This window comes from Podarcis cretensis (assembly GCF_951804945.1).
Source record: "Podarcis cretensis genome assembly, chromosome: 1".
Taxonomy (NCBI): domain Eukaryota; kingdom Metazoa; phylum Chordata; class Lepidosauria; order Squamata; family Lacertidae; genus Podarcis; species Podarcis cretensis.
The window spans coordinates 123,279,076-123,421,200 of NC_137170.1; the positions used below are offsets into that span (position 1 = coordinate 123,279,076).

At 44.0% G+C, this 142,125-nt stretch overlaps 5 protein-coding genes and 2 long non-coding RNA genes across 13 annotated transcripts in view; 3 read left to right on the forward strand and 4 right to left on the reverse strand.

Annotated features, from left to right (window-relative positions):
• The first annotated feature begins 13,646 nt into the window (after positions 1-13,646).
• Positions 13,647-23,161, forward strand: ASNSD1 (asparagine synthetase domain containing 1). 2 transcript variants are annotated; one of them, XM_079978913.1, is made up of 5 exons: positions 13,647-13,826; positions 15,351-15,404; positions 17,191-18,748; positions 19,682-19,863; positions 22,584-23,161. In XM_079978913.1, the coding sequence occupies exons 3-5, from the start codon at positions 17,288-17,290 to the stop codon at positions 22,837-22,839; spliced, it is 1,899 nt and encodes a 632-aa protein (XP_079835039.1). In that variant the 5' UTR covers positions 13,647-13,826; positions 15,351-15,404; positions 17,191-17,287; the 3' UTR covers positions 22,840-23,161. The 2 variants fall into 2 exon arrangements, with proteins under 2 accessions (XP_079835039.1, XP_079835038.1); XM_079978912.1 differs by lacking the exons at positions 13,647-13,826; positions 15,351-15,404 and adding an exon at positions 15,938-16,013.
• Positions 22,994-26,460, reverse strand: LOC307220413. Of its 2 annotated transcripts, none has more exons than XR_013840871.1 (3): positions 26,308-26,460; positions 24,804-25,092; positions 22,994-23,104 (listed from the first exon to the last, which is right to left on the reverse strand). It is a non-coding gene; the product is annotated as an uncharacterized lncRNA (long non-coding RNA). The 2 variants fall into 2 exon arrangements; XR_013840872.1 differs by having other exon boundaries at positions 26,303-26,459.
• Positions 26,461-26,507: 47 nt separating this feature from the next.
• ANKAR (ankyrin and armadillo repeat containing) lies at positions 26,508-79,128 on the forward strand. Of its 4 annotated transcripts, none has more exons than XM_079975861.1 (25): positions 26,511-26,666; positions 28,464-29,099; positions 30,439-30,876; positions 33,281-33,444; positions 37,925-38,040; positions 41,623-41,800; positions 44,135-44,354; positions 45,126-45,155; positions 45,689-45,733; positions 46,924-47,131; positions 48,781-48,989; positions 51,296-51,400; positions 55,313-55,557; positions 56,768-56,936; positions 58,659-58,900; positions 59,111-59,264; positions 59,816-59,977; positions 62,646-62,752; positions 66,862-66,984; positions 69,910-70,068; positions 71,464-71,581; positions 72,528-72,637; positions 74,929-75,125; positions 76,449-76,495; positions 78,699-79,128. In XM_079975861.1, the coding sequence occupies exons 2-25, from the start codon at positions 28,499-28,501 to the stop codon at positions 78,941-78,943; spliced, it is 4,392 nt and encodes a 1,463-aa protein (XP_079831987.1). In that variant the 5' UTR covers positions 26,511-26,666; positions 28,464-28,498; the 3' UTR covers positions 78,944-79,128. The 4 variants fall into 4 exon arrangements, with proteins under 4 accessions (XP_079831990.1, XP_079831987.1, XP_079831989.1 ...); XM_079975862.1 differs by having other exon boundaries at positions 26,512-26,666; positions 28,471-29,099; XM_079975864.1 differs by lacking the exon at positions 28,464-29,099 and having other exon boundaries at positions 26,508-26,666.
• Positions 77,763-78,682, reverse strand: LOC307220894. Its single transcript, XR_013841142.1, has 2 exons — positions 78,568-78,682; positions 77,763-77,945 (listed from the first exon to the last, which is right to left on the reverse strand). It is a non-coding gene; the product is annotated as an uncharacterized lncRNA (long non-coding RNA).
• Positions 79,129-81,851: 2,723 nt separating the features above from the next.
• On the reverse strand, positions 81,852-98,153 carry OSGEPL1 (O-sialoglycoprotein endopeptidase like 1). Of its 2 annotated transcripts, none has more exons than XM_079980905.1 (9): positions 98,014-98,153; positions 92,497-92,590; positions 90,105-90,355; positions 88,581-88,968; positions 87,316-87,520; positions 87,082-87,230; positions 85,979-86,109; positions 84,324-84,395; positions 81,852-82,361 (listed from the first exon to the last, which is right to left on the reverse strand). In XM_079980905.1, exons 2-9 carry the CDS (start codon positions 92,509-92,511, stop codon positions 82,286-82,288), a joined length of 1,287 nt encoding a protein of 428 aa, XP_079837031.1. In that variant the 5' UTR covers positions 92,512-92,590; positions 98,014-98,153; the 3' UTR covers positions 81,852-82,285. The 2 variants fall into 2 exon arrangements, with proteins under 2 accessions (XP_079837031.1, XP_079837032.1); XM_079980906.1 differs by lacking the exon at positions 98,014-98,153 and adding an exon at positions 97,700-97,721.
• Positions 98,154-104,799: 6,646 nt separating this feature from the next.
• On the reverse strand, positions 104,800-115,594 carry ORMDL1 (ORMDL sphingolipid biosynthesis regulator 1). The gene is made up of 4 exons (XM_079983556.1): positions 115,473-115,594; positions 112,832-113,019; positions 108,404-108,555; positions 104,800-106,784 (listed from the first exon to the last, which is right to left on the reverse strand). The coding sequence occupies exons 2-4, from the start codon at positions 113,003-113,005 to the stop codon at positions 106,649-106,651; spliced, it is 462 nt and encodes a 153-aa protein (XP_079839682.1). The 5' UTR covers positions 113,006-113,019; positions 115,473-115,594; the 3' UTR covers positions 104,800-106,648.
• Positions 115,595-115,684: 90 nt separating this feature from the next.
• PMS1 (PMS1 homolog 1, mismatch repair system component) overlaps positions 115,685-142,125 on the forward strand; it is a 61,580-nt gene continuing 35,139 nt past the window's right edge. Inside the window, exons 1-5 of the mRNA XM_079977323.1 lie at positions 115,685-115,794; positions 122,364-122,517; positions 126,130-126,312; positions 128,081-128,183; positions 135,387-135,550. Of these exons, the coding sequence (XP_079833449.1) occupies positions 122,386-122,517; positions 126,130-126,312; positions 128,081-128,183; positions 135,387-135,550 (582 nt within the window). The 5' untranslated portion in view covers positions 115,685-115,794; positions 122,364-122,385. The remainder of the gene's footprint in view (positions 115,795-122,363; positions 122,518-126,129; positions 126,313-128,080; positions 128,184-135,386; positions 135,551-142,125) is intronic.

Sequence of the window (142,125 nt, forward strand, 5' to 3'; positions counted from 1 at the left end):
CTTGGAGGTTGTAATCACACAACAAACATCAGGCTTGATTTTTTAAAAAGTACTGAAGATTTGTGCAGGGCTTACTTATCACTCATATGAAAGCCTTATAGCATCCCGATTACCTATTTACTGAGCGTTCGTCCCAGTTTGCTTGCACAAAGTTTGCATGGAGGTGAGATTGTCCGATGAAAATAGGGGTGTCCTAAGGAAAAGCAGGATATTCTGGGATCAAATCAGAAACCGGGATGGCGTCTGTATTTTCTGGGACTGTCCCTGGAAAATAGGGACACTTGGAAGGGCTGTTCTGAGTGATCTGCTTGAGATGAAAGGCCCCAGTCTGCATACTCTCCAACATTTATCCAATGAAAATAGGGACATCCTATTCCTTACCTTCCAACATTCTCTGATGAAAATAGGGACGTCCTAAGGAAAAGCAAGGAACGTGGGTGGCACTGTGGGTTAAACCACAGAGCCTAGGACTTGCCGATCAGGTTAGCGGTTCGAATCCCCGCAACAGAGTGAGCTCCCGTTGCTCGGTCCCTGCTCCTGCCAACCTAGCAGTTCGAAAGCACGTCAAAGTGCAAGTAGATAAATAGGTACTGCTCCGGCGGGAAGGTAAACGGTGTTTCCGTGCGCTTCTCTGGTTCACCATGACCTGGAAGCTGTATGCCGGCTCCCTCGGCCAATAAAACGAGATGAGCGCCGCAACCCCAGAGTTGGTCATGACTGGACCTAATGATCAGGGGTCCCTTTACCCTTTACCTTAAGGAAAAGCAGGACATTCTGGAATCAAATCAGAAACCAGGCTGGCTTCTGTAAATCTGGGACTGTCCCTGGAAAATAGGGCGGTTGGGGGTGTCTGTGTCTGTAAGCACCTTAATGGAGACCCCCTTTCCATGCCGTTGCTCTCTTGCCCCAATTTTTTCTCATAACTAATGTCCAGAACTTTGATCTGCCCTTTGTGAATGTTAATAATAGCAAGCAGGCAGCGCATACTTGATTGTTCTTGTATCCCGACCTGACTCACACGTTGTAAATGAAAGAACAGCTGAAAGGTAAGCTTCCCCTCAGCCTTTCTGGGGCATGGTGCACTATGCAGCCAAAGCACTTGAGAAGCTACTTTATGAGGAGGACACAGAGGAAGGTAGGAGCATGGCGTTATTGAAATGCCCTACTTCTCACGCCCAAGCAATGGAAAATTTAAAGCGCTGCTTCTCGTGCTGTAGTAAATTGTCTCAGTCTTTGGTGAAGTATGTCTTTGTTTGATGGTAAGTTACCAAGATAGATAGGTAAACCACTGTATCTTTTTTGTTGTTGTTGTTGTAGTAGTAGTAGTAATAATAATACTAATACAGTGGTAGTTCTGGATACAAACGGGGTCCGTTCCGGAGCCCCATTCGCATCCTGAAATAAACGTAAGACGCGACTGTGCGTCTGCGCACGCACTTGCTGCGTTTTGCCGCTTCTGCGCATGCGCGTGACATCATTTTGAGTGTCTGCGCATGCACGAGCAGCGAAACCCGGAATTAATGCGCTCTGTTGCTTCCGGGTCGCAGCAGAGCGCAACCTGAAGATACTTAACTTGAAGCTACTTTAACCCGAGGTATGACTGTAATAATAATAATAATAATAATAATAATAATAATAATAATAATATATCATCATCATTATTTATACCCCGCCCATCTGGTTTGGTTTCCCCAGCCGCTCTGGGCAGCTCCCAGCAGAATATTAAAAACACAATTGTTGTGTTGTGAAATCCCACTGTTCAATGCATAGTTATTCAAACCCGCTTCACGCCAACTGGAGCAGGCCCGGCTTACCCATGAGGCAAGGTGAGGCAACCGCCTCAGACAGCAGGATCCGCAAGGGCAGAAGATCCCAATGTATATATCTTTACTTTTTTAAAAAAGTGAGGTCTCTACAAGTTAAATCTCAACCATGGAAGGCACTTGTATTTTGACTCTAGTGCACATGCGTGTAAATTTATGCCCATGGACAAAACACGCAATCTCTGTAAACATTGCTGGATGGGTGTCAGAGAGCCTAGGATAACCAAAACCAGATCTTTTTGGGACGTTGTGCCTGAAAAAGTGATTTTTAAAGGGGGGGCTGGGGTGCAAAATGGCAACTGTGCTCTCGCAATAAAAAAAAACGGGAAGATGGCGTCTCAGGTCTTGGCTTCAAAGTGTTGGAGGGTATGAGATTTGGGGGTGCAATTTCCCCCACACCTGGTGCTGAAGTAACTTCAAAGCAACCCATTACAATCCATTGCAGCCTAACACCCTCTGGAATTTGGCACACGCACACACACCTAAACATAAATTTGTAAATCTGTCTGTGCTTTGCTACCCAGAGCTGAAATTCTTGACTTTCCACATAACTCTTTTTGTGCACATGCAGTACATGTAGGTCGGGGCAAAAAATCAATAAATAGGAGGGCACATTCTGCTGAGGCAGCCTTTCTCAACCTGTGGGTCCCCAGATGTTGTTGAACTACAACTCCCATCACCCCTAGCTAGCAAGGCCAGAGCTCAGGGATGATGGGAGTTGTAGTCCAACAACATCTGGGGACCCACAGGTTGAGAACCGCTGTGAGGGACAAACTTTGTTCCACATGCTAAATTTATGAAAGAGAGGAAAAGAAAAATTAGGTGGCGGAGAGGAGGGTAATAATAATAATAATAATAATAATAATAATAATAATAATAATAATAATAATAATTTTTTATTTATACCCTGCCCATCTGGCTGGGTTTCCCCAGCCACTCTGGGCGGCTTCCAACAAAACACTAAAATACAATAACCTATTAAACATTAAAAGCTTCCCTAAACAGAGCTGCCTTTAGATGTCTTCTAAAAGTTTGGTAGTTATTTTTCTCTTTGACATCTGGTGGGAGGGCATTCCACAGGGCGGGTGCCACTACCAAGAAGGCCCTCTGCCTGGTTCCCTGTAACTTGGCTTCTCGCAGAGAGGGAACTGCCAGAAGGCCCTCGACGCTGGACCTCAGTGTTCGGGTAGAACGATGGAGGCGGAGACGCTCCTTCAGGTATACTGGACCAAGGCCGTTTAGGGCTTTAAAGGTCAGCAGCAACACTTTGAATTGTGCTCGGAAACATACTGGGAGCCAGTGTAGGTCTTTCAAGACCGGTGTTATATGGTCTCGGCGGCCGCTCCCAGTCACCAGTCTAGCTGCCGCATTCTGGATTAGTTGTAGTTTCCGGGTCACCTTCAAAGGTAGCCCCACATAGAGAGCGTTGAGGTAGTCCAAGCAAGAGATAACCAGAGCATGCACCATTCTGGTGAGACAGTCCGTGGGCAGGTAGGGTCTCAGCCTGCGTACCAGATGGAGCTGATAAACAGCTGCCCTGGACACAGAATTGACCTTGCCTCCATGGACAGCTGAGTCCAAAATTACTCCCAGGCTGCGCACCTGGTCCTTCAGGCCTTGTGGGAAGCTACTTCTCTCCCCCACCTTCCTCTCTCAAATACTATGCAGATAACTATGCTCATAATGGGGGCTTCTGGGCTACACTGGCACAAAACTGCTTGATTCTGGAGCCCCAGAACCTGTTGACATCTGAGGGATGGGGCTAAGTGTTCCCATGCTACATCTCTGTGGATGGGAACTGGAAGCGACAACATGAAATCCTTGCCCTGGTTTGCTCCTCCTTGGGGGCAGGATGAGGAGAGATAGGAGGTGGGGGGGGGGAGAAAAGAAAGAAGCAAGAAGGGGTTTCTCCAGCCAAGTCAGGAGCTGGGGTGGGCATTTGGAGAGGATTCCTAACTTGGCAAAAAGAGACAGCGTCGGGAGAGGGAAAGAAGCAGCAAAATGGAAATACAGGACAAACTGCATCCTGTATTTGACTCAGTACAGGACATAGTACTTTACATTGAAATACGGGACAATCCTGTATTATACAGGACAGGTGGCAACCCTATAGCCCCTGTTGTATTACCAACACCTATATGAAACCTGGATGAGTAACGATGGTTCAACACACTATGGTCCTGAAATTATACCTACAGAAGGGGGACAAGGCGACTTAATAGCACAGTTGCACGTGTGTTGCATTGACTCATATCCTACTTAAATGGAGGGTGTGTATGGCCGCCTTAAGGCTCAACGCCTAGAAAGGAGAAACCACTTTGCTTCAACATTGCCCTGTAGCTCAGGGAACTCGACTTGGTTATATATTGTATTTAAATAAAAAGAAGACCATTAGCTTATCACGGCTATTTGAGGTGTGGTGATTTATTACGTTTAGTCACTCATTAGAAATGCATTTATTTTAAAGACTTTCAAACCTTCCCTCTGCACTCGGAACTGTTGGAAACATCAATAAATGTGGGAATGGGAGAGACGGTAAACGACTCCTTCTCAGGTCCAGAGTCTTCGTTCCGCTTGCGGTTTGGTCATTTTTATCAGCGATGATTTATCCATTAATACACATGGGTGATGTTTATTGCCGCATGGGCGAAGAATAATGACTTGAGAAATTATACTTGGCTCCGTTGCTCCGTGGGCAACCTTTGTCATGTTTCAGCAGCAGAGCAATCCAAATACGGTAAGCCGCTGGCACAGCACGGCACATAATTGTGCCAAACACTGCCTTGGATTGACATTTCTCCCCTCAGATGCTGGTTCCATTGCCTCCAAGTCCTCTGAGGTAACCGGGGACTGTGCAGCCACTGAATCTTCCATTCTGTTCTCTTTGCCAACCTTCTTGTCCCACGCAGGTTTCTACTTCCCCATCCTCACCCCCAAACACACAGGGAAGAAGATGGAAGGAAGGAACAGAAGGAAAGGATGGGCAAATTTGCCCCACTTCCTTGGCACATGAGAAAGGGCCTGCCACATTAAAGGCATAGTCCCTGGTGGACACCATCCAAACCTCAGGGGCATCAGGGATCACAAAAAGTGCCTCAGCAGATCTTGCTGATCAAGTCAGAGCATAGGGAACCAGGGTCCTGGTTGTTTATGGCTTGTACATAAACATCTTACACTGAAATACAGGACAATCCTGTATTCTACTATTGTTGTTGTTTAGTCGTTTAGTTGTGTCCGACTCTTCGTGACCCCATGGACCAGAGCACGCCAGGCACTCCTGTCTTCCACTGCCTCCCGCAGTTTGGTCAAACTCATGCTGGCAGCTTCGAGAACACTATCCAACCATCTTGTCCTCTGTCGTCCCCTTCTCCTTGTGCCCTCAATCTTTCCCAACATCAGGGTCTTTTCCAGGGAGTCTTCTCATGAAGTGGCCAAAGTATTGGAGCCTCAGCTTCAGGATCTGTCCTTCCAGGGCTGATTTCCTTAAGAATGGATCGGTTTGATCTTTTTGCAGTCCATGGGACTCTCAAGAGTCTCCTCCAGCACTATAATTCAAAAGCAGCAATTCTTCGGCGATCAGACTTCTTTATGGTCCAGCTCTCACTTCCATACATCACTACTGGGAAAACCATAGCTTTAACTATATGGACCTTTGTTGGCAAGGTGATGTCTCTGCTTTTTAAGATGCTGTCTAGGTTTGTCATTGCTTTTCTCCCAAGATTCTACTATTACTACTACTAATTTATTTATACCCCACCCATCTGGCTGGGTTTCCCTGGCCACTCTGGCCAGCTTCCAACAAAAGATTAAAACTACATTAACACATCAGTCATTAAAAACTTCCCTAAACTGCCTTCAGAGGTCTTCTAAACGTCAGGTGGTTGCTTATTTCTTTGACATCTGATGGGAGGGCGTTCCACAGGGCAGGCGCCACAACCGAGAAGGCCCTCTGCCTGGTTCCCTGTAACTTTGTTTCTCACAGAAGGCCCTCGGCGCTGGATCTCACTGTCCGGGCTGAACGGTGGGGTTGGAGACGCTTCTTCAGGTATACTTCAGGTATATAAATAGAATAAAGCCTTGAACTTGGACAAGCTGCAAATCAGCAACCAGTTATATTTTTTACAGATTTTCAGCCTTATGATAAGTCAGGGAGATGGAGCCCATCTCGAACAGCAGATTTAGCATACCATTAAAGGACAACAAGTGGTCAGTTGTTTAATTGTTTTGTTTATTCATACCACTAAGCAGGATGCCATTAGGGTTTTATTTTTATTTTCCCCACAGGCACCAAAAAAAAAAAACATCCTCAGGATATGAAACCTCACTATAAGACAAAGCCAGCCGTTTCGTACCAGGTCAGAACATTGGTCCATCTAGCACAACAGTCTTTACAGAACTGACAGCAGCTCTTCAGACAGCCCTACCTGGACCCAGAGATGTCAACCTGAAGATGCTGAATATAAGACTTGAGACCTTTTCCGTTGCAATTTAGATGCTCTAGTGTGGAGGTTCTACAGTCCCGTTCTTAATGTGGTTCAACATACGGCCCCGAAGTCTTTGCTTTCTCTGTTTTGCCCGAGGTTTAAATGTCTGAGTCAAGGGCTTAAATGGCAAAGTAAGGTCCATTATAGAATTTAAAAGGAATTAAAGTCCTTCCTATTAGAAAGGCAAATAATCCCTAGCAAATGTGGCATGGAAACTTGTTTCTTTGCTGAGATGTTTTCATCCGCTTGACTCAAAGAAATAGATGTGTTGTTGTGAAGTTGATTTTAGCAGATCAACAACTAGTCACTGAATGATGCACTTTTCAGCTCTTAACGATATTAGATTTATTTGCAAAGCTCCTGTAGCCTGAGAGAAAATAAAATCTAAACAGTCATCTACACTTAATTCCAGTTGTGAATAACATTGTCAGAAAACCACAAAGGGTATAAATTAATCGTGTTATTTTTCTTGCTCTGATTGCATAATTTCAGCAACCTAGCTCAATGTTGAACTAGAAAACAACCAGCTTTCAAAATATGTATTTTAACTTTTTGACTGCTTTGACCCTTGAAAGTATTTGCTAAGCTTTCAGATTTAAACATCATTTTCTAATTTGCAACAGAAAAGGATTTGTGTAGCTGTGTGAAAATCATCTGAAATTCATCTGATTTGTTTTCTTTGATGCCTTACATGCCATTTTTGTTTTATTTCTGTATGCTGTTTGTTCAATAAAGCTGGAGGTGGGTGGGTGGGTACAATCCATTAAATGGCAGCTGTTTGCTTAATAATGCAGAACCCGGCCTTATTTTACATCCTTTTTAGTATGCTTGTTATTGCTATTTATGCTGCAAGAAGTGCTTTTTAAAAAAAAAACAAAAAACAGAAAGGCAAGGTTCTTTTTTCTTTTTAAAATAAAGTTATTTGGTTTTTCAGATTAAAAGTTTACTGTCACATATTGAACATACAACATAAAAACAATCTCCTGGACTTCCCTTTTCTCCTTTGTGAGTCCTAATATTAATCATTTCCTCCTGCATCTTTTATAATATTCCAAATCTTTTACCTCTGCACTGTGTCTAAAATTCACCATTAAACCACAGGTGATATTCCAATCCTACTAACGATTTTAACTGTTTACAATAGTTTTTAAGATAAATTATAAATTTCCCCCATTCCTTATTAAAATTTTTGTCTTCCTGATTTCTGATTCCTCCGGTCATTCTAGCCGTTTCGGCATAATCCATCAACTTGATCTGCCGTTCTTCTTTGGTAGAGACTTTATCTTCTTTCCATCTCTGAGCCAATTACATCCACGCAGTCGTGGTCACATACATAAATAGTCTTTTCTGCTCCCTTGGAATTTCGGCCCCTAGAATTCCTAAAAGAAAGGCTTTGGGTTTTTTAGAAACAGAAAGGCAAGGTAAATAATAATAAATATGTCAAGTTTCCAGTTTCATAAAAGAAATAAAAAAATGGAAATACACGGGGGTTCTCCTCCTGGCTGTTGCAGACGTCAGCTCTGTCCCTAATAACTGAGAAGAAACTATCTAGCTGGTTGTGGCTAGGTTTCTTTCTACAAAAAGTGCAATCATCTGTACTGATATAACCTTTATGTTATATCAGTTAATCTGGATATGCAGAAGATATTAAAAATAAATTTAAGGAACTGCAGAAAGAGGGCAAAGGAAGTCAAGTTCTGAAATGTCAGAATGATTGTAAAATTAGTGAAATGTTTAAACCTGAAAAATAATAAAAAATTAAAAATCAAGACATTAAAAAAAACAACCCATTACATTGTAATTATGTTGTAATGTTGAAATAACCACTGGTGATGCTAAATGTTTTCATCATATAAAACCAGTGCAGGAAAAACATCATGCCATGCTTAATAATATATGAATCCATAATGGGACCACCCATAAAAAGGGAGGTATCAAGTGGCTTAAGGAAACCCCTAGATTTTCAGAATAGTGTTGCACGCCACCCCAATATCTGAGTGGGGCAAGATTCCCGGCGTTCCAGGCCCTTACTCATCATTTCCTTTTGGAAATAAGGCACAGCAGAGACCGTGGTGTCTTTATGACATATGGTTTATTTACACATATATACATCCTGAGCCTACGATGGAGGGGTTCACAGCATCAACACCCAAGATGGTCTTGTTTCTCCCATAGCTGCAGCCTTAGATTCAGATATAAGTCAACCATCTTGTTCTGACCCTCTTTGCAGCTTGCTGCCCTTTACCAGCCTGCAACCTTAAAGACATTAATTCAAACTCTGGCTTTGTCTTCTAACTAACTATGAGTTGATTTGTCGTCTGCCACAGGGTCTTTGATTTCTCAGTAGCTCATTACCTTTCCTTTGTTCTCGTAATGGCCCATTTCCCTGAACACAGAAAGCTGGGTCCAGGGATTAAGAATCTAGCATCCAGTTTAACTCCCCAAGCCTTCTGAATTCTAACACCTACTGGACCCAGGAATTTTGGGGAGTCTGGAACCCACAAACTCATAGCAATGAAAAAAGGAGGGGGGAGATTAAGTCCCATCCCACTGCTAAAAAACCCAATCGAAAGAGGACTGAGCTCAGTCGCCACAGAATGTTGACTGACTGTTGAGGGAAGGAAACAGAAAACCAGAGAGTGGAAGAAGAATGGTTTGGGTTGGCAGAATCCTGAACAGGGGTTAATTATGCCGCATTGCAACATGTTGCTAAGTTTGCGATACTTCGGAGTGTTGATGGAGTGGTTTTAATGTAGATGTTATTGGACTTTTACATGTGGTATGTTGCCTCCAAGAATGCAGTCTACTGTCATTCCAGGAATCATGTTGAATAATCATTAGTTCTTTGTGTGTGTGTGTGTGTGTGTGTGTGTACACACACACACACACACACGTATATATATTACCATTAATGTGCAGTGAACTGTACAGCTTAACAATAAAAGACAGATCCTTTTTCTGAGGAATACACACTCTCTCTCTCTCTCACACACACACACACACACAACATATATAGCTTTCTTTTTCTGTGCAATCAAACTTTCTTTTGATGCACAGATGCCACCACTCCCCCCAAAAGGGGACATGCAGCAAGTTTCAGGGCTATGCTGCAAATAAGTAGTTACCGTACTTGCTAAAAAGAAAACCAAGATGTGTTTGATTTTGGGACAGTTTCGCTGCCACCCTTAAAGCCCCACCCACCCATCATGGCTTTGTTGCAAAGATCTCCAATAACTTCAAGCCCAGCCTTAAGAGCTAAAATCTGACCAGATGACCACACACAAAAACACTATTAGAGAAAAGAAACGGGTCAAGTATTCTACCTGAAGTATGGGTTATACGGGCGAAGAGGCAAACGATTTAGAGGCTGCGTGTTTCCCTTGAGGGGAAGAGGAGAAGCAGAACTTATCCACCCTGCGTCAGAAAAAAACTCAAAAGCTTTCCTGTTTTTAGGTATGCCTGCGCACAGCTCTAAAGTTGACAGCCTGGCATGATCCCAAGGCGTCCACTAGACGGCACTGCACACTTGTATTAAGAGACGGCTAGGGATTCCTGAGCTAACTTTTCAAGCGGTTGGAAAAGGGACTTCTGCTAGCTACCGTATTTTTCGCTCTATAAGACGAGGAAGGAAAACAAGAAAAAAAATATTCTGAATCTCAGAAGCCAGAACAGCAAGAGGGATCGCTGCGAAGCGAAAGCAGCGATCCCTCTTGCGGTTCTGGCTTCTGGGATAGCTGCGCAGCCTGCATTCGCTCCATAAGACGCACACACATTTCCCCTTACTTTTTAGGAGGGAAAAAGGGAGTCTTATAGAGCAAAAAATACGGTAATTATCCCACTCCCCAAATGCTGATAGAATGCCATTAAAATCAATTAGGTACTTTAGTAGTGCTAGACTCTTTAATGATTCTTGATATCTTATTTGTAAAGGGACCCCCAAAAGAATTTTTCGTGGAACAGCACACCTCTTGAAACACAGCTGCCTCCTATTTGTAATTTCCAGGAAAAAAATTAAAAACTATTTTCTTCTTACAAACTTTTTCAGCAGGATTGGGGAGGAAAGAGTCTCTGCCTCGGGTGTTTATTTGTATTATTCCTAAACTTGTTTTTAGGTGTTTTATTGTATGGTTATAAATTGCCTCGAAATGTATATGAAGTGCGATTTATTCATATTCCAAACCTCGCTCTCTTTCAAATGGTAAGCCTGTGTTTGGCTGTACCATTTCAGCTCACACAAACACGCAAGATGCTTCACACAGAATTATAGGTGTCAGGGAGAAGGGCTTTTGCTTAGCCTGGAGGTTCAAAATATTGTTCGTACTTTATCTTTGAATTATGCTGGCTACTTTCACCGAACAAAACAGATTAAGCCTCTTCCAACTCTACGATTCCACAGCGGCTGTTTGGGATTTGCAGCCCCTACCCACCCAAGAGTGCCTCGCCCGAAAGCACGCCGAGGATAGAGCAACAAACGAATCCGTTTAAAAAAGCAAGATCTGGAGCGCTGCAGCGTCAGTCACCGATTTCCAAGCAAAATCGTGCCGGGGTTTGTTCCAGTAGGAAAAGCAACCCAATGTAAACGGCAGCCTGCAAGCCGACCACATTGCAGGCCGGGATTCCTTGCAATCATCTAATCCAGTGTTTCCCAACCTTGGGTCTCCACCTGTTTTTGGACTACAACTCCCATCATCCCTAGCTGGCAAGACCAGTGGTGAGGGATGATGGGAACTGTAGTCCAAAAACAGCTGGAGACCCAAGTTTGGGAAACACTGAGATTCTAATCTAAAGCGAAATCTGGAGCGCTGCAGACTTAGCCACCGATTTCCATGTAAAACGCGTCGGGGTTTGTTCCAATAGGAAAAGCAACCCAATGTCAACGGCAGCCTGCAAACCGGCCACATTGCAGGCCGGGATTCCTTGCAATCATCTAATCTAAAGCGAAATCTGGAGCGCTGCAGATTTAGCCACCGATTTCCATGTAAAACGCGCCGGGATTTGTTCCAGAAGGGAAAGCAACCCAATGTAAACGGCAGCCTGCAAACCGGTCACATTGCAGGCCAAGATTCCCGGCAATCTTCCATCTAAAAGTCTTATAAACTGTCTGCAGGCCGGGATTCCTTGCAATCATCTAATCTAAAGCGAAATCTGGAGCGCTGCAGTCTTAACCACTGATTTCCATGCAAAAACGTGCCGGGGTTTGTTCCAGAAGGAAAAGCAACCCAATGCAAACGGCAGCCTGCAAGCCGGCCACACTGCAAGCCAGGATTCCTTGCATCTAAAGCGAAATCTGGAGCGCTGCAGACTTAGCCACCGATTTCCATGTAAAACGCGCCGGAATTTGTTCCAGGAGGAAAAGCCACCCAATGTAAACGGCAGCCTGCAAGCCGGCCACATTGCAGGCCAGGATTCCCGGGAATCATCCATCTTAAAGTCTTATAAGCTGGTCCGTCCGTCCCCGCCACCAGCCTGCCACTTCCTAGCCGCGTTTCGTGCGTAAAAGCGCAGCGACCCTTTGCAGTCCTTCCTTCCGTTTGCATATTTTCTCCCTCCCTTCTTCCCCCCCCCCACCCACCCGCTCTCTTGAGCCGATTTAAGGCGTTTTCATAGGTTCTCCAACACGCCCGTCATCCCGCCGACCCAATCGGAAGAACCACCGCGATGGACCCACCCTGCTTCCGAGCCCAAGGAAAGAAGCGCGTCACTGTGGGCGGAGAGGTTCGTTGGATGGCGGAAGAAGTCGAGCGCCGGGTACTCTGCACGTGTGAAATGTAAGGTGCCCCGTGGGGAAACCCTAGGGAGGTCTCAGGCAACCCTGAGCTCGTTGGATCAGATTCTGAGTTCAAGTGGGACTTGTTCCCTAGTTAACTGGGCGCAATAGGTTTGCAGCCATAGACATCAGAATCATTGATATTGGGAGGGCTGCTGCCTCCAACGCTCCACTCATCTGCCAAAGGCACCCGGGTTTTCCAGTGGGTTGCCCCAATTCTGCCTCCTGAGGCAGCCGCTTCAGTGTGCCTCATGGGAGGGCCGGCCCTGTGATGGAGTCCGGAAGCGATCCGGAGTTTTAGCCTGGGAGGGGAGGTGAAAAATGGATATTCAACCTGAGGCACTGTCTCCATCCCCATCATGCAGCCCCATCATGCAGGTTCACCTACAAGGGCCTTCTGGCGGTCCCCTCACTACAAGAAGTGAAGCTACAGGGAATCAGGTGGAGGGCCTCCTTGGTAGTGGCACCCATCCTGTGGAACACCCTCCCATCAGATGTCAAGTAAATAAATAACTATACAACTTTTAGAAGACATCTGAAGGCAGCCCTGTTCAGGAGGGTTTTCAATGTTGGATGTTTTTTTGTGTTTTTAATATTTTGTTGGGAGCCGACTGGGGCAACTCAGTCAGATGGGCTGGCAGCATATAAATCATAAAATTGTCGTTATTATTATTCAGAGAGTTGCATTTCCTTACTTTCCACCATGTGCAAAAACAGTGTCATTTTCCACAGATCCAGCTTGTATAAATGGACTGGGCCGGGGGGGGGGGGGCGTGTTCAATTTTTGAATGTAAGAAAGGGAGCCTTAACCCATTTCTACCATAAACCAAAGTCCTCCTGCTTAATATCATCAATGGACTTTGGGCTTTCAAATTTCAGCAGCACCCTGTGCGATGCCAAAATTTGGTGCCCCCTGCCCTCACTTTCTCTTCTACATTATTGTTGCAGTGGCGCCCCCCCCCCCTGGCTTGGCACCCAATGTGGGTGAACCATTCACACTCCCTTAAATCTGCCTCTGTTAATCTAGTGAAGAGTTCCCGAAACTTGGGCCTCTAGCTGTCTTTTGGACTACAACTCCCATTATCCACAGAGAAAAGGATCCGTGGTCAGGGATGATGGGAATTGTAGTCCAAAAACAGCCGGAGGCCCAGATTTTGGAAACCCTGACCTCATGGCATGAGTGCCTCTTACATCTCGTCCTTCTAGTTTAATTTTATCTTGCGTTAGTTGGCAAACTTTACTTCCCCTCAGAATTTGGGTGATACTGCTTGCTTTGGCCTCCCCGACACCCCTTACGGAGGCAGGAGGGGAAGAAGTGGGGCTGAGGCAGCAGCGAGGTCACTGCAGTTCAGATGCCCCTTTTGGTAACCCTTCTCCCCATCCCACTGGGGGGGGCATTGTGACTTGAGTATCAGTTGCTGTGATTCACAGGTGTGGAGAGCGCTGCGCTGTTCAGGTCTTGCTTGTGTGCTTCCTACAGGAATCAGTTTGGCCACTGTGAGAACAGGATCCTCGACTACATGGGCCTCTGGCTTGATCCTGAAGCTTTTTCCCCTCCTTTTCCTTCAGATCTCATGATCCTGGCTGGTTTTGAGGCGCGATTTTCATCCGTCGAAAAAGCAACTGCTGATCGCACCGAAAAAGAAGTGTGGGTGGCCTTGGAATAGCACGGACTTGCAGCAAATGTCGAGCCAAATACCACAAAAGGCAGAGGAGATGAAGCTGTATGAAAAAGAGGAGCTCAACAGAAAGGTCAATGGGAAAGGCATAACCTTAACAGAGGGAGATGATCATCCAGCACTTTGGTTTATTATGGAATCGGTGCTGTTCATGGATGCAAGTGGGGTTTGGGGATGTGGGTTTGTTTGGTTTTTGTTTTTGTTTATTTATTTGCAGCATCCACCTGATATTGTCCTCACCAAAAGGCCAAGCTGTGGTTTTCCCCATTTAATCAGAATTTAGCATTTTCGTCATTGTTTTGTTTTGTTTTTTTGCTGCTGTTTTGAAACTTGCTGGGATTTCTGTGCAAATGGCAAACTCAGATTAAATGGGGAAATAATGAGGGGCATCATGAAGACAGTGTTGTGTGGTTCTTGCGTAAAACTTGCATGCAGCTTCATTTCATGCCTTCTGTAACAACCATGTTCTTTATAAATATATCGTGGCAATTTTCCATTGTGAGGTGGCCAGCTGCAATGGTCAGCTACCTCCACTGGTATGAATATGGCTTGAGATAGTATATTGGTGCAATATTTGTGCTCTGCTGTTTCTCTACACTTGGTTGATGTTATATTGTTAGTGGAAAACAATAACAGTTCTTTTTACAAAATAAAACTTGCATGCATGAGCAGTGTTTGAAACTCCCATTGTTCTGGGCACAATTTGCAACAGGGAAGTTCATTAGCACCAGCGGTTTCTGAGCTCTGGGCGCAGTACTGCACCTAAGATTTCAGATTAAAACTGCACAGTGGAAGAAAAGGAGGTCCTTTTTCTGCCTCCTCACTTCCAGCTACTGTCTGTAGACTGGAGAAGGGACCCTCTTGAGAAGGGCTAGACCATGTGAAAAATGAACATAATATTTTAACCGCAGTTCATTCATTTTCAGGTTTGTAAGCACACCTAGACATTCGTTTGTTGCACCCATAACCTAGATTTAAGGTGCCATTTAGCTCCTAGCTCTTATATCTCAGTTTCTAATGCTGTTCATGAGCAGCACCAAGTCCATGGGAAACTGCCACACAGAGGCGCCCTAAATTGTTGCTGTGTTTGCATTGTTTCTGGTGGAAGAATCTTGAGCAAGCGTTAACTTCTGCTGTCAAGAGAGAGATAAAAGAACTTGCTGTGACATTTTAACATAGTGATGTCAACAGTTCGTTATCTTACAACTGAATCCCTAAACACACTTATTAGAAAGAAAGCTCTGTTGTACACAGTGGGATTTACTTCTGAGGAAACATGCACTTGTGCCATCCTGTTGATGCAACAACTATGTCTTGCAAATCATGAGAGTCTAATTCATGGAGTTGTTAATTCTCAAGGCATAGCTGCTGCCTTCAACACAGAAACACACATCAATAAAGCAGAATTTCTATTACTGTGCATTTGCAGAAAGTGCAACCACGTTGCTTCTTCCCATTAATGCTGTAAGGAAAATCAAAAGTTTGCCTTCAAGACCAGCCACATGCTGTGCTCCTGTAATGGCCAAGTGTATTGGTGGTATTGAATTTAGTAGCAGAACATTTGCATTTTCTCAGTTTCTTTTCCCTTTCGTTGCAGATTAAAGAGCAAAAAGTTGTAGTTGATGAAGTTTCCAACTTGAAGAAGAACCGGGTAATTCCTTTTGCTAAATTATAACTAACTGTATATGAAGAAACCTAGGGAGCTTTGAAAATGTGGTGTTCAGATTTGCGCATAACTGCAGCAGTGCACAGAGTAAACTGAGCTGTGTTAGCTTTCGTACCTTCCACTTTTGTTCTGAAAGATATCTGCAATGTACGTGCAAATCGGCAACTACTTCATGGGTCCCTAGAAATGTCGAAACAGGAAATTTAATCACGCATGCCCCCTTTGTGCCCCCTGAATGAGTGGGATCCTAATCAATGAAAACCATTACACGCTACTCTTGTGTCAAAGCTTTGTAAAAAAAATTAAGATAAACCTGCTTATAGACTTCTATAATCTAGCAAGATACCCCTCCCTGAAAAATGGTAGAGAAAGAAGGTGATTTCTGATTTTATTTTTTTAAAAAAAATCAATTGTAATTTAAGACCAGAATTCAAAAACAATAACAAAAACCTCAGAAATAAGAACACTTATTTTTTCCCAGTGTAGTTAAACCTACTTGTTTTCTTCTTGTTTTGCAGAAAGTTTACAGGCAGCAGCCCAACAGCAACATATTTTTTCTAGCAGACAGAACCCAAACACTATCCGAATGCAAAAGTATGTTCCTTGGCTCTCTTAATTTTTTATTTGTGATTGGATGTAGAGAAGTTGCGTGATGTTACATAGTACGGATTTTACATGGTATTACACTTGTACAGATAGCGTTCCTTTATATATGCCCAATTATGTCCTTAATTAAGTAATCATCATCATCATTAGAATGTAGGCAACCACCCAGAAATATTTATGATGATTAGTTCTATGGGGCCTGTTTTTCATGAACCAGTTAAGAATTTTTGGTCCTTGGACCCATATAAAGTGTGTCATGTGATTGTGGGAAGCATATCACTAGTCTGAAAGTAGCCATAGATAGATAGTTAGATAGATAGATCAGAAAGCTCAGATTTACTGAGGATCAAAGTTGTATATTTATGGGGTTTCTGATATTAAGAAGGAAAGAAGATTAAAATATTCTTCATATGTGGTTGAGATTAAGGTTAAATCAATTAGAATGATGCTTAAATATAGATTTAAGAAGCCAGCTTACCTCAACAAAATAAAAAGGGTGAATTGATGGATGGGTTTCGTTATAAAATGTAAATTCTTATATGAAAGAAGCTATCTTCATATCAGTTTTTAGCATGGGGGTGTGATCATAAATCATCTGAAAGGAGTTCATTACTGTAATACAAAAATATCAGGATTTGGAATATAGCAAGCTCAGATACTGCTGTTGCTAAATTTTACAGAAGTGAAATTAAACAGCTATATCTGGTGGGGAAAAAATATGCTATGGAGTTATGTGATACAAGTTCCTGTTTTCCTATCCTCTTTTTTTTATTCATACCTTTGCCATGTGTTCAAAAGGGTTCTGTAACCCACAGCTCTGAATTTTCAGGCTCTGGTGCAGATGCCCATGAGAATACTAGCAGAATGAGTCTTCTGTTGCGACTATTGTGTTTCCTTCCCTGCTGTTAGCTGGGACATAGATTACATATTGGCACCCCACCCCCCTTTTCCTGCTCCTGCCCAGTCCATTTGATTGGAGGAGTTGTTCCCCTTCTTGTTATTGCAGATTTCTGGATTGTGGACACAGTTGAAAGTGCATTTTAAATTTGGCAATAATTGGACTTTTAGAGCATGCAGTTATGGACTGCCTAGAATACTTTATAACGTTTTTATTTTGCAGTTTTTAACTGATGTGCTAAATACAGGTTTTCCTCCTTTTTTACAGACACATTAGATGAACTGAAGAAGGCACATCAGGAAATGGAGAATTTGGAGAAAACCAAAATCAAGAAATAAGCTAAGGCCTCAAACACGCCTTTACAATGTGTGGAATTTGCTGTGTGGTCAGCTTGTCTGTACGTCCCCCTGACGGCTGTTTCTTGAAAGAGGATATTTTATGTAATCTTACGAGAAGAGGACCCAATAGTAGTCAACAACTGATAAAGACTGTACCCCAACTTCCATACCACTGCTTATTTTCTGGCCATGTGCTTCACTTAAGGGGACAGTTGACTCCACAGCCTGTGGAAGATCCTACGAGTGGCAATGTGTTTCTTTGGAATGGGGAAATCTTCAGCGGTGTTCCTGTAACGGCTGAAGAGAACGACACTCAAATTGTTTTTCGGCAACTTTGCACATGCAGCCGTGAATCGGATGTTTTGTCAGTGTTCTCTTCCATTCAGGGTCCATGGTCTTTTGTTTTTTATCAGGCGTCGGAGCATTGCTTGTGGTTCGGCAGAGACTTCTTTGGCCGCCGCAGTCTGCTGTGGCAGTTCAATAAAGAGGTAGACAAAGTTCTCGTGCTTTCTTCCGTAAGTGCTGTCTCTCATAATCTGTGGCAGGAAGTTCCGGCATCGGGAATCTTCAGATTGGATCTCAAGGCCTGCGCTGCATCTGAAGCGGTGACTTTAACATTGTATCCTTGGAAATACCCTTCCAGACAGAATGCTACCAAGAAAGGAGTCCTTGGTGACTTAAATATGGCTTCCAAATATTCTCCAAGTTACGTGTCTCTTGTGGTGAATGACTCACACACGTTGGTAGCGCCTGTCATTCCGTTAAATAAGGAGTCCCTTAACACACAGGAGGAGTCCCGGTTATTTGATTTTACCAATGTAGCAGATGTGGAAGTTCTGCAGATGTTCCTTGCAGAGCACCATAAGAAGGAACTCGTTCGCCAGTTTATTGACGTGTTGAGTAGAGCAGTAGAAAGACGAGTTTTATGTCTGTCTAGAGAGGCCGATCATTTAAGAGGAGAAATGTCAGGTACAACTCTGACGAAACCCCATGTTGCGGTGCTTTTTTCTGGGGGCATTGATTCCATTCTCATAGCAGTCCTTGCTGACAGGCACGTTCCTTCAGAAGAACCCATTGATCTTCTCAATGTGGCCTTCAAGGTAACACACCAAGGAAGGCAAAGCAGTTCCACCAAGAAACAGAGCAAGGAACAGAAACAGTCGCCCCCTAGTCAGGGATGCTTCGATGACACCGGCATTGTGAAATGTGGCTCTTCGTCATCTTTTAACGTGCCTGACAGAATTACCGGCAAGGCAGGGTTGGAAGAACTGAAAACCATCAGTCCTTCCAGATCGTGGAATTTCGTGGAAATCAACGTTACGCTTGAGGAGTTAAAAGCAATGAGACAACAACACATAAGTCATTTAGTTTATCCCTTGGGCACTGTTCTGGATGATAGCATCGGTTGTGCTGTGTGGTTTGCTTCCAGAGGAGAAGGCCTGATTACCAGTCAAGGAGATATAAGGCCATATAAAAGCGTTGCGAAGGTATAATGATAGCTATCGATTTATGACTTAACGACTCTCTCACACACATCTATTTTTACTCCATAGTTGGTATTGCAATCCTAAGCCTACAAGGGAGTGAGCCCTGCTTATACTCCGGGCATAACTGTGCAGTTCCTTTTTATTTTATTAGCTCTTTTGCCACACATGTAAAATTGAATGTGGACAAGTTAGATATGTGAAAGTAAGTTACGGGCTTACTGTCACTGATAGAAACTGAGATACGAAAGTTAGGAGCTAAATGGCACCTTAAACCTAAGTTATGGGTACAACAACGGAATGTCTAGGCATGTTTTTTTATAACAAGAATACAAGCTGAAAATGAATGAACTGCAGTTAAAATATGTTCATTTTTCACATGGTTGAGTCCTTCTCCTGCCCACCCCCCTAATATTCTTAAGAAGGTCTCTTCTATATTCTTCAGAAAGTGGCTGGAAGTGGGGAGGCAGAAAAAGGTCCTCCTTTCCTTCCGCTGTGCAGTTTTAATTTGAAATCTTAAGTGCAGTACTGTGCCCAGAGCTCAGAATCTGCTTGCACTAATGAAATTCCCAGTTGCGAAGTGCGCCTAGAGCAATGGGAGTTTTGAACACCGCTTACTGTATTCTTTTTTGTAACGATGATGGCTCTATGATTTAAATGGGATGAAAATCTGGCATAGTCATCTTCTGCATATTTCCAGCTGAATAAAATGCAGTTCTGCTCCTGTCTAAATAGATCGCCAGTTGTTCATTGGAACAGAATTGAATCTTATAAAACTCTTTACTTGTAGCTCCCTTATCTAAATAGAGTTTAGTTTGTATGTAGCTATAATTAGATTTACCAAAGTAAATGCAAAATATTGTGGAGCAAAAGTGTTTTAGGGTACAGCTGGTTGAGTAAATAAATGCTAAGACTGCAAGTTGTGCTCTGTTGCAGATTGTACTTACTGGAATTGGAGCAGATGAGCAGCTTGCCGGCTATTCTAGGCACCGGGCTTGCTTTGAAAAACATGGTTTGGAGGGATTGAATGAAGAACTGGAAATGGAACTGGGGCGAATTTCATCTAGGAACCTTGGCCGAGATGATAGAGTTATTGGGGATCATGGCAAAGAAGCTAGGTAAGCTGTTTGGGGGGGAGAAGTTACTGGGCTGTTTCTTTTAAAATCATGATAACTGAGGATATTTTGTTAGCATTATGTCATTCAGCTGCAGCAAGTTGAAGTGATGGTGATGATGTTGATTTATTAAATTTCTATACTGCCCTTCATCTGAGGATCACAAGGCAGTTTTTAATATAAAAAGAAAAAAAAATACATATCATAATAACAAACGAAATCAATTCCCCACCTCCACCAGTTTAAAAGGCCATAGATTATTTCATTAGCCAAAGGTCTGGGAGAAGAGGAATGTTTTTGCCTGGCACCTAAATACATGCGGGAACTTGTGGCGCTGTGATCTAAACCACTGAGCCTCTTGGGCTTGGCTTGCCGATTGGAAGGTTGGTGGTTTGAATCCCCATGATGGAGTGAGCTCCCGTTGCTCTGTCCCAGCTCCTCCCAACCTAGCAATTTGAAAGCAGACCAGTGCAAGTAGATAAATGGGTACTGCTGCAGCGGGAAGGTAAATGGCGTTTCTGTGCCCTCTGGTTTCCATCACAGTGTTGTGTTGCGCCAGAAGTAGTTTAGTCCTGTTGGCCACATGACCCAGAAAGCTGTCTGCGGACAAACGCTGGTTCCCTCGGCCTGTAAAGCGAAATGAGCGCCACAACCCCATAGTCAAGTTTGACTGGACTTTTACCTTTACTAACTACAGTCATACCTCCGGTTACAGACACTTCAGGTTATGTTTTTTCAGGTTGCGAACCGCCAAAACCCGGAAGTACCGGAACGGGTTACTTCCAGGTTTTGGTGGTCGCGCATGCGCAGAAGCACTGAATTGCAACTCGCGCATGCGCAGATGCGCCACTGCGGGTTGCGAACATGCATCCTGCATTGATCACTTTTGCAACCTGAGCATCCACTGTACAGTGGTAGGTCGGGTTATACGCTTCAGGTTACATACGCTTCAGGTTACAGACTCCGCTAAGCCAGAAATAGTACCTCGGGTTAAGAACTTTGCTTCAGGATGAGAACAGAAATCGCGTAGTGGCGGCGCGGCAGCAGTGGGAGGCCCCATTAGCTAAAGTGGTGTCTCAGGTTAAGAACAGTTTCAGGTTATGAACGGACCTCCGGAACGAATTAAGTACAGTGGTGCCCCGCAAGACGAACGCCTCGCAAGACGGAAAACCCGCTAGACGAAAGGGTTTTCCGTTTTGGAGGCGCTTCACAAAACGAATTTCCCTATGGGCTTGCTTTTTTTTCCTCCCCCCCCTTTTCTAAGCCGCTAAACCACTAATAGCCGCTAAGCCGCTAAAAGCCGCTAAGCCGCTAATAGCGCTAATCCGCTAAGCCATCAATGGGCTTGCTTCGCAAGATGAAAAAACCGCTAGACGAAGAGAATCGTGGAACGGATTCTTTTCGTCTTGCGAGGCACCACTGTACGTAACCAGAGGTACCACTGTATATGCAATGAGGGCACCGGCTGAACCTCCTCCAGGAGAGCATTCCACAGACAGGGAGCCACCACAGAAAAAGCCTCTTCTCATGTTGCCGTCTTCCAGACCTGTTGTGAAGGAGGCACACAAAGATTGCAGGGTTCAAGATTGGTTCATATGGGGAGAGGTATCATGGTCCTGAGCCGTTTAAGGCTTTATAGGTCAAAACCAGCACACTTAATTGAACCCAGAAACTTATTGGCAGCCTGTTCATTCCAGGATCGGTGTAACCATCTTGCCCTGTTGAGCAACCTGCTGCAGAATTCTGCACTAGCTGAAGTTTCCGATCCATCTTTGGAGGCAGCACCACGTATAATGTGTTGCAGTAATCTATCCTAGAGTTCACCAGAGCATGGGTGACAGAAATTAAGCTATCCCTGTCCAGATAAGGGCACAGCTGGGCCACCAGCTGAAGCTGATGGAAGGTGCTGTATGTCATCAAGACCACCTGAGCCTCAAGCAACAGAATCCAGACGTACCCCCCCCCAAACTGCGTACCCGCTCCTTAAATGGCGTGTGACTCCATCAAAAGCAGGCAATCTCCCATCCATCCGGTCTAAGGAACCGCCCACTCACAGTGCCTCTGTCTTATCTGGATTGACCTTCAGTTTACACATCTCAGAAGGATGTGTCTCTCCACAGTTTCCCACAGTATGCTTGTCTAGCTCTGAGCTGCCTGGCTTTTTTTATAGGTGTGTGTATGAATACACGGGTGGTGCTGAAGTCTAAACCACTGAGCCTTTTGGGCTTGCCGATCAGAAGGTTGGCGGTTCAAAACCCTGCAACGGGATGAACGCCCGTTGCTCGGTCCCACCTCCTGCCAACCTAGCAGTTCAAAAGCACGCCAAAAAGTGCAAGGAGATAAATAGGTACCACTTTGGTGGGAAGGTAAACGGCATTTCCATCCGCTGCTCTGGTTTCGGTGTTCCATTGCGCCAGAAGCAGCTTAGTCATTCTGGCCACATGACCCGGAAAAACTGTCTGCGGACAAACGCCAGCTCCCTCAGCCTGTAAAGCGAGATGAGCGCCGCAACCCCAGAATCGTCCGCAACTGGACTTAACTGTCGTGGGTCCTTTACCTTTATGAATAATTCACACATTTGGATACTTACAGGAAACTACTAATTAGCTCTGATTGTAACTGCCAAATAAGTCGATTCAAGGATTTTTCCAAAAATATTCTTCGCAATTTATTTTTGAATTCTCTTGAAAAACAAGTTTTGCTTGGTGTTCTTTTCGTTTTAGGTTTCCGTTTCTTGACGAAGAAGTAGTATCTTTTCTCAATTCTCTTCCCATCTGGGAGAAAGCAAACTTGACTCTACGTCGAGGCATCGGGGAGAAATTGCTTCTCCGCCTGGCAGCGGCTGAGCTTGGCTTGACAGCCTCGTCGGTCCTGCCAAAGAGGGCCATGCAGTTTGGTTCCAGGATTGCAAAAATGGAAAACAGCAGCGAAAAGGCATCTGACAAGTGTACAAGACTCCAGTCACTTCCAGTCGAGTAGCTGCGTACAGGATTCTGGGAAGCCTGTTACGAACTCAATCACACGGTGGTCATAATCCAGGAAATGCCAGATACAGCCAGTGTGCTTAATTGGGAGTCAGCCCGAGTGGGATCAGCAGTGGGACTTACTTTTGAGTTAATGTGTGCAGGATCAGTGCTAGAGATCCCGCTGAGAACAAACGTATGGAGTCTCACAACCCACGACATTCTGTTGGCTTCAGTGGAACGTTGTCATGACTAGCTAGCTAGATGGTCCCTGGTTTGTTCTGAATGATGTTTCTATGTTGTGAACATGAAAGAAAATAAAGGGTTTTTTAAAAGTCTTGGACTCTGTATATTCATTGATGTAGTCGTATAACGTAGCCAAGGGCATCGAAGCAGACACTCAAGTAGATTCCACAAAGGGAACCAGCAAGTAGTTGAAAGGTTATAGAGCTGCTCTGTGTGCAAACATTTTAAGCTGTACCCTTGTAAATAAAGTGTTATACAATGCCAGTGTATTAGCTCCCAAGTATCTCTCCATAAGGAGCCATTGGTCAATGCTGGCTCTGTATACTTGTACAGTGGTACCTCAGGTTACATATGCTTCAGGTTACATACGCTTCAGGTTACGGACTCCGCTAACCCAGAAATAGTGCTTCAGGTTAAGAACTTTGCTTCAGGATGAGAACAGAAATCGTGCTCCGGTGGCGCGTTGGCAGCAGGAGGCCCCATTAGCTAAAGTGGTGCTTCAGGTTAAGAACAGTTTCAGGTTAAGAACAGACCTCCAGAATGAATTAAGTACTTAACCTGAGGTACCACTGTACAGTTATTCCCAGTGCACATTTTTTCTTCCTGCAGAATATGTCTATCACATAGAGCAGAGGGTTTTAACCGTTTTGAGTCCACATCTCCCTTGACCAGCTGGCAGCCTCTCACCCTTTTTCAAACACCCTTGTGGAGTGTTCCCTCAGCCTCTCCCCTCTCCTTAGGAGTCCTCCAGGCAGTTGCTGCTGCTGTCCCTGGTCTCTGAGCTGCCCCTTTTCCAAAGAGAGGTGCCTCCCAAAGTCACCATTTGCCTGCAGAGCTTGTAGCCAGGGCTGCTGCAACAAACAGCTGTGCAAGCCTTTGGGAGGCAGAGATGCAAGAGGGCATCAGAGGAGGGACAGAGGCCAGTGTTGCCCGTGGCACCCAACCATCCTTCAAGGCACCCCAGGGTGCCACTGGCAGAAAATACTTTTCATTTATGCAGCGGCGGCCGCACGGATGCTATGAGCCCAGAGGTGGAAAGAAGATGAAAGTCCCTAGCAGATAAGAATGGCAAACTAAGCTGTTGGACTATGCCGAAATGGCAAAACTGACCGGAACACTCGGGAACCAAGAAGGCAAAAGTTTTAAGAAATAATGGAAAAGATTTATAATGTATTTAAGAGACCACTGTAAGCAAATGAAAACTCTAGGATTTTAACAACGCTTGTAAGAAATACATTGGATAACATGGAGACACTTAAAATACAGGTGAAGAAATAAGATGCAGTTGAAAAATATGACAATAGTGTGTATTTGATATTGTTATAATTTTACAGTTGTAAAATCAAATAAAAATTACGAAAACCACTGGCATAAATACTTCTGTGAGTGTAGGAGCAGCATGTACAGTGGTGCCCCGCAAGACGAATGCCTCGCAAGACTGAAAACTCGCTAGACGAAAGAGTTTTCCGTTTTGGAGGTGCTTCGCAAAACGAATTTCCTATGGGCTTGCTTCGCAAGACAAAAATGTCTTGTGAGTTCCTGCGGGTTTTCCCCCCCTTTCCCCCCCTTTTTCTAAGCCGCTTATCTGCTTATCTGCTAAGCCGATAAGCCGCTAAACTGCTAATAGCGCTAATCCGCTAATCCGCTAATGGGCTTGCTTCGCAAGACGAAAAAACCGCTAGACGAAGAGACTCGCGGAACGGATTCTTTTCGTCTTGCGAGGCACCACTGTACCTGTGTGAAGAAGCCTATAGAGCGGGTGTGCTGAATTTTCCAATAGGACCAAAATTGCTTAGCATCTTTGCTAAAGTATACTGCCTGTAAATTTGGGCAGCCGCCCTCAGGGGCGCTAGAGGAGAAGAGTCTGATGATGGGCAGTTCCATTTTCTTCCTCTTCTCAAGGACATCATAGCTGCTTGCTGTCTTGCTCCCACCAGTTTCCTTTGCATAAGAGGGGAAGGATGGTGTTGTGGCCCGAGATCAGAGTGCATTTTTATTGGGTAGATCCATACTGCAGCTCCACCTGAAATAAAGATATGGTGCAGTTGCTGGCAGAGATTTTTATGTAAATTACAACAAAACTGGTTCAGATGCCAAGAAAACCTCACTAGAATGAATATATCAGCAAAGGTTTGCTGCAGTCATCGTATTGTTCAATGTGGATAATAAATTACTGTTGCAACAGTGATCAGGTGCCAAAATCTCTTTCCAGGTTGTTTGACCCACACTTATCCCTGAACTTCCCACTTGAGCTGGAAGAAAATTATGCAACTGATGTTTGAAGAGCAGCACAAAGGGCAACTGAAAGCAGAGTTAAGAATTCCACTGTAGTAACTAATTCCAGAAGTAACCTACTAGCTAATGCAAATTCACTACAACCCAAGTTCAGTGTGGGCCTTGGGGGGAAACACAAAACAGATCACAACCTTTTTTGTGCAGATGAATGCAATCTTGAATTCAAGAATTAAAAGCTACTGTTATCATACCATAGGAATAATCACTTTTGGAGGAGAGGGAATCCTGAAATGAAATTAAGATTACTCCCGATTGCAGAAACGTTTCTCTTTAAATTGTGGAATGGTTGTAAGTAATCTGAAGAGATTTGTTGATCGTAATAAAATGAATGGTTGTAAAACTGCTCATGGAACATGCTGACCCGAAGTTCTTAATATTTTTAAATGGCAGATCTGGAGTTGTTTGGTAGAACGGATTGCAACGCAGGAGGTGAAATAGGAAGAAATGCCTTGAGGATGAAGGAAATTTGCTTTTTTGTCTAGCATGAGCGGGATGGCTCCTTGCCGAAAGCTCGGGACTCCTCTGATTTTAATTTCCTGGCAGTAATTTTTCAGCTTGCTAACAACAACAGTGCATTTGTTGACAGAATCACTAAGAATTTGAAGTATAAATACTGACTAGGCCAGGCATAGGCAAACTCTGCCCTCCAGATGTTTTGAGACTACAATTCCTATCATCCCTGACCACTGGTCCTGTTAGCTAGAGATGATGGGAGTTGTAGTCCGAAAACATCTGGAGGGCAGAATTTGCCTATGCCTGGACTAGGCTGCCTAGATTAGGCCATGGAAAGTTCTAGTGTGGCCACGATATCCCTCTCTATTTGGAAAGGCAAGCTGTTTGGTGTGAAATAGGGAAGGGGGCAGCCTTTCAGAGTCAGAAATCCCATTGGATGCAGGCAGACAAGCACAGTGAAGTTCCTAGCATACTTATATATATACTGAACTGTGGAAGGGACACTCAGAAACAGCACATAATACAATCAACGTTGTCTGGGTCCACTGAAGAGCTGTCTGCCCCCACAGAAAAGGTGGAAATTGCCCAGTAAAAATAGTCTTTTTACTGACTCCATCCCACAGGCTCCCTCATTGTTGACTTCCCTCATTGTTCTTTGGTTTCCATGGCTACCACATCTAGTCAGCAGCCTCTCTTCCCACACTGTCTACTACACAACAGCTGAGGGAAACAAAAGTGGGTGCTCCCTAGACCTGGGACAAGAGACAAGGCCTCACAGTTGCTGGCTATGGTACCTGCGCAGGCTTGTCTTTTGAATGCACCGCCTGGATTTGGAAAAGCATTTTTCTGGTGATGCTTCTATTTTTCCTTCTGAGATTTTGGCAATATTGCACTTTCCCTCTTAACTACGGCAATCTTCCGTTTCTCTCCCCCTCTACATCAACCTCCCGCAATCTAGAAAACATACAGTTTAGAATGGGTGTTCAAGATCGCAGGTGGTTTTTTCCCTTAAGGCTTTTCAATACCTTCCTGTTCCAGTGTGGGTAGTTTAAAAACAAAAAAACAGTAACTTTTCCTTTACCCTTACTTTTCAGGTCATGCTTAAATAGAAATGGTGATAATAATAATAATAATATTGTGGTAGCTTTCATAAGGGCCCAATTCAAAATGGTGTCAGGGCTAGGATTATCATAGTTGTTGAGGTATTTTTTGGAGGGGGGGTCAAAGTTGTCAAGCTTTTTAAAGTTTTGCCCCAAGTTGTTGAGACATTTTTGAGGTATTTTTAAGAAAGTTCGCCAAAATCTACAATACTAACATGACAGTTGCCTTACCTCCAGATTTCCCAGGACATTTTCAGTGATTTCCACCCAGACGCAGTTTCTGACAGCCAAATCCCAGCTTTCTGGACATATGGCAACCCTAGTCAGGGCAGAATATCTAAGGGGACTTTCCTGTCCCATAAGAAATTGCTTAGTTATTGCAAACTTCTATTATTTATTTACTTATTGCCTGCTATCCACTCTAAGTCCCCAGTGCAGATTACAGCAATTAAAAGGCAATATTAAATATCAAAATTAAAATATTAAAAACAGGTTTGTTTGTTTGTTTGTTTGTTTGTTTGTTTGTTTGTTTAAAAAAACTTACAATCACAGAAATAATGTGGGGCCAAAGCTAAAGAAATGCACCTCTAGATAGGCACTCTTCTTTTGTCCTATTTGAGTGTCTAGCTCCACCTGGCAGTAATTTCTACATGTAGCATTGCACACCACACTGGCCCCTCTGCATGCATTGAGGGCATGTCCACCGCAATAATCATAATTTTATTGTTTATTGTTGGCAGCTCCCAACAAAGTATTAAAAGCAGGGCTGTCTTAAGCATGTGCAGTGCTGGGGTGCAAAGATCCGCCCAGGGCACACACACACACACCCCAGGTTGCCCAGTCCCAGGTGAGCAGGAAGGCGGAGCCGGCCTGCCGCCTCAGCATCTCACAGCCTTGGTCGTGCCCAAACTCGCGGCACAGAGCCGCCCGCAGCAGAAAAGCCCCTTGCGGCACTCCGACTGATGGGCGAGCTCTTCCCCAGACTCAACTCTCGGGCCCCGGACTCTCGGCCTGGCGCCCCTGAGAGCCCGGTTCCCGGGTGCCCCGCACCCCTAGCGCCTTTAGTTAAGACGGCCCTGATTAAAAGCACAATAAAACGTCAACCATTAAAAACCTTCCCTAAATAGGGCTGCCTTCAGATGTCTTCTAAAAGTTGTATAGTTATCTATCTCCTTGACATCTGATGGGAGGATGTTCCACAGGGTGGGTGCCACTACCAAGAAGGCCCTCTGCCTGGCTTCACATCTCACAGTGAGGGAACTGCCAGTAGGCCCTCAGAGGAGGACCTCAGTATCCGGGCTGGATGATGGAGGTGGAGACACTCCTTCAGGCATACTGGCCTGAGGCAGTTTAGGGCTTTAAAGGTCAACACCAACACTTTGAATTGTGCTCGGAAATGTGCCTTGTTAAAGGTCAAGGAATATACTACTTAGGCTCTGTGTTTTAGTCCTATCTTCACAGGAATATTTCTGTTCCAACAACCCATAAACCACTTGATTAACTCACGTGCATTAAATATTCTCTCTCCCTCTTTTTTTTTTTAAAGTATTTAGGAAACAATAGAACAGAAAAAGAGGCAATATGATGCTGAGACCACTGAAAAAGCAAGTGCTTAGGAATGAGCAAGCAGATGAGGCAACTTATTTAGCTCACCTAGCTGCGCAGAGAAACGCAAGTGCCTTCTTTGAGAAGTACGAGCGAAGCGAGCTTCAGGAACTACTGACCACTTCGTTTTGTAGCTGGCTGGCAACCAAAGATAACTTGCGCCAAACGTTGGACCTCCCCACTGGGCTGCTGAGACAAATGAAAAGCATAAATGTCCCAACAGCTATTTTTCTAACACCCGTGGAGCCCGACTTAGAGTTGGACTGCAGAGAAATCCATCAGATCATCAGAGAGTTGTCTGTTGGGATTTACTGTCTGAACCAAATTCCGTCCATCAGTTTGGATGCTAATTACGACCAAAGTACTTCTTGCTCTCTCCCTCCAGCATACTTTGACACGCGAATCGGACAAATGTTGATCGCCGTGGATTACATGCTGAAAGCCTTGTGGCATGGGGCATACATGCCCAAAGAAAAACGTGTCAGATTCTCTGAACTGTGGCGTTCTAGCATGGATATTGACGCAGACGGCATCCCTCAAACAGAAAGAACTGCCTGTGCAGAGTTCTGTCAAGCTGGTAAGATAGGGTTGCCATATTTCAGGAGGTGAAAATCCAAAGCCCGGACAAAAAAGTTGCTGCCTAAAGTAGAAAATTGTACCTACTCATACTAGTCATAAGCCCTGTGGCACAGATGAGGAGCATCCAAATTCTTATCTGCATTGGCAACACCCACCAAAGGGTGCCTTGGAATACTGCTTCCTAAATTTGGGTGCCTGTATTTAAAACAGAAGTAAATGGGAATTTAATAGTTTCCAAATTTCTTGACAAAAATCAGCACTATTTCTCTAGAAACAGAGGTTCTAGAACTCCCCATGAATGCCTCCCTTGTTCTCTTATAATGGCAATGGCGCCCATCTGAGAGGTGCCAGAACTGAATTCTGATGAGTTCCGGCTGAAAAAAAGCCCTGACAAAAATTAAAGTAAGGATGAGTAAGGAGTTCTCTTGACGTGCAAGGTTATCCTGTATGATTTAAAAAGCCACTTCTGTGAACTTTTATTTGTGTTAGATTTTTTTTACATACTAATTACAGTTGTTTCACTTGCGCGCATATATATATATATATATATATATATATATATATATATATATACACATGTGTGTGTGTATATACATGTAGGTAAAAAGGTATGCGGGTGGCGCTGTGGTCTAAACCACTGAGTCTCTTGGGCTTGTCAATCAGAAGGTTGGCGGTTCGAATCCCCGCAATGGAGTGAGCTCCCATTGCTCTGTCCCAGCTCCTGCCAACCTAGCTGTTATATAGTGAAGTTTCACCCTGGGCCAGCAGGGGGATACTGTATATAGTTTTCACTCAGGTCTGTATATAGTTTTCACTCAGGTCCACGTCAGTTATTTTAGGCGGGAACTCTGGGCTGTTGTTGCTACAATGTTGACAGCCGGCTGCCTATAAAAGCAGACCGGCTAAGCTGTTTGCAGTCAGTTCTATTCCAGCTTACAAAATAAAGAGCTACTTGGAGAAATCGCTGTGTCGTCTGCTATGTCAACCCACAACTTAACACTAGCAGTTCGAAAGCATGTCAGTGTGAGTAGATAAATAGATACCGCTGCGGCAGGAAGCTAAACGGCGTTTCCGTGCGCTCTGGTTTCCATCACAGTGTTCCGTTGTGCCAGAAGCAGTTTAGTCATGCTGGCCACATAACCCAGAAAGCCATCTGTGGACAAACGCCAGCTCCCTCGGCCTGAAAGCGAGATGAGCGCCGCAACCCCATAGTCGCCTTTGACTGGACTTAATTGTCTGGTCCTCATCCATGTAGGACAGGGAATATCTGTAGTTTAACTGATCTGTTTTTATTTCATATATTTATATATCTTTTTGTGTACATATGTATGATATAGGTCTAATGGATATTTCAAAAGAACCAGATTTCCAAGGAATCTATGAGGAAAACCTGAATGAAGATCCAACGTATGACCCTAACAGTCCAGAGGAAAAAGCATTCTTTATGCAGTTTGCAGACTACATATTTCTTAAGTTGACTTTTGCCACCACAGAGGTTCAGCAGTATGAAAATGTGTTCAAGTTTGATGCAGCATACAACCTTTGTAATGCAATAAGGATGACTGAGGACAGCCTCAGTATGCATAGATACCAGAGGCTGCAGCAGAGGCTAGCTCTTCAACAAAAACTTGTGAAGAAATACCTAGAAAAAAAGGTCGAGATCCGGAAAAACATTGCATATCTAAAGCTAATGAGTTTTCTTATTCCATTTATTATCAATTTAAAAAGGAAAAATAAAATCCCGAATTTAAGTCGGCTTCTTCAGCCATATTCAGGTAAGACTATGTTCTATCCTTTTGCTGAGAAATTGCTTTTAATCCATGAACAAGTTATAGGTCATATCTGCAGGAACAATCATACGAGCCCCTTAGGTAAAGGTAAAGGTAAAGGTAAAGGTAAAGGGACCCCTGACCATTAGGTCCAGTTGTGAGCGACTCTGGGGTTGCGGAGCTCATTTCGCTTTATTGGCCGAGGGAGCCGGCGTACAGCTTCCAGGTCATGTGGCCAGCATGACTAAGCTGCTTCTGGAGAACCAGAGCAGGGCACGGAAATGCCATTTACCTTCCCGCAGGAGCAGCACCTATTTATCTACTTGCACTTTGACGTGCTTTCAGACTGCTAGGTTGGCAGGAGCAGGGACTGAGCAACGGGAACTCACCCCGCCGCAGGGATTTGAACTGCCGACCTTCTGATCGGCAAGCCCTATGCTCTGTGGTTTAACCCACAGCGTCCCTTTACGAGCCCCTTACCAGTTGTCTAAAATGGTACAGTCCTCATTCAGGTTTAACAGCTCATTGAGAACTAGAACCGCTTTTTTAAAACAAACAAACAAACAACTTTACAATCAGTCCAACCAGCAATGATACATCACGCACAATCCACATTAGACAACAGTAGCAAAAATGCAAGGAACGCTTAGTAAACAAAAACAAAAAGCCAGGCAGTCGACATGACATGCTTGTATACCCTGCAATGGACTAAAACAAATGAAATTTTGTGTTAACAAAAGCATACAAGAGGCAATGCACCTGAAACGTACCCTCCAACATTTCTCTGATAAAAGCAGGGACGTCCTTTTCCATAATAATAATTCTACTATTTATTAACCAGGCAGAGGGCCTTCTCGATAGTGGTGCCTGCCCTGTGGAATGCCCTCCCATCAGATGTCAAGGAAATAAGCAACTATCTTACTTTTAAAAGACATCTGAAGGCAGCCCTGTTTAGGAAAGTTTTTAATGTTTAATGCTATACAGTGGCGCCCCGCAAGACGAATGCCTCGCAAGATGAAAAACTCGCTAGACAAAAGAGTTTTCCATTTTTTTAGTCGTTCCGCAAGACGAATTTCCCTATGGGCTTGCTTCGCAAGACGAAAGGTCTTGCGAGTTCTTCCGAGTTTGTTTCCTTTTTCTTAAAGCCGCTAAGCCTCTAAGCCGCTAATAGCCGCGCTTCGCAAGACGAAAAAACCGCAAGACGAAGAGACTCGCGGAATGGATTAATTTCGTCTTGCGAGGCACCACTGTATTGTGTTTTTAATATTCGGTTGAGAGCTGCCCAGAGTGGCTGGGGAAACCCAGCCAGATGGGCAGGGTAGAAATAGTAAATTATTATACTCCACCCATCTGACTGCCTTGCTCCAGTCACTCTGGGCAGCTTCCAACGTATATAAAAATATATAAAAACATTAAACATTAAAAAACACTTCCCTATACAGGGATTTCTTCGGATGGCTCAGGGGCTGGATAACTCCAGATCCTCAAACATTTCTCTGTTGACAATAGGGACATCCTAAGGAAAAGCAGGACATTCCAAGATCAGATCAGAAACTGGGACAGTTTTCTGTAAATCCGGGACTGTACCTTGAAAATAGGGACACTTGGAGGGTCTGCTAAAATTAAGACACCAGACTCCCTCCAAATGAATGAATAACAGTTGATTGGGGTTCCATGTGGCAAGAATTAATAAAGGAAATAAAAGGGAACCAGTCACCATGGAATTTGTTCCTAATGAACAAGAACTGGAACTACTTCTTAATCCAAAATGTCAACCTTAATGTCAAAAGAGTACACTATGGCTCTATCTCCACCATACATTTAAAGCAATATTATACCACTTCAGATAGCCATGGTTTTCCCCAAAGAATAATCAGAATTGTAGTTTGTGAAGGGTTTTGTGAGGAGACCCACGTTCCTCTCATGGAGATACAGAGTGGTTTAACAATCAACTCTTCCCAGGGAACTCTTACGTAGCATACTCTTGTGGGTGAAAATATCAGACAACACAGCGATTCTTCAAACAGCTCTTGTTTATTCACAGGCCAGGACAGAACTGAACTGAAGGGCTCAATCAGCCTGCTTATATAGAGCTCCAGTACCATGTTACTGTAACAACTTTCTAAAACTATCCAATCACTGAACATCACTTTTGATCCTTCATTTGCATAACTATCTACAGTATCCCCCTGCTGGCCCAGGGTGAGAACTTCAGTACATAACACTTTTGACACCAACCAGTCCTTATTATGTGATGAAACTACGGGAAATCTGCATTTTTGAAAGTGCTGCTTAAAGTTTGGGCATATAATTTTATATTATTAGCAATGTCATTCATTCATGTCATTCGCTGAGAGCAGTGGCAGCTGCCTTCTCCTCTGTGTTAAAAACCAGTTCTTCCTTTTTGTAGACGACAAAGTCAAAACGGAACGTGAGCTGCCTCCAATTTTGCTCGGACCAGATTTTAAGTGCCAGCATTTTGTATACACCCAGAATCAGTATTTCCATCTCCACGGTGGCATTGAATATGATGTTGGTACTCCTTCAGTTGAAGACCTTTCAGATGAGATTAAGGTACTAAATCAGAATTTTCGAAATAATTTAGCCTGCGATAAAGTGAGATTGTAGGGGTTGGGGATTTACAGCATACGCACTATACCTTTTAAAGCTCATTCGAAGCAGAGTCTCCCTCAAAAGAATTCTGGGCACTGTAGATAATGTTAAGATTTGCTGGGAAATGTAAATCTGTGACAGGTAAAGCTACAGTGCTCAGAATTCTTTGAGGGAAAGAATTTGCTTCAAATGTGCTTTAAAGATGTAGCGTGGACACCGCCTTAAGTCTCCTTACCACAGAAACTCTTCCTACCACTAGCTGGGTCTGGTTCAGCAGTTACAACCTCTCCAGAAGACAGGCTGTCTAACCAGTCATCTATGCCCTGGTACCTCTTTTTCAGATTTCTGTAAAATGTTCCATCTGGGGCCACCTTTGAAGCTGGTTTGGATGCTTCCCTTGGTACTTTCTGTTGTGACGTGGGGTTTGTGATTTCAGCTCTCTTGACATAATATGCTGGAGACAGTTCTCTAGTAACACTTCTTTATTAAAGCAACAAGACTGGGGCCTGAGGAGGGGAGAGCTACATTTATAGGGACAGGGAACTAGCTAGAAAGGATACATTTTGGAGGGAACAATATCAGGCAATCACAGTCCTGCCTTTTGGAGGAAACCAATAAGACAGAGGATCCAAATACAGCAGCTTAAATGAACCAATAGTAGCTGTACCCTCTGGAACCAAAAGGCAGTTACTTTACCCTAATGCAAATACAGACAATAATAATACAGATATAAAATCCTTTGACTCAATACACAACACTTTCTTGTTCAGATTGTACCTCAGAAAAATGTCAGAACGGATCGGCTAGTTGCCAATTCACTTTGGAGCCTGCTTGAAAGTACTTTGTTGTTGTTGTTTAGTCGTTTAGTCGTGTCCGACTCTTCGTGACCCCATGGACCAGAGCACGCCAGGCACTTCTGTCTTCCACTGCCTCCCGCAGTTTGGTCGGACTCATGTTTGTAGCTTCGAAAACACTATCCAACCATCTCGTCCTCTGTCGTCCCCTTCTCCTTGTGCCCTCCATCTTTCCCAACATCAGGGTCTTTTCCAGGGAGTCTTCTCTTCTCATGAGGTGGCCAAAGTACTGGAGCCTCAGCTTCACGATCTGTCCTTCCAGTGAGCACTCAGGGCTGATTTCCTTAAGAATGGATCGGTTTGATCTTCTTGCAGTCCATGGGACTCTCAAGAGTCTCCTCCAGCACCATAATTCAAAAGAATCAATTCTTCGGCGATCTGCCTTCTTTATGGTCCAGCTCTCACTTCCATACATCACTACTGGGAAAACCATAGCTTTTACTATACGGACCTTTGTTGGCAAGGTGATGTCTCTACTTTTTAAGATGCTATCTAGGTTTGTCATTGCTTTCCTCCCAAGAAGCAGGCGTCTCTTAATTTCGTGGCTGCTGTCGCCATCTATGGTGATCATGGAGCCCAAGAAAGTAAAATCTCTCACTGCCTCCATTTCTTCTCCTTCTATTTGCCAGGAGGTGATGGGACCAGTGGCCATGATCTTCGTTTTTTTGATGTTGAGCTTCAGACCATATTTTGCGCTCTCCTCTTTCACTCTCAACAAAAGGTTCTTTAATTCCTCCTCACTTTCTGCCATCAAGGTTGTGTCATCTGCATATCTGAGGTTGTTGATATTTCTTCCGGCAATCTTAATTCCGGCTTCGGATTCATCCAGCCCAGCCTTTCGCATGATGAATTCTGCATATAAGTTAAATAAGCAGGGAGACAATATACAGCCTTGTCGTACTCCTTTCCCAATTTGGAACCAATCAGTTGTTCCATATCCAGTTCTAACTGTAGCTTCTTGTCCCACATAGAGATTTCTCAGGAGACAGATGAGGTGATCAGGCACTCCCATTTCTTTAAGAGCTTGCCATAGTTTGCTGTGGTCGACACAGTCAAAGGCTTTTGCATAGTCAATGAAGCAGAAGTAGATGTCTTTCTGGAACTCTCTAGCTTTCTCCATAATCCAGCGCATGTTTGCAATTTGGTCTCTGGTTCCTCTGCCTCTTCTAAATCCAGCTTGCACTTCTGGGAGTTCTCGGTCCACATACTGCTTGAGCCTTCCTTGTAGAATTTTAAGCATAACCTTGCTAGCATGTGAAATGAGTGAAATTGTGCGGTAGTTGGAGCATTCTTTGGCACTGCCCTTCTTTGGGATTGGGATGTAGACTGATCTTCTCCAATCCTCTGGCCACTGCTGAGTTTTCCAAACTTGCTGGCATATTGAGTGTAGCACCTTAACAGCATCATCTTTTAAAATTTTAAATAGTTCAGCTGGAATACCATCACTTCCACTGGCCTTGTTATTTGCAGTGCTTTCTAAGGCCCATTTGACTTCACTCTCCAGGATGTCTGGCTCAAGGTCAGCAACCACACTACCTGGGGTGTACGAGACATCCATATCTTTCTGGTATAATTCCTCTGTGTATTCTTGCCACCTCTTCTTGATGTCTTCTGCTTCTGTTAGGTCCTTACCACTTTTGTCCTTTATTATGGTAATCTTTGAGCGAAATGTTCCTTTCATATCTCCAATTTTCTTGAACAGATCTCTGGTTCTTCCCATTCTGTTGTTTTCCTCTATTTCTTTGCATTGCTCATTTAAGAAGGCCTTCTTATCTCTCCTTGCTATTTTTTGGAAATCTGCATTCAATTTCCTGTATCTTTCTCTATCTCCCTCGCATTTTGCTTGCCTTCTCTCCCCCGCTATTTGTAAGGCCTCATTGGACAGCCACTTTGCTTTCTTGCATTTCCTTTTCATTGGGATGGTTTTCGTTGCTGCCTCCTGTATAATGTTACGAGCCTCCATCCATAGTTCTTCAGGCACTCTGTCCAGCAGATCTAAATCCTTAAACCTGTTCCTCACTTCCACTGTGTATTCATAAGGGATTTGATTTAGATTGTATCTTACCGGCCTAGTGGTTTTTCCTACTTTCTTCAGTTTAAGCTTGAATTTTGCTATAAGAAGCTGATGATCTGAGCCACAGTCAGCTCCAGGTCTTGTTTTTGCTGACTGTATAGAGCTTCTTGAAAGTACTAGTGCTCCCTTTTAAAGCCTTAAGTATACCTGAAGGAGGGTCTCCACCGCTATCGTTCTGCCCAGACACTGAGGTCCAGCGCCAAGGGCCTTCTGGCGGTTCCCTCACTGCGAGAAGTGAAGTTACAGGGAACCAGGCAGAGGGCTTTCTCGGTAGTGGAATGCCCTCCCATCAGATGTCAAGGAGATAAATAACTATGCAACATTTAGAAGATATCTGATGGCAGCTCTGTTTAGGGAAGGTTTCTAATGGTTGGTGTTTTATTGTGCTTTTAATACTTTGTTGGGAGCTGCCCAGAGTCAGATAAGCAGCATATAAACAATAAAATAAAGATTATTGCGGGGGCCTTCTCTCAATGCATGCAGAGGGGCCAGGGTGGTGTGCAACGGTACATGTAGAAATTACTGCCAGTTAAAGCAGGGCACTCAAATAGGACAAAAGAAGAGTGCCTATCTAGAGTTGCATTTCTTTACCCAGGGGGTATAAATGAATTATTATTATTATTATTATTACTATTATTAGCACCTAGGATGGGTGAAAGGAACAGCTTCTCCTATATCAAACAGCCTGTACTTTGAAGTAATCCACCGAGGCCCATTTCTCTGCACCTTCCTTGTTATATTTAGGCATTTGGCAAGTAGAGAAAGGCCTTTTCTTGTGGTGGCCCCATGATGGAAAGCATGCACATCCTCTCCTGCTAGCAACTTTACATTCTTTCAGGCGTTAAGCAAAACAAAAACAAAAAAACACCTCTCAGAGATTTGAAGGGACTGTCTAAACATTTTAAACCTTTTAGATCTGAATACCATTTTGTCTGCTAGTTTTTTATGATTATTGTTATTGTTTATTGCAATTAATTGATTTCAATATCAGCACTGTAAACTCCCCTGGTGTCATTCTCAAGCAAAGGCATAAATAATTATTAAATGACACCATGAAAGGTAAATTGTAGGGAGTGATTGTCAGCTTCCTTTTACTCAGAGCAGATCCATTGAAATTAATGGATCTAACTTAGTCGTGATCATGAATGCCAATGAGTCTGAGCAAAATTTAGTTTAATACCACCCTTCAGTTCTGATTTGTTTCAAGAAAATGTATTTTACAAGGGAATACATTTATTTTTATCTGTATTATTTTATTTTAAAGAGCATTTACTTTGAAGAAATTCAGCATGTAATCAGCATGTAATCGCAAGAACAGGACTGTTGTAGAACTGTAACCTCACATGTTATGGGTTGGAAGTCAAATAACTTTGGTTCTTTGATTTTATGAAACTAAAAACCTGTTTCCACCATGTGCCCAGACAGGATTTGAACTTGTGTTTCTCTACCCATTGGTGCTTGGCCTTGATACAGGAAGTTTTAAAGGGTCTGTTGTTTTTAACATTAATTATAGGCTGCCTATGACGAAATGCATACATGTGCAGCAAATCACCTCGCTCAACTGTTGGACCCAGATGCACCCTATAGAGAACATTACCCCATACCAATAATGGATTTTCAAGGCAAGAGGTAAAGAGCATATGAGATGCTTTCGATTGAGTTTTTGGAAACGTAACACTAGTTAATGGTTGAGAGTCAAAACGTGGCTCATACCTAAGTGCCAGTAAACACTTGTGTACATGCAGCAGATGTTACAGTATGCAAAATAATAATTGATTAGAAATAAGTTTGCTTAAAAAACATACTGACGACTGAGCACGGATGTTTATTATTTATTCATCGAGATTTTTTAATCTGAATGCAGAATTGAGCTTTGCTGCTTTTAAAAAACAAATTATTTTGACCATAGCTCATTGTCCACTGTGCATTATCATAAAGGGAATCCAGTCACGTAGTGAAAATCTTGTAGATGGAATCCAGTCTGGCATAAGCATGACACAATCATATTTTCTGTGCTTCCTCTTAGTCCTTTAGTCTAAACTAGGCATAGGCAAACTTGGCCCTCGAGATGTTTTGAGACTACAATTCCCATCATCCCTGACCACGGGTCCTGTTAGCTAGGGATCATGGGAGTTGTAGTCCCAAAACATCTGGAGGGCCGAGTTTGCCTACAGTGCACTTCTACTCTATCAAATAATAATAATAATAATAATAATAATAATAATAATAATAATAATTTATTATTTATACCCCGCCCATCTGGCTGAGTTTCCCCAGCCACTCTGGGCGGCTCCCAATCAGTGTTAAAAACAATACAGCATTACATATTAAAAACTTCCCTGAACAGGGCTGCCTTAAGATGTCTTCTGAATGTCAGGTAATTCTTTATCTCTTTGACATCTGATGGGAGGGCGTTCCACAGGTCGGGCGCCACTACCGAGAAGGCCCTCTGCCTGGTTCCCTGTAGCCTCACTTCTCGCAATGAGGGAACCGCCAGAAGGCCCTCGGCGCTGGATCTCAGTGTCCGGGCTGAACGATGGGGGTGGAGATGCTCCTTCAGGTATACAGGACCGAGGCCGTTTAGGGCTTTAAAGGTCAGCACCAACACTTTGAATCGTGCTCGGAAACGTACTGGGAGCCAGTGCAGATCTCTCAGAACCGGTGTTATGTGGTCCCGGCGGCCACTCCCAGTCACCAGTCTAGCTGCCGCATTCTGGATTAATTGCAGTTTCCGGGTCACCTTCAAAGGTAGCCCCACGTAGAGCGCGTTGCAGTAGTCCAAGCGTGAGATAACCAGAGCATGCACCACTCTGGCGAGACAGTCCGCGGGGAGGTAGGGTCTTAGCCTGCGTACCAGGTGGAGCTGGTAGACAGCTGCCCTGGACACAGAGTTAACCTGCGCCTCCATGGACAGCTGTGAGTCCAAAATGACTCCCAGGCTGCGCACCTGGTCCTTCAGGGGCACAGTTACCCCATTCAGGACCAGGGAATCCTCCACACCTGCCCGCCTCCTGTCCCCCAAAAACAGTACTTCTGTCTTGTCAGGATTCAACCTCAATCTGTTAGCCGCCATCCAACCTCCAACCGCCTCCAGGCACTCACACAGGACCTTCACCGCCTTCACTGGTTCTGATTTAAAGGAGAGGTAGAGCTGGGTGTCATCTGCATACTGATGAACACCCAGTCCAAACCCCCTGATGATCTCTCCCAGCGGCTTCATATAGATGTTAAAAAGCATGGGGGAGAGGATGGAACCCTGAGGTACCCCACAAGTGAGGGCCCTACACTCATCCCCCACCACCACTTTCTGAACACGGCCCAGGAGGAAGGAGCGGAACCACTGTATAACAGTGCCCCCAGCTCCCAGCCCCTCTAGACGGTCCAGAAGGATGTTATGGTCGATGGTGTCAAAGGCCGCTGAGAGATCCAGCAGAACTAGGAAACACCCCACCCCCCGGACCCCAGCACCACCTTTGTTCCATCTTTTATGCCTAGGTTCTATTATTTCAGGCTTAGGGAGACATAACAGAGATCTTTACAGTGCCCAGATACTAAAAGGTAAAGGTAAAGGGACCTCTGATCATTAGGATCGACTTTGGGGTTATGGCACTCATCTTGCTTTATTGGCCGAGGGGGCCGGCATACAGCTTCCGGGTCATGTGGCCAACATGACTAAGCATAGCTGTCAACATTTCCCCTTTTTTAAGGGAAATTCCCTTATTCCGAATAGGATTTCCCTTAAAAAAAGGGAAAAGTTGACAGCTATGTGACTAAGCCGCTTCTGGCAAACCAGAGCAGTGCACAGAAACGCCATTTACCTTCCCGTCGGAGCAGTACCTATTTATCTACTTGCACTTTGACATGCTAGGTTGGCAGGAGCTGGGACCGAGCAACGGGAGCTCACCCCGTCGAGCGGATTCGAACTGCCAAGTCCTAGGCTCTGTGGTTTAGACCACAGCGCCACCAAGCGTCCCTTTTGCTCAGATACTAGAGCAATGTTAAAAGGATACTACAGTGGTACCTTGGTTCTCAAACTTAATCCATTCCGGAAGTCTGTTCCAAAACCAAAGCATTCCAAAACCGAGGCGCGCTTTCCCATAGAAAGTAATGCAAAATGGATCAATCCGTTCCAGACTTTTAAAAACAACCGCTAAAACAGCAATTTAACGTGAATTTTACTATCTAATGAGATCATTGATCCATAAAACGAAAGCAACAAACAATGTACTGCAGTCACACAATCAATCAATCAGTAGCTGAACTGGGTTCCACACAGTCACAAAAACAAAACAAAAAGAGATGCAAAACCAAAAACACAAAATAAATAGCAAAAACAGACAGACCTCAGCATAACACTCAAAACGGAAGCCTAACACTCAAAACGGAGCACATTTGGTTCCTAAAAAAAGTTCCCAAACCAGAACACTTACTCCTGGGTTTGCAGTGTTTGGGTTCCAAGTTGTTTGAGTACCAAGGCGTTTGAGAACCAAGGTACCACTGTACAAATAGTAGTGTGCAGTGGGTTGAGCGTTGGGCTAGGATGATGGTGAGACCCAAACTGACACTTTACCCATGAAGCTCACTGGGGGACCTTGGACCAGTCACACTCTCTTACCCAAACAACCAGGGTTGTTGCAAGGATAATGTTTGGGGAGGGTATGCTGCTGTATGCCATCCTGAGCTACTTAGAGGAAAGGCAGGATTAAAATGAATTATAATGGTATGCCATGGTCCAATTTAGACAGGTGTACACAACCTGCAGTCCACTGAGCTAAATGCAGCTACTACTGCTTGATTTTTTTAAATAAAGTCCTATACATAAGAACCTGCTGAACCAGGTCAAAGTTGTCCACCTAGTCCAGTATCCTGTTCTCACAGTGGCTAACCAGATACCCATGGGAAGCCTGTAAACAGAACATGAGTGCAACAGCACTTGTGTCTCCCAGCAACTGATTTTGTGTATTGTGGCCTGCCTAGTGTTTAACCACAATCCCAATTTTGCAGTCTCAGAGACAGCAATAAATATATATTTATAAGCCCCTGGTGGACCACCATATTAAGTGATTGGGATGTCTTTGATTTGGTGGGTCAGAAGATTCTCAGGCTCACTTTACAGGCATTGTGAAATATAGGCTACAAAATAATGTGTTAAAATATTCCAGTTTCTACTGTGCGTGTGTGTGTGTTCCCCCCACCCCCTGCATTTTCCAGCTATTATGTAATCGGGATCGAACTTGAACCATTTTATCTGCTTTTTAAGAGCCAGTGGTGGGGAGCCATAAACGAAGTAGTAAGCACACTTAAACCCAAAAGGCTCCCATTAACTGATATTCAAGCAATGGACCAATTCAAGAAAAGATTTGGCTATAAGAAGGCTATTAAATGCAAGGTATGTTTTTTGGTTTTTTTAAGGGAATGGACCCTGTGAGGTCCACCACATTTATGGTCATCTTCCTTTAAACAGCGCTTTCAGAACAGTTTTGCTCCTCTCCCTCTGTCGCTCAAAATCATGCTTCATTCCAGTTAGAGCAGCCTTTGTGAATGGAGTAAACCCGCCTGCCCTGCTTCTCAGGCCAGGTGGGAAATTTAAGGTTTCCAACCACCCTGTATGAAGCATAGGTTCCCACAAGGCAAGAAACAACAATAACAGCAAGAACATTTATTGAACTAACAGAATTGAACAGCAGGGGCAAACAACTGCTTATATACATTTCTGAAGGCCTGGGCCGCTCCCACTCCCAACGTGATTGGCTATCTAAACTTCCAAGCTGCGAATCATGACTCAGAGTTTAAGGGCCAATGACAGAGGCCCAAATCCTGAAATGTTCTGTGATTGGATATCATGTATTGAATCAGAACACAGGAGCTCAAAATCCTTAGTCCAGACTCAAGCTCGGGTAAACACAGAACACTGAATACATAACACTGTATAATACAGGATCGTCCCATACGATAGTGCAAAATACTATGTCCTGTGCTGATTCAATGCAGGATGCAGTTTGTCCTGTATTTCCACTCCCCTGCCCCCCCCCTTTCTCTCTGCCAAGTTAGGGCTCCTCTCCAAATCTATCTATGTGAAAGGGTGTGTGAAAAGTCATGTATTTAAGCTACGGGTAGCAAAGCTCAGACAGATTTACAAATTCATGCATATCTGTCTCTGTGCATGTGACAAATTCCAGAGGGGCCATCCTGTTAGGCTGCCACAGATTGTAATGGATTGCTTGAGTTATGCACCAGGTGGAAAAGAAAATCGCTCCAATGCCTCTCTCTGCCCCACCCTACCCTGCCCAGTATTTTGCCAGAACAAAGGTGGCAGCCTTAGTGGAAATGGCCCAAACAGCCCATTCTCCATTACCTCCCTATTTATCAGACTCCTTGCCGCTTGCCTTTGAGCTTTCTTCTCTGCTATCCTCAGCAAACTCCTGGTTTTGGGGGCAGGTAAGTTTTCTGGGAGACACTCCAGTGACAGCGTCTCATTCAACTGCTGCTCAAGCTTTGCCGGTTGAATTCTTTCAAAGTCCTCCTCCTCATCTCCCATCACCTCCCAACTTTTGCCCTCATCTTCCTCTGGAATGTGCCCTCTACCAAACCACTACCGGAATATGAGGCCTCTCCCTCCGATAACAGGACTCTCGTGAAGAGTTTGGCAGCAGTCTTGTATCTCAGCGACTCATATCTGCTCATATGAGCATGCAAACAGCAGAGTAAACAAAACCTTGGCTGTGAAAGTATGTAGCATCGCTAATTTTATTGCTATACATCAAATCAAACCAAATCATAATAAGGAAAATAACAACAGCGTGAGGAGCAGCTCACACAAACATCCTGTCTGTCTGGGAGACAGAACAAAGAGCCTAAAACAAAAGCACAGAGAACGGAAATGCGGTGTCTGAGTTTCCGTTCTCACACTTCCAGAAGAATGGAATGTAAACAGTGTGGATCACGAGATCCAACAGCAATGGGGGGATGAAAAATACTAACATGGAGGTCTATACTAAATGCCCCTTCATCCTCTCCGGAAGACTCCTGGGGAAGTGGTCTCCACCACTTTCCTTCATCTGCCCAGTCCCTGACAGCCAGGCAGAAGCTTCCTGGGCTTTGAGAAGGATGCTGGAGCCCTGCTGCCTCCGTGATGGGAGGACTCTTGGACGTGGTCAGAGCATCATTTCTTCCACCTTAAGCTGGGCAGAAGCTTCCCAGGCTTTGAGAAGCAGGCACCAGAGTATTAATACTTTAATACTCTAATTTACTGGGAACATTTAGGGGACTAGCCTAGTCCCCCTAGTCCACTGACCGCATGCCACTGGCAGGATAATAATTTGGCTAAAATTTGTTGAGGGAGGCGGGTATCTTGAAGATTCCATTAAGGGCCTCTCTACATTTCCCCCTATAATTTGAGTACCGAAACTGGCATCCAGTGGTTGGGGCCAAGACTTCAGTGGCCTGTATACATCCTTGCCCATTCAATCTAACGAGCCAGGATGGAACGCATGATACAGAACAAGTACAAAATTATATAATGCAATGCAGAATAAGAAAGATCCTGTGTCTTTCTACAGTCGTCTGGCCTCAGGAGTCAATTTATCTTGGTACAGAGTTTTAACTGTTCTCTTTCTTTCAGGGCATGGTACACACAGCCCAAATCAAAGTAGCTGGAGTGAAAAATCCCTGTATTACTATTCTTGTTGTTTTTCTATGTGCCTTTTGCGCATGTGACATTTAGAGCCTGCCATTTGGCATGAGGGCTGCTGCTGAAAGAGGGTTGGCTGCTATCTTCCTCACCTTCTGCCGCAAGACATCCCTCTCCAGCCTTGCTCTTTCAGACGATCATGGCTACGGTCTTATCCACTATGCTGCTATCTACAACCGTGTGTCAATCATATGCCAGCTGATTAAATCATATCTGACTATCAACCAGAGGCGCAGCATCCCAGTTAGCCAAGGTATGAAATAGTATCTGCTGAGAAGTTATTAGAGTCCCAGGGGTCCTTCCCACAAGGAAAGCATCTCCCCTGTCCCCTTTCTTGGTTGTAGAAAAGACTCTGTGCAAGAACCAGAGATATCTAAATCAGGCTTCCTCAAACTTGGCCCTCCAGATGTTTTGAGACTACAATTCCCATCATCCCTGGCCACTGGTCCTGCTAGCTAGGGATCATGGGAGTTGTAGGCCAAAAACATCTGGAGGGCCGAGTTTGAGGAAGCCTTCATTCACCTGTTGATTCCAATTTTCTTTTCTAAAGTGTGTGAGATACTTTATTGCTCCAGACATCACTGTTAGCCCTCATCTGACCTGTTACCCACTCCAGTTCAGATACCTGTGTGGGTAAACAGGCAGAGCAATGCGGCCCCACTTGGCTCCAGTGGCTTTGGCGACGTGGGCTGGGCTGAAGCAGCGGGCTCTGTCCCCCGCCTGGCATACGTGCCCACCCACCCTGGGCATTGGCAACCCATGATATGCTGCTGTGCTGGACAACAGCTCCCATCATCGGACCATTGGCCCTGCAGACTGAAATCTAGCAATATCTGGAGAGGAGAACCACAGATTCTTCATCTCTGAAATAACTGTTTGGAGGAGGCTTTCATCATTAGAATGAGAAGCAGGATAGTGTATACCGAAAGAAAGAAAGAAAGAAAGAAAGAAAGAAAGAAAGAAAGAAAGAAAGAAAGAAAGAAAGACGCAATAGCCAAATCATAATAAATACATTTTGTTCTAGGGAAGCGTTCCCAGAAATCTGATCCAAAGGGTAAGTGATAAATACTTTGTTGTCCTCCGACTTTTGTAATATATATAAGTATACGAAATAAAGTTGCGCTAACTTTAGGAAAACTAGGGGCTATAAGTTTAAGGCCAAAGGCTTGCAGCTTCTGTACCTTAAGAGATAATGCTCTATAGTGTAACTAGAACGGTTCATTCAATGAAATATTTGAGTTAGTGGGAGCTTTGCTCTTGCCATTAAGGGGTGCACAGGTAAGCCCATTCGGAAGAAAATCTCTTCGGAATCCATTAAGCATGTTGCAGTTTTGTAATTTTGTTCCGGGAGTAAATTTAATGCAGAGATTACACTGTAAACACACACACACACACACACAATAATAATAATTAAAAAGATTGATTGCACTGAAGTCGATAGTATTTCGTTACTGGAAATTCTGCATAGCCAATAGCTTTGGAACCTATGATATAATTAATCTTAAAATAAGAACCTATGTCTATATAGCACACGGGCATGTAGGGATGTCATGGTTGAAGTGATTAAATAAATATGCTTTGTTTAAGGAACAACGAGCTTCCAAGATAAGGACATTGCAGGAGAGAAAAGTGGTGAGTTGTAAAAAAACCCACAGCATTACTTTTTTAATAGTCTACAATGATGAAAATTATTTAGTTTGTTGCCATTGATTTCTCTTTCTCTCTCCACTAAGGCTGGGCTATATGCTGTTCATATTCAGGGGTGGGCAGAGATTTTGCTACGTTTTCCATTTTTAATGCTACAATGCATGGCATGTTCGATGCTTTTTTAAAAATCTGATAAATTCACATGCTATTTTTCTAGTGCTGGAAAGAGAAACAGTATTGATTCTGTGAAAATTCAGTGTGGTGGGGAGGTGAGAGTGTGAAACTAGGACCTTAGAGAGACTAGGGGGTGACCTTGGGCCAGCCCCTGCCTCTCAGACTAACCTACCTTACAGGGTTGTCATGGTTTTTAAACGAGGGGGGGGAGAAGCAAAGACATCATCTTGAGCTTTTTGGAGAAAAGGGCTATAAATTCAACACATACATACATATACAGTCGTACCTTGGAAGTCGAACAGAATCCGTTCTGGAAGTCCGTTCGACTTCCAAAACATTCGGAAACCAAAGTTCGGCTTCTGGTTGGCTGGAGGAAGCTCCTGCAGCCAATCGGAAGCCACGGAAGCTGCGCTGGACGTTCGGCTTCTGAAAATCGTTTGAAAAGCGGAACACTCATTTCTGGTTTTCGATCATCCAGGAGCTGAAACGTATGAGTTCCAAGGCATTCAGCAACTAAGGTACAACTGTACACATAAAATAATAAAGGGGTGGTGTAGAAACATAAAACTAGCAAATAATTATTCAAATCTTTGGGTGCTCTGCCTTAGATTTTGCCAGCTGAAGTGTACCATGTCTGTGTAGTTCAGGGGTAGGCAACCTAAGGCCCGGGGGCCGGATGCTGCCCGATTGCTTTCTAAATCCGGCCCACAGACGGTCCGGGAATCAGCGTGTTTTTATGAGTAGAATGTGTCCTTTTATTTAAAATGCATCTGTAGGTTATTTGTGGGGCCTGCCTGGTGTTTTTACATGAGTAGAATGTGTGCTTTTATTTAAAACGCATCTCTGGCTTATTTGTGGGGCACAGGAATTCGTTCATATTTTCCCCCTGAAATATAGTCCGGCCCACCACATGGTCTGAGAGACGGTGGACCGGCCCACGGCTGAAAAAGGTTGCTGACCCCGGTGTAGTTCATTCTACTGCATCTTGTTCCCTCTGTCAGGTTTTGGTCCCACTGCTTTGCACCTATCAGCTCAGTGCTCCTCCGTCGAAGCCCTCCATTTCCTCCTGGCCTTAAAAGCAGATTACGAAATACCCGATGAACATGGGTGGCTGCCTATACATTACGCTGCCTTCTATGACAATGTTACCTGCTTCACAATTCTCTACCGAAAACACCCAGCTTCGTTAGAGTCTGAAACACGAAATGAGTAAGTAAGCAGAAAACAGCATGGGAATTTACGCCGCCTTGTTTCCTTTTGGAATTCAAGTAAGGAACTCTAAGTATTGTCAAGTTTCAGAGTTCGAAGGTTAGTGATTATGCATAATGTAACACCAAATTGCCTAATCTTGGGTCAATCAAATTGAGACAAGGGTTCATAATGTGCCCGTCAGCTGGCTACATTTCCCTGCAAGGGAACAGGCTATTCTAGGGTGTGATCATGTTTTGAAATGTTTGCTATGTCGACTTCTAACCAATCTAAAGGTGTACTGTCCCATATCAATCAAATCCTCCTGGAAGAGTCTACTAGGAGCGTGGAGGACCTTCAGATAGCCTAAGAATGCAGTCTAGACCAACGCTCACCTTCATGTTCCGGGTTCAAGCCTGGAATCCTTGATAAGAGTCCTTTTTAGAGCAATCAACGTTGCAAAGTGGGAAGGTAAAGAGAGCAAGATAAACAGGCAAAGAAACTATCCCACCACAGCTCAACTGCATTTCTGTTACATGCAATTTGTCTTGAAGGATAAAATAACAATAAATCCTATATAAACTTTCCAGTGAGTAGATCCCAATGAACATTAGGGCTGGCCAGTATCGGTTTTCAACACTGTGATATATCCCCGGTTAAACATCACAATATACCGATATATCATGATGTCTGAAATAAGGGTGGAGCTATGTAGAGGCATTGGCTGGCTTCACGGTTTTCCCCACATAGTGATTTTCCCATCACACATGCACACATCAAGATCCGCAATATGTTGCCAGGTCAAAAATTATGAAACCAGTATCATGATACGGACTTGAAACCAGTTTTGAGTGATATATTGCCCAGCCCTAACACATTTCGTGATTTGCAATATATTGCCAGGTCAAGAACGATGAACCCGATATCATGATATCGACCTCAGACCAGTTTTGGATGATATATCGATATCTCACCAAGCCCTAATGAACATGACAGGGCTTTCCTTATTAGAGAACATGGGGAGAGATGCATACTTTTATTTGTTTGTTTTTGGCCACAATTCTTCATCTACTTTTCTAGGAGTGAATCTCATTGAACTCAGTAGGGCTTGCTTCTAAATAGATTTGTGCAGCATTCCACTGTCACTCAGCAGCTAACTTGCAGAAACAATGCCCTGGCTTGCACATAGCTTAGCATGAACACATGGATGTGCAGAGAGCCCGTGTGTGTAGTGGTTAAGAGCGGTGGACTTGTAATCTGGTGAACCGGATTCGATTCCCTGCTCCTCCACATGCAGCTGCTGGGTGACCTTGGGCTAGTCACACTTCTCTGAAGTCTCTCAGCCTCACTCACCTCACAGAGTGTTTGTTGTGGGGGAGGAAGGGAAAGGAGATTGTTAGCCGCTTTGAGACTCCTTCGGGTAGTGATAAAGCAGGATATCAAATCCAAATTCTTCTTCTTCTTCTTTGGGAAAGGGATCACAGCCAATTTGCTCCTCTACAGTCATAGTTTGGCTTAGCATCTTGTATGACTCCAGGCCAATGGTTTAGCTCTCTCTGGACTAACCATGAACCAAGGCTTGTCCTGTATATGAAATAAAATCCATTTCATCATCCTATTTCGCTGAGTATTAATCCGCATCGCAGTGATGTTTCTCCTCTCTCCTACAGAAAATGCTCCACCCCACTTTTGCTTGCGGCTACATCTGGGGCATTAGATACGATCCAGTATTTGTTTTCTCTCAAAGCCAACTGGCTGAAAAAGGACAACGAAGGAAATAATATCATTCATTTGGCGGTGCTGAACTTTCATACGGAGGTTCTGAAGCATCTGGTTGAGCTGCACAACCCTGACCTTCCGGTTTGGAAAACTCTTGTTGGTAAGCACATCAGTTTGTCTCCCTGCAAAGTGGTTCTAGGTGGCCCTAACTCACTGGGATGTTTCAGTTCATGAGGATGCAACAAGGTGGCCCATGGATGCAACAGCCCCCATAGCCCAGTGATAACACATCTGATGCTGTATTATCTAGAGGCAGGATAGGAAGCTGGAGGGAACTCTGGAAAGACCTGTCCTAGAGCAGCCCCCACACCATAACAGATTTGTCAGAAGGAACTTTGAACTACCACATGGTGGCAGCATAGGACTCAGCAGGCTGACAAGGAAATATTGGCAGACTAAATGCTTTCTGGGGACGCAGGTGGCGCTGTGGGTTAAAGCCTCAGCGCCTAGGGCTTGCCGATCGAAAGGTCGGCGGTTCGAATCCCTGCGGCGGGGTGCGCTCCCGCTACTCGGTCCCAGCGCCTGCCAACCTAGCAGTTCGAAAGCACCTCCGGGTGCAAGTAGATAAATAGGGACCGCTTACCAGCGGGAAGGTAAACGGCGTTTCCGTGTGCGGCTCTGGCTCGCCAGAGCAGCGATGTCACGCTGGCCACGTGACCCGGAAGTGTCTCCGGACAGCGCTGGCCCCTGGCCTCTTAAGTGAGATGGGCACACAACCCCAGAGTCTGTCAAGACTGGCCCGTACGGGCAGGGGTACCTTTACCTTTACCTTAAATGCTTTCTATTAACCCACTCCACCTTTTGAGGTAAAGGTAAAGGACCCCTGGATGGTAAAGGTAAAGGACCCCTGGACGGTTAAGTGCAGTCAAAGGAGACTATGGGCTTGCGGCGCTCATCTCGCTTTCAGGCCGAGGCAGCCGGCGTTTCTCTGCAGACAGCTTTCCGGGTCACGTGACCAGCAGGACTAAACCGCAACACTTCCAAAAGTAAAACAAAATAAAAATAAAAGCACACAGTTTTAGCTGTTGAATATGTTGGCCATCAAGTCCTAAAGACCTGGGTAGACTGAAATGTTGTTTGAATGAGCTGTACCACTTCAGGATAACGGTGAGGAGGGATCCCTATTTGAATGCCTCCAAGTTTTTAAAGCTTGCTCCAAGTAGAAAAGGAGCTTTATTTTAATGAAGGGGGATATTAAAAAGAAATAAAATCTGCCAACTGTAGTCTGAAATGGTATAATCTAGAGGTTTTCAACCTTTCTGAGTCCACGGCTCCCTTAACCGACTACATTTTTTCTGCAGCAACCCACTGGGGCTCAGGAGCCCAGTTACGTCACCCCTTCCCTGCAGAGCTGCCAGCCTCTCACCATTTTTCAAACACCCTCCCTTGTGGAGTGTTCCCTCAGCCTCCTCTCCTCTCCCTTCTCCTTGGGAGTCCTTCAGGCAGCTGCAGCTGCAGCCCCTGGTCTCTGAACTGCCCCACCCCTGCCCCAAAGAGAGTTGCCTCCCAGGGGCACCATTTGCCTGGGGAGCTTGTAGCCAGGGCTGCTGCAATAAACAGCCGTGCAAGCCTGTGGGAGGCAGAAACATGAAAGGGCATCAGAGGAGGGAGGGAACGAAAGAGGAACAGCGGCCAGTGTTGCCCGCGGCACCCCTGACCATCATTCAGGGCAAAACGCAAAAAATAAAAAATTCACTGTTGATACCTCATTCTCGAATTGCCCCTCTGAAATATACTCCGAGTCGAGAGTGGATTTCATGCTCTTTATTCAGCTCATAGTAGTGAGGAGGAATGCAAATTCCCCCAGAATGTCTGCTTTATATACATTATTTACACAATGGGCCCCACGTGATTGGCTAATTCCGGGATTCTCCTGTGGGCCAATCAGGTTGTGGATTCACTTCCACCTGGAGCTGGATTGGATGGCTCCTGTGGACCAATCAGACTGTTGCATTCTGAATCCTATTGTTCTAGGAGCAATCAGACTGCTGCATTTTGGTGTAGTGGTTAAGAGCGGTGGACTCGTAATCTGGGGAACTGGGTTCGCTTCCCCGCTCCTCCACATGCAGCTGCTGGGTGACCTTGGGCCAGTCACATTTCTTTGAAGTCTCTCAGCCCCACACACCTCACAGAGTGTTTGTTGTGGGGGAGGAAGGGAAGGGAGAATGTTAGCCGCTTTGAGACTCCTATAAAATCCAAACTCTTCTTCTCAGTACATAACAAATCCATTCTACCTAGAGCTGCGTCAGAGTTTTGAAAATGTGTTTCCTGGCCATTTATTGGCTGGATAAACTCCAACGAAAAACAATTCTGCAAACTGGAGTTATTGCAAAAAGGTTCAGCTTGGATACATCCTTTGGGGGTAACCAGCAAGTGTCTTCAAATTGCTCTGGGGATTCTCAACAGGTATGCTGGATTGCAAAGAGCAGAAAAGGAAAGAAATGGCCATACGGTGTTTGGAAGTCCTTTGTCTTGCCAAAAATAATTACTGGAAGTGCATTTTGGATGCAGGTGAGATAAGCAGAAGAAGATATGTTGCTGTCTTTATGCTATAGGTCTGGGGCCCCAGATACTGTTGAATGACAGTTCCAATAATACCTCTCACCACTGGCCTGTCTGGCTAGGGCTGATGGAGTCCAACAACAACTTGGGGTGCCAGAGGTTCTCCATTTCTGCTGTAGGTTTTCATATAAGTATCTGTGCACCAGCTACTAAATGCCCATATAAGGTGATTTCAAGCCTTATGAGGAACAGTTGAAGGAGTTGGGTATGTTTGGCCTGGATAAGAGCAGATAATGACAGCCACCTTCAAATATCTAAAGGGCTGTCACATGGAAGAGGGAGCCGGCTTGTCTTCTCCTGTTCTGGAGGCTAAGACCTAAAACCAATGGCTTCAAGCTACGAGAAAGGACACTCTAAGCATCAGGAAGAACTTTCTGGTGGTAGGAGCTGTCTGACAGTGAAATGGACTCCCTTGGAAGGGGGTGGGGGGTTTTATGCAGAGGTTGGATGGCTATCTGTCATCGTGGATGCTTCAGTTGAGATTCCAGCATTGCAGGGGGTTAGACTAGATGACCCTCGGGATCCCTTCCAACTCTACTGTTCTACAATTCTAATAACAAGGGGGGGAAACAATAAAAGAGATTAATCCAAGCCTGATGTGAATGCATAGGAAGACATAGTACCTCTTCCTTGAATCCATGCCTTTTTAAAGCAAACTGTACACACAGGGTTGGATCCAGACGAATGTGGTTCCCACTAAAAATCATCTATCTATCATCTATTCTTTTCAAGTTTATACATTTCACTAATTTTATACATTCCACTAATTTTACAATTGTTTTGACATTTCAAAACTTGACTTCCTTCCCCCTCTTTCTGCGGTTCCTTAAATTTTGTTTTTAATATCTTCTGCATATCCAAATTAACTTAATTTGCTCATTTACTTATCTTCTTTAAATATATACTCTTGTGAAACTGCAGGTTATTACAATAATCCTGCCAATGTTTTCATCTGTTTATAATTTATCTAGTTCCCACTAAAAATCAAAGGACTTGAAGCTACGACAAACTTGCCCCATTGCTTTCGGTGCTATACCTAAGCTGCATTCGGATGACTTATTTTTAAACTGTTATTTATGCAGCACCATCCGTTGCAAATCCCACAAGGATGTACTCTAGGAAAGTTCTCTGCTTCTTTGCTCCTGGGAGTAGATCGGCTTTAAATAAAGCGAACTGTTGGAGGCAGCTCTTAACATGTTGGAAGCATCCTCTTCAAATACATTTTTAAATGAAATGTGAAAGACTGAATGTACTTGCTGACAGAAACCACTGGGGGCAGGATTCAGCAGAATTAACAGTAGATGATAAAGCCCCAGTTCATAACTATACGGGGGCTGCAGCATTCTCACTTTTTTGTAGATACCAGCCACATTCAGATGTAACAGTAAACCATAGTTTAGTGCTACTCTATAGTTTTCTTCTCCTCCGGCACAGCCTCCCCTAAAACCTTGCTGCTGGGAGGAGATTGACTTGATGGATTTAAAATGGCATGACAATGAATTGAAAAGGATGTTCAAAATAACTTTTATTCAAAAAACAAAACAGAAGCTTTTCTTTTGGGGATTATAGGGACAGAACTACCTAAGTTGTATAGAAATTTATTTATGTATGCTACTACAGCGGCAGGGATGCGGGTGGTGCTGTGGGTTAAACCACAGAGTCTAGGACTTGCTGATCAGAAGGTCGGCGGTTCGAATCCCCACAATGGCGTGAGCTCCCGTTGCTCGGTCCCTGCTCCTGCTAATCTAGCAGTTCGAAAGCACCTCAAAGTGCAAGTAGATAAATAGGGACCGCTCTGGTGGGAAGGTAAACGGCATTTCCATGCACTGCTCTGGTTTGCCAGAAGTGGCTTAGTCATGCTGGCCACATGACCCAGAAGCTCCCTCGGCCAGTAAAGCGAGATGAGCGCCGCAACCCCAGAGTCGGTCACGACTGGACCCAATGGTCAGGGGTCCCTTTACCTTTACCCTTACTACATCAGCAAGAATGTTACTGGCCCAAAAGAGGAAAGAAGCAAGAGTCCCAGTAAAGGAAGAATGGATACAAAAACTTACGGAATATGCAGAAATGGCGAAACTTACCGGAAGAATAAGAAATCAAGATTACAAACTTTTTATAAAAGACTGGAAATGGTTTATTGAATATTTACAGATAAATTGCAAACAGATAAAAGCATTAGCAGGATTGTTGTAATTACCTGCAGTTTCACAAGAGTATATATTTACAGTAGATAATTAAATGAGCAACTTAAATGAATTTGGATATGCAGAAGATATTTTTTTAAAAAAAATTTTAAGGAACCGCAGAAAGAAGGGGAAGGAAGTCAATTTTCAAAATGTTAAATTGATTGTAAAATTAATGAAATGTATAAACTTGAAAAATATAAATCAAACCTTAAAAATATATAAATAAAATGGCATCTTTAAAATGATATTTTAATATTTAAGTTTCAGTATTTTTTTAGTTTTGCTATAAATTGCCTCAAGCACCCTGTAGGAAGACAAGTCATGCCTTATGTAAATAAATAAACTCACCATCTTAAATAATATTGTGAGCTCATTTACAAAAATCAGGATACCTGAAGTAGTTGGTTTATGCGTGTTAGTAAAACCAGTTATGTTTGTTGGCACAGGCAGGAAATCTCAATACACCTTGCTTTCTAAGCTTCCTTCTCAAACCCATGAATTCTGCACTAATCTCTGCACTCTCTCAGCATAAGGCCATGCTGTAACTTCTGTAATCCTTCAGCCATTGATCCAGAGATAATGAGGAACAAGGCAACCCCATTCCAAGCAACCCCACCCTCCAAAAAATGCAATGCCAACCACATACCCAATCCTATGAGTGCAGTGAACTCCACATCACCCTCCAAGCTTGGGAGGAAGATGGTGGGAACCAGGAGGCCTCTTGTACTTGAGAATGGTCCCCACGTGAGATAGATAGATAGATAGATAGATAGATAGATAGATAGATAGATACATTTAAATTTTCTGTTTTACCATTTATAATATTCATTTAAATAACCTTAAAATGTCAATGACTTTCCATGGTTCATTTTGTATATTGTAAATCCCTGCATAAACTAAACCATTCAGTATTCCATTGTTACATCTATCAAAACTCGTTTACACTGTTGAATTTATCGTAATGCTGCCAACGTTTTCAAGTGTGCACAATTTTCCTCCATATATTCAATAAACATTTTCCAGTCTTCTTTAAATGTATGTTCTTTTTGTTCTCTTATTCTATGAGTTAGGTCCTCAAGCTACGCATATTCTATCAGTTTAAGTTGCCATTATTCTTTAGTTGGGACCTCACTCGTTTTCCATTTTTGGGCTAACGAAACATGGGCCGCAGTAGTGGCATACATAAACAAACTTTTCTGACACCTGGGAATTTCTATCTGAATTATCCCCAACAAAAAGGATTCTGGATGTTTGTTTGTTTTTGGAAAAGTTATTTTAAACATTTTTTTCAATTCATTATGGATTATTTCCCAATACTCTTTTACCCTTTTACAAGTCTACCACATGTGAAAGAATGTGAGGGGTCCCCACATGATTTAAAGCCTTTTTGGATTTTCCATTGAGCAGGAAACCTCCATGGGTTTGAGAGCGAGAAGGATGATACGGTTAGGGGTGGAAGGAGCATAATGCTCTCAATCCTACCCTGTCTTGCTCACGTGTAGGGTTACATGCACAAGTAGGGCTTTTGTAAACTTTCATACATCCCTCCCCTGCCAACACATACAGATTCTTCTATTCTCTTCTAAACAAGTCAGAAACTTTCAAGTGATTCACAGGGTGTTGTGTTTGTGAAAGAAAACTTTAACTGATTCTTCGTTTGCACTCTGCACCACAGGTACCATACCCTCGTTAATCAACTTGTTAAAAAGTGGCATCATCTACCTGGAGTGCATCACTGTGGGAGTTCTGAGTAACATCTCAATCCACGAGTCCATCGCCAAAGCTTTTGTAGAAGCAGGAGGCATCACAGTATTAATTAAGCTACTGGCAACTCATGAACCTGAATTGCTTTCCCGTTGTGCTGTCCTTTTATATGATATTGCCCAGTTGGATAACAATCAGGTTATAATCGCTGAACAGGTAAGCCTAACCCTAAAAAAAACAACCTTAGTATTGTCTTTCATTCCCTCCTTTTTAAAATGTACTATAATAATAATAAAATGTATTTGCTTTTACTTCAGGTGTGCTTTTACTTTCTTCCTTTGAATCGTAGAACTGTAGACCTGTAAGGGACCCTGAGGATCATCTAGGTACACTGAAACTAATCTTAATTGTGCTTAAGGTTCCTAATAGTAATGTCAGGAGTCCAGGTTCCCAACTTGATAACACAGTAAGCGTAGGTAATTAAAAAGGAGGATTTATTGCAAAAACAAACAGATAGCTTCGGACAGCTCTGAGAAAGCCTCTGGCATCATTACGCAAGATGACCCTTCTGAAGACTTCTTCCGGCGTTGACAGAAGATATTGAACTCATGACCCTTAAGTCTCTTGTGTTGCTTCCTATGTAGCAGCCCTCCCATTCGCTGACTCTTCAGACTTAGTGGATCAGCTCCAACCTCTTCCTGTTCTGCAACTCTGAGTCTTTTCGCGCCTATTTGTACTTCCTGCGAGCCTTATCAGCCTGCTCATCAAGGTCAGGAAGAGCCGGTCTGCAGCTGCCGGCTCTTCCCTGCCTGACTAACATCTAAGCCCCTCTGTTCCTGGTTGCTTTCTGCAGTTGGCTGCAAACCTTCGCTTGGAGCTGGCTCATTCCTGACAAGTAACTAGAGTTCTCCTCAGTGGTGGAAGCTATTCCGACATTCTGCCGTGAGCCACCACCATACTCTCTGGCCCCTTACTTACTGTGTGTGGCTCGCTAAGCACTGGGTTGTCAGCCTCTTCCTCCTCAGTGTTGCCTTTGTAGAATTCAGTAGGGGGAATGGGGTCAAAACCAGAATTAGTTGGCTCTGCCTGTTTCTGGCTCTGGCTCCACATTTTGCTGTATTCCCTGCCTTCTGCCCTACCAGCCCCTATGAGCACCAGTCTCCTCTGTTCCTAAACCCAGGATTAAGAACCCACGTCAAGCCAAGAGATTCAGATCCCAGGTTAAGAGAAGTACTGGTTAGCCTTAAGAGGGGGTGAAGATGTATTTACTAATTGTGGCTAGATAAAGAGGGAACATTCTCAAAGTTGGCTTCTGATGAACAGAGAACAAAAGTTGTGTCTGCACTATCAACAGTTTGATATATGTGACTGAATGGATCTTGCTGCTTTCTTCGACACTGCTTTTCTTTCTTTCTTTTTCCTGCAGGGCGGAATTCCTGCGCTTGTCAATCTGTTGCAGTACAACATAGAAGACCTGCTTGTGAATGTAATAAATTGCATTCGAGTGATGTGCATTAACAACCATGAGAACCAGTTGAAAGTAAAAGATGCCAGGGGCATCGAGCCACTTGTCAACTTCTTGCAGTCGGATTCAGGTAGAGCAAAGGAACAAAATGCAGAATCACAAGTACTGCTATCCATACACAGGGGAGTGGGCACAGTGCACATTCTCCTGGGCCCCCTTTTTGGAGGAGGGCAACAGACCATCTAAGCTGCAAGGAGTGGATACTGGGGGTGCAGCAGGGGCAGATTTAGGGAAGTCCAATTGGTGCAGTCACACCAGGTGTTCAGTTGAGAAGGGTGCCTTCTCAAAGCCTGCTAAATGCTTGCCTGGCTTTGGGAAGGAGGTGTGAAGGCTCTGGCAGGGTCCTAGAATCCTCCTGTGAGCCAGCGTAGTGTAGTGGTTAAGAGCGGTAGACTCGTAATCTGGTGAACCAGGTTCGCTTCCCTGCTCCTCCACATGAAGCTGCTGGGCGACCTTGGGCTAGTCACACTTCTCTGAAGTCTCTCAGCCTCACTCACCTCACAGAGTGTTTGTGGTGGGGAAGGAATGGAAAGGAGATTGTTAGCCGCTTTGGGGAGTTATTCCTTAAGAGGAGTGAAAGGTGGGGTATCAAGTCCAAACACCACCTCCTCCTCCTCTTCTTCCTCTTCTTGCCTCCTTCCCAAAGCTGGACAAGTTCTTACCGGACTTAGGAAAGGTGGGAGGAGGGCCCTAGGACCATGCCATAACCTTGTGCCTCTTTTCTAAAGCCCAGCTTAAGCTGGTGAATGGCCTTGCACAGGGCGGCGTATTACCAAGGTCTGCCCCTGAGCCATAGCTGTCAACTTACAGATTTGAAAATAACGGACCAGCAGCCTCGAAAATAAGGGATCAGCAGCCAAAATAAGGGATTTTGCTTAGCTTATGAGTTCCATCTGCCCTTCCCCACCCAAGAGGGAGGGAGAGAGACTCTCTCCCATGCCGCCCATGAGCCCGGCATGAGGAGGTTGCGGCGCTGCCACGGCCGCTGAAGCGCCGCCCTTCTGCATCCCTCCCCATCCCCTCCTCTTCCTCCTCCCTCAGGCCGACTCCTCAGCCACCGCTGTCGCCTCTGGCTTCCCCTGGCAGCGCGGCCGAAGTCTCGCAAGAGGGGGGCTGCCTGCCCGCCCACCACCACCCGTCTCCTTACGACGCGCCCCTGAGGGGGAAAAGGGAGAGACAGAGACGCGGCAGCTCGTGCGCTCTCTCTCTCTCTCGCTCTCTCTCAAGGCAGAGGACCCCAAGCTGGGCAAGCATGAAACCCGGGAAATTTAAGGGACATCATCAATCCGGGACAGCAGCGGGACAAGGCGCTGGGATAAGGGAGTTTCCCGCCAAACAAGGGACAGTTGACAGCTATGCCCTGAACACAGAGATAAAACTTCTTAGAGAGGCTGCTTTTTAGTGGAGGGGGCAAATCAAGGAGGGGTGAGGCCCAAGTAGCAAGTTTGGGTTACACATGGACATGGATTATGGATTTACTGGCTCGGTTGAGAGCCTATATTGCAGGGATAAGGAACCTGTGACCTTCCATATGCTGTCAGACTACAACTCCCATCATCCCTTACCATTGGCCTATCTGGTTGGGACCGATGAGAACTCCCCCATCCCTGCAGTATTGCTTAACAAACATTGTCTTAGGTAACAGAATACTAGACATTTATTACTGCATCAAATCTCTGATCTGCAAATGAAACGTAAAATAATAACAGCGAAAACAGTAACAGGGCTGTTATTTGCTGTGGTCTTACACGTGGCTGGCTCTTACTGTTTCGTGATCTTTTTCTGCATAAAGATGTGCTGCTGGCCGTGGCTTCGGCAGCGATTGCAGAACTTGCTCGAGGGAATTTTAGAATGCAGAACGCCATTGCTGATGCGCAAGTCATTGCCCCTCTAGTTGAACTTCTCAGAGGAAGGAAAATCGGTGTCCAAGTGAAAGGAGCAATGGCGATTGAGGCACTGGCTGAAAGGAACACTAACATCCAAATGAGATTTCTATCCAAGTCTGTGACCAAATTCCTTTTAAAGCTCCTGAAGGCAAGTATTTTCCCATCTTTTCTCTGGGATTTGTAGAGCAGCTGAGTAGGCTGTTATCTGACCTCACTGGATAACTTTGTAGCTTGGTCCTTCTGAGTTCAGTGGAGCTTATTGATGGTGAAGTCTGCTTGGGATTACATCCTCTCAGACGTTAACGCTTTGAAATATAACCAGGAACATTTTTTCATTATTATTTTGCCCAATCTGCAGGCTTTTCACCTGAAAGTTAAAGAACAAGGTGCTGCCACACTTTGGGCCCTGGCAGGGCAAACCTTGAAGCAGCAGAAATACATGGCAGAACAGATTGGATACAACCTTATTATCGATATGCTGCTGTCACCCTCTGATAAAATGCAGTGTGTTGGTAAGTCAACTGTCAGGTGGCTGTTGTGGTTGCTCGAGAGTAACCAGGCAGGACTCCAACCTGTGTTTTACAGGCTTTATTTTGGTGCAAACTATTTACAGTGAAGAGCCCCAAAGTTCATGTCTGGCTCAATCGCTAGCAGAATCCGGGAGTGGTCTTTTTTTGGACCACCCCCAACATAAGAGTTTCGTTACCCCCAACTGTCTCCTCCCCTCTTTGCGCCTCAGACTACTGCGCAGGATGGGCAATGGCAAGGGCATGTTTTCCTCCTGACCGGCTTGCCCAGAAGCGGTGTTAAGGCTCCCACCAGCATCCTCTGGTCCTTGCACCTCTTCCCCCCTGGAGGTTGGTCTTTCCTCCTCCCCGGAGGAGGAACTGCTTCACAAGATTTCCGGAAGCTCCCTGTAACACAACTGCCCTTCTAATTCTCGCCTCTGAGCCAATGGCAGTTCCCTGACATGACATCAACCTTTTCCGTTACATTTCTGAAAGAAAAACTGGGCATGGGGCTGAAGGTTGCTAAATGTGTGTTGCTGTGGTTGTTTTGGAAGGAGGTGAAGCCGTCATAGCTCTTAGCAAGGAGAGCGAAATTCACCAGAACCAGATCTGCGAAGGGAACGGAATTTCCCCTTTGGTTCGGCTGCTAAGGAGTGGAAGGATAGCAGAGGGCACATTGCTCAGTGTCATCAGAGCCTTGGGGACCATTTGTATTGGTTTGTAGTTCCTTTTCTGTTGTACTTAGGTTATGTTATAAGAAAAGACTGCTCCCTTTCCCTTATGGGGTATTCCAGAGTCCGTATAGAGTCCTTGTAGGTTCCCTATCGGTAGGAGCAAACAACAGAGGCCAATCAGAGCATATCTGAGAAGCAAAGCGGCTAGTAAGCCTGATATTTATTGAAGGAAAACTAAACTGTTGCAACAGGGTCCCCACTCACCACACACAGGAGGGAGGAGAACTCTGAACAATGGTGCACAAACCCTTATATAGACTATTGAAATTGCCCACCCTGTAGCCCAAGACTACCTCCAAAAACATCATACATACATCACAGAAGGAGGCGGTCTACAGTAGAAATCACAGAAGGAGGTGGTCTATAGCAGAAATCCTTTCTGCCAGGATACCTGATCATGGTCACTGATTGCATTACCTGGGCAGTCTGGCCATTCTTTTGTGATGGTTAATAATTTAGTTCCTGACTCCAGGTCACAGGCTCACCCTATTCATACACAACTACATCCTTAAGACAGGATTTGCAAGCAAAACGACAATTAGCTTTCCCCATTTGCCTCCCTTACTGCAGAGGAATATTTGAGGTCATTGGGAGAGTCAAAATGGCTTCAGGAATGCTCTCCCACTATTTCAGACACATGGTTCATATATTTAGATATGTGTGCATTTATGAATATTTATTCTATATTTGAGACCTTAAAATTCTCATAACAATCCCCCATTTGGGGCTTACTAGCCGCTTTGCTTCTCAAATATACTCTGGTTGGCCTCTTGTTTCCTCCTACTGATAGGGAACTCACTTAAGGACTCTGTGCAGGCTCTGGAATACCCCATAAGGGAAAGGGAGCAGTTTTTTATTATAACAGTTAAAAATAATCAAGCAGTTTAGAACAATGCAAGAACTTTGGAAGCTGGGTTGTATACAACTAAGTTCTTCTCAGACTACACCCACTGAACTTTAATGGGCCTACGCTAGTCATGTTAATTAACTTCAGTGGACCTACTCTAAGTAGGACTGTCATCGGATATAACCCCTAATACATTTTTAGTGATATAAGTAGTCTTTTCCATTAACAAAAGGCGCGTGTGGTATTTGACCAGGGCCTTGATAAATCTCCTGGTTTTGCCAGTCTGTAATTGCAAGAAGAGTTTGTCAAGTAGGGATGGGGGAGAAATTTGATTCAGTTCACATTAGAAGACAAACCTACCCAATTCTCAATTTTTCGCAACAGTAGGTGAACGTGAACACAGAGATCCTTCTAAATTCACACTTCTCTGAATTTTGCAATGCAGTTCTCCAGCCAGGTGATGGGTACAAAAATGCATTTTTACTAGTCTGCATAAAAATGCATATATTTGTGAAAACAGCATGCAAAAATAACAGGGTCAAGTGGGTGGCAAAAAATGTGCATATTAGGCAAAGTTGCATTAAAATGTGTATATTGGCCAAAGAAATTCGCACTAGATTGCTGATGAATTTTCATGAGGACTTTTTTCCCCCTAATCACAAGCAGATGTGGAAATGTGGTGAACTGAATTTAAGATGGGGGAAACTGGAAATGGAGACAAAATAAAACTGACTTCCTAGTGTTAACTACCTAGAAGGCCTAGTCAGCCAGTCCATGGCTGGTGACCTGCATTTGGCTTGTGCCCCAAGTTTTCATAAGGACAATGTTGGTGAGCAGGCATAGAGCCTCTTTCTACTGCATGACTATGCAGATGTGTGAGCTTTATGAAACATCACTCTCTAACCTAGTTGCTATCTATGGGCCAATACACACAAACAGCCAGCAAGAGGCTACCTTGAATTGCTTTCATTGGCAACCACATAATTCAGGCTTAATTGACACTGAATCACCAACTTAGAGAAGGAAGTCTCCTTCCATGTCTCCTTTTGGTCCTTATCTGTTCAGGGCAAAAATAGAATTATCTGCGAACACACACCTCACATCTGGACCTAAACTCTATAAAGCCCACATTTTATTTTTATCTTATTTCATTGTTATTTTTCATTAATGTAAAATCAAAAATGCAAACAAACAAGTCAGAGTTACAGCCAGAATCCAAAAATGCAAACAAACAAGTACAGAGTAACTGTTTGCCCATTTTGCATTTTCCAAATATGTAGGGAGCAGATAATGTAGAAAAATAAAAGCAGCAAAACACACAATGAAAGCCAAATTTTGCTATTTTTTGGAGGAAGAGGGGGCTCGTTTACACTTCACTTGTCCTAAAAGCACAGGTCTGGGCGTTTTTCTGCTTTTCCCAGGAAAACCTGCTCTTTACTGCCAAATCAGAGCAAACAGCAATTCCCGGGAAAACCTGATTGACATTTGTTCTGATTCAGCGGTAAAGAGCAGGTTTTCCCAAGTGAAAGTGGCTGGACAAAGGGGAAGAATGGATGAGGCCAGGGTTTCATATGTCTGAATTCGACATAAGAAATGAAATCCCACCAAACGGCACAGAAATTTTCCAGGTCTTCCACATTCTGAGGTAGCCGTTTGGAACATGTTCTTGTCTAAAGAGTTAAGAACACAGAATAGTTACAAATATGAGGTTTGCTTGTACTGACATTACATTTTCTGATTATCTTTTCAATTTTTCCTGTGCTCCTTATGTGGGGCTCTCTGACTGACTTGTTGGACCTTCAGGTGAAGCTAACATAAACAATCCAGTCAGTCAAGACAATGTAGTAGATGAAGGAGCCTTGCCAATATTGGTCCACTTACTGAAACATCATAGTTCTCTTCACATAAAGGTGGGTTTTAAGTGGTAGCCTTATTCAGTATAGAGATGAACTCCTCCAAAGCATTTCTTGCGTAGGTTTAAGTGCTGGCATCTGTCTTTCTCGGAGGACAGTGGAAAAGTGCGCCATCGGAGGAGAAGTCAAACCGCTGGAGAATTACAGCGCCTGCTGTGGCTGTAGAAACGTGTTTTGTTGCAGCTGGAGAAGATGAAGGTGTCTGATTGTGCTGCTGCAGATGAACTATGGTGTTTCTTCTCTCTGCGCTCCCCTGGTAGTCATTTTCCCTCTGGTTACTGCTGGGGATATGTGACCTGTCTATCTCCAGGCACTTTGGTCATCTGCAAGGAATTCCCAGATGGTGGGGTTGATGTTGCCAGGTTTCATGTCACATTTGCAAACATCTTTGTAATGCAAAGTTGGTCTGCCAACAGGCCTGGTACCTGAAGCCAGCTCCCCATAAAGCACATCCTTGGGGATACATTTCTTGACAGTGCTATTTTTCTAGAAAAAGAGGTGCCAGAACTCACCATAAACTCTCTTATAATGACAATGGTGCCCATCTGAGAAGTGCCAGAACTGAGTTCCACTGAGTTCCAACAGGGGTAGGCGGGGAAAGCCCTGATTCTTGAGTAGGTTTAAGTAGTCCTTTCAGTTCATCACATAATATAAGCTAATACATCTTTGCGCGATGCTAAAGGGCTGCAACTCAGTCGTGGTGCTTTGCATGCAAACGCTCCCCGTAGGGTTTGGAAGCACCCTTACCTGAAACCCTGGTGAGATGCTGCCAGTCTGTGTTGGCAATGAGGATCTAGATAGACCAAGGGTCTGACTTAGTATAAGGCAGCTTCTTATGTTTCTAGACAAAGAAACTAGCTGCTGGTCACAGCCAGTTTGGAAACTGGCACCTAATTGGTTAGAGTTGTATGACTTCACAAAAGTAACACGGCTATAATAATTTTGTTTGCTACATTCCAGTTCCTAAAGACTGGAACGAGATGTTATTGTAGACAAGGAGCTGCCAACAGCAACATCCCCATATTTGGCTTGATATCCTCACATCTTCTTTCCCCTATAATATCTAACATCTCCCTTGTGACCTCTAATCATACAACTCAACCACTAGTGGCACCCAGTTATGTGGAGTAAGGATGGGGAGATTTGCATTTTGATGACCATGTGATGACCTCACTAGAGGTTATGGGGAGGTTGTGGGGAGAGGGAGAGGATTAGGTACTAGGTTGCTGTTTGGGGCATTGGCTATTTGGCTGGCAAAAGACTAATTGTGTGGACAAGCAGAGACACCCCCCCCCAATCCCTAGTGGAATAATGACTCATGACAATGTGTTATGGGATTAAAATGGGCAACTTTATTAAAGATTCAGATGTAGGGAGACCTTGGCTTAGGCATTGGGCGTTTATCCCTCCCAGTCCCCAGCCAGGGATCTGGGGAACATCAGGGTTATCCAAAATGTGTGGGGATTGGGCTGACTCTGGAAAACGTATGTTTAAGCAGAGAGAGCCCGCCCCCCCGTTTCACCTCAACGCAGGGGAGACCACTGACAACCTATTGGCGTATGGCCAATGACACCCCTCAAAACAACCCCTTTAACGGGGAACCTTGGTATCGCTGCCGCAGTGGAGGCATGGGTCACCGCTTCATGCCCCACCCCCATTTAGGGAAGATAGACTAAAGGATTCCACCCAAGGCCTGAAACCGTCAAAGTTGTGACGCCATGGAGGCGCAGGTCAATTCTGTGTCCAGGACAGCTGTTTATCAGCTCTATATCTGGTACGCAGGCTGAGACCCTACCTGCCCGCAGACTGTCTCGCCAGAGTGGTGCATGCTCTAGTTATCTCTCGCTTGGGCTACTGCAATGCACTCTATGTGGGGCTACCTTTGAAGGTGACCCGGAAACTACAACTAATCCAGAATGCGGCAGCTAGACTGGTGACTGGGAGTGGCCTTCAGGACCATTTAACACTGGTCTTGAAAGACCTACACTGGCTCCCAGTACGTTTCCGAGCACAATTCAAAATGTTGGTGCTGACCTTTAAAGCCCTAAACAGCCTCGGTCCAGTATACCTGAAGGAGCGTCTCCACCTCCATCGTTCTGCCCGGACACTGAGGTCCACCGCTGAGGGCCTTCTGGTGGTTCCCTCACTGCGAGAAGCCAAGTTACAGGGAACCAGGCAGAGGGCCTTCTCGGTAGTGGCGCCCACCCTGTGGGACACCCTTCCACCAGATGTCAAAGAGAAAAATAACTTCCAAACTTTTAGAAGACATCTGAAGGCAGCCCTGTTTAGGGAAGCTTTTAATGTTTAATAGGTTATTGTATTTTAGTGTTTTGTTGGAAGCCGCCCAGAGTGGCTGGGGAAACCCAGCCAGATGGGCGGGGTATTATTATTATTATTTTGCTACGGGGAAGGCAAAACCTGCCAATGCAGGGAAATTCCTTCCCAGTCCTTTAACAGCAACCAGTGACGTAGCAGCGCCTGCGTACCTGTGGAGAAGAGATTAACCTGCAAAAGAAGGCATAACTGAGGGAGGGCAGGGTGGGAGAAGCTCTGGAGCTGACTGAGGACTCCCAGGTGAGTTCCACCCTCTATTGTGTGGGCAGGGCGGTTCCACCCTACCTGGCCGACTCCCCTGGCAACGCCCCCCCCCGCGCCAGGATTGGTTAACTGTCTGAGGTTAGGTGGGAACCTCCAGGTATCCAGTGTGGGGGGAATGCCAGGTTGTATTTTAGGGAGCTGCGTAGGATCGGGGGGGGGGCTGTGCGCGACCATGCAAAAAGCGCCCCCCATTTGATGTGGGGAGCGGTCATTCCAACCTAAGTGTCTTGGTGTGGCTACAGTGTTAGACTAAGACCTGGGAGACCACAGTTCAAATCCACATGAAGCTCACTGGGTAACTTTGAACCAGTTAGTCTCTCTGAATCTAGCCTATCGCACAGGGTTTTTTGTGAGGATACAATTAGAGGAAGGAGAACTATGTTTATCAGTAAATATATCTGGAAAGCTCAGGGCAAGACAAAAATCTCCATTAAGCAGTGTGGAACTGTTGTGCTGTGAGGTACAGAAAGAGTCCAGTTTGTTATATATTAAGTGCACATATTATAACAAATCTGGACGAGATTGTTATGGTGTAAATGTCCTTGTACTGCAGCTACATGTTACTTAAAGGGATTGTTCATTGGGGACTGAGGGACAGTCAGCAAGCTCTGAAAGACATTTGGAATGGGGCAGAAAATTTGGTATTGGGCTAAAAATAATTGAATTTAACCAATGTGTTCAAGATCACCTATTAAATCAGTAAAAATGTTATTTATATGCAGTGTATATGTCTGAATCCCATTCTGAACTTTGATGTGAATAGGATAGGATATGATCTGTTACATAAAACTGGGGGGTGTAGTGGTTAAGAGCAGTGGACTCGTAATCTGGTGAACCGGGTTCGCTTCCCCGCTCCTCCACATGCAGCTGCTGGGCGACCTTGGGCTAGTCACACTTCTCTGAAGTCTCTCAGCCTCACTCACCTCACAGAGTGTTTGTTGTGGGGAAGGAATGGAAAGGAGATTGTTAGCCGCTTTGGGGAGTTATTCCTTAAGGGGAGTGAAAGGTGGGGTATCAAGTCCAAACAACACCTCCTCCTCCTCCTCCTCTTCTTCTTTTTCCTGCCTCCTTCCCAAAGTTGGACAAGTACTTACCGGACTTAGGAAAGGTGGGAGGAGGGCCCTAGGACCATGCCATAACCTTGTGCCTCTTTTCTAAAGCCCAGCTTAAGCTGGTGAATGGCCTTGCACAGGGCAGCATATTACCAAGGTCTGCCCCTGAGCCATAGCTGTCAACTTACAGATTTGAAAATAACGGACCAGCAGCCTCAAAAATAAGGGATCAGCAGCCAATAAGGGATCAGCTGCTGGGTGACCTTGGGCTAGTCACACTTCTCTGAAGTCTCTCAGCCCCACTCACCTCACAGAGTGTTTGTTGTGGGGGAGGAAGGGAAAGGAGAATGTTAGCCGCTTTGAGACTCCCTAGGGTAGTGATAAAGCAGGATATCAAATCCAAACTCTCAAACTCTCTTTTTTTACTTTTGCTTTTCCATTTAACTGATTGTTTAGGTTGAAGTTGCATATTCTTTGGCTTGCATTGTTCTAAAGAACGATAACCTGCAGAGTGTGTTGCGAGAGAAGGAAGGCTTTAGTTATTCTGACGTTCTTGGGCTCCTTTACGCACCAGAGAAGGTACTGGCTTTACTGGAGGATATTATAGTGCCCATTTAAGAGAAAAGAGTAAATACGCTTCATGCTGTAATAAGGCACTGACATTCTTTCTTTCTTTCAATTAATGTCAGTGCCTGATTACAGGAATGGATCCTTTCCCCAAAGCTGTGAGCAAATACTCCTTTCCATGTACAGATCTGCTCCCGCCATTAGAATGGAAGAGCCAGTGTACACATACAAGAGATTAAAGGGGACCGCCGAGCTCACATATGGATCAAATCAGGCTGTTTTGCAGCACAGCATGAGAACAGTTGGCAGTTACTTGTTAATTGCACAGAACCACCTTAGAACTACACCACAAGCTGGAGGGCCAATGAATATATGCACCGGCCAAACGTGATGCAGCTAGGTAAATTTTAGATCCAAACTTGGGTCTCCAGCTGCTTTTGGACTACAAATCCCTTCATCCCTGACCACTTTTCCTGCTAGCTATGGATGATGGTAGTTGTAGTCCAAAAACTGCTGGAGACACAAGTTTTGAGAAACCCTGTCCTAGACCCTGGGCTTAACAGTGTGGGGAACAGAGGCATTACATGATTGTGTGTGTGTCTTAGTTCAGTTATGAAGTGCACAATTAACAATTAACCCCCACCCATGCTTTGCAACTGCATCTACATTCCTGATACACTTGAGCCACAAATGATTTTAAAAACCACAACTCTGAGCATGTGCCATTATTATTCCAATCTCACTTAAATCTCGCCTGGCAGCTTCATTATACACCTTTTAAGCACCAGGCAAAAACATTCCTCTTTGACCATGCCTTTGGCTGACTGACATCCAGTGCCCTTTTAAAATGTGAGTGTGTGTGGAGGGGGGTGTTATGGGGGGGGGGTTATTGTTGTTGATGATTGTGTATTTTGTGTTTTTGTACTGTGATTTTATGTTGCAACCACCCTGAGACCTGCGGGTACAGGGCGGTATACAAATTTTAATAATGAGGTTGTTGTTGTTGTTGATGATGATGATGATGATGATACCTCGGGTTACATACGCTTCAGGTTACATATGCTTCAGGTTGCAGAATCCGCTAACCCAGAAATATTACCTCAGGTTAAGAACTTTGCTTCAGGATGAGAACTGAAATTGCGTGGCAGCGGCAGCGGGAGGCCCCATTAGCTAAAGTGGTGCTTCAGGTTAAGAACAGTTTCAGGTTAAGAACAGACCTCCAGAACGAATTAAGTTCTTAACCCGAGGTACCACTGTACATTCATCCTGATCCATTGTTTCTTAGTGAGCATGGAATTTCATGGCCTCATGTCACCTCTTCCTTCTCTCTATCAAACTAGCTACAGACAACACTGACACACTCTAGCCATATTCAGGTGTGCTGCATTGGTATTAACACGAGTGGGAGCACTGGGGACAAGAGAGCTAGCTCCGCCCACCGCACCCCCCGCCAGCACTAGTCAAATTGCCCTCCGTGAGAGCAAACTTAAGAAGTGGGCAACCTTCTGTGCTCATGGATTTTCCCTGTCTATTCAGGAATGCTGGAAATTTATAGTTCTGCAATGGCCACTCCCCACATTAAATGGAGGCGCCTTTTGCGTTGTCGCACGCAACCCCCCGGATCCCAGTGCGACTCCTGGTAGCTTCATCCTCCCCAGGCTGGATACCTGAAGGTCTCCGCCTACCTCAGCCAATCGCCCAATCCCACCTGGGGAGGCGTTGCCAGGGGATTGGCCAGGTAAGGGGAGGGACCGTCCTGCCCACACAACAGAAGGTGAATCTTACCTGCGAAGCGGCAAGCGGCTCCAGAGCTTCTCCCCTTTCCAAGATTGCTGGAAATTAATAGTTCTGCAACATGCAGATAGCCTCCTCATTTCAGAAGATTGCCTTCCAAGTCCTGAATGGGGAATGGGGCCAGAGCTACCATGTTTGTCACCACTGTCCCTTCCCTGATGTGTAAACACAGGTACAGGATTGCCTGAAGAGCCACCGAAAAACAAACAAGTGAAACCTTATGCCGCAATAAATGTGTCGGCTTTTAAGGGTGCGCAAGATTCCATTCTTCATACTGCAACAAATTTACCCAGCCGCCCTCTGGAATTTATTTTATTTTATTTTATTTTTTATTTCAAAACCAAAAAAAATTACAAACATCAAATTCAAAATCCATATTCATTTTCTAACATAAGCCTATTACATAGATTACCTAAATTAAAAGATATCTAATTGCTCTAGGCTTCCCTTTGCTCTATGTAAATACAACGCAATTAACAAATTATATTATAAATGATATTATAGGTTCCCATATACCCCCCATTCCCCTTCACCCATGTGTGATCTCAATATTTTACTTCTTCCATCTTGTTGTGTTGTTATAATTTAATAAGTATTCAATTGATTCTTCTTGCTTACCCCTGAACGTTTTACACATTCTCTATTAATATTTCAATTCCGGAACCATATTTTTTCATGTATTCCTTCACTCCATACCACTCCCTAATTATTCTCAATTTTGCCATTTCTACAAACTCACAGAGTTTGTTTTGCCATTCTAATAGTGATGGGATTTTCTCCCCCTTCCAGTTTTTTGCAGTCAATATTCTGGCAGCTGCTGTTGCGTAATTCCACCCTCTGGAATTTAATAATACCACATGGAAAGTGCACCCCCTAAATCTGTCCTAAAGGTTCCCCCAATCCTCTGGAGCAGATCTGGGTAGGGTGTGGGGTGCTTGCTTGAGTGTGTGTGTGTGTGTGTGTGTGTGTTTGTATGTCTCCCACTGCACAAGCAGAAATTCTTACACTGACAGGACTTGGTAGCTGAATACCACCCATGGTTGTGTGTGTGTGTGTGTGTGTGTGTGTGTGTGTGTGTGTGTATTTTATGTACTTTATATTTCATGGTCAATACAATTTACTTCTTTCTCTGATTGTTTTAAGGATATCTGTTTGCGAGCAGGAAATGCTATCGCCCTTTTTGCATATAATAATCCCAGCCAGCAGTTACTGATTTTAGAAAGTGGACCAATATCTGTGTCTATATTTGAACCTTTCCTGGAATCGGAAGTAGAGACAGACAGAGCAATGGCTGCCTTTCAGGTACAAAACCAGAGATCACGCTCATAGTTCACCCAGAATGCATAAGCACGCGTGTGCCATTTTTGAAAATAGAGTTTTCCATAAAGGACTGTTTGAATGCTATGCCTCTGTCTTCTTGCTCAAATACAAAGGACTCTGCTCAGTCTACTACATTGGAGAAGGAGAGTTTCATCTTCTCCCTTTCGGCAGCAGCTTCTGATCCTTGTGGGTGTTCCATAAACATCTGGTTTGCCACTGTGAGAATAGGGTCCTGGAAGAGAGATGGACCATTTTCCTGATCTACAAGGGTTCTTCTTATGTTAGTTTTCTAGTATAGATTCCGTTTCTCAAATCTCTGGAAAAAACGATATATCTATCATTTTGAATACCTTTGAGAAGTTTTCAGGTGTCCTAGGTACAACCTGACACCTGTGTAGTACCCAAAAGAGCCTCATTAGACTACCTGCTACCTCCTCCCACATTTCAAGATTGTCACAATTAAATAAAGACTCCATAGTTTCTATATGAGTCAACTTTCCCCTCCTGAATCCTACTCTGTTTACCATCTAGCCTGGTGAAGGGTTCTGGAGAGCTTGAAAACTTGCAGACTATTTTGTGACCTCTTCATTGGCCTAAGAAAGCTATATGTAATGTGGATTTTGGATTTTTTCTTAAAGGCCACCATGGCTATTTTTGCTTTTTCTGTTATCAATGACTTGTGTCAACGTAGCCTGTCCAATTGTTCCTTCAACCATTCATCTATTGTGAAGAGTCATTTTTGCCTGAGAGGTTCAAGGCATTGCTTGGGAACCTGTGATCTCAACATTTTAAAAGTTGTGCCCAATGTCTCAATCTGTGCCCACTTCAAATACTTCTGCTATTGTTACTTCATCGGTTGCAGTTTCATATTTTTAGTCTGCAGAGAAACCTATATACACTAACAAGGGCATATGTACATAAATAAACACAATAGCATATCTTTGTAAAATATAAAGAATATAGGAAAATTGCAAAAAGGAAATTTTTTTAAAGAATTGGGTTGAAATATGGAAAAAGGTGTCGTGTTTTTACTTGCAAAATGTGTACGCATGTTTTAATTTCTAGTGTACATTCTCCCATGTATGTCTGCATATGTTTGCATCATAGACTAATAAATGCTTCTGCAAACTCAGAAGTGTGAGGGCTGAGCTTTTGTGCTTTGTCTCCATCCGCAGGTAACACAAACATATTCTCTTCCATTCCTATGATTGTGTAGCCATAAACTACATTCTCATTAAAATATGCTTGCTTTGTACTGGGACAAAAAAAGAATAACAGTTTTTGCTGGAAGCAGGAAATGCAGAGAAATGGGGAAAAAATGTGTGAGGCCTGATTAATATATTAATGCATTGTGTAAAAATGTTTCTTTCGTTTCAGATAGTTATACTAGCCAGAATTATAGTTGATAAGGATAAAGTCAGTCTGTCTGCAAAAGGAGTTTCTATTTTGGTCGACCTGCTATGTTCGGAAAAGACAGCGACTCTTGTGTTAATAGGCAAGTAATGATGCAAAGAAAAGCACTGTTTTTCAAGGCAGCATGATTATACAACACTGGAATAGTGCAAAATCGTAAAAAAGTAGGATGTGATTGTTGATATGCCTTGTCTTGGTTTCTATTACTCTCTAGAGGCAGGTGTTTATTCTGTCAAGACTATTATTATTATTATTATTATTATTATTATTATTGCTATGCCACCTATCTGACTTGGTCGCCCCAGCCAACGATACAGCAAAGGTTCTGGCTTCATTTAAATTATCATATTTTTCGCTCCATAAGATGCACCTGACCATAAGACGCACCTAGTTTTTAGAGGAGGAAAACAAGGGGGAAAAATATTCTGAATAAATCAGTGGATGTATGATTTTTGTGGTTCATGCTGTGGCCACAGACATGATATGTGATTTGATGGTGAGTTTGGGGTGGCCCAATGCAAAAATCCTGAGGATCCATGTGTTCTTACCTCCCCCCTCCCAGGCAGCCTCCTTTATCGCTAGAGTTCCTTATCTCCCTCCAATCGCTTGTCGATCAGCTGCTCAGCAGCTTCATTTCGACACCCCCTTCCCTCTTTCTAAAAAGAAAAGCACAATCTGCTTTTCGCCCCTGGGCAATTCGGCTCCAGGGACCACACATTTGATTCATAAGACACACAGACATTTCCCCTTACTTTTTAGGAGGAGAAAAGTGTGTCTTATGGAGCAAAAAATACGGTAATTGCACATTGGAGCACACATTTTACTTAAAGCCATAAGTGTCAATATGTTCCAAGAGTGCAATAAAAAGAATACTGAAAAGTGTGGCTATAGAAATTGTACTGGGGTTCTTGAAATGTTTCAGAAATGGACACCTGCCTGCTGAATTTAATTGTACCAAAAAGCTTTTTTGTATAATTTTAGCTCAATTTAGTAGTAACATCTAATCTCAGTTATCTATTTCTCTATAGGGAAGCTATTGGCTAGTTTGGCTCACACAAGAGCAGGTATTCCAGAAGCAATTACATGCTTAGGAACTGTCCAGCGTCTTTGTTATCATTTATACGCAAAGGAAGAAGAGGTACAGCTATTTTATTTTTGCAGTCCCGTCCCCCCCCCCCCATTTGATCCATTCAGTCTAACTTTCTAATGCAGCTAAACTGGTGAAATATAAAACAGCATGAAAATAAGCAATGTGGACCCTTTAATAGTATCAAAATATAACCACCTCCTTTTACCCTGAGATTATTAATCCAAAATGAATGCCATATACAGTATTGGTTTTTCAGTAATGCACATTGGAAGTCATATTTCGCCAATATGCGTACATTAGACAGGTGGCAGTGATGGTGGGGGAAACCCAACTTTTAAAGCCATTATTTAGCCACTCTGCACTAATTTCATAAAAACAAGAAATAATTAATGGGAAAAGGTGGAGGGTTTTTTTTTTTTTTTTGTATATATGCTCTCAGGGTGCTTCCAGACTGAATATCACTCCAAAATAGCAACAGTCACATTCAGATTGCTCAATTAAAGACCATCTCTTTTGTAACACGGTTTTTTAAGAAAAGAGAGATCCAGGGGAGATCATGGACTCGACAAGCTGGTTGTATTGCCGTCTTTTCCTGGAAAATTGGTGAAAACGCTGGTATAAATACAACAACCATAAATTGTAATTAAAATATCACTGCAGCAGGAACTGTTCAATAATTAATTGTTCATTTAAAATATATCGCCTCCCTCAGTTGGATGGACCCTGAGGCAGATCTACCATAGATCACTGTTTTGTCTTAGCACATCTTATTGACAAATACGCCAAGAAAACCTGTGGGGTCTTATATGCAGCCTTCATTGATTTGAAGGCTGCCTTTGATTCAATTTCACGAGTAAAACTCTAGACCAAATTGAATACATCCAGTATAGATAAAAGATTATTATTTTTGATTAATGGCCTATATAAAGATACTGTGTTGTATGTAAGATCCTCCTGAAATGGCCAACTCATAGGCCCTGTACCAGCCACCAAGGAGGTTAAGCAAGGCTGCATTTTAGCCCCAGCTTTTTTTAACCTATATCACCTCCCATCACCACTTTAAGTAGAAAACAGGTACTATTGAAGGTGGGCCTCCCAGACACCATGGTAGAGAATACAAGAACAGACCAGATCCAGCATGGATCACACATTCCAGGGTGTGGCGTGCAAGTCTTTTGACGCAGTAAACAGGCATCTGGAAGGTCTGAATTCCCATCACTTTAATTGACTGAATATAATAATTTACCAAGGGTAGCTAGAAACCTACAAGGGACTCAGCTACATTAGTAAAAAAAAAAAAAAAAAAACGTTTTGAATGCATTATAAACATGCAACACCAGATGAGCAAGAGAATTTCTATGCTATTTTTACATAGCGCTTTGTTTTGTCTTTAGTTATTACAATTTAATTTCTGACTTACTTATAGCATTTTCCCCACCCAAGGTCTCACCTTTCTTAAGAAGAACCCTGTTGGATGTCCTAGGCATCCCCAGCCAAGTCTGACAGTTAATTCTTTATTGGGAAAACATGCACTAACAGCAATTTCCATAACGCCCTAGATACAAACACACACGTGCTTCTAGGCAGCTGTTCCTGGGTCTGTGTTCTGCAGAGAATTTGTAGCAATAGTGGGACCACACACCCTCCAGGTTATGTACGCTCATCTGATGGGGTGCACCCATGCAACCTGAGGCTTCTCTTACGTGGAAGCCATCACTGCTCTTTCCTCTTTCAAGCCTCTCAGGCCTAGAAGACAGCGGGGCAGGGGGTGGCAGGGATTCGACTGGCATGTTCATTACTTGAGCAGCCTCTTCCTTTGACCATTCCTCTTACACACACACACCTGCTCAGGCTCCTGCCTTGTAGGCAGTGCCAAACCCCATAAATCTCTGGCCCCTCTCCTGGGTCAATCCCCTGGCCTCTTTCCTCTGCCCACACTGTCATCCGAGGCCTACCAGTTCCTGACACTGGATCAGGCCAAAGGCCTATCTAGTCCAGTATCCTGTTCCCACATGGGCAGGGAAGTGAAGATCTCCCAGGTGAGACGGTGGGAGTCTGGAAGCAGAAAGGAAATCTCCCAGGTGAGAGCTGGGAGGATCCACCACTTAAAAAAAAAATTAAAAATTGTTAGATTTTCTAATTTAATAATCCAATCAAATCTCATTAAATATTCCAAATTATACATCTACATATCAAATAGTTCAAATATTCTGCCGAATTATAAACTTTCTGTGGCGTGACAAGTTCTACTTTTGAGAGAGAACTCTCCATTTTAATTTTTCTTTCTTTCTCTGTGTTTTTATTTAGATGAGTTTCTGAAAGTGAGGTTCTTTTTTCAGGTTCGTACATCTATGGCATGTGCTCTGGGATATTTAACATTCAACCGAACTGCATATCGCCATTTGCTAGTACAATGTAGGAATAAGCCCAAGTTGTTCAAGAGGCTAATACTAAACCTTAGCAAGGATGCAAGAATAAATTCAGACTTTGTGAGAGAATTTAAGAGGCAAAAAAGAGTTGGGCTTCCAGCTCTCAGGTAACAATTAGCAACCTTTCAATTATCTTATGGTTTGTTTGTTTTTTAAGGTTTTGAGTCCCTCGCTTTTCACGTACTGAAAATCTTACTGATTTCTATTCAGTACCCCATGCAAATAGCGATCAAAATATCAGTTGACTTCAGGGTAATATTGATTCCACAAATACCCCCTTTTGGGGGACAGTGGTGGAGAGAGTTTTGGTGGAGCAGCTGCAAGCATTATTGAATGACACAGATTATTGGGATCCATTTCAATCTTGGTTCAGGCATGGACACAGGACTAAGGAGCCTTGGTCCCCATGGTCTCTTTGCAGAGCAGGACAGGCAGAACACAACCTGCTTCTTGATTTCTCATGAGTAGTTGCAATTTTCTTTTAAATCCATTTGATTTGTATTGATGCTCTTAAGTATGTTTTATGGACCCTTGTTGAGTTTGTTTTTATATTCCACCTTACTGTTGTTGTTTTTTAATGACAGTGCAGCTTATAAATTAATAAATAAATATTTTTGGTAATCTCCAAAACCTTCAGGGAATTTTATATTTAGTTGTATAGAGACTTGTTCCCAAAGAATTTTTTTTTTGTGTGAAGGGTTATTTCCTTCACAAAGTTCTCTAACTGAGAGGTATATATCAGCAATATTTGGATGTTTTAGCTTTATTTTTATCTCGTTGGACACCCTCGATGGTGAAGTTTTGTGAAAATCTGTAGAAGAACAAACATTTTGTGTTTTCCAGAAATAGTGGGGGGGGGGGGAGCTATGCGCTGTAAAACAAAAGCATCTTTTAATTTCCCAGTACAAACACAGAAAAAATCATAAACACAACAGCGTATTCTAGTTTGTGTGAAAGGCGATTACAGTCTAGCGCTACAATTACATATCATGATATAAATAGGAAATGGCTGTTAGATAAGAAGCCATGTATAAGATTTCTTCTTTTTCTCCTGAGGTTAAGGAACGGTGCCTAGATTAGGGGTGAGGAACCTGTGGCCCTCCATATGTTGTTGGACTACAACTCCCATCATCCCTAGCTAGCAGGACCAGTGGCCAGGGATGATGGGAGTTGTAATCCAAAAACAGCTGGAGCTTCAAGTTTGGGAAACCCTGGTCTAGATCCTTAATACATTCCCCAGCAAGAAACTCATTTAAGTAAGCAAAGTTTCTGCCATCCCAGCTGTTTGGAAATCAGAGCTGAGGTACAACCTTCCGCATTTAACTGTTTAAATGCTTATTGCTTAATTGGAGCACAGATCCTTTGTTGTCCTCACTGCTTGTCATTATATGTCAAGACTACTACTAACATTTTGCCTTTTTAATTTTCAGTTTGGAGATAAACGGAGGGCCACCTGCAGTTCCCGTACACATACGAGGTAATTTATTCAGAAATAACTTCCATTGGCTAGACAGCTCTGCCCTTTTAGGTCAGCTATATAATATACAGTATTATGACAAATGAAGGAAATTCTGAATTACCCATAAAGAGCAAAGTGCAGGAGAAGCCGAACATGTTACATCTCACTGTAAGTGTGGTGGGGGGCTGCTGATATCTATTAGCTCATCAAATACCGGTACATAAAATAAATGTTTGATTATATCTGGACAGAATCCAGAGAACTGAGGGGCCCATTCTGTCCTCCAGTGGCAATCCCTCACACTTCACAAGCTGTTGTTCTGGGGGGCCCTTGATCTTTAGACATCACGTGAAGGGGACAGACACGTTACGTGCATGTAGACCAGGGGTGGGCAGACTTCAGGTGTGCCAGATTTTCTTTGTTTTTTATTTAGAAACACAAGTTCTACCAAATCGAGGCAGATGCAAAAAGCCATTAAAGAACTGGGTGCAGTATGCCTGGCCTGCATCTCAATCCAAACAGTGTGTCTAAAGTAGTGTTTCCCAAACCTGGGTTTCCAGCTGTATTGGGGGTGAAGGACTACAACTCCCATAATCCCTAGCTAGCAAGACCAGCAGCCAGGGATGATGGGAATTGTAGTCCGAAAAGAGCTGGAGACCCAAGTTTGGTCTAAAGCAAAGCAGTTGTGTTTTTTTTTGCAAGTGAGGGGCAGTTTTTGTATGGCAAGGGTGCCAACTGTTCAGAGGGGGAAAGACAAACAAACGCTTTACTTACATAAGCTTAAGAATCCCTCTGTTCCGTGGACCGTTAGGCTGCTGAACGGAAAATAATATAGTGCAACTGACTTTTGGGGTTGGTGTTTTGTGCGATAAGCACAGAGAGTGCAATGAGATTGAGTGTTTGGGTGGGGGAGGTACCCAGGTTGTACATTGACAATAAAGGTGGTATTATTATTATTATTATTATTATTATTATTATTATTATTATACTTGCCAGCATATAACAAGGGTGCCAACTTGAATAAAATATTGGAGGGTCCCAGGTAAGCCCTGCGCCCCACAAAATTGACCACAAGAGGGGGGCACACACACCATTTGAGTGGCAATGGCCATCAACCGGGTGTTGGAAAAACACCCGGGAAGGCCGCCAACTGGTGTCTCTCCAGTGGTCCTCCCTGGCTATAAATTTCCCTCAGTCCAGAGAGACTGGTGATAAGTGACCCTTCCCTCCTGAGAGGAGCACACTCGTCTTCTGGCATATCATAGCAGAAGAAAGAGTCAATCAGTAGCTCTAAACTACTTTATTTTACAGTCTATATACAGAGACTTCATCAGCATGTCTGTGCTCCCTCAGCACCAGTACAGAACAGCATCACAAACAGAAATGAAACTAACTTCCAACAGTACTTCAACAGTACTGAGACTTCCTGTCTCACGCTCTCTCAGACACTCACATGATATACACAAAACTCAGGAACTTTCTACCATATGTGGTGGATATGTAGGAAAATACAGGTATTCTGGGAGAGTATCCATGCAGAACTGCAAAAAATGCTAAAGATCTCTTTCAATAAAAAACCAGAGGCCTACCTCCTGGGAATAACTGATTTGGATATTCCGCAAAAGAGGAAGGGTATCTTTTTATATGCGACGGCGGCAGCAAGAGTTCTGATCGCAGTAAAATGGAAGAGTAATGAAATCCCCTCTATACAAGGTTGGATCCAAAAGCTAACAGAACATGCCAAATTAGATGGTCTATCAGAAAAAATAAAGAATAAATCAAAACAGGAATTTGTTTCAAAATGGGAGGTTTTCAAAGAATATCTGAAAAATAAATATACTAGTTTAAATTCTGTTGCAGCATTCGAGGAACTTCAGTAATAGTTGCAAGGTAGATATACGAAATTAGATATATTAAGAATAAGTTTAATTATGATAAAAGTGTGTATTGGCAATAAGTATTATGAAATCGAAATATGGAATAGACGGGAGGTCGGGTCTTTAGTGTGAAGACCAATATATGTTATATTGTTTGCTAAGAAAATTATGTGTTTATAGTAACACACACACACACACACACACACACAAAACATAGTGCTACTGCTGGAGCAGCACAAATGGATAAAAATCCTAACACCGGGAAGGGGGAAAGTGTAACTCGCTCAAATATTCTAGGAGTCGACTCCTCTGGTGCATAAGAAAGCAATGTTTTCATTTTGCAGACAAGTCACAGACTAGTGGCGTCAAGATATACAAAACAAAGTGTCGTCCAAAGGATTCCCTCTTCTTGGTGCCCACGGCGACTCACCTAATGGGAAGGTTCAAAACACCGGAAAAGCCCCGCGTCCCAGTATCCGGCCACATTCCCTTTCCACACGCCACGACATCGGACCTCATTCAAGTTTCGAGGCCGAGAATTGTCGATGTCTCCGCGCTCCTCAGCAACTTGTCGGGAAAGAAAGCTTGACTTTAGTGCCTGCACTGGGGCAGCAACAAAAACAGTAATGTCTCTGCTAATACTTTTCAGATAATTAGGGTAAATATTACTGCTCTGTCCGTAACAGATTTGCACAATGAAAGTTTGTCTATTAATAATGCAAAAAAAAAAAAAAAATTGCTGCTGTGGTAGAGAATAAAAAGGCTGGCAATTAACTGTAAGCATTCATGTTTGATAAGAAACTTAGGTGTCATACTGAAGCAGAAGTGTTTTTTCTTGCCTCCAGTGTGGCCTAGAGAAACCTAAGAGAACATTCACAATATCTCTCAATGTTGGTATCTTTTATAATAATTTAATAATAATAATTTATTATTTGTACCCCGCCCACCTGGCTGGGTTTCCCCAGCCACTCTGGGCGGCTTCCACAGAGACCAAAAATACACTAAAATGTCACACATTAAAAACTTCCCTGAAAAGGGCTGCCTTAAGATGTCTTCTGAATGTCAGGTAGTTGTTTATCGCTTTGACATCTGATGGCAGGGTGTTCCACAGGGTGGGTGCCACTACCAAGAAGGCCCTCTGCCTGGTTCCCTGTAGCTTTGCATCTCGCAATGAGGGAACTGCCAGAAGGCCCACGGCGCTGGACCTCAGCGTCCGGGCAGAACGATGGGGGTGGAGACGCTCCTTCAGGTATACTGGGCCAAGGCTGTTTAGGGCTTTAAAGGTGAACACCAACACTTTGAATTGTGCTCGGAAACATACTGGGAGCCAATGTAGGTCTTTCAAGACCGGTGTTATGTGGTCTCGGCAGCCGCCCCCAGTCACCAGTCTAGCTGCTGCATTCTGGATTAGTTGTAGTTTCCGGGTCACCTTCAGAGGTAGCCCCACGTAGAGCGCATTGCAGTAGTCCATATTTTAAGTCTGAAATCCTAAGCACACTTGCTAGGGAGAAAGACCTTGGAAGAAAGGCCTGGTGGACCTTACTGTTGGTGCCAAAACACACTCATCAAGTGTTTGGAATATGGGAAAGTTGGCACGTTAAGATAGGTAAGCATACTGGATCAGCCCCATTTCCTTCCAGTTGTTTTTCCAGGGTTCCAAGAAGTGTGGGGAGCTCACCCCCGAAACAAAGACAGCCCTCTGCTTATATACGCACCTTCTTCAAGCTGGAAGGCAACAGAAATAGTAAGTGTGTAGCACCATTCAGCCGCAGCCAAGCACTTTCTAAAGCATAATTGACTTCAGTGGGAGACCATCAGCACATCCTTAACCATTAGACTTAAAAGAGCTAAATGATGGCTGGATTGCACACCACATGATAATACCAGCCTTTGCCCAATTTAACTACTATAGCACAGTGTTCAAGAGGCTGCATTTCATGTTAGAAAAATCCCAATTTTGGGAGCTGGGCTGTCTGAAGCCTTCCAGGCATGGCTAAAAAGGCGGGGGATCATTCATTGCAAATCAAACCCATTTTCACCCCAAGAAAACTCGGTTGAAGAATGCAAAATTAGATCTTAGCAGACAATGCAAGATTCTATGCTGTGCAATTCTGGTTTACCCCAGAACGTTCTGGGAAAACCAAGATCCTTCAAAGCACCGTCAAGACATTCATTCCAATTCTTAACAGATTCCTGAAGCCCACAAAGCCATCTTGGGCTTTGACAATCTGCTTGGAATTGGAATGAATGTCTTGACGGTGCTTTGAAGAATCTTGGTTTTCCCAAGTATAGCTCAATAGAAGTATAGCTCATACTTGTATGTACACCAAAGGTACAGGTGACAAATGTGAGCTGTGTCTTTCGTATGATGATGCTTCCAGTCTTGCCTCTGTGTTAACTCTCACATTTCAAGCGATCACATTAAAATTAATTTTATGTCTTTTCTATACGGGCGTAGTAGAAGGGATGCTAGGACATCTACTCTAATAATTCAAGGCTTCTTCATAGAAAGTATCTGTCCATGGTATGTTTTAAGGTAAGGTAAAAAGGTAAAAGACCCCTGGATGGTTAAGTCCAGTCGAAATCGACTATGGGGTCCGGCGCTCATCTCCGCTTTCAGGCCGAGGGAGCCGGCGTTCGTCGGCAGAAAGCTTTCCAGGTCATGTGGCCAGCAGGACTAAACCACTTCTGGCGCAACGGAACACAGTGATGGAGGCCAGAGGTAAACGGCGGTATGTTTTACCTCCTTCCCTTCACCTTGAAAACTGGTTTAAGCAGATGTTTTAGCTTAAAATAGAGAATTACGCTGTAAATGTGCTTATTAAACTACAGTGAGGTAGCTCGGTTTCATAGGGATGTATCCTATTACAGTGATTCCCTCATCTTTCTTGGTTCATTTGAAAGGGGCTGCAGGGCTGTATTCCTGGATGCAATATATCAGCTTTAATATCAATAACCTTCAAGGCAGGTATAACATTTCCCCCCCACTTGCAAACAGGTGCAGGCTTTGAACTGGTATTCCCATTTGGAAGGTACTAAACAAACGTACCAAATTTGATTCTTATCTCCCAGCTTGGCAGGGGGTTGGACTCAATGGCCCTTGTGGTCTCTTCCAACTCTATGATTCTATGATTCTAGGTGCTTAATGTGGTTACTGAGTTACAAAGGGACTAAACCAAAGGACTTAGTTAGCTGGGCCATGATCTTAAGCAAAGGATGGTGACAGCACGCTAAAGATAAACTATACAGTAGTACCTCGGGTTAAGAACTTAATTCGTTCTGGAGGTCTGTTCTTAACCTGAAACTGTTCTTAACCTGAAGAACCACTTTAGCTAATGGGGCCTCCCGCTGCCGCCGCACGATTTCTGTTCTCATCCTGAAGCAAAGTTCTTAACCTGAGGTAATATTTCTGGGTTAGTGGAATCTGTAACCTGAAGCGTATGTAACCTGAAGCGTATGTAACCCGAGGTACCACTGTATTAACAAACAGAGTAAAATTATAAACAAGTTCAGAAGGGGATTTATTCCAATTCACTTTGGTGTAGGTAGCCTCACAATCAAAGTCCACAATCAAGAAGAGCAACTGTATTCAAGTATGCAACCACTTGGGAAAGGAAATGGAATTATCTGTCATGCAGAAATCCTTCTGGTTTTACTTCTTTTTTCCACTAGTCCTTCTGGAAACCAAAAGCCTTGTTTAACTGTTGACAAGGGTCGATGTTGAAATTTACAGAGCAGGATAGAGCGCTTAGAAATATCTTCTTCATTTACACCTTATAAGAATGCCCATGCTGTTCTTGGTTTATTTTTCATTTTGATATCCCTAGCATAGTAATGAAAAATCTCAGCAATGGCACATTGTCATTCATACAGAGGCTGGGGCAAATGGCATGGAGCTCCCATTGAAATGGATGGTGGCAGAATTCACTTTTCACATCTGATTTGGTGCTGGCATTTTGATGGAAGCTTTTTGGACTTCTTCTGAGATATCAGTCCCAAGCAGAGCTCTAATAAATAAGAATTAAAAAAAAATACATTTAAGACACAAGCATAGGCATACCATTATAAATTCAGTATCATACAAAATAATTAGCCAGCATTATAAACCGCATACGTATTTGGCTCCTGTAGGTAATAATGAATTCTATGCTCAGTATCTCCTTTATACCATTCTTAATCTTAATTCCCATAATGAAAACTGTTGTACTATGCAAAACAATGCAGCTATAGTTTAGTATTACTACATTGTGCAGACTAACACCAAGCAGAAGTATTTGGGTTTTCTTGATCCGTATAAACAGATTTGACCTTTCGTATCTCATCTAGAATTTGAACATCTGCTAATAAATTTTAAGTTTCCTCATAAGTCTTCGGACAATTCCTCTCATAACAGTGACGTCTCTTCATAGGATTTTTGAGTTCAGTATACTTTCTTCAGGAAAAGAATTATACATTTTCCACAAGGATAAAATTATTATTTGCCCTCACCCTTCTTTTGTTCCCAAGACAAATATCAGCAGTTCATTTTCCCCCCTTTCTCTCCTCAACCCCAAAGAGAGGAGGACCTACACTAGAGAGATTTACTAAGTCCTGAAAGACCATATAAATAGGACAGAGAACATCCATAAGCAGAGCACTTTGTTTATTTCCTTCAGGGCAGCAGCCATGTGAGAAATGGTAAGTTGACACTATAGCTAAAGGAACGTATTTACATGTCTTTTCTTTTCCCCACTCCCCAAATTTCTATTTCGGAAGAAATTCAGTGAGAAGGGTGGCTACTTCTGTTGCTTTTGGGGAAGAACTGTCCTCCCCAGAAATATAGAGGCTCTGAAAGTACAGTTGGAAGAGGAAGAAACTTGTTGTCCAAGCCAAAAGCTGTAGACAAAGTCACAGGGACTCGGACACAGCCATTTGTGAGTGAAAAAATTAGATACATGGCTGAGAGCCCGGAAGAGGGCATTGACAACAGCACATAGCTCAAATTCTACTGAAAAGCCAAGATGAATTTGTCCTTAGGAAAGTGTAACTCAGACTATGTTTAGATTTGGGGTTGCAGCTGAGCTTAAAGAAAAAAAGATGCCAAGCTACAGCAAAAGAAAACAACAACACACGACTAGTATTGCTGAACGAAATGCCACTTATTCTTTCTTTTTTATATATTAATTTAAACAATTTAAGGACCGCCCACTATATAATATCAGCAGTAGGGTGTACCCCCAAATCCAGTGAGAGGAATTATGTGCTGTCTATAATATGAACAGGGTCAACACTGATATGGAAATCGTCCATAAAAAAGCACAGCGGTGAACAAACCTGTTGAAATATCTGAGCACTGTAATTAAAATTTAAAGACATTCTTTCTGTCTCTATGAAACCCCTGATGGATTCTGAGGTCCTATAACACCTTATCCAAGGACAAATAACAGAATTTCAAAAAGCTCTATGTATCCATTCAACCTCCAACATGTCAATCAGTGTGGGCCAGCTGGAATTTGCCATCAACTTTTGTTCACCACAGTGGTTTCCAACTGACAGGAAATCATATTCCCAAATTTTGAGAAGAACACCTGGGTAACATTAAAAATCTGAAATGGTCAGAGATTAGTGTTTTCTCTGTCAATATGTCCAATTTTATTCCCAACGATTGTGCAACATTTTCCTATTGTGCATTTCCCACACCCAAACCCACCCACCCAATACATTATATTTTGCAAGGTTAAATACTACTGAACTGATTTGGGCTGCTATACAGCAAGGAAGGATACAGAGGTATAATCCTGGATATAAGGAACAAAGGAGAGGAACAGAAAACTATGGCATGGGACTTCTGCCCCACCTTTCCACTCTCTCTAGGTCTCGTAAGATTTTAAAGCACTCAACAGATATTGTCTCTGTTTTTCTGGAGTGCTACAGAGATAACAGAACACAGTATATAAAACTGAGGGGAAAATATAATAAATACTACTTACTTTGGTTCGTATCTTATGCCTTCTGTGCTATATAAAACACCCAGTCCTGCACAAAGCCTTTCAATGCCATTCCTAAAGAGAGAATAATTGTGTAAAGTGTTTTCCATAAACTAGTTCATTCCCCCCCCCCCCCATTACAGTGAACTAAATGCAGTATTGTTGATGTAAGCTCAGCAAAGAGATTTCAGACAGAGATAATTTCTGCTAGCCTAAGAAGGGCCCTTGACTGGAGCAAACGTGGTTTGGCCATGCTCTTTCTTCTTCCTCCTCCTCTTCTTCTTCTTCTTCTTCTTCTTCTTCTTCTTCTTCTTCTTCTTCAACGTGGTTTGGCCATGCTCTTTCTTCTTCCTCCTCCTCTTCTTCTTCTTCTTCTTCTTCAACGTGGTTTGGCCATGGTTTGGCCATGCTCTTTCTTCTTCCTCCTCCTCTTCTTCTTCTTCTTCTTCAACGTGGTTTGGCCATGCTCTTTCTTCTTCCTCCTCCTCCTCCTCTTCTTCTTCTTCTTCAACGTGGTTTGGCCATGCTCTTTCTTCCTCCTCCTCCTCCTCCTCCTCCTCCTCCTCCTTCTTCTTCTTCTTCTTCTTCTTCTTCTTCTTCTTCTTCTTCTTCTTCTTCTTCTCCCAACAATAACAGGCAGTTTTCTCTCCGAAGGACAATGCTACCAGGGTGGTTCGCACTTAATGAACTTCCATGTAAGAAAGGTAAAGGTAAAGGTACCCCTGACCATTAGGTCCAACCGTGGACAACTCGGGGGTTCGCACTCACCTCCTTTTACTGGCTGAGGGAGCCGATGTTTGTCCGCAGACAGCTTCTGGGTCATGTGGCCAGCATGACTAAGCCACTTCTGGCGAACCAGAGCAGTGCATGGAAACGCCATTTACCTTCCCACCGGAGCAGTACCTATTTATCTACTTGCACTTTGATGTGTTTTTGAACTGCTAGGTTGACAGGAGCTGGGACAGAGCAGCGGGAGCTCAACCCGTTGTTGGGATTCGAACTGCCGACCTTCTGATCGGCAAGCCCTAGGCTCTGTGGTTTAGACCAGTGTTTCCCAACCTTGTGCCTCCAGCTGTTTTTGGACTACAATTCCCATCATCCCTTGCCACTGGTCTTGCTAGTCAGGGATGATGGGAGTTGTAGTTCAAAAACAGCTGGAGGCACAAGGTTGGGAAACACTGGTTTAGACCACAGCGCCACCTGCGTCCTGTAAGAAAGGTATGTACCCCAAATATACAATGCCATCACATATACAAAATGCATATGCCAAAAATTTATTGGCAACAAACTCCCTTGGGACTATATACAACCATCACCTACACAGAAACTGTGTTTAGATATACAGTGGTATCTCAGGTTAAGAAATTAATTCGTTCTGGAGGTCTCTTCTGAACCTGAAACTGTTCTTAACCTGAAGCACCACTTTAGCTAATGGGGCCTCCCGCTGCTGCCGCGCCGCCGGAGCACGATTTCTGTTCTCATCCTGAAGCAAAGTTCTTAACCCGAGGTACTATTTCTGGGTTACCGGAGTCTGTAACCTGAAGCGTATGTAACCCGAGGTACCACTGTACCAACGAAGTGTTTTCAAATTAACTATGTTGCATTATAATTCAGAATAGAATTCCAAACAGAAGAAAAAAACACACCTATTTGCTTACCATGCAATCATAACACCGTTGTCAGTGCACAGTCTGGGAGGCGGACATACCAGGGTGAAATCGGTGGCATCTGTTAAAACCTGTAGAGCTTTCCGGATATACTGGTTCCCTGCAACACCCCCCGAAGCCACCTGAAACCAGTGTTCGAAAGTCATGTTTATGGGAAGTCTGAGAAAGTAGGGCGGCAGGATTATGTTTATAGCAACCTGGCTCACCTTGCTGGCAGTAATCCCTGCACAGGGCAGAAACGTGGCCTCTCCCCCTCCGCCATTTTGAAATACATATAAAGATATTTGAGTAGGCACCATTAGCTTTTACATTCAACAGGTGTGGGAAAGGCAGAGCCCACAAACAAACATAGCCCCCCATGACATGTTGACTTTCCCCAAGTACATGCAAAGTCTCATGCTCTTGGATTCAGTTTATTTTATTTCCTTCGTATTAGTTAATAATATTTGTTACTAATTTGTGTCTCTCTGTTGATCAGGTTACCACTTCCTGGACCTAAAGGTGCAAGTGATTAATACAACTTAAGCTGCTGGCCATATTGTTGGAGCTTAGGATAGGTTAACTGTGCAACACACACATGTTGGGATTTCATTCCTTCCCACTACTGATGTGTGATTGTTTTCATCACATGTCTGTGTTGACATTCCACACTGTTGGAGTCATGAGAACGGAAGTTCGGTTACACTGTTCCGTTATGTTATGCTTTTGCATTTTCTGTTCTCTCTCGGACGGGAAGGAGAGAGGAGCCATGATTTCTTTGTTCTGCAACACTTGATCTTGTACATAATAAATTAGCTGAGTATTCTACACCTCAAGTCCAGCTTCCGCTTTTAACTCTGCTATGTTTGTGTGTGCATATATCTTCAGATATATGTCGCCGTAGCGACTCAGGACAGAAGAGTGATGAATCATCCCGAGGGGCGCTTTGGAGGGAAAGACAGTTCCCTGGCATTCTCCTGACAACACACACACACACACACACACACACACACTGAAGAAGTGTGCATGCGCACAAAAGCTCATACCAATGACAAACTTAGTTGGTCTCTAAGGTGCTACTGGAAGGAATTTTTAAATTTTGTTTTGACACTTACCAAAGTTGCCTTCCTCTGTGGCAAGATACCCTTCCTTCTACAGAAATGAATGGCTCGGTGTGTTCGAGCGACAATATGAGCAGTTACCGTGTGCTGGACTGCTGCAGCAAGGTCTGGTATGCAGGACAGGAGCTGTCCTTCCTGACACCCTGCAGAAATCACAATCAAATAGGTTTCCCAAGCCTATGTGAAGCTCTCATGCACAAATTGTATCCGTCCTATTTTGGTAAATACCTTCCTCCTTTTCTTTTTCTGCGATCGCTCTAGTGACCTGGGACTGAAGTCCAGCAAATGAAAAGTTGCAGTTGTGATGTTGCTCCATGGGGACTTTGAATTCATAACGCTGTCTATTTCCGTGCTGAGCCAAACGTTCTATCGCTTTTCCACCGCTCAGGCTAGAGCACTCTGGGTGCTTTCGTAAAGAAAGCCTTCTGGCTACCTAAACAATCCAAATGGAAGCAGAAATTAAAGAAATGTACACATATATTTTAAAAGTCACTGGAAAAGGCAAATGAGCACAAGGAGTAGCTTTATGATTCTGAAGGACCCAAGTCACACCTCAAATCCTTGTTATGTGCTGAGGTTTGACACTGAGCCAGCCGCATGGCAGCCACATCGTTATGGTTTTATCCCAATTAGCTAAATGATCACCAAGTAAGTGGGACAATTGCACAGGGCTTTCCTCATTGGCCCTATCCCGTGGGCTATTCTGCCAACAGAGATTCAGCAGGGGCCTTCTGTGCCAACTTTTAAATGCCTGCTGGAAACTTATCTATTCCACCAGGCCTATGCAGGCGATTAAGAATACTCAATCAAACTCAATCTGTTCCTGTAGTCCATTCAACTCCTGAAACTGTTTGAAGAAGAAGAAGAGTTTGGATTTGATATCCCGCTTCATCACTACCCTAAGGAGTCTCAAAGCGGCTAACATTCTCCTTTCCCTTTCTCCCCCACAACAAACACTCTGTGAGGTGAGAGGGGCTGAGAGACTTCAGAGAAGTGTGACTAGCCCAAGGTCACCCAGCAGCTGCATGTGGAGGAGCAGAGACATGAACCCAGTTCCCCAGATTACGAGACTACCACTCTTAACCACTACACCACACTGGCTCCAAGGCGTGGCTTCCGATCGACTGCAGGAGCTTCCTGCACTCAAGCAGAAGCCGTGGAAGCCACGTCGGATGTTTGGCTTCCAAAAAACATTCACAAACTGGAGCATTTCTGGGTTTACAGTGTTCAGAAGCCGATTTGTTTGGGAGCCAAGCCGTTGGAGTACAAAGGTACCACTATACATCCTTCCACAATGGTTAATTGATGTCTGTTTTTAACTTTATAGCTGTATTGTATTGTATTGTATTGTATTGTATTGTATTGTATTGTATTGTATTGTATTGTATTGCTTTGTGTCTTTATTGCTGTAAACTGCTTTGATATATTTGATATATTTATGATATAGCAGCATACAAATGTTTTAATAAATAAACACTAATTAAAAGGATTACCTTATCCAACATGTCCCCAGGTGCAATGTCCAATGTCTGTCCAAGGAGAAGGAAATCTGAAACTCCTTGCGCTACCGCTAGTATACAGTGACCCCCCGAGAGCAAAAGTACCAGGAACGGGAAGTCCACACGATTGGTCAACCTAACGGTAAGAGCGTGCGCCTCCATATGATGGATGGGAATGAAAGGCTTCTTGCATTTCTCCACCAGTTCCAGACTATAGGCCAAGCCAACTCCGAGGCTCAAAGCAAGTCCTGGCTTCACGGTTGTTGCAATGGCTGAGAGTCCATCTGCGCTAACTCTGCTGACGGCAAGTGCTTCTTGCACTACCCTTGCAATGTTTTCTTGGTGAAGCTGTTGTGCCACCGAAGGAATAATTCCACCTGTTCTGATGAGAAACAAACATGTACATGATGCTTACGTGAAAGGATAAGAAAGAGGGATTTATATCTAGATGTTAGGATAGAGATGATAAGGAAAACAGGAAGACACAATGAGAGATAAAGGAGGTGCTTTGGGATTGGTGCTAGTCAATGTCTTGTAGTTGTTGTTTTAGTGTTTATAGTATTAACTTGTAAGATATGGATTTTGTTGTTGTTGTTTTTTGTTGTTGCTTTCTTTAGTTTTCAAATGTTGGTTTTTGTGTTGTGTATTGTTATTTTTTGATATTTTTCGTGTTGTTGTTGTGTGGAAAATACTAATAATTATTATTATTATTATTAAGTACATGATGCTTACGCTAAATCTGTTTGGCCTAGCTCAAAAACTCAAACGCAGAAGTTGATGTTCTGGCTAGTCAGCACTTCTTTCTTTTTTTGGCAACCTGCAGGTCTGGCTTCCAACACAGCTGTAGTAGCAACACGAGAGATCAATTATGTGTGTGTATGTTTTTAAGAAATCAAAGAGATCGACCTTTCTGGGTTTTTCCCCAGACTTTAAGGAGTTTTTTGATACCATTGATCTTGGATTGTTGATACTGTGGCAGCGATCTAGATGCACTTACAGATACTGTGGCGTGACACGTGATGACAAAATAACAACATGATATTCAACGTACGTGGTGTATGGAAGTGAGAGCTGGACCATAAAGAAGGCTGATCACCGAAGAATGGATGCTTTTGAATTATGGCGCTGGAGGAGACTCTTGAGAGTTCCATGGACTGCAAGAAGATCAAAGCGATCCATTCTTAAGGAAATCAGCCCTGAGTGCTCACTGGAAGGACAAATTATGAAGCTGAGGCTCCAATACTTTGGCCACCTCATGAGAAGAGAAGACTCCCTGGAAAAGACCCTGATGTTGAGAAAGATGGAGGGCACAAGGTGAAGGGGATGACAGAGGACGAGATGGTTGGACAGTGTTCTCAAAGCTACCAGCATGAGTTTGACCAAACTGCGGGAGGCAGTGGAAGACAGGAGTGCCTGGCATGTTCTGGTCCATGGGGTCACGAAGAGTCGGACACAACTAAACGACTAAACAACTAAGTACCTAAAACTATGTTTTCACCAACAGTAAGAATTACTTACTTCAGATGAACCGCGCTTTGAGAATGCAGGGCTTCTCCTAAAATGTTGCCAGCTTCATCCACCACAGCTGCGGCTGTATCATCACAGCTGGTTTCGATACCCAGAACTATTTTGGTAGAAAAGCATTTGCCACGGCAAACAGAGACTCTTCTTAAACAATCGATCCAGCAAGGTTCAGGAGGTTTTGAAATTGCTCCTCTAAAACTGCTCACTGCGAAAGATTTCTGTAGACAGGCATACCTACAAAGAAACTGTACAATAACAAAATTTAGAATTTAGAATTTAACATCTTGTAGTCACTACCGTGCCCAGGCTCTCTATTCCCACCCTACAGGTGATTAGTTCCAGCATAACTTATGAGGGAAGGGAGTGCCTCAGTTGACTTTTTAGATGATTTTCCAAGTGAAACTAATTGGTTTTTCCCCCGTTCTCAGTGGGACGTCTTGGCTGAGCTGACATTTAACCCCAAATCACCAGAAATGAGATCCTACATTCTGTTCCCTATGGACTACAAGCTATGGTTCAATGTGAACACTCAACATCCTGGAACAGACTGTTCAAAAATTCCCATGGTGCTCCTCTGCTACTTCTGCTGTTCCCATACCACTGATGAAACGAACCAGGATCCGGCCTGTTGTGTTGTTCAAACCTGGGCTGCTGTGGACTGTTTTCCCCAAACCAACCATGAGTGGAAATCAAGGTTTGTTCTTAAATTAATGCTTGTTGTTTGTTTGGGGAAAAGCAACCGTGAGCCCTTTGAAGACGTTGTGATATGCCAGGCTCAGGGTTGTTTCAGATATGTTGTCAGTGCTTTTCTTCTAGGAAAAAATGGCACAGCACACCCTTGAGAAAACCCCAGGGGGAGAAACACTGCATGGTGTGGCAACAGCTGGAGCAGGGGACGTATACTCTGGGAATTTTTGAGCAGGGTGCACCAGCATGCTGCATGTTCACATTAAAACATAGTTTAAATTTGTTTAATGCAATTTAACAATACAGCCCCCCCCCAGTATTGTTTGTATACGTGTATGTGATATACACCCACACATGTTATTTAATGCATAGAGGCTTGAACAAATTCTGTTCTCTAAGCATCAAGCAACATGACAATACTTTTGCCAAGGTTTATCTATTTATTCAAAAACAAAGGCGGCCATGTTGGCCGACAAGAAAAGAATAAAAAATTCACATTAATAAAGATGTTGACCTAATATCCCCCCCCCCCCCAAATATGGATTTGAAAACCTTTGGGGGGGGAGAGAAATTGGTAAGCCTTATAATTCTCTTTATCAAAGCTGGGGTCCCAAATAAGAGCTAGATGATTATTTAAAACAAATTTAAACTGCAATACATGTTGGGGTATTTCAAAAACCCAGTGGATTCAACCAATCCAACAAATTCATTTGTTGGGAAAGATTCAGGCATCTTTCCTTAATGTTTCTGGAATATCGGTGTCCTTGCACTCAGCAGTGCACTATTTTTCGACCGGGGCAAAAGAAAAAGAAGAAGAAGAGTTTGGATTTGATATCCCACTTTATCACTACCTAAAGGAGTCTCAAAGCAGCTAACATTCTCCTTTCCCTTCCTCCCCCACAACAAACACTCTGTGAGGTGAGCAGGGCTGAGAGACTTCAGAGAAGTGTGACTAGCCGAAGGTCACCCAGCAGCTGCATGCGGAGGAGCAGAGACGCGAACCCGGTTCACCAGATTACGAGTCCACCGCTCTTAACCACTACACCACAAAAGCAATCCTCCTTCCTCCTAGCACAGGCATGTCCAAAGTCCGTTTCAGGGGCCTAATCTGGCCTGCCGGTCAATTTAATCTGTCCCCCGTGGCAGTATATGTCCTGGGGTAAAATCCTTAAAAAAGCTCAAAAGCTCAACAACTTTGGGGTTAAATCCTAAGAACCTAAGAAAAGCTCAACGACTTTGGTCGGCCCTCACGCACGTTCACTTCATCAAATCTGGCCCTCTTTGAAAAAAGTTTGGGCACCCTTGTCCTAGAACATTAATTGATTTTGAGGAATCTGTCACAGGCCTTTCATAAGCAGCACAAAGCAAACATATCCATTCTCTTGCGGTTTTGCAAACTTTATAGCTGCATAGTTTAACAGGGTTTTTTAATGTCTTGGCTATCTGTATAATTTATTGATGTATGCTGGATTAAGGGCAGCCTGAAGCTAGTGAACTATGAATAAATGTCATCAACTATTTGGAAAACACCAATACTGTCTAGAATGACAGTCATGCTGAAGGTCAAACACTGACAGAAGAAAACAAAACACATTCTGAGGTAATGTAATGGGCTAGACATCTGGAAGCAAAGAAAGTGATCAAATATATATATATATATATATATATATATATATATATATATGGGGGATGATTGTACCTGTGTCAAAAACATTGTGTTGAAAGAGTGTTCTTTCTTTATCAATTCAGGCGTCACATTTCACAGTTTCCAAAGACACACGGTTTGAATAAATCTGGAATAAATAGAAATCATGTTTTGGTTTAATAAATAATAATAATAATAATAAGCCAAGATAAAAAGTAGGCCTTTGGGTAATGCTACATGTTTTGGGATTGGCTGCAGCTCTTTGCCCCTTCTCTCTTTCTGCAAGCCAGCAAATATCTGCCAGCAAACAATGAAGTCTTCGATTAACTATAGTTTCCTGTTTTGTCTGAACTGTGGCTAATTATTTCAGAAACAAGTCAGGATCTCAAACAATGGTTTGAAGCTGTCTTAATACCATGGCTTGTTCCAAAGCCATTAACCAATGTTTCAACAAGCCAAGATTCTGGGTTTGTTTGTTGGCTTGTGCAAAGGGAAAAGCACATGAACAGGCACGAGGCCCTGAATTCCTTGTGCTATTGTGTAGTATAATGCTAGGGGCTAACAGACAGAAGGGGAGGTTTCTGCTGGGGGTTTTTTTCTGCTGGGTCTTTTACTGTAGTTAAGCATAGGGCTCATTTTCACAAGAACCTTCTCTGCCCACGGCAGGCATCAGTTACGGATAACAGGTGTTTATGAAACATAAATTAGCTGTGTGAGTGTGGGACGTGGGTGGCGCTGTGGTCTAAACCACTGAGTCTTTTGGGCTTGCCGATCAGAAGGTTGGTGGTTCGAATCCCCACGACGGGGTGAGCTCCCATTGCTCGGTCCCAGTTCCTGCCAACCTAGCAGTTCGAAAGCACGCCAAAAAAGTGCAAGTAGATAAATAGGTACCACTCCGGCGGGAAGGTAAATGGTGTTTCCATGTGCTGCTCTGGTTTCAGTGTTCCGTTGCGCCAGAAGCGGCTTAGTCATGCTGGCCACATAACCCAGAAAAACTGTCTGCGGACAAACGCCAGCTCCCTTGGCCTGTAAAGTGAGATGAGCGCCGCAACCCCAGAGTCGTCCGCAACCTTCTGATCGGCAAGGTTGGTGGTGCCTCGCAAGACGAAATTAATTCGTTCCGTGAGTTTTTTCGTCTTGCAATTTTTTCGTCTTGCGAAGCACGGACTTTGGAAAAGCTTCAAAAATCACCAAAGTCTTCAAAAACCTCAAAAAAGGCTACCACACCGCGTGCTATGAGTTGCTCCTCGAAGTGAATGCACGGTTTTAAGAAAAAGGAAACAAACTTGCAAGACAAAGGAAACAAACTTGCAAGACAAAGGAAACAAACTTGCAAGACATTTCCGTCTTGCGAAGCAAGCCCATAGGGAAATCCGTCTTGTGAAGCAACTCAAAAAACGAAAAACTCTTTCGTTTTGCGAGTTTTTCGTCTTTCGAGGCATTAGTCTTGCGAGGTACCACTGTAGCTGTGTGAGTGTGGATGATACACAGAGAACTGAAAACAGTTTGATTCTTGAAATGCTGCAAAAAAGAAGTGTATGGCAAAAGCTGGACAGTGGTGAATTCTGTGCATTTCTTCAGGATTCATGTGACCAGTGTATTCAGGTGTAGCTGGAAGTCAGTATCAATTGCCCCAAAAGTGGGAGAATAGTGAAACTGGATATTTGAGTCTTCAGCCACCTTCATTTTATGAATAAAGACTATGCCAATACTAATAGTAATCAAGCCCTGTTTGTTGTTTCCAAAGAATCCTCAAGATTTGAGAAAGCTAAGCAGATGTGCTTTTGAAAGCTTTCAAACACTGAGAAATCTGTTGCGGACAACAACAGAAGGATTAAATAATTGGACAAAACTCTGTTGGGAGGTTACAGAAACGAACACAGGTGAATGAAACGTGAGCATCTGCGTTAATCATTTATTATAGGGATTTTCCTTCATGGCTTCTCAATAAATAATGAAAAGCTTCTAAACCTTCAGCAGTGCACCATGAACCTTACTCTTGGCTGATTTGGAGTCAGAAAGGCACTCAGAAAGAGGGTCCCCAGAGCCAAACCTCTGCTATAGAGCATCTCAACAAATAGCACTGTGCTCTGGCAGAACTCCCATTCATTTAAGAAAGGCTTATGCAGGAGAGCTCAGAGGCAATTTCTGCAGAGACTTCTGGCAGGTCTCTTGAGTGATTTGCAGGCGATTGGAAAGAGCTTTTGGCTCTCAATTGTCTTAACAGCAGCAGCAACTAAAAAGCTCCCTCCTCTTCCACTCCCAACCAAATAAGATTGTTCCAACAGGAATCTTGAAGGAAAGCCAGGGATGGATTTTTCATGTGAAAGGACTTGTGAACTTGGAGAGGTATCCAATGAAGTAGTTCTGTTAGTGCAAGGGTTTCCATTTGCACAACAGAACTTCCTTTTCTCCCTCCCTCTCCTCTCCTTTTCTCATGTGCCCCTTTAATTGGCTCCAAGAGGTTTAAGGAGAGCCACAGAATATATATACAGAATGCACAGGGAGAGGAAGTTCCACTTCATAGGCAGAAGTCCTTGTGCTAAGAGAACTACTCTGTTGGATGTTGCCCTTGGTCCTGGTCCTGGTCCTGGTCCAGATCACAAGTTCCTGGGGTTTGAGCATGATCCTTAGAGCCACCTGGCTAAGGCACTACAGTCGTACCTCGGAAGTTGAACGGAATCCGTCTGGAAATCCGTTCGACTTCCAAAATGTCTGGAAACCAAGGCGCAGCTTCCGATTGGCAGGAAGCTCCTGCAGCCAATAGGAAACCGCGGAACCCATGTTGGACGTTCGGATTCTTTGGAATCTGAACTTCCGGGTTTGCGACGTTAGGGAGCCAAAACGTTCAACTCGCAAGGCGTTCGACTTGCAAGGTTATGACTGTATTTCTGAAGCAACTGGAGGACCTCAAAAGCTTTAGATATCACAAGACTGGTCTGCCTATCCCGCTCCTAGAAGGGCCTAATCTAACACCCACAGGGCAGGTGTAAGGTTTAACAATGCAAAAGCAAATACACAGCCATCATTTCGATTGCAGTGGCAGCAGAACATAAAGGCCAAACAAGGGGAAAATACTTAGAAGTACTCTGATACCGTTTGTTAATTTTTTTACATTCATTTCCTTCTGTGCTGCGTCTTTATTGTTCAGAGCGACAAAAGGAATGCAATATTATCTCTTCTGGTTAGTCAAGATAAGAGATTAAAATCTTGCGGAACAAGGTTTATTCTCCTTGTTGAATATGTTGCCAAACATAGCTCATGCAAAGTAAACAGTATGGCTCACAAGAAGTTATTTTGAAATACAGATGAGATGTCAATAGAAAAAGAAAGACTAGAGTAATCATAATCAGTCATTGTTCCAAGCCATATTCTGCAAATTGATTATTCATTTATTTGTTAGATTTATATACCGCCTTCCATCCAAAGATCTCAAGGTAGTTCACAAGATTGATGATTATCTGTTTGAGGATTTGAAAATAAGAAGTAGTTCTCCCTCCTGCAATTCTAGCTTACTTCCTGATCAACATGCATAGGATCATGCTATAAGTCTGTTTTAATGCATAATCTTGTTTATAACTTTGAATGTAAATTTGGCTGTAGGTTTGACAAAATGGTGTTGTGACTTAAAAGACTCTGGAAGTTTGTAGGTAGCATCCCTGGAAGGTTTGATGCAGAGTTATATGAAACTCAGGTTACATATTTGTAATCTGTCATAAATAAGCCAAATAAAAAATATCAGCCTACATTTAGTACTATTCCCTAGAAATTGCTATTAAAATTTGGGCTGCCCTTGAAGAATGCTTAGAAGTTTCATCGGAGGCAGAATACCAGAATGTTTAACTGCCTACTGCTAGATGGAATCATATTATGCCAATTCTGAAATATCTTTTGCTTCCCACCCTAATTCAAGGGGCTGGTGCTGATCTTTAAAGCCATAAAAGTCTTAGAACCCAAATACCTAAAGTAGTGTCTCTTCCTAAACCACGTGCCCATGTCTTAAGGAGAGGATCTTTTCTTTGCCCTGATGTCAGGGGAAATTCATCATGCAGCAACAATGTCATGGTGTTCCATTTGTGGAATGGAGAACGACTGGTGCCAACATTACCATCATCCCAATGCTGGGCCAAAAGCTTATTTGACCAAGCATTTGAAAGTTCAAAACCTGTTATTTAGTTTCTTCTGTTTGTTTTTATATGCCTCTGTTTGTTCCTGATGACTTTTTTCAGCACGACTCTTTTATTCCATGCCTTTTGTCTTCTGCCCGGGTGTGTAGATGAAGAGCGGTTTAAAAATATTTGCCATAAACATTTTTATTTATTATTATTAAACAATCCTGAGGATGTTTTCCTGTAGAAACTGTGCACCCACCACTGAGCTGCAAGGCTTCTGCTCAATGTTTGAAACTCCCATTGTTCTAGGCACATTTTGCGATGGGGAATTTCATTAGCGCAAGCAGTTTCTGAGCTCTGGGATGGTAGAGTGGAAGGAAAGGAGGACCTTTTTCTGCCTCCCCACTTCCAGCTACTGTCTGAAGCCTGGAGAAGAGACCCTTTAAAGAATATTAGTGGGGTGAGCAGGGGAACGACTAGACCATGTGAAAAATAAACATAATATTTTAGCTGCAGTTCATTCCTTTTCAGCTTTGTATCCTTGTTATTAAAAAAGTGTGCCTGGACATTCTGTTGTGGCGCCCACAACCCAGGTTTAAGATGCCATTTAGCTCCTAGTTTTCATATCTGTTTCTAACACTACTTCTGCTGGGGAAAGCATCCAATTTACCAGCACTCAAATAAAATCGCAAACAATATCCCCGAGGTCGCAAATTGTACCTGTGACTTAATGATATACACAAAGTCACGCAGAAAACTGCCTTATGCCAAACCATTGCACAGCCTTGCATGCTCTTCCCAGTGTCTTCACCTGATGGTTATCTGTCTGTTAAATCAGAGATGCTAGGGAACTGGACAAGAGACAAGGCCCAGTGCTAGCACCTGGCACAGAGAGGCAAATTCGGAAACCAGTTTCTCCTATCTCCTTTTAGATATTTCACATTTTGTGACTTTCTGTTTTGTGGTTGGCGAACCCTAAGCAAATAACACCAGCATTCGTACAAGGTACATTGCAAACCACACTGGGATATGCGTTTTCCTTTTTGTCTTTCTATGCACATCTTAGAATCGTTGCTCCCAAGCATGCACGCACAGAGAAGCAACTTTAAATAATTTTGATTTAGGCACTGCATCATTGCCATAACCTCGCCCCTTTCTTTCTGCATTTGGTTTTGGCGGCTCCGTCCACAAAAATCTTAGAACTGCAGAGCTGGGTGGGATCTAGTCCAACCCTCTTGCAATGCAGGAAACTCAATCTGAAGAAGTGTGCATGCACACGAAAGCTCATACCAATAACAAACTTAGTTGTTCTCTAAGGTGCTACTGGAAGGGTTATTTTTTATTTTGAAGCATCCATGACAGGTAACCCCCCAAATTAAACAACGTCCCTGCAGAGAAGGTCCCCCACCCCTTCCCTTAATCTAAAATAACCTCCCCTTTTCCCCAGGACGAGAGTTACCTTCCATTCGCTACCTGCCAATCGGGTACTGTATGCGTCTACGAACGGGCAACAAGCAGCCTCCCCCTTTCAAGGGCGTGCAAAGGAGCCCCCGAAAGGGTTAAACTGGCGAAATGACGCTTGGGATGGCTGTCCCCCCCTCTCGCGCGCGGTGGGCGGGACCACGTGAGCGAGGGTAAACCAATCGAATTGGCAGGAGAGGCGGGCGCCTGCAACAACCACGTCGCTGCAGATGAGCGAAAGGGTAGAGCAGCGAACGCCCCTCGATTTCCGGGTCGCTTTTTGAACCCTCCATTTTGGAGGGCATGGGGCCTGCGGGAGTTAGGGTTATTCTTTGTTTTCTGTGCTGTATTTTGCATGCATGGCGCTTTTTTCTTTTTTCTTTTGGTAGGGAATCAAACAGGGAATTAAAAAGGGGGAAAACATTTCCCCCACGCTTGCTTTCTATAATGAGGGCTTTTCCAAACCATCAGGCAAATTTTATAGTAGATGGTCCTTTTTATATATATATATATATATATATATATATATATATATATATAATATTTATTGGTGTTTCAAAAAGTTACAAGAATAAAAAAGAAAGAAAAATAAAAACAGAAAATACAAAATACAGAAAAAAATAAAAACAATTAAAAACAAATCCATCTTTCCATATCTTATCTAAGATCATTTGCTTGTTTCCGTGACCTCCTCACACCTCCATTTTGTGTATTCTAGTTCATTAGTTGTTTCAGCAAATCCTTTCCTTCTTTGTTTTTCTTACTAATTTATCTTACTGATAAATTGAAGATGGAGGGCACAAGGAGAAGGGGGCGACAGAGGACGAGATGGTTGGATAGTGTTTTCGAGGTTACCAGCATGAGTCTGACCAAGCTGCGGGGGGCAGTGGAGGACAGGAGTGCCTGGCGTTCTCTGGTCCATGGGGTCACGAAGAGTCGGACACGACTAAACGACTAAACAACAACAACAAACATTGGACTAGATGAGCCAACAGACTCTTATATTACATTCACATGCATTGCAGGGGATTGATTGCTCAACTCTATGATTTGATGATTTTATCTCTCCTTATTAAAAACTTTTTTCCCCTTTAGGCTGCATATACGCCATACACTTCGAGCATGTTTCAAGTTTCATTATGCTTTTATATGTGCTGGAAGCCGCCCAGATTGGCTGGGGAAACCCCGTCAGATGGGCAGGATATAAATGATAATTATTAACATAATTATTAAATTGTTATGAGCGACACACACACACACATAGAAGCCTGTGAAATGTCCAACATCCTTAATGACCAGTTACCAGGATGGTTGGAGGTAAGCGATGCACTTGCAATGTATGGTGGCTTTGCAGTTAGTCTGAATTTGCACAGCTGTTATCTTTTCCTTAGGAATATTATTTAAGAGGGAAAAAGAAGCTAAATGAGGCTGTTACATGATTTTTCTTCCCCCCCCCAATACTGCATGTACACCCTGTTATAGGAATTCTAAGGTCTCATATATATATATAAATCATATGTTCATAAATGTACAAGGCAAACACATACATAAGTATATAAAACACGTGTCTGAAATAGTACAGGAGAGCAGTCCTGAAACCATGTTGACTCTCCCAAACTGACCTCAAATATTTCTCTGCGAAGAGGAAGGAAATGGGAAAGCCTCTCCATTGTCTTTTGCTTACTGTCTTAAGGATGTATTTGTGCATGAATAGGGTGAGCCTTCATGGGACGCAGGTGGCGCTGTGGGTTAAAGCCTCAGCGCCTAGGGCTTGCCGATCGAAAGGTCGGCGGTTCGAATCCCTGCGGCGGGGTGCGCTCCCGCTGCTCGGTCCCAGCGCCTGCCAACCTAGCAGTTCGAAAGCACCTCCGGGTGCAAGTAGATAAATAGGGACCGCTTACCAGCGGGAAGGTAAACAGCGTTTCCGTGTGCGGCTCTGGCTCTGGCCAGAGCAGCGATGTCACACTGGCCACGTAACCCGGAAGTGTCTCCGGACAGCGCTGGCCCCCGGCCTCTTGAGTGAGATGGGCGCACAACCCCAGAGTCTGTCAAGACTGGCCCGTACGGGCAGGGGTACCTTTACCTTTACCTTTAGGGTGAGCCTGTGACCTGGATTCAGGAACTAAGTATTTAGCATCTCAAAAGGAATGGCCAGGTTGCCCAGGTAGAGGAATCAGTGGCTATTATCAGGTATCCTGACAAAACAGGAATTTTGTTGGAGACCACCTCCTTCTGTGATGTACAGTGGTACCTCGGGTTAAGTACTTAATTCGTTCTGGAGGTCTGTTCTTAACCTGAAACTGTTCTTAACCTGAAACACCACTTTAGCTAATGAGGCCTCCCGCTGCTGCCATGCCACCGGAGCACGATTTCTGTTCTCATCCTGAAGCAAAGTTCTTAACCTGAGGTAATATTTCCTTGTTAGAAGAGTCTGTAACCTGAAGCGTATGTAACCCGAGGTACCACTGTATTTATGATGTTTTGGGGTGGCGGTCTTGAGCTACAGGGTGGGCAATTTCAAATGTCTATATAAGGGCTTGTGCATCATTGTTCTGGGTCCCTCCTGCCTCCTATGTGTGGCAGTGAGCGTAGGGATTTGGGTGGCGCTGTGGTCTAAACCACTAAGCCTCTTGGACTTGCCGATCAGAAGGTTGGCCGTTCGAATCCCCGCAACCAAGTGAGCTCCCGTCGCTCTGTCCCAGCTCCTGCCAACCTAGCAGTTCGAAAGCACACCAGTGCAAGTAGATAAATAGGTACCACTGCGGCAGGAAGGTAAACGGCGTTTCCGTGTGCTCTGGTTTCCGTCACGGTGTCGCGTTGCACCAGAAGCAGTTTAGTCATGCTGGCCACATGACCCGGAAAGCTGTCTGCAGACAAACACCAGCTCCCTCAGCCTGAAAGTGAGATGGGCGCCACAACCCCATAGTCACCTTTGACTGGACTTAACCGTCCAGGGGTCCTTTACCTTTTTTACCTGGTAGTGAGACCCTGTTGCAACAGTTAATAAATATCAGCTGCCTTGCTTCTCAATATTCTCTGGTTGGCCTCTGTTATTTTCTCCTTCCGATAGGCGACCTACTTAAGGACTCTTGGATACCCTATAAGGGAAAAGGAGCAGTATTTTCTTATAACAACCCAAATGTCAGTTTTTTAGTACCTACTTTTTCCATTACAGAAAAACAATATGCATATTCAAAAAACATACACCGATACAGTATCAGAGCAAAAGCAGATTGAAAGGAATTAAGCCACAGCAGTGTAAGAAACTTCAAGAGCTTATGGATGCAAGCGTTCAAACTCTGTTAAGTCAGGTAAGCTGTCACATGATCTCCCAAACATGAAGCTGCATAATATTCTATTTCTGGATATTTGGAAAGAAGATGTCTTGGACAAAATAGTCACATTATATCCAAAGTCCAGGCCAGTTCTGAATGTTGTCGCTTTCCTTGTGTTATCTCAGTGATAGTAGAGTCAAAAGCCTTAACAAACAGCAACTGATTTAAAAACAACAACGTGGCTGTACAAAGCTTCTGTCACTCATTTTTAAAGCGTTGCTGACATTTAGCACTTGGGCACATTTCTTCCATTAAATCCTCTTTATTGATCAAGCTGAAGGTAAACATTCCTTAGATATGGGTATGTATCTGGGTGGCTTAGCGTCTAATTCTAAAACCAGCTACTCCCATTTATTTTGTCCAGCTGAAACAATTATTTAGTCCTTAAAAGGGCTTGGAACAACTTGCACAAAAAAATACAGGAGGATGATGCATGCCACATGAAAGGGCAATCAGTTCTTCCTCTAATAATTTTTAGTTACAGAATTCTTGCTACGTAATTATTTAGTAAGTAAATAATCACCCTGCATTCAAACCAGTAGTCATATTTACAGTTAACACAGTATTTGATCCACTATTGTCTAATATTGAGCTTGTGGCCGCAATGTTTGTCTGCTTTTTTCTTTAAAAATATTTTAATATAACTACTATAAAACTTCCTTTGAAATTTGCAGCAACTTAAAAGTGGGAACAGTATTTTAGAATTCAATTTTAAAATCAGTTGCTAGGGTTAGGAGATATAGCCACTAAATGGTTATATTTAGTGATTTATATTATGTCTTTAGAAATTATTTTATAACAACAACAACAACAATAATAATACCCCACCCATCTGGCTGGGTTTCCCCAGCCACTCTGGGCGGCTCCCAACAGCATTAATGATAATATAAAAGCAATAAAACATCAGACATAAAAAACTTCCCTGAACAGTTCTTTAGAAATTACACGGAAGGCAGAATTTCATCAGGTTTGGCTCTCTCCCCACCCCCATTGGGCTATATAAGTTCTCTAGGCAACCCTAGTTGAACTATAGTCAGAAAACTTGAAGTTTGTCATTTGGAATATTATGCAAAAAGTTACTTCATTTACTGCTAGAAAAGTGCTATCATATCAGATTTAAATATTGCAGTGGCTAATGAAACCATGTTTGCATTTAGGATCTTTTAGTCCTTAACTGCTAATTTTAAACAAACTGGTAAAGTGCTCATCCAACAAATGGGCAGGACATTCCCATCTGCTATTTCTGTTAGCAACATAGTTGGTAGAGATAGGATATAGGCCAGGGGTAAACCAGTTGTTTAGGCCCAGGGGATGGATGCCGCCCAATCGCCTTCTAAATCCGGCCCGCGGACGGTCTGGGAATCAGCGTGTTTTTATGAGTAGTGTTAAGTTGTGGGTTGACATAGCAGACGACACAGCGATTTCTCCAAGTAGCTCTTTATTTTGTAAGCTGGAATAGAACTGACTGCAAACAGCTCAGCCGGCCTGCTTTTATAGGCAGCCGGCTGTCAACATTGTAGCAACAACAGCCCAGAGTTCCCGCCTAAAATAACTGACGTGGACCTGAGTGAAAACTATCTACAGACCTGAGTGAAAACTATATACAGTATCCCCCTGCTGGCCCAGGGTGAAACTTCACTACATAACAAGTAGAATGTGTCCTTTTATTTCAAATGCATCTCTGGGTTATTTGTGGGGCCTGCCTGGTGTTTTTAGATGAGTAGAATGTGTGCTTTTATTTAAAATACATCTCTGGGTCATTTGTGGGGCATAGGAATTCGTTCATGTTTTTTTTCCAAAATATAGTCCTGCCCTCCACATGGTCTGAGGGATGGTGGACCGGCCCACGGCTGAAAAAGGTTGCTAACCCCGGATATAGGCCTAGAGATCAAGGCAAAATGCAGTCAACTTACTTCATATTTCCCTCTCCAACTCTGCATGGTTACTGGGAAGGAAGGGAAAGACGACTTATGATCTGCCCTTCACGTCTTATACTATGTGTTTTGGAATAAGTTCAGTATGTTGCGCATCACCTGCACTACTTTGCCTTAAGGTTTTCAGTTTTTATTCTTTAAATGGAATATGACTATGCAAACCAAACCCAGTGACCCAGGCTAGCTGTCTGGTTAAGACTCACTTGATGCATGAGTAATTTCAATGGGGTAATAGTTGCTCTGCACTTCAGCTTTCATTAGTCACAGTGGAATCAAAAGCAAAATACAAGTGAAAAGTGGAAGCGGCAAGCCTAAATGATGACTTAAAAAGGTAAAGGAACCCCTGACCATTAGGTCCAGTTGTGGCCAACTCTGGGGTTGCGGCGCTCATCTTGCTTTACTGGCCGAGGGAGCCGGCGTACAGCTTCCGGGTCATGTGGCCAGCATGACTAAGCCGCTTCTGGCGAACCAGAGCAGCGCATGGAAACGCCGTTTACCTTCCCGCCGGAGTGGTACCTATTTATCTACTTGCACTGCCGTGCTTTCGAACTGTTAGGTTGGCAGGAGCAGGGACTGAGCAATGGGAACTCACCCCGTCGTGGGGATTGGAACCGCCAACCTTCCCTAGGCTCTGTGGTTTAACCCACAGCGCCACCCGCGTCCCTAAATGATGACTTAAAGGAAAAGGGACCCCTGACCATTAGGTCCAGTAATGGACAACTCTGGGGTTGCAGCGCTCATCTCGCTTTATTGGCTGAGGGAGCCGGCGTACAGCTTCCAGGTCATGTGGCCAGCATGACTAAGCATTTACCTTCCCGCCGGAGCGGTACCTATTTATCTACTTGCACTCTGACGTGCTTTCGAATTGCTAGGTTGGCAGGAGTTGGGACAGAGCAACAGGAGCTCACCCCGTAGTGGGGATTCGAACCGCCGACCTTCTGATTGGCAAGTCGTAGGCTCTGTGGTTTAACCCACAGCACCCTAAAAAAAGGAGTTAAGTCATCTGTATCCTTCTCGGGAAAATTTACTATGTAAATAAGCTACACATGCCTGGCAGAAATAAATGGGAACATAGGAACTGTAGTGCCTGAAGACTGTCAGAAAGCTTGTGCATGAATAGCAGTAACCAGAGGGGGGAATGACCGCTAGGAGGAATGCAGATAGAAGGGTCACCATGGTATATCTGCAGCAGCACAACCAGACGCTTTCATCTGCCCTAGCTGCAACGAAACCTATCTCTCCCCTATCAGTCTCTACTGCCACAGCAGGCACCGTAACCTTCCAACAGTTTGACTTCAACCCCAAAGGCGCACTCCTCCATTGTCTCCTGAGGCAGATGGATGCTAATAGTGATCCGTATCTTTCTTGCCACATCATAGGCCATCTAACGTAACAATTTTCACACAAGATCAGGCATCTCACATTGCGTAAGCAAGCCTTAACCTGACATGTTACCTTATGGAAGGTAAGCAAAATGGTGCATTGATTAATTCATTTTTAAAACAAATGAAAGACTTCTTAGGGCATTTTTTCTTTAATCTGAATAAATCACAGAAATCAGATTTGAGGGGAAATGTCAAAAGGCAGACAGAAAACCCTTAACACATCAATGTCTTAGATAGTTGTTGAAAATGCTTCTTACTCAATTCTTCATACATTTTTAGTACGTAGTGTTTCAAACACTAGCCCTACATTACAACTATAATTCTATTTACAATTCGTTATGCTTGCCTCTTCTTATTTTGGTACAGTGAACTGTACTTAACAATGCACTGTGTTGATACGATCAGTTTCAAAGTCATTCACTTTATTAATATAAAACATTGATATTTTAACAGACATTTCCAGAGTCCAAGGAAAGTATAGTTTATTGAAAGTAGCCCATTAGTGCATAATCACTACTAGCTTGAATTCACACGTCTCTGTGGGTAATGAGGCAGTCTTAATTGAAGCAAGGTGCTTTTCTTTGCTACCAAGTCACAGCCATTCCCCATTCAACAGGGGGAAACACATGCCTCTTCCTTGGGTTGCACAAAATGATTTATCCAAGAGGTATTTGCCACATCAGGTTGTTTGTGCATATGCTGATACAGGGTGTGGTAGTACCAAACACTGAAACAAAGACCTTAAGCTCTTAAGGCAAAAAATTCCCCAATCTACACAGTTCTAATCAAGCCTGCAGTCCACCCTTAATTTTCACAACTTGCGTAAAGCACAACGGGGTGGATGCGGAAATCTGGAGGCAACACATTATGGTGTCGTGTGTTTCCCACTGCGTGGCAATTTCCAGCCGAGTACAGGCAATGAATGTTTTGCACGTGTCCAATATGTGTGTGACTGCACACGTGTGACAAGGAAGTATCTGGAAAAGGGGGCGCGGGCACAACAGAGCAAAGCGGGCTTATGCGAACTCAGCCGATGCACACTGGGGTCAGGTCCACAACCCCCGTGCAAAATGGTTGTTGCCTGTACAAGGCCAGATATTCTACTGGAGACAGCGTTTCTACTAGCTGAAACAGGGCTCTCATTTTTGCGAGCCATCTCTGGAAGTGAAAAATTATTTAGCGGTTTGCACTGAAGGCGAAATATCGCGGTCTTAATGAACCCAGCCACTAAGGTCAGCCAAGGCGGAAAAGAACCCAGTTCTACAGATCATTTTGTAAGTTTAGATACTCTGGACGTTTTAGAATGATCAGCTTTGTCTGGAAAACATTATTGATTGATTTAAATTGGTATGAAACAAAGACTTTAAATTTGACCTCAGCCCCCTGAACCGATAAGGCATGAAATCCATTACAATGGAGTCACAGCACTTGCTAGTATAATATTAACCTGGCAACTCCTGCAGCTGGAGATAAAATCCTGGATGTAAAATAATAACATTAAAAACACCCAAAAAGCATTAACTGGCTACTTTACAGCATTTAAACCATACTCATCTCTTACAATGGAGAACTTGGGCAATTCCCCTTCTTTTCCTAATGCACTTTGCGTTACCGCAGCTGTCTTAAGCTTGTGAAACATTATGCCTATGCTTCAATCAAATTACTCATTCTCCTTTTGAGACTCATTTATGCTAGCTTGGCATATATCCTGCCAGTGCACCTAACATAATAGAACTAGGCCTGCCTAGCTCCTTATGCAAAGCCTTTCCTCCAAAGATATACCACTTAAGTTTGATACGTCTTGAGAAAGTCTTATTCCTCTCCCGCATAGCTTTGAAAGAATAGCACACATCTTGGGAGTAGAAAGTCTTGTTGTAGATTGTTAGATAAGTGGCACTGCAAACTGTTCCTTCCGCCAAGGGAAACAAGCAGCCAATGCCACGTTTTGGTCAGATTGCTCTTAGTTTCGTTTCTCCTGCTTAATACTTGTTGATCCCAAAGATTCTGACTCCGTGTAGCTGTGGCAACTTCGGAATAAGTACGCTTAAGAGAGAAGCCGTGTTTAGGATGAAATGTGCCGGATCATATTTTGTGTAGAAGCTTGCCAGGAAATACCTGCAGAAAAACAAAGGGGGAGTGAATACAGGGCAGAAGGAAAGAAATTTCTTTGTAATGAAGGACATGCATAAAGTTACCACTTCAGAACTGACAATTGGTTCAAGGGGAAAATCTCAGCAAAGAATATGCATTTATTACAAAATATTTCCAACTGCAGAAGTCACAGGAACTTTTAAGAGGTTAGACCAGGTGTAGGACGCAGGTGGCGCTGTGGGTTAAGCCACAGAGCCTAGGACTTGCCGATCAGAAGGTCGAAGGTTCGAATCCCGCAATGGGGTGAGCTCCCGTTGCTTGGTCCCTGCCCCTGCCAATCTAGCAGTTCGAAAGCACGTCAAAGTGCAAATAGATAAAATAGGTACCACTCTGGCGGGAAGGTAAACGGCGTTTCCGTGCACTGCTATGGTTCACCAGAAGCGGCTTAGTACTCCTGGCCACATGACCCAAAAGCTGTACGCTGGCTCCCATGGCCAATAAAGCGAGATGAGCGCCGCAACCCCAGAGTTGGTCACGACTGGACCTAATGGTCAAGGGTCCCTTTACCTTTGGCAACCTAAGGCTCAGGGGCTGGATGCGGCCTGATCGCCTTCTAAATCTGGCCCTTGGACAGTCTGGGAATCAGCGTGTTTTTACATGAGTAGAATGTGTCCTTTTATTAAAAATGCATCTCTGGGTTCTTTGTGTGGCATAGGAATTCATTCATTTTTATTTTTATTTTCAAAATATAGTCCGGCCCACCACATGGTCTGAGGGACGGTGGACTAGCCCATGGCTGAAAAAGGTTGCTGACCGCTGGGTTAGACTTTCTGGTATGTGGCTTGCAAGACAATTTGAATCCATTCACAAAAGCACTTTCCCAAAGCACTCAAACCATCATATACAATATCTCATAAATCATTACAACGAGTAAGAAGCTAAGGGAGTGGGGATGCAGACAGACAGTGACTTATCTACAACAAATTGCCATGTTTATACTACGGTATAAACGGTTTATATACTGTAGCTGAATGCCAGCAGTCTCCTTGAGATATTTCAGGTTGTTGCATAACGTTATTTGCAATACCTACTGAGCTGCCAATGGGCAAATGCATTCCTCTGTATAGTTCATGTTTCACAATCTAGGTTGCTACCTTGCTTGTTTCAGAAAACAGATGATCAACAGAGTGCCCACAGGCCATGCTTAATACTTGTGAGCATTACGAACCGTTGTAATAAGGTTGCTCAAAGTTTGACTCTGGCTTAGAATACTATGGATACTGCATTAGTTGGTGGAAACGAAAGATCCAAGAAGAGGAAAAAACAATTAAGAGAGTCTTCACTACAGTAGGTGTGTGTATCCTGAGGGCAGGAACAGCAATAAGAGTATGTTTCTAAGCAGCTAAACAGAAAAAAATGAGTTCTTTTGTTGGAGGAATTACTGAACTCAGTGGGACTTACTTCTGAGTAGACAAGTAAAGGATTGTGTAAAACATATGTGACCCCAATATTATTTTTTTGCAGATTTCACACGTTGTTACCCTATGCAATAACTGATTTTTCGCACCAAATATTACTGTTTCACAATTTCCAGACTACAAACACTGCCATAGTTGAACTTGAAAAAAAACAAAGAAACCTACAAAATAATTGGAGAGATTGTGAAGAATTTCCGGGAGGATGTAAACTGCACACCGTAGTCCAGCTGCTCCCAGTGCGTCAGCAGTCTCGCTTTACCTTGGTCAGGTGTTTCAAATGGTGTCCCCTTTACAGCATGCAAAAATACATACATTCCCTGTGGAAATAAAATAAAATAAAAGAAGGCATTATTAGAAAACCACACAGAATCTCTGCGAGAAATAATCATGCCACATTAAGTACTGCTATTGAACGAAAAGAGGAATTTGTTCTGTGTTTGCATATGTACCCATGCTCAACAAATGACTACGCAGAAATGCCAAGACAAATGGCAATTGTCCTCAGCGGCTGGCCTCTATGTGACACACCCCTTAGCTTATTATTTTGGAAAAGTTGAATAGTTGATAAAGAAACGGACTGTGTGGTCTTTCTTAAAACCCTATGAGTGGGGCTGGCTAACTTCAGCCAAAGCAAAATTTTTGGCCCTGCAAGACTCCTCTGATTTTGAGCAACAACAAAAAAAAGGGAGGGGGATTAAAGTACACATAAGACTGGATGAGGCGAAGGGGAGAGTTTTAAGTTCTCTACTCTATTTAGGGCTTTAAGGGGGATCCAGATTGCTACTTCCCTGCCCATCAGACTGAACATGTGATGATCCCTTCTCTTCAGCTGATCTGCACAGAGGGGGGGGGGGCACCTACACTAACGTTGGAAGGCAGCAATGTTAAGTACCGTATTTTTTGCTGTATAAGACTCACTTTTTCCCTCCTAAAAAGTAAGGGGAAATGTGTGTGCGTCTTATGGAGCGAATGCAGGCTGCGCAGCTATCCCAGAAGTCAGAACAGCAAGAGGGATTGCTGCTTTCACTGTGCAGCGATCCCTCTTGCTGTTCTGGCTTCCGAGATTCAGAATATTTTTTTCTTGTTTTCCTCCTCCAAAAACTAGGTGCGTCTTGTGGTCTGGTGCGTCTTATAGAGCGAAAAATACGGTAAATCCCAGGCCTTGTTTCTGAATAGAACTGCCCAGGATTGAGCTGAAAGTCACACCAATGTTGGAGAAATTCGCAACTGGGGGTGCGACCCAAATAAGCTGATTTAAAGGCAATTTGAGGTAGGGATAGTGATGCACCGGTGAGTTTCACAATAGGAGCTCTCAAGCAACAAGTCGTTTATTTCTCAAGTATGTCTCTTTAGGTGTCAAGGGTGTTGAGTGTCCTCAACATTGCACTCCCTTCAATTGAAGGAGAACATAGCATTCCAACCGCCCATTTTCCAGGGGTTTCAAAGTCAAAATGGTTTTGTAAGGTTCTCCCTTCGCTTTTTGCACTGGTTGTGTGCAAAACAGGGTCAATTCCCAGGCTGCACCCAGTTGGGAAATTTCTGAAACGTTAAGCAGCATATAAATGTTTTCAATAAATAAAATAATCAAGTCTGTGATACCTAAAGGGCATGGCAGGACAAGGTGGCTCCTGAATCTTCACTCTAAATCACCTTTTCCCCCTCAACCACAAATTGAAGGTGCAAATTGAAGGCAGGGCCCGAAATATGACTTTGCTGTTGTGGTCTCCCCACATGAACTCCCTTTCTTCATATATCATTTGTTCCCTTTTCAACATCAAAAAGTACAGGAAGACTATTTTAATGCTCCAGGTGCTTTTAGGAGCAGCCCTGGAGGTTTTTTTCCTCAGAGAAGAGCAAAAGAAAAGGTAGTCTATAAGCTGGTACTAGAAAGCAATAATTTTTAAAATAATGGCCAGTGTGTTTCTGGAGCTTTGTGTGTTACTCCAGTACAGTAAAAGCAGCTCACTTAAAATTATTTCCTTTCCCTATAACCTACAGGTTAATTAATAGCAGATAATGTGCAAATTATTTGAAGTCTAACATCTCACAGTTCTCCATTCATAGTGCCTGAAATTGAGCAAGTTATCTGCTAGTCACAATCGACACTTAATTCTAAAGGCAGCATTAATACTGGCCAGGAGTAATTCATCACAGCTGAGATGTTTTATAGGTACGGCACTTAGTAATATTCCCCAAGATGCCTCTTGTGTCAGAATTTATAAATTTGACTCTTTAAATGTGACATTTAAGGTAAACAAAATAAGAAGCCACTTTGGCTTGCTTTAATCAACCAAATGCCTCCCTGCATAACATTATTCAGAGATTTGCCTGCATCAGCTAAGTCTCTCAGTCCTTTCTAATGACCCCAGAGGCCTAGGCCCTGAGGTGGTACTTTGTTTATCCAGGGGAATATGGCAGTCATAGCATTTCTCATTAAGATTTTACAGCATGCTTAACCTGTTGTGCCAAACAATTGCAAAGCGTTTGCAAAATTAAACTCTGCAGTTGCACACAAGGATCAAAGCTCATCTAGATGAAGGTGGTTGCTTCAGTAATGTATGGCTTGCAACCTAACCCCATCTTTGTGAAGTTAGCGCTGGACAGTCAAGAAGGAGCATGCAACAACAACATCAAATTATTATTTATACCCCGCCCATCTGGCTGGGTTTCCCTAGCCACTCTGGGTGGCTTCCAACAAAATATTAAAATACAATAGTCCGTCAAACATTAAAAGCTTCCCTAAACAGGGCTGCCTTCAGATGTCTTCTAAAAGTCTGGTAGTTGTTATTCTCTTTGACATCTGGTGGGAGGGCGTTCCGCAGGGCGGGTGCCACTACCGAGAAGGCCCTCTGCCTGGTTCCCTATAACATGGCTTCTCGCAGTGAGGGAACCGCCAGAAGGCCCTCAGCGCTGGACCTCAGTGTCCGGGCAGAAGGATGAAGGTGGAGACGCTCCTTCAGGTATACTGGGCCAAGGCCGTTTAGGGCTTTAAAGGTCAGCACCAACACTTTGAATTGTGCTCGGAAACGTACTGGGAGTCAGTGTAGGTCTTTCAAGACCGGTGTTAAGTGGTTTCTGCTTGCTGTCTCTGTCTAACTGATGTCCTTTCCACAAAGAATTGGAAATTTTTAACCCAGAGCCTCATTATCTTCACAGAGACCTCTGCAGAACTCTCCCATTCCTCTGTGGAGGAGCTAGTTGGAGAGCAGGCTTCTTTTCTTGCAGTGGGTAAGTGCCTGCTCCTTTAAGAAATGCAAGAGGACCCCAGAAGCCCCCCGGGCCGTTTTCAAAGGGAGAAGCACACGCAGGCCAGTAGGGAAGTGGCCCACACTAATTTGAGAGAGCACGTGTTGCGGTGGGGGCAACCATGACATCCCTTGTTGCTGGGCGGGTTAGTATGAATGTCCATGAATTTGATAGGGAACCTTCAATTGTTGCTGGGGAAAATGTAATGTTGCAAAATTGTTTGATTGATGGGGTGCTATTTATTCCCTGCGCGCAGCGTTGAGCTTTCTCTTTTCGCTGCGCACATCCGATTACCCGCCCACCCTCCCTATATTTAGGGTTTGTTCGTGCCGACCTTGCTATGCCTGTCATGGGGTCGCTTGCTTTGGAGCAGGGACCTAGTAGGAATTTTCACCATTTGGCTGATTGGCTGGGGCCATTTCGTTTTTTGCCTACCGCGTGGCAAATCGTCACAACTTGTAAGGTTGCGGTTAGGCATTGGATAATTTTGGTTGGTGGAGGGGATGTGGTTGGCTGTGCCTGCCCCTCCAATGCTGCTGCTGCAAGGGTATTCTGGTAAAGGAATCCAGGGGCCCGCCCTGCTCTTGTCCGAACCCCTGGCAAGGGGCTAGGGCCAAGCAAGAGCCCCTGGGAGCATTTGGGGAGAGCTGAGAGCCTGGCGCCCAGCTCTATTCTCTCCCCAAAAATGTCTACCCTTACTGACTTCCGCAGGCTTGCGGTTGTCAGTTCTGTTCCTACCTCTATATGGGAACAGATAGTCACTAACCAATGCCTAAGCAACCACTCACATACTGTAATTCAATAATGTTGTGGCCAAAATTATGCCAAAAACCAAAACAAATGTTGTGTGAACTGTGTATTTATCTGGGGTTGTCCTGGGGGGTGGGGTGGGGGCTCAACACGCAAGTAACACCACCATCAGGAGGGGACCCACAACCCTCAAGCAGCTTAGCTGGGGAGAATCCAGCGCCCTGGATTGAACGCAATTATTGCTCTAGAGGTCCAATGAAGTCATTTAAATTCCTTCAGATGAGCAAGAGTGCTTTCAATGGCGATCTTATTTGAATATTCCTAATGTTTATTTTTGTTCCTGTTTTATGTCCTCGGGTGCGTTAAGAGCCCCCCCCCCATAGATCATTCTGCACCCAGACGATGAGATTAAACATGTTATTTATCATCTTGGGAACGGAATGGATCGACTCCAATGACATTTCTATTTTGACGAATTTCAAGACACTATTCAACAGTCTCAATTGTTTTCTGGGAAAGGAGCCTTCCCGGGCCTCTACCTCGTAACAGGTATCTTAGTATCACCTTTCTTTCTCCGTTGCTTTGTAGGGTACTTACCAAATTGTGAATAACATTGGTTAAGGTCCATGCAACCGGAACACTGAAGAACGGGATGCTCAGCAAGACAATATGGAGCAAGCCAACCCCAAGAGCGTACGTGAGCCACATTCCTCTGCTGTTCATTACTCTTGTGTTGGGGTTAACTTCACTGTGGGCAACCCCGACGTTCATCTTCTTTTCTTATTCTGAAAAGTAATATTGCAGAAAGGTTGAAAGAAAGTATGCTTTGTCAGGGATACCTGTTACATTCTATATACCACTGGAAGACTACAGACGTGACCATAACAAGTAATTGCTGCACAAAACACCTTTAGTATCTTTCTCATAGGTATTTCTGGTATTTCAAAACAGTGTATCACCAACTCTTGGCTTGCCTTTTAACTGCGCTGCAAAATTACACGCACAGTATCTCCATTTTTACAAGCAGACCTATCTCTACCTGGCAGCAATGTTTGTGGCTTAGAGTATAAGAAGTGCTCGAGTTCAGAGGCACTTTAGTTTCAACAGACTTTAGTTTCATTTGCCTTCAAAGCAACAAAAATTCCACATATATCACACACACACACACACACCTCCCCTGCAAACAAAGAGTTAAGGCTGATGGAAGTTAAATAAGCTTTTTGAATGTTTATAAGCTGTCAGTTTTAGAGGTTGCTGCAATTTTATGCAGTTAGTCAATCACAGATCAATTTTATGACATTCCATAGAAGAAATAAGCCAGCCTCCCCCCCAAAAAATTAGGGAGGGAAATAAGTTTGATAGAAAGTGTAGTCAATTCCCTACTCAGAAATACTCAGAATTTAAGCATAAAATGTCAACAGTAGTTAACATTACCTAAACATCAGGCTTAAAAACACACACTGAATGCTTATTTCAATGCGCTTTACACAATGTAAAATCAGTCACAGAATTCTGTACACACAAAAAGGTCAATTTAAGAACAGGTAAAAAGGTAAAGGACCCCTAGATTTGTTTATATTTTGGATGTAAGAAGATGAGAGAGTGTAAGATCGTCAATTTCCTAAAACTCAGCCTTCTTTTTTTTGAAAAAGAGAGTTCAACTGCATCTTCTTAATAATGGGATCCAGTTTTGTCATTCAAGAAACGACTGACACCAAGGATGAGAATAATTTGCATTATGTTGGGAATAGAGACTTTGTGGAAAGCCTGTGTCAGGTCCAAGTCTTATTGCCAAGGAGACACTAGCAAGTGCGTTGTCAATTTTAAACAGAACGTTCACTCCATTTTCCCTTTTGCATTTTCCTTATTGTACTAGGAGACGCGTAATACCTGACTGGTGAAGGATGCCTCCTTGAAAACAATGTTCAGTTATGCTCTGGTCCCTCCTATATGTGCATACTCACCCACCTGAGTCCCCAAATGAGAATATAGTTTAATGTAAATTGACTGCACACACACACACACACACACACACACACAGAGTAACAATTATTCTCAAGACCAGGCTTCCTCAGCCCTCCAGATGTTTTTGAGACTACATTTCCCAGCATCCCTGACCACTGGTTCTGCTAGCTAAGGATCATGGGAGTTGTAGGCCACAAACATCTGGAGGGTCGAGGTTGAGGAAGCTGTGGGAGAAAGATCCTCAAGAAGAATGAGTACAAGACCGAAGCCACATCACCACATAGACTTAGGGCGGTATAAAAAATGTGCACACTTGAAAATTAATCACTGTCCCAGTAAATCAAGCGAGGATCATCTAGCAATAAAACTGCATCCTTTCTCGAGAGTTGAACTTTTTAGGACTGGAGGTGTTTGGGGTGCTAGCTCCACTAAACCCAAAGCTCTAAAACGGCTTTAGTGGCAAGTATACGGGCATGTCGCTTGCAAACAACCTCCGCTTATAAAAGAAAGCGGAGAAGAACTCTTTCCCAATAGTTTGCTTCCAGGGCGAGAGGCCATTGTTTCACCACGTTCTTAAAATGTGCACGCCTCGGGGTGCATTCCTGCTTTGCAACAGGATACACAACTACTGTACGTCTCTCTCTATGGGGTGCAGTATATATGGGGGAAAGGTAAACATCGTTTCCTCCTCCTCCTCCGGTTCACACCCCAGTGTGGGCCAAGCAAAACTGCACGTCTTTTTCACACCCACACCCACCCAGCTCAAGCCACTTTTTGCGTTCAGCAACCACCACCCCCCCCCCGTGCATTTGTTTCGGCAACGCCTGCATCCATTTCTCTCTCTCCTTGCCAGCAGCACACCATCGCCACCAGCCCCGACACCCTGATCATGGCAGATGCAACGGGCTCGGCCCGAGACATGACGGCAGCTTACTGAGGATCCTTTGTCTCGAAGCGGAGAGGTGCGCCTTTGCTAAAAAAGACGGGGCACACACCTCTAAAGCAATTGCTGCATTTAAATACCAGCAGCAAGAAGAGGCCTCCGTGCAATGCCTATAGGACGCAGACGCAGCAGCAGCAGCAGAGCACCTCTGCATTGTTTGTTCCCCGAAGGGTGCAGCCGCCTTTTGTTGCGCAGAGGAGCCGCGCTTGCACGGAGCGCACGGCCCCGCGCACCGCCGCCGCCACCAGTTGCAGAACGACGGCCTTGGCGCCGAGGGCGCGTGCACACACACACACACACACACACACACAAAACCATCCATGCACCTACCTGCCCCGCGGCACAGCGCGCCTTCTTCGCCCTTACCGGGAGGGGAGATGCACTCGGCGACGGACGCTCCTCGCCAGCCCCGGCTCGCTTGCAAACGCTGCCCGCCCCTTCTGGCCACCGCCGTGGAACGTTGCCCTGGGAGCAGGCGGAGCAGCTGATTGGCCGGGGCGTCTCGGCCCCGCCCCCGCCGCTCCTCCGGCCGAGGTGTGCGCGCGCGCGTGTGCGCGAGCGGCGTGGGGAGCGGCTCGGAGCGCGCCTCGTTCCCGGAGGCGGAGAGAAGGGGGAGTTTCTTCGGCCGGCTTGCGTGGCCGCCCCGGAACAGGTAGCGGAGGGCCGGCATGACGAGCTGCTTTTTTGGGGGTGCGGGGGGGGGGCTTTTTGTTTGTTTGTTTTCCCTCGCTTGCTCTGGCCTCGCATAGGAGACAATTCCCTTCGCCCCAACGCCCCCACCCCCCCATAGAAAATATTGCAATATCGGAGGCATTGCAATTCAGTCCGCGTGCATGCACCGCGTCATGCGATCGGTTATGTGGGATGGGACTTTTTTTTTTGCCTGCATAATTTTTATTGTTTTTTTAAATCATAACAAACAAAAAATAAAGCAGTTTACACCTTATTGTCACAGATTTCTCTCTTTGAGACTTCCTTCAGCTTCCCCTCGAATCATCCATACCCTTATTTAACAAATTCACACAAATCCTAGCTTATATTGACATTATTTTCTCTTTCCTTCTTTTTCTCTTTAGACAATATTCCAACCTTTTCACAGAGCCTTTTTAAACCCGACTAGCGTTATCTGACCCTCACTTATATTTTCCAGATATTCCACGAATTTCCCCCAGTCCTCAATGAACCTTTGGTCTTTTAAATATCTAATTTTCTCCGTCAATCTGTCCATCTCCGCGTATTCTAGTAGTTTTGCTCTCCATTCCTCAAGCGTCGGTATGTTCTGTTGTTTCCAATTTTGAGCCAATAGGACCCTTGCGGCCGTTGTTGCATATTGGAAGAATTTACCGTCATTGTTCTTTATATCACTTCTTGCTAGTCCTAACAGAAAAGCCTCCGGTTTTTCCCCAAAGTTATATCTTAATATACTCTTCATTTCATTATATACACTTTCCCAAAAACCTTTGACCTTTCTGCAGTCCCACCACATGTGGGATGGGACTTACCTGCCCCCCCCCCCAATTTCTTTTTTAAATTAATTTTTATTCGTTTTTCAGACAAATAGTAAAAACACAACAAAACAAACAAAAGAAAAACAAAAAACAGACAAGGCACACAAAACAATTAAACCCATGTAACTTCAAATTCATCATTTCATACTCTTCTTTCTTTTGTCTTCCCCATACCTCCCCATCCCTGCATCCTTATTTAATGATTCTTTAGCAACCCTTAAGTCCATTGTCTTAATTCCCTTTCATAAAGTTTCCTTTAGTTTTTTAGTTACTGCTGCAATTCTTTACCTCTTACCCCCTGACATCTTAACATTCCTCAATTTTACAATTGTTTTTAAGATATATTTTAAATTTCTTCCAGTCCTCTTCCACTGTCTCTTTCCCCTGGTCACGGATTCTGCCCGTCATCTCGGCCAGTCCCATAAAGTCCATCACCTTTGTTTGCCATTCTTCCAGAGTAGGTAGTTCTTGCATCTTCCAATACTTTGCCAGTAGAATTCTTGCTGCTGTCCCCAATATTTTATTCCAGTTGGCACCCCTGCTCCGAGGACCTTCCTGCGCTTTGCTCTAGGCCTGGATTGTGGCACCGGATGCAAGCGAAGGAAGAAGTTGCGCCTCGGCAGAGAGATTATATGGAGCGTGGGTTTCGAAGCTTTCTGGGGCTAAGAAACTTCAGGTTCTGTTACTTTTGCCACATACACTCCCAGTCCAGTGGCATTTAAAAACCCACCAGCATGCAAATACAGTATTGCACATGGAATCACAGAATTGTAAAGTTGGGAGGGATCCGGGAGGGCTCCACCAGGGTCATCTAGACCAACCCTGCAACGCACCTATCCTGCCCACAGTTGTCGCTTGAGCCATCAGTTTTCTGGTTGTAGGAGTCAACTCCTAGGAGCCGAGGTCCTCTTCAGCACCCCCCCCCCAACATGGATGTAGCCAGAAGGGGCAAGTCCATAAATAAAAATGCTTAACTAATAATAAATAAATAAAAATACTTAACCATTGGAGATAACTCCGTTCCGCCCATCCCGCAACATAATCCTGAATATGCCCATGCCCCCCCTAAAATATTTGAGGGGGCCACCCCATTCCAATTTGATGGGCATTGCCATTCAAATGGTATGCATGCACCATGTCTTGTGGTCAATTATGCAGGGCAGGGTTTACCTGAGGGCCCCCCCCATATTTTATTCAAGTTGGCACCTTGGCTTCTGGTTAACAGACAGGCGCACTGACTCGCTGCGCCGCAACGACCACCTTCACTTTTTTAATTTCTCTGTTGAAGGGCGGGAGGTAGAATGCCCTTTCCACATTTTTCAAAAAATGTGCTTCTAGGTAAAAGAGAGCAAAAAAGGGAAAATTTATTGTGTAGTGAACGCCATCCACATCCAGATCGCTGTGGGATGCTGACCTTTAAAGCCCTAAATGGCCTTGGTCCAGTATACCTGAAGGAGCGTCTCCACCTCCATCATTCAGCCCAGACACTGAGGTCCAGCGCTGAGGGCCTTCTGGTGGTTCCCTCGCTACGGGAAGCCAAGTTACAGGGAACCAGGCAGAGGGCCTTCTCGGTAGTGGCACCCGCCCTGCGGAACGCCCTCCCACCAGATGTCAAAGAGAATAACAACTACCAGACTTTTAGAAGACATCTAAAGGCAGCCCTCTTTAGGGAAGCTTTTAATGTTTGATGGACTATTGTATTTTAATATTTTGTTGGAAGCCACCCAGAGTGGCTGGGGAGGCCCAGCCAGATGGGTGGGGTATAAATCATAAATTATTATTATTATTATTATGGGATGTTTTGGCTTCTTTCCTTCCCAGAGTAAAGCCCAGTCACAAAGCATGCGCAAGTAGGAAGAAAGGGGTGCCCATCGCATGGTGTGGGTCTTGGCTGTCAACAGGATTTCTTGGTTGTGTTAAATTGTGCTCAGGTGCTAGGTTGGGACTTTCCATAGGCACCTGCTTGGCGACTGTGAGAACAGAATGCTGGACTAGATGGGCTGTTTGCCTGATCCAGTGGGCTCTTCTTGTGTTCTTATGCATATCATCTGCAGATCGTAGAGTAGGAAGGGACCACAAGGGTGATCTAGTTCAACCCTTGCAATGCAGGAATCTTTTGCCCAACGTGGGGCTGGAACCCACAGCCCTAAGATTAAGAGGCTCGTTCTCTACCGTAGAGGTTTTCAACCTTTTTGAGCCCACAGCTCTCTTGACCAACTACATTCTTTCCAGTGTTAGAAACTGAGATATGAAAGCTAGAAGCTAAATGGCGCCTTATACCTAGGTTATGTGCGCAACAACGGAATGTCTAGGCGTGGCTTTTTTTAAAAATAACAAAAATGCAAAGCTGAAAATGAATGAACTGCAGCTAAAATCTTAGCTTCATTTTTCACATGGTCTAAGTCCTCATCTGGAGACTGAAAAACAAAACAAAACCATGCTTCCCCTGCCTGCCCCCCTCCTAATATTCTTAAGAGGGTCTCTTCTACTGTATTTTTCGCTCTATAAGACGCACCAGATCATAAGACGCACCTAGTTTTTGGAGGAGGAAAACAAGAAAAAAAAATATTATGAATCCCAGAAGCCAGAACAGCAAGAGGGATCGCTGCGCAGCAAAAGCAGCGATCCCTCTTGCTGAACTGGCTTCTGGGATAGCTGCGCAGCCTGCATTCGCTGCATAAGACGCACACACATTTCCCCTTACTTTTTAGGAGGGAAAAAGTGCACCTTATAGAGCGAAAAATAAGGTATATTCTTCAGAGAGTGGCTGGAAGTGGGGAGGCAGAAAAAGGTCCTCTTTTCCTTCCACTCTACGATTTTAATCTGAAAGCTTAGGCGCAGTACTGCGCCCAGAGCTCAGAAACTGCTCGCGCTAGTAAAATTCCCTGTTGCAAAACGCACCTAGAACAATGGGAGTTTCGAATGGCGATTCTTTCTGTGGCTCCCCTTTGAAAAAAGGTGCTCCAAATCTCAGGAGCTCAGTTACGTCACCCCACGCCTGACGAGCCATCATCTCTTCACCCCTTTTTTTGGACACCCTCCCTTGTGGAGGGTTCCCTCATCCCTGTCTCCTCTCCCCTCTCCTTGGGAACCCTCGCCTGCTTACTCCAAGGCCACCTTAACTCCTGGCCACCGGCACCCCCTGGCCAGCCGCAAAAGCACAATTTGCCAACAAACTGCTGTGTGTGCCTCTGGAGGCAGAGACATGAGAGGGCAGAGGAGGAAGGGAAGGAAGGAGGGAGGGAGGGAGGGATAGAGGTTGGTGCTGCTTGTGGCACACTTGTCCAGGATTCAAGGCACCCCAGGGTGCCACGGCGTACTGGTTGGAAACCACTGCTCTGCCATCTAAGCTAATTGGGTAAAGAAAGCCAGAAAAGCAGCCTCTGGGGAGGGAGGCAAAGGTTAGCCAGTACAGTGGTACCTCAGGTTAAGTACTTAATTCGTTCCGGAGTTCCGTACTTAACCTGAAACTGTTCTTAACCTGAAGCACCACTTTAGAATCATAGAATCATAGAGTTGGAAGAGACCACAAGGGCCATCGAGTCCAACCCCCTGCCAAGCAGGAAACACCATCAGAGCACTTCTGACATATGGTTGTCAAGCCTCTGCTTAAAGACCTCCAAAGGAGGAGACTCCACCACACTCCTTGGCAGCAAATTCCACTGTCGAACAGCTCTTACTGTCAGGAAGTTCTTCCTAATGTTTAGGTGGAATCTTCTTTCTTGTAGTTTGGAACCATTGCTCTGTGTCCGCTTCTCTGGAGCAGCAGAAAACAACCTTTCTCCCTTTAGCTAATGGGGCCTCCCGCTGCCACCGCGCCACCAGAGCACGATTTCTGTTCTCATTCTGAGGCAAAGTTCTTAACCTGAAGCACTATTTCTGGGTTAGCGGAATCTGTAACCTGAAGCGTATGTAACCTGAGGTACCACTGTACTGTTCCAGGCCAGTACCAGGAGCGTGGGCAACGCCTTTGAATCAGTGTGGTTGCATTCAGTCATTGGCTGGTCCAGTTTTTGCATTTAACAAACACACAGTGAGAGGGCATGGCGTATAATAAAGTGCATGGAAGCGATGGAGTAGTCGCTGTCCTCATCATAGAGCCAGGTTTAGGGACCTGCTATACAAAGGATGTGTGGGATGCGGGTGGCGCTGTGGGTTAAACCACAGAGCCTAGGACTTGCCGAACAAAAGGTCGGCGGTTCAAATCCCCGTGACGGGGTGAGCTCCCATTGCTCAGTCCCTTCTCCTGCCAACCTAGCAGTTTGATAGCACATCAAAGTGCAAGTAGATAAATAGGCACTGCTCCGGTGGGAAGGTAAATGGCGTTTCCGTGCGCTGCTCTGGGTCGCCAGAAGCGGCTTAGTCATGCTGGCCACATGACCCGGAAGCTGAACGCCGGCTCCCTCGGCCAGTAAAGCGAGATGAGCGCCGCAACCCCAGAGTTGGTCACGACTGGACCTAATGGTCAGGGGTCCCTTTACCTTTACCTATACAAGGGTGTGCTGTAAGGTTACCCCACAGCACATTGGGCACACATCACCCAGTCAGACACAAGGGCCACACATTGTAAGAGCATCGCTGGATCAGGCCAGAGGCCCATCGAGTCCAGTAGCCAACCAGATTCCAGTGCAAGCAGGAGCTGAGAGCAACAGTGCCTTGCTCTCCCCACTGATGGTTCCCAGGAGATGTTCTTCAGAAATGTGTTGCTTCTAATACTGTCCTTCCATAGTGTCCAAATAATGGCTCCCAGCAGACAGCCCCCTCCAACTTTGCCCAACATTGGACCACTTCTGTATAGCAGGAAGGCTTGATAGCCTCACTGTGAAAAGAAATGGAACATGTTTCTTTTTTAGCAACCCAACCAAGATCACACTACTCATACAAAACGAGAATATAGTGTGTATTCTTTCAGGGACATTCCTTCCATGTTCAGTCTAAATCACTCACCTCAACGGATGAGCTTTGTTAGCTACTTTGGATTGACTGCCTTGGACGTCAGTGGGATGTTTTGTGGGGGGTTCTGTGTTTGAATATACCGAAATCAGTGTTTTGTAGATCACAGTCTATAAATAATAAATTTATATTGTGATTCTGCTCTTGAAAATATATCTACACATTAAAAAACACCCGTACATAATCTCAGTGTCTCCAGTTACAACTGAATACAGTTGTCTCTAGGGTCTCACACGTTCATGTTAACCCATGGTTGGCTTAGCATGTCATGCAATCTGGGTCACAGTCACATTCTTACAATGCTAAGCTATGTCTGAACTAGTCTATCGACGACAAAAGAGATGTCTTTTTTTTTTTTTTTTTTTTGCAATGCAATATTGAAAATATTCAGCAGTCGGTCTTTGGGTTGTTAACCTTTCCCTCCCCATCGGCCCACTTCCATCAAAACCTGAAATTGGTCCCTGAAGATACACCAAGCGTTACAAGAACACAGCTGTCTATATTTGAAAGGGATGGCCTAGATTTTTTCCACTAACAAATTGATATTTACTGAAGTAGGCTCTGATTATACATGCAGTATGCAACAGGTACTGAGTTCAGTTGAACGACACCTGCAATTTAACATCCTTTCATGCTTCTGTCTTATTTTATATTTTACTCCAGTCACTTCTGTGTTGGAAATGAGCAATATTTTTTTTAAAAAAAAAACAAAAAAAAAACTACGTTCATAAAATTGTGCTATTTATATTTCCCCACTCAGATTTGATCCTGAAAGCCTGGAAATGAAGCAATTGGCAGCAGAAACTATCCGGCTGGTTTCGAGTTCGCAGGTGATAACGTCTGTTGTCAGTGTGGTTAAAGAACTATTAGAGAATTCTTTGGATGCTAACGCAACAAATGTTGATGTTAAATTGGTAAGTCATATTAAGCTAAAACTGGAACACGGATGGGAATACAATAATACTCATTTTTTATTGCATGAAGGTTTGAATAGTGCATTCTTTTATATAGTTGTGCTTTAAAATTTCACAAACACATTTCTGTCAACATCCGATAATCTTTGGCGGTTTATATGGATGTATAGCTTGAATTCACGCAGGCACCACATAAATCACTCTGAAGTTCCTTAAACCTGCCAAGCGAAAGGAAATTGAACTTTGCTGAAATGCAGATTCCTTTGTTTGTGTCTATGATCTGGAGATGTTGGGTTTTGGCTGGTAAGTTCTTGATTGAAAATGTGTGTGTATAATTTTAGAGCTCCCTATTGAACTCAAGATTTCATTTTGAAGGGAAATCATATTTTTGCATATGACTATTCATGTGGGATAATTATTAACATTCAGTACATACCAAAAAATAATAATTGTTCCACAGAGTGCGTTAGAATATGATTTGCATTTTTTTTTTTAATCCAAAGTTCCAGATACAGTGGTGCCTCGCAAGGCGAAAAGAATCCGTTCCGCGAGTCTCTTCGTCTAGTGGTTTTTTCGTCTTGCGAAGCAAGCCCATTGACGGCTTAGCGAATTAGCGGTTTAGCGGCTTTTAGCGGCTTAGCGGATAAGCGGCTTAGCGGCTTAGAAAAAGGGGGGGAGGGGAAAAACCCGCAGGAACTCGCAAGACATTTTCGTCTTGCTAAGCAAGCCCATAGGAAATTCGTTTTGCGAAGCACCTCCAAAACGGAAAACTCTTTCATCTAGCGAGTTTTCTGTCTTGCGAGGCATTCGTCTTGCGGGGCACCACTGTAATATCAAATCATTGAAAAAAGTTTGTGGTTCTGTGACTTCTGTGGGGTTAATCATTTGTTTGTTTGAGGATCACAATTTACATTTTACAGACTTTGCTAACTTGAACGCTGTTTACTTGAAGAAAGCTTTTGGTAGCCTATTTAAAAACGGAGGGAGTGAATGGTTTTAAGAAGGGGTTGACAATAAATGTTTTCTGAAACATAGAGGTCTCTGCTTTGCCTAAAACATATTTTATTTTCATTTAAAAAAAAAAATTCCTTGCAGCAGCAGCAACAGAATTCCTCTTAAAATACTGCACCCAGTAAGATCAAATGCTCTATTTTCAGAAGGACATATGAGGAGTCTCTATGCAGAGGCTGTAGATTTGTTGAATACAGTGGTGCCCCGCAAGACGAATGCCTCGCAAGACGGAAAACCCGCTAGACGAAAGGGTTTTCTGTTTTGGAGGTGCTTCGCAAAACGAATTTCCTATGGGCTTGCTTCGCAAGACGAAAATGTCTTGCGAGTTCCTGCAGGTTTTTTTCCTCCCCCCCCCCTTTTTCTAAGCCGCTAAGCCGCTTATCAGCTAAGCCGCTAACAGCGCTAGTCCGCTAAGCTGTCAATGGGCTTGCTTCGCAAGACGAAAAAACCGCAAGACGAAGAGACTCGCGGAACGGATTCTTTTCGTCTTGCGAGGCACCACTGTATTCAACTATAAAGCATAGATTTATCTCTTATTGCTTCTTTTGTCTTCCAAAACACTATTTTCAGGTTGTTTGCACTCCTCAAATACTGGAAGGGGGGGGGGTCATACAGAACAAGGCAACGAGTTGCTGTCTGCTACGCCATAGGTCTGGACTAGATCCAATGGGCTTACATTACAGGACGGTGGATTTTAGTTGCAAGCTGGGAGGAACATCTTCATGGCAATTTGGAAATGAACCAGTTGTCTGGATGGGGTGATGGGCTCTTCATTGCTGAAGGTCTTTAAGAAGATCTTGGATAGCTGTGTGTTGAAATTATGGCCCTTGAACCGAACAGGGTTTAGGATCAGGATGAAAGCCATGGGACCCATGTACCCAGAAAAGGGTAGCATAGAGTCCAGGCGCAAATCTACAAGGCACATTGCGGTAACCGTGTGCCACCAGATTCTCTGCATATCTGTGTGTGTTTCATAAGTAGGCAGTAGGCTTTCATGTCGGATTGATTAGCAAGGGAATAGTAGTGTCAACAGCCCTGAGGAATTACAGATTTTGGACCCCAAGGTATATACACGTGAACCTCTACAAAGAGCAGGTTTTCCAAGATTTCTCTTGTATGTTGCTGCTCCTTTTGACAATGTGGATAATCTGGTTTAACTTGCATTCAGGACTAGCAAAGGGGATTGTTTGAGAACGCAGAAGTCTTTCCAGATACAGTGCCGGCTGATAATTTTCTGAACTTTGCTTGCAGTCTTTTGCTTTGTTGAAACATTTAATAGACCACACTTCTGCAAAAAAACCAAAACAAAAAAACCAAACCCCTGAAGTGGGATGCAAAGCATTCTAAGAAGCACTAATAGTTTGTGTATGACTATTGGGCCCATGGGCCTATACACACTACAATATGCGCACTCACCTAAGCCATAAGGCTTGGAAAAACTGTTTTTGCCCCCCCCCCCAGTTTAATGAGAGGAAGCGGTTGATCTTCCTGAAGAGTACGGGTGAGGAGGCAGCTGAACTATGACCACACACACACACACACACACTGCAACAGTTAGACTTTGCGGGGGGGACCTTCTACTGGAACCAATAGAGTCTTACCTTGGTTGATGAACGCCTTGCGACTCAAACGTTTTGGCTCCCGAATGCCGCAAACCCGGAAGTGAATTCTCTGGTTTGTAAATGTTCTTTGAAACCCGAACGTCCTCTGCGGCTTCCGATTGGCTGCAGGATCTTCCTGCATCCAGTCAGAAGCCGCGCCTTGGTTTGCAAGCATTTTGGAAGTCCAACGGACTTCCAGAACGGATTCTGTTCGACTTCCGAGGTACAACTGTATAGGACTTTTTCCAAGCCTAATTGTAGCAGGAGAGTGGTGATTTTTTTGGGGGGGTGGTTGGTCATATCTGGGGAGGAAAGGGTTAATTGTGATTCCCCCCCCCCAAAAAAAAATTGTCCCTCTGCAGTTGTATTTGGGTTTGGAAAACTCTGTTATTTTGGTTCCAATAGAAGGGTGTTGTTGTTGTTGTTGTTTTAAAAAAAATATCCTTATGGATATGGGACACAGGTGGCGCTGTGGGTTAAACCACAGAGCCTAGGACTTGCCGATCAGAAGGTTGGCGGTTCAAATCCCCGTGACAGGATGAGCTCCCATTGCTCGGTCCCTGCTCCTGCCAACCTAGCAGTTCGAAAGTACGTCAAAGTGCAAGTAGATAAGTAGGTAAACGGCGTTTCCGTGCGCTGCTCTGGTTCGCCAGAAGCGGCTTAGTTATGCTGGCCACATGACCTGGAAGCTGTACACTGGCTCCCTCAGCCAATAAAGCGAGATGAGCGCCGCAGCTCCAGAGTCGGTCACGACTGGACCTAATGGTCAGGGGTCCCTTTACCTTTATCCTTATGGATATGGGCTAACATTTCATCAGAATTAATTTCCGTAGAATTTGTGGTACACCATAAATTGTGTGCATGATTACAGGCCCTGTAGCCTATAAAAATACATATATTTTTGGAGCTCTATGACAATTATGGATATGATATGTATTGAGAAGAGTTAAACATTGTCTGGTTACACACCTGATGTGTTTGTGTGTGTTCTTTTAACTAGGAAAACTATGGATTTGATAAGATTGAAATCCGAGATAACGGTGATGGGATCAAGGCAGCAGATGTTCCTGTTGCGGCTGTGAAACACTACACTTCAAAAATAAGCTCATCTGAGGACCTTGAAAACTTGGCAACGTACGGTTTCCGTGGTGAAGCTTTGGGTTCAATTTGTAGCATGTCTGAGGTAAAAGCCTAACATAGTTTCAGGTGCTTATTTGTTTGTAAATTATTCTGGATTGGCCTGAGTGCAGGTATCTCAGGCTCTGTTAGGTTCAAATATTCCATAGTACCTTATCACATTTCTACTTTCCACTCCGGGTACCATGTGTTGCCTTCAAACCTAAACTTCTGGATTCAGTGTAGTAATTTAGAAGATGCTAACAAGGACACACCCATATACATACAACATCCGTCAATGGAACTTAACCTCCTTGCGCAAAACAAGACGACAGACTTGCTCTTAAGATTCTCTTTGTCTTAAACCACCTCGGCCCAGTGTACCTGAAGGAGCGTCTCCACCCCCATCGTTCAACCCGGACACTGAGGTCCAGCTCCTAGGGCCTTCTGGCGGTTCCCTCCACTTCGAGAAGTGAGGTTACAGGGAACCAGGCAGAGGGCCTTCTTGGTAGTGGCGCCCGCCCTGTGGAACGCCCTCCCACCAGATGTCAAGGAAATAAACAACTATCTGACTTTTAGAAGACATCTGAAGGCAGCCCTGTTTAGGGAAGTTTTTAATGTTTGATGTTTTATCATCTTTTTAATATTCTTTTGGGAGCTGCCCAGAGTGGCTGGGGAGGCCCAGCCAGATGGATCGGGTATAAGTAATTTTATTTTTTATTTATTATTATTATTATTATTGATAAAGTAGCACAGATTAGTACATGGTGTGTGCATAAAGGATGCTAATTAAGGAGAGGAGGCGGCAGCAAGGAAATGGGTATGATGTTTTGTGTGGAAGGGAGAGCGAGGAGGACGGAAAAGGGGCAAAGAGGATAATGTGTGCATGTAAATGTGCGCTGCACAAAAGCAGAGAGAATATGACTGGGACTGGGGTGATATATCAGTGTATTGTCCAAAACTGGTTTGAAGTCCATATTGTGATGCCAGTTTTGTAATTTTTGACCTGGCAATATATCGTGAATCGTGATTTTTGCATAACACACACACCCAATGTGAGAAAAGGCTTCTCTCGATTCCCCCATTAACTCGTAATGGCTCAGCTTTTCCCTCCTGCCTCACGCAAGAGGCAGCGAATCACAAGAGCAGGCGCCAGCAAAAATCACGATGTGGGAAAAACCACAAGCCCAGCCAATGCTCTGTCCTTACCTCAGACATGGTGATATATCGGTATATTGCGACGCTTGGTTGGCGACATATTGCGAGGTTGAAAACCAGGTCTCGCCCAGCCCTAGATAAGACACGGAAATAGGGGGTGATCAACGTGTAAGGGAGAGTTGAGGAAAATTGAGGAGGAGGGTAGTGGAAAAAGGAGTAAAGGTGAAAATGGAGAGGGGTGGAGAGGGAGTAGGAGGCATGGGATTGGGTTCGAAGATAAAAGGGTCTGCAGAAGAGGAGGTAGGGGGCAACCTCACAGCTACGCAGAAGGTGAGAAGGGTGTGTAGCAGCTGCAATGTGTGGGGGGAGAAGGAAGTGGAGGATACAGGAAGCTACCCATAAAAGTGGTTTGGGTGCAAGGAGGGTTGCACAGAAAGAGGGGGAGCACATGGGTATTGGCGTGAAGGTGAAAACAGGTGCACAGTGGGGCTGCAAAATGGAAGAGAGAAATCGCTTTGGGATTGGCAAGGGACTGAGTTGTCGTATGGGGTAGCCAAGGGGAAGCTCTAGGCGATTAATATGTGGGAAGATGGCAGCAGGGGTTGGCGAGCAGGAGAGCAGCCTCTACCAAATGATTTTGGAAGCTTCCGTTTGACGCCAGCACCTTCCGCTTCTAGGTCCTGATTACAACCAAGACCGCTTCTGACGATTTCAGCACCCAGTACCTGTTGGATAGAAGCGGTCACGTGACTTCTCAAAAGCCGTCTCATCTCGGACAAGGTAGGACTGTTAACAGGATTTATGGGGAGGAATTCAGTATCACTCTCTTTGGACCATTCCGTCTGCAGGAGCGTTTCAGCTGGCCAGAGAAAACAGTCCCTTCGCTCTCCTCCCATCGCGGGCTGGGTGGGTGTTTCGGGGGGAGAAGATTGGGGGCAGGAAGCTATGTTGCCCTAGTGGGAGCCCTTGGACTGGCTTCCACTTGCACTGGGTTAAATGAACCCAGGCCATTTTCAATACTGTATTGGCCTTGAATATAAGCCGCACTTTTTACCCCCAAATTCCAACAGTGAAAAGTGCAGCTTAAATTCGCGACCTTACCAAAATTGGCTTTTACAACATCGCTGCTGAAACATACATACAGTAAAATGGAACAAAATAATGTTTTGTTGCTGATTTGTGAGCTTGATGCTGTTGTGCAGTCATTCATCGCTTTCAATTGCGGGTCCTCTATAGGACCCGTAGGATTTTCTTCTACATTTGCCATTTATGGGTATAAGTGCCTGATATAAGGAGCGGCTTATATCCGGGTATTGACTTTTTTTCTCCCTCACCACTTGAATTTTAAAGGTGCGGGCTTATTTACGGGTGTGGCTTATATTCGGGCCAATACGGTATTTGAAGTGTTCTCTCCCCATATAATAATGGTAATAATAGTAGTATCAGTAGTAGTACAGTGGTGCCCCGCAAGACGAACGCCTTGCAAGACGGAAAACTCGCTAGACGAAAGAGTTTTCCATTTTGGAGGTGCTTCGCAAAACGAATTTCCTATGCGCTTGCTTCGCAAGACGAAAATGTCTTGCGAGTTCCTGCGTGTTTCCCCCCCCTTTCCCCCCCTTTTTCTAAGCCGCTTATCCGATAAGCTGATAAGCCGCTAAACCGCTAATAGCGCTAATCCGCTAAGCCGCTAATAGGGTTGCTTCGCAAGACGAAAAAACCGCTAGACGAAGAGACTCGCGGAACGGATTCTTTTCGTCTTGCGAGGCACCACTGTAGTAACAACAACAACAACATTTGTATGCCGCCCATCTGCAACAACAACAACATTTGTATGCTGCCCATCTGACTGAACCTATCCGAACTCTGACATCATCTTCTGAGACCCTTCTTCACGTGAGGTCTGGAGGGTGGCAACACAAGAATGGGCCTTCTCTGCAGTGGCTCCCCGTCTGTGAAATGCTCTCCCCAGGGAAGTCCGCCTGGCACTTTCATTATACACTGTTAGGCACCAGGCAGAAACGTTCCTCTTTCACCAGGCCTTTGGCTGATTGACATCCAATGCCCTTTTAAAATGTGATGGGGAGGAGGGGATATTAGGTTCTTCTTCTTTTATTATTTTTATTATGTCTTTTGTGTTTTTATACAGTGGTACCTCGGGTTAAGAACTTAATTTGTTCTGGAGGACCGTTCTTAACCTGAAACTGTTCTTAACCCGAGGTACCACTTTAGAAGAGAAGAAGAAGAAGAGTTTGGATTTGATATCCTGCTTTATCACTACCCGAAGGAGTCTCAAAGCGGCTAACATTCTCCTTTCCCTTCCTCCCCCACAACAAACACTCTGTGAGGTGAGTGGGGCTGAGAGACTTCAGAGAAGTGTGACTAGCCCAAGGTCACCCAGCAGCTGCATGTGGAGGAGTGGGTTATTGAACCCGGTTCACCAGATTATGAGTCCACCGCTCTTAACTACTACACCACACTGGCTCTCCTAGCTATAGGGGCCTCCCACTGCCACCGTGCCACCGGAGCATGATTTCTAGTCTCATCCTGAAGCAAAGTTCTTAACCTGAGGTACTATTTCTGGGTTAGCGGAGTCTGTAACCTGAAGCGGCTGTAACCTGAGGTACCACTGCATTGCGATTCTATCTTGTGAACTACCCTGAGACCTGCAGGTCTAAGGCAGTTTGCAAATTTTAATAATCATAATCATAATCATAAAGATGTCTACAATCTGGCATGGCTGTCATGCTGGTGGAGCTGTGCCAGTTTAGCTGCCATAAGTTTGTGCTTGTATATCTCATGTAGTGGTAGCATTGTATCTTATGATTTCATTGGCAGAGAGGGCACTGGCGTGAGGGCCTTCTGCCATATCCCATAGCCCCTCAGTCGGTGCAGCTTAAGCACAGGAGTAAAACCGTATTTTAAAATCCGAGTGCCCCCTCAACTAGCTTTTAGGGATGCAGGTGGTGCTGTGGGTTAAACCACAGAGCCTAGGGCTTGCTGATCAGAAGGTCGGTGGTTCGAATCCCCGCGACAGGGTGAGCTCCCGTTGCTTGGTCCCAGCTCCTGCCAACCTAGCAGTTCGAAAGCACACCAGTGCAAGTAGATAAATAGGTACTTCTCCAGCGGGAAGGTAAACGGCGTTTCCGTGCGCTGCTCTGGTTTGCCAGAAGCAGCTTAGTCATGCTGGCCACTTGACCTGGAAGCTGTACGCCGGCTCCCTTGGCCAGTAAAGTGAGATGAGCGCTGCAACCCCAGAGTCAACCGCAACTGGACCTAACGGTCGGGAGTCCCTTTACCTAGGGTAAGCTAGGTGCATCTCAGTTAATAAGATGTATTCTGGTAATAGCAATCACTCATCAATCATTTCATTTCCTATGATTGTTTAATAATAATAATAGTAAAAAAACTGGCAGGATTATACTCTAAAGATGTAACGTTTGTCATCGTGTTTCTGCTACATAATCTAAATCTAAATAGATGTGTTTTGATGGCACACCACTTTGATTTTATTACTGATTGCTGGTAAAGTACCTTTTTAACAAATGAAAACCTCACCATGGTGCAATCCTAAATGTAACTTTATACATTGCATCTATAAAGGGTAGGACTTTTAAGCTGGTACAGCGTGTACTTCGTAAAATAGAGTACCATGCTGGAATTTAATCATGGTGCGTGGAGAGTCGCCTAAACAGAAATCAGAGCAGTTAAATCTTAAGAATCTTCTTGTTAAATATGATAGTGTCTCTCCCATTTTGCTTGTAAATATATTATCGCTCTGATCATAAAACACTTGTGCAGTCATATCTGCTTGCACCTCAACTGTAAAGTCACTTATATAGCATCATGTTTTGGGGTGTTGTGCTAGCATTGCAAATGTTATCTCCCCTCCCTGAAAGATTTTCACCTGATACAGCAGTTTTAAAGATCGGCAAGTTGTTTGCTGCTTTGGAAAATTAGGACATTTTTATATCCCCTTTTTATATATAAAAAGGGGGGGGGGTTAAATCTTCCAAACTCTAAAATAATTGCACATTATTGCATTTAATCACGGATTTTGTAGATTTTATGCCACTCTGTTCCTAGATATTGCACTTAACATTTGATTATGCCATGGTGTTGGGATGCCAACTTTCATCTATATTTGACTTTTATAGGGGTTTGTAAAATATATAAGGCTTTGGGTCCTAAGATGTGTAAGTGAAACGTACAGAAATTGAATGGGGGGGATTTTGCATGAGATGTTTGACATGCACAAGGGCACATGTAAATTCAAGTCAAGATCAGTTACTGTATTAATTGTATTTCCTTTTGGTGCAGCAAATTTGAGCAACGTTTATCTCTCTCTCCCCCCCTCCCCCGCCCCTGAGCCCTATGGGCTCAAATGAGCATATAATCTCTTTAATAAGATCTGTTTTACATTCTGAATAGTTTAGTCGTGTCACAGAGTTTTCCATATTATTGTTGCTTGCCGTTAACATGAAAAACAATGAGATTTAATTATATGAGACAGAGCAACCCAATATGCGTCTACACAGTTCAATGGGGCTTATTCCCAGGTGAATCTAGAATTACAGCCCAAGATGCTATAGCTCTTTGCGACGTCAAGTCATTTGAACATACCTGGAGACAAAGGATAATATTCAACTAAATTTTACTCAGCATAGGTCCATTTACGCCATAGGCTCCCAGTACGTTTCCGAGCACAATTCAAAGTGTTGGTGCTGACCTTTAAAGCCCTAAATGGCCTTGGTCCAGTATATCTGAAGGAGCATCTCCACCCCCATCGTTCTGCCCGGACACTGAGGTCCAGCTACGAGGGCCTTCTGGCAGTTCCCTCCCTGCAAGAAGCCAAGTTACAGGGAACCAGGCAGAGGGCCTTCTCGGTAGTGGCGCCCGCCCTGTGGAACACCCTCCCACCAGATGTCAGAGAGAAAAACAACTACCAAATTTTTAGAAGACATCAGAAGGCAGCCCTGTTTAGGGAAGCTTTTAATGTTTGATGTATTACTGTATTTTAATATTTGGTTGGAAGCCACCCAGATTGACTGGGGAAGCCCAGCCAGATGGGTGGGGTATAAATAAATAATAATAATAATAATAATAATAATAATAATAATAATTTATTTAACTTGAATTATGTTCATTAATTCCAATGGATCACCTCTGGAGTAAAAACCCAGTTGAATACCTGCAAAGGAATTCAACATCATGCTAAAATCATTGTTCTGTCAAGGAAAGATGTTCAAACTGCCAGAGGGAATGATCCCCTCTCTTGCCTCCAGCCCTTACCCCCCCCCCCACATGCTGTTCTGGGGGTTCTCCGAACCCCTACAGCTAATTCTGGGAGGTAGGGTGGGGTGGGAGGAAGCCCTGTTGCACAAGCAAAAGTCCTTCGCAGGGCTTCCTCTGACAGGACTCATCAATTAAATCCCCCCGAAGATAAGCACATAGCTACATAGTCTAGGAGACCTGGTCTATAGCAGAGAAAGCCAACGTAGTCTGATATCTGAAGGTACCACAACTCCTGCTAAACCTGGTCAAGGATGGGGGGGCCACTAGGGGGCGCATCGGAAGATGGCTGACAATAACATCTCTCCGACCCACACGAGGTAATTTGGAGGCTATGATGGGAGTAATTAGCCTCCCTACCCCCCCCCAGGATGGTGGGGGGGACTGCCTTGCCTGCTGTGCCCTATACCACCCCCGAATTTGTGGGGATGGGGGCACTAGGCACAAAGCCCTCCTGTGGGATTCCGGTGCTCCTGGACGCCGTCCCTGATCCGCGCCACTAGCTGCAAGAACTTCAAAAGAAACAATTTGGATGAAGGAATGCACATATCTCAAGGAAGAAGGGGGAGTAAAGACTGCTAACAGAAAAGATCTCTGATAAAATAAGACGAGTCGGAGGGACAAGAGAAATCATGAGAAGATACGCCAAGACTCGGTGTGGCAAATGACTGATGGGGGAGGGGGAAAAAAACTTTCCTTTCTTTCCTTATGTGATTAAACAAGAATTCCCTCCCCTCACGAGTCAGAAATGTCGTTTTAAGGACTTAAGCTGTGGATTTAAGGCTGTGTGGAGATAAACTTTCGAACCAAAGCATGTTTTAAGAAGAGCGTGGAATTAACCGTCGCCTTATAAGAGCAGTAGCATATTGGGAAGTTCTGTCGATTATTATTGGAATGTCTGTCGGAGACTTAAGTCTGAGAGGAGAAATAGAGAAATAGAGCTGTTTTTATATTGTGGGTGAAACTCCTCAGTGGGACTTAAGAGCGACAGTTTTGTGAGATTAATGATGGAAAGAGCGATGTTATCTATGAAGGCGATGATATATGGAAACCATCTCGATTTGAGGATTGGAAGAACGGAAAAATCCACACAGGATTATTATTGGTGTTTATCGGCTTAAGGAGACTATCAGAAGAGATCATAAAGAAAAAAGAGAAAATATATGAACAAGATGTGATGTGGAAACAGCAAGATAAGACTGGATAGAATTATGAACTCTGTTTGGATTGATTTGGACTGATTTGGACATTAACGCAGTAGCAAGAAGATGATCAGAATCCCCCTTCGGATCTTGAAATATGAGTTCCCCCAACAAAATTTAAAATTTGGCTTTGTAATTCGGAATTTATGTGATGTGATTTAATTTTATTTGATTGGCCGGTTAATAAAAATTATTTTAAAAAATAAATAAACCTGGTCAAGGGTGGAGGAAATTGTTGTCCATCAGCAATGAGCAGGCACCTTGTAGGTGGGCACTGGTTTAGAGAATGCAGTTGTTAGGGACTGGGCAGAGGAGGAATGGTGGAGACCCCCTCCCCAGCCTGACCCTTCCAGGGAGGAGGAAGACGAAGACAGTATAGATTTGCAAGAGTGGTTTGAGGGAGGTCACAGCTCAGAGGTAGATGAGCAGGAAAGTTGGGAAATCGTGGGAGAGCAGCTGGCTGAAACGTTATCACTAGAAAGCATTCCAGACCCACCATCTTCCAGAACCCGGCGAGCCTTAAAAGTAGGAGAGCAAAGAGCTCAAAGACAGAGGGCACCCGTAGAGGAGGCGATGATAATGATGAATGAGGAAATGGGAGAGACGGGGGTGGGGGTGGAGATGCATTCAGGACAACGCCATTATCCAAGAGGTTAGGTTCTATAGCCTCTCTCTGTAAAGGTTGAAATAAAGGAGTATAAGAAACTTTTCCTTGTCTTTATACTTTCCTGGGCGACCAGCCAGGAGCCGCTGACAGCATCCTGACAGTCATGCTGCCTTTGCTAAGATGTTTGCTTAGCCCTAATACTGATACTCTGCGGTTCGAATCCCCGCGACGGGGTGAGCTTCCGTTGCTCGGTCCCTGCTCCTGCCAACCTAGGAGTTCGAAAACACCTCAAAGTGCAAGTAGATAAATAGATAAGATAGATAAATAGGTACCGCTCCGGCGGGAAGGTAAACAGCGTTTCCGTGCACTGCTCTGGTTCGCCAGAAGCGGCTTAGTCATGCTGGCCACATGACCCGGAAGCTGTATGCCAGCTCCCTCGGCCAATAAAGCGAGATGAGTGCTGCAACCCCAGAGTCGGTCACGACTGGACCTAATGGTCAGGGGTCCTTTTACCTTTAATACTAATACAGTGGTACCTCAGGTTACAGACACTTCAGGTTACAGACTCCGCTAACCCAGAAATAGCACCTCGGGTTAAGAACTTTGCTTCAAGATGAGAACAGAAATTGTGCGGCGGCGGTGCAGTGGCAGTGGGAGGCCCCATTAGCTAAAGTGGTACCTCAGGTTAAGAACAGTTGCAGATTAAGAATGGACCTCCAGAACGAATTAGGTTCTTAACCTGAGGTACCACTGTACTAATATGGGTACCAGTGGGAGGGAAATAGCGTACATTGGTAGAGCCATGAGCACTTGGTCATCTTTGGCTTACGTCATATATCAAGTTAATCTTACTCTGTGGTTTTCCCCCCTTTCTCCTTCTGGTAGGTACAACTGTAACTGTTCTGAAGCTGTTCAAGAATCTGCCTGTGAGAAAGCAGTTTTACTCAACAGATAAAAAACGTAAGGAAGAAATTAAAAAAATCCAGAAACTTCTGATGGCCTATGGCATCATAAAACCAGAACTGAGGATCACATTTACACACAACAAGGTAACAAACACATTGTCTTCGAAATGACTAAGATGGCTGCACTATTACGGTTGTATTTTTCAAACCTGAAGTTCTCCAAAGTTTAGATAAGGTCAGATTTCCGTGGCCCAAATCCAAAGAAACTTAAATTAGACACCTTGTGATTTCTTTTTTTTTTTTTAAATAATTTTTATTCGTTTTTCAAACACATAATAAAAACAAAACAAGACAAACAGAAGAAAAACAAGAAAATCAAAGCACACAAAACAATTAGACCAATATAACTTCAAAGTCATCATTTCATACCCTTCTTTCTTTTAACTTCCCCATACCTCCCCATCCCTGCATCCTTGTTTAGTGATTCTTTAGCAACCCTTAAGTCAATTGTCTTAATTCCCTTTCATAAAGTTTCCTTTAGTTTTTTAGTTACTGCTGCAGTTCTTTACCTCTTGCCCCCTGACATCTTAACATTCCTCAATTTTGCAATGGTTTTTGAGATATATTTTAAATTTCTTCCAGTCCTCTTCCACTGTCTCCTTCCCCTCGTCGCGGATTCTGCCCGTCATCTCAGCCAGTCCCATAAAGTCCATCACCTTTGTTTGCCATTCTTCCAGAGTAGGTAGTTATTGCATCTTCCAATACTTTGCCAGTAGAATTCTTGCTGCTGTGGTGGCATACATAAAGAAAATCCTATCCTTCTTTAACACCAATTGGCCAACCATACCCAAGAGAAAGGCCTCTGGTTTCTTAGGAAAAGTCCACCTAAGGACCTTCTTAATTTCATTATAGATCATTTCCCAGAAAGCTTTAACCTTTGGGCAGGTCCACCAAAGGTGGTAAAAAGTGCCTTCAGTCTCATTACATTTCCAACATTTATTGTTAGGCAGGTGATAAATTTTTGCAAGCTTGACTGGGGTCATGTACCACCGATAGATCATTTTCATAATATTTTCTTTTAAAGCATTACATGCAGTAAATTTAATACCGGTGGTCCATAACTGTTCCCAGTCAGCAAACATAATATCATGACCAATATCTTGTGCCCATTTAATCATAGCTGATTTCACCGTTTCATCCTGTGTATTCCATTTCAACAGCAAGTTATACATTTTTGACACCTTGTGATTTCAGCAGAGCTTGAGCACAGCAAGGTTTCCTTTTGGGCACCTATTGCCTCCATTTTGAGATGGTGGCTTGCAATCCTGACCATTTTTCGCTCTATAGGACACACTTTTTCCCCTTCAAAAATGAAGGGGAAATGTGTGTGCATCCTATGGAGCGAATGCAGGCTTTCGCTGAAGCCTGGAGAGCTAGAGGGGTCAGTGCACACCGACCCCGCTCACTCTCCAGGCTTCAGGCAGCTATCCACAAGCCTTCGGAGCGCGGCGGGAGCAGCCTGAAGCCTGAAGCCCGGGGAGCGCAGCGCCTATGGTCTGGTGCGTCCTATGGAGCGAAAAATACGGTGTATTTTTATTAACCAAAATTTATATTCTGCTTGTTTGTTAAAAAACAAAAGACCTTTAAGCAGCTGAAAATGATGCACTGCTCATACACTGCTTAACTTTCTGCAAATCTGTGCAAAGCACTTCTTTGACTTGGTACCATTTTTAAAAGGGGATTGAGATGGTGGTGTGTTTTCGGAGGGGTTATTTCTGAATAGGTAGAGGTGCCCTACCTGTAGTCCATGATCGTCATCTTTCCGAGCTTTGGTGAAGTTTTAAATAATCTTATTCTAGAATATGGGACGCAGGTGGCGCTGTGGGTTAAAGCCTCAGCGCCTAGGGCTTGCCGATCGAAAGGTCGGCGGTTCGAATCCCTGCGGCGGGGTGCGCTCCTGCTGCTCGGTCCCAGCGCCTGCCAACCTAGCAGTTCGAAAGCACCTCCGGGTGCAAGTAGATAAATAGGGACCGCTTACCAGCGGGAAGGTAAACGGCGTTTCCGTGTGCGGCTCTGGCTCGCCAGAGCAGCGATGTCACGCTGGCCACGTGACCCGGAAGTGTCTCCGAACAACGCTGGCCCCTGGCCTCTTAAGTGAGATGGGCGCACAACCCCAGAGTCTGTCAAGACTGGCCCGTACGGGCAGGGGTACCTTTACCTTTATCTATTCTAGAATGGTAAAAGTTACCCATAACTCTCCTTGGATCTACCTTGCGTTTGGAGGAAAGAACCTTCCTGGAAATGACTGCACTGTTATTTACAAGATGAGAGTGACATCTAATGGTCAAGCTGAATTTGTCAAAGCAAATTGATGATGTTTGGGTTATTCCTTCAGAGAAGTTGAGTGCAGCTGGCTTGAACTGGTTCTGTTATCTCTTCTGTCAAGGTCATTGCCAAAAGTAGGGCCAGAAGGAGCCAGGGTTTCTCTTTCTCTTTCTGTCTCTCTTTCCTTCTGGTGTGGGGTTCTGTACATAGTTTGCTTAGTGTTAAGATTTAGACTTATTATAAGTTATTGTAAGCTTAAGTCTGCTGCAACTGGGTTTCTTATGGACAGTGCCAATCCTGAATGTATTGGATTTGTGACCATTATGCTCATTTGCCTTCAGTAGCAGCAAAGCGCTACTGGATGAAATACAATTGCCTCCGGTCTATTTTGGGGGGAATACTACAATGTATTTTAAGTTTTTACTCTGCTAACTAGATGTTGGAGTTCTGCTCTGGATCGAAATTGAGTAGAATTTCATGACAGATAAATTACAATGTTGCAAATCAGGTATCGCCCAGCTCTAGCAGCCGGGCTGCCCCTATGCTTTACAAATGAGTTCTCCCCGAAGCACAGCTGTGCTAATGGGTGGCAGTCACAGCAGGTGGTGGGTTGTGTGGTTTTGTTTTGTTTTTTAATTGGCTAGCATGGCCTGGTGGTACACAGCAAGCTGGTAGCAAAAGTACAGATTGCTATATCACTCCTTTGCCATTTCTGTTCTGACTGTAGAGGCCACGGGGCTTCACTTTCTCTGCCGTCAATGTGGATTTATGTTCTTATATGTTCTTTTTAGGGACACGGGTGGCGCGGTGGGTTAAACCACAGAGCCTAGGACTTGCCGATCAGAAGTTCGGTGGTGAGCTCCCATTGCTCGCTCCCTGTTCCTGCCCACCTAGCAGTTCGAAAGCACGTCAAAGTGCAAGTAGATAAATAGGTACCACTCCGGCGGGAAGGTAAACGGCATTTCTGTGCGCTGCTCTGGTTCGCCAGAAGCGGCTTAGTCATGCTGGCCACATGACCTGGAAGCTGTACGCCGGATCCCTCGGCTTCTGGGATAGCTGTGCAGCCTGCATTCGCTCCATAAGACGCACACACATTTCCCCTTACTTTTTAGGAGGGAAAAAGTGAGTCTTATAAAGAAAAAAATACGGTAGTTAAATTCAAGACGAGAGACTCTTGTTTTTCCCCACTCTTGTTTGATTTCTGTATGAGTAAATTGGAGTTATTTATAATAAGAAATCCTGTCTGTGGGGGGAAGACATTGTACATGTTTATTGAGAGCCAAGGGGTCTTTTAAGACAGAGTACAGCTACTCACAATTGTTTGGGGATTTTTCTGTGGTGTTGACTCACCCCAAGTGATTTCTTGGTGTGTGTGTGTGTGTGTGTGTGTGTGTGTGTGTCACAGCGTGTGAAAATCACCACTTGTTCATTTACTTTGGTTGCTTTGCGCTTGCTCTTATTGAATTTGTTTGACTCATCCGATGTGTGAACAAAGGTAATTAATCGTGGACAAAGAGAAAATATTTATCCATATTGAAAGGGTTGGAATGTGTCTGCGCTAGCGGGGGGAAGTAATTGAAGTGAACGCTATTGGAATAAGGTGAATATTTTCCCAATTGAGACATTTTAGGGAAATGGCTTAACAAAAATGTCCACGTTCACCATTTCAGCTCAAAAATTTAAACCAGGGAGTATCGGATACAGCCATAACCTTCATGATAATCTTGCAGAATCGCATCCTTCTAAAATGTTGAGAATAAAACAAGCTATCTATAACAATCCTTGTCCAAATATATTTATAATGAGGGAAAGCCTATATAAATCAAGAACCAGTAAGAAGGAATGTTTTCAAACAGCGATTTGCAGCAAAGTACTAAGACTCAAAATGTTTTCACAGGTCAAGAGATTCTGTAACAGGGCCTAAGCAAAAAGCCACATAATATGAATTCAGCTCTCTGTAGTGAGAATTGCATTTCTAAGTGTTAAATTGGAACTTTTGACAGGGCAGCTGTTAGTATTCAAAGCATTGCCCTTGAGACTTTTCAGCACTAGAGGGCAATCATTAGCTACAGCATGAGTGGGAACAAGGCAAAAACAAATCACTAGAATCCATTGGCCTCTTCATTAGCCAGTACATATATATATACATATTGAGACAGGTGTGCTGCCTAAAAGCCTATCCTGAAGGCCAAGGAATCTATAAAGCTTGAGAGGGTGCTATTGGGAGAATCAGCAGGTGCACAGACCTCAATCTTTGGATTCTCATGATTAAAACCAGCCTCATTTTTCATATACTTTGGTTCTCGAACGCCTTGCGACTCGAACATTTGGGCTCCCAAATGCCGCAAACCCGGAAGTAAGTGTTCTGGTTTGCAAACGTTTTGGGGAAGCTGAATGTCCGATGTGGCTTCTGCGGCTTCCAGTTGAGTGCAGGACGCTCCTGCAGCCAATCAGAAGCCGCGCCTTGGCTTCTGAATATTTTTGGAAGTCGAACGGACTTCCAGAACAGATTCCACTTGAGAACCAAGGTACGACTGTATAAGGAAGTTTTGTGTGCAGTAAATAATTCCGTTGTGGGCCACAGGAGCTGTGAGGGATACAGAAAAATGCCACTAGCAGTAAGCTCAAATTCCAGGCAAGAATAAGTGATTATGCTCAGCAGCCTTTGTGTATTGATTATTGATTGGCTTTATCTTTTATTATTATTATTAAATATTTTCTTGTTTTACAAAAGTGTTTGCAATGTCTCTCTCGTATTTATTTTTTTCCATGTAACATTTTTACAAATCAGTTTCATTTGTAGAGACATTGGGAAGAAAAGGGGGAAAGAGGTGGAGAGGGGGGAAAAAGATGGGTGGGGGTGGGGTCGGGCGACGGTGTTACTATTTTACTTTATGTAGGGTTTGGTGTCAGCGTTGCTTGTGCAGGTTCTTTGTTGTTCGCTTGCGTTCCTTTGGTGGTGAGAGTGGTTGGGGTTGGCTTAGGGGGTGGCTGTTCATTTGTGCTGGCTGTGGTGGTCTTTGTTTTCATGTGTGAGTGGGGTGGGTGGGTGTTTTGGATCAGGTTAGCCATATTGATTTGTATGCTGTTGGTGGGTTTTTTGTCGTTGTCTTGTTGGGCTGTGTATGTGATAAAGGGGTATTGATTGGCTTTATGTGTTGTGTCTTGTCCATGACTGCGACAGAAGAGTCCCGTGAGGTCGGGGAGGCAGCTTCTAAAAACAAAAGAGCAGGAAGAAATGGATTATGAGATAAATTATGAGATGAAGCAGGTAGCCTAAAGTATTTTCAGGTAATGGGTACTTTAATAGCTAACTGAAGTGGTAGCGTGGTAGAAACCTTTAGCCCAGGGGTCAGCAACGTGTGGCCCATGGGCCGGATGCGGCCCATGAAGACCGTTTTACCGGCCCACGAGCCAAGCTGCGTGCTTGGCGAGTCCCCTGCGCGCTGTGCTAAACCAGCATGGCGCAGGGACTCGCTGAGCGGCGTGAGAAATGGCGTCTGTGCACACACAGATACTGGAAATGGCGTCTGCACATGTCTAGAAGCTGGAAATCGCTTCTGCGCAGGTGCGGTTTTTGGCATCTGGGCATGTGCAAAAGCGATTTCTGGCGTCTGGACACGTGCAGACATAATTTCCGGCATCACGCTGCTCCAGTCCGGCCCCCAGACGATGTCCATGGGAGTGATCCAGCCCATGGCCGGTAAACCTTGCCGACCCCTGCTTTAGCCCAAAAACTTAGTGATTGTGTGAAGAAAATTAAGAAATTCACTTGTTGAAGCGTTATGAGAGAAGCGTGAGGGAATCCTTCCTTAAACAGTGAGGCTCCCCATAGAAAGCTTGTGGGTTTTGAAGAATGAGGTCTGTCTGGAATAACATGGGAGAATTGGAAGAATTTGGGGGGTTGCTTTGTGTGACCAAAAGTGCCTTTCTGCTCTGCTCAAACATCACGCCTTCAGACCCATCCCTATAACTACTGTGAAAATTTATCACAGCTCTTTTAAAAGGATTTCCCACCCCCATCCTGTGGTCAAAGATATTCTGGTAAGAAAGTCTCTTTTTGGGTGTCTAATCGTACAGTGGCATCTGAGCTCAATGCAAATAAGTAGGTGCAGTGCTTTTTCCCCCTAAAAAAAATATTTAGGGGTATTCTCATTTACCTACTCATATTGAAGTACTGCCCTTCAATGAGGCCAAACTTAGATTCACAAAATGTTTAGGGGTATGCGTACCCCTGCGCCCCCCCCCCAGAGAAAAAGCACTGAGTAGGTGTATTTTATAACACGCTGAAAATAACGACAAGAAAATTAACAAACCTCTTGGTTCTTTTCAACCCCCCTGCGCATTTTCTGTGTTGCCAAACAATATCAGTCAAATTACCTCTTTCATTTCTT

What these genes read in the sequence shown, in the direction of transcription:
- ASNSD1 (XM_079978913.1), top strand. Translation starts at nt 17,288, where the DNA reads ATGTGTGGAATTTGCTGTGTGGTCAGCTTGTCTGTACGTCCCCCTGAC. An exon ending in CATATAAAAGCGTTGCGAAG is followed by an intron (nt 18,749 to 19,681) that starts GTATAATGATAG and finishes GCTCTGTTGCAG; the next exon opens with ATTGTACTTACTGGAATTGG. An exon ending in GATCATGGCAAAGAAGCTAG is followed by an intron (nt 19,864 to 22,583) that starts GTAAGCTGTTTG and finishes TTTTCGTTTTAG; the next exon opens with GTTTCCGTTTCTTGACGAAG.
- ANKAR (XM_079975861.1), top strand. Translation starts at nt 28,499, where the DNA reads ATGATGCTGAGACCACTGAAAAAGCAAGTGCTTAGGAATGAGCAAGCA. An exon ending in GAGTCTGAAACACGAAATGA is followed by an intron (nt 47,132 to 48,780) that starts GTAAGTAAGCAG and finishes TCTCTCCTACAG; the next exon opens with AAAATGCTCCACCCCACTTT. An exon ending in GAAGTGCATTTTGGATGCAG is followed by an intron (nt 51,401 to 55,312) that starts GTGAGATAAGCA and finishes TCTGCACCACAG; the next exon opens with GTACCATACCCTCGTTAATC.
- OSGEPL1 (XM_079980905.1), bottom strand. An exon ending in CTGGGGACATGTTGGATAAG is followed by an intron (nt 87,521 to 88,580) that starts GTAATCCTTTTA and finishes TGGATTGTTTAG; the next exon opens with GTAGCCAGAAGGCTTTCTTT. An exon ending in CACAGAGGAAGGCAACTTTG is followed by an intron (nt 86,110 to 87,081) that starts GTAAGTGTCAAA and finishes CACTGGTTTCAG; the next exon opens with GTGGCTTCGGGGGGTGTTGC.
- ORMDL1 (XM_079983556.1), bottom strand. Translation starts at nt 113,005, where the DNA reads ATGAACGTCGGGGTTGCCCACAGTGAAGTTAACCCCAACACAAGAGTA. An exon ending in CCAATGTTATTCACAATTTG is followed by an intron (nt 108,556 to 112,831) that starts GTAAGTACCCTA and finishes TTATTTCCACAG; the next exon opens with GGAATGTATGTATTTTTGCA. An exon ending in ACAATCTCTCCAATTATTTT is followed by an intron (nt 106,785 to 108,403) that starts GTAGGTTTCTTT and finishes GTTTTTCTGCAG; the next exon opens with GTATTTCCTGGCAAGCTTCT.